The following is a 143,571-nucleotide window of genomic DNA, read 5'->3' as shown; positions in this document are numbered from 1 at the left end:
ATATTTACTTACAAATGCATATAAAAATTCATTTGATCCAAGTTGTGACACGTAGACTAAGAGAATAAATAAATAAATAAATCAGCCTTTGACAAAGTTTCAAAAGTAACATATCGTTTCACTTATATATAGTAGTGCATTTGATCCAATTAACTTGTGGCCGGTTAGAGACTATTGTCTTCATGATTTTTCCCTTTTTTTAAAATAATCTTTAAAATATAATAACCATTTGAAAAGCCTTAAAGATCATGATATCTATTGGGGATTAATAATTTAACTAGAGATCAATCCATAGGAACAAGACCTACAAGATAAGAATAAAGACAATAATATATATATATATATATATATATATATATATAGGCAAGATTACCCGATTGTTCTTTCTAGTTCTTGGTTGTCTGTGCTGGACCAAGAATTATGTTTGAGATGAGTTATTTAATGAGGTAAATTAATCAGATATGATAATATAAAACATTCTTTCTTTTGTAAATTAATAATGATATCCACACTTCTGAGTCATATAAATCAAAACCAAATATACGGTTCTAGAAATAAATGTTTTATTTCATGCACAAGCAACAACAATATCATATATATAGATGCCTAGGAAAAAAAATAATTTAATTGCCATTAATTAGGATTTAGGATCATTCTTTCTTGCACAATAAATATATCCTAATTAATTTTGGCAAAGACCAATAGAGAACTGAATCCCTCTGGCAACAATTAAGTAAAGAGTAAACACACTTTGACATGAATGAGCTAGTTGTTGACATATGTATATAATGGCAATAGGAGGCTATTGGTGCTCATTATTCTAGAATCGCAATTTATGGTTTGATGATAATAATAAGATTTATAACTCATTATATATAAATTTGTATTACAACTATTGGCTTCGTTTGATCAAACCTTTTTTCCTTCTCTATCCCTTTTATTTTCTCTTTTCAAAACAAACACTTCATAATACAAAACAGTACCCAAAACTAAATTTAAATTATGTCACATCATAATACTTTCAATTTTTTAAACAAAAAATAAAAAGCATCATCTAAAAAAATATTAACAAATAAGCCGCATGACCTAATATATACGTAAATCAACAAACCAAACCCGATCTAAAGGTTCACAAAAATATGCCTATGATGTTGATATTTGGCCTTGAGGGTCTTTTGGGGTTTTTGCTGAGGTTTTTCATTAAATTCTTACTTATTAAAAAAAAAAAAAAAAAAACCCTTATTTTTCTAGAGTAGAAAAGTACTCTTTCAAGCTCGGATAATTATTTGACCTTGTAGGTTGAGCACACTGGGCCTGGCACAAAAATATAGGCTTCCTTCGAATGTACGTAACTTCATTTGGGGGCTGTGTAAATTTGGTGATTGGGCTAGATTGTGATAATGATATTTTGTGTCTGGTTGTGGGCTGTGTGTGGGGGTGTGGGTATGGTGTCTTTGTTTGATTGATTCATGATGATGAAGAAAATTTTCTTTGTAAACGGAAAAATGTTTTGAATATTATAGTTCTTTTATAAACTCACAAAGTACTCTATATTTTATGAAATGAGTGTCACATGTAGTAATTCACATTTTAGTGGTTGATTATGTAGACTGTCATGCTAATTTGTAAAAATTATTAATGTTATGTGGACTGTCACGTGACAGTTCACATTTTAATTGTTGACATGGTAAGTGTCATATATACTATCAAATCAATTTGTGGGAGACTTTGTAGTAAAAACTATAATACCCTTAATGGCACTCTTAAGATAATGGTTATCAGTTAAAACTATATCCGGCCATGTTTGCTTTGGATTTGATTTTGCATGAAGTACATTTACAGCCAAGAGTCTTTGTTGTTCTTTTACATTGTGGAAACTGAGTAATGCTACATACCACACAAACATCCCACAAATATCTCAAAAAGTTGACGTGACAGGGATTAGTAGTCTTTGGATCAGCCCTTGTAAAATATATATATATATATATATATATATATATATATATATATATATATTATTCAATGACTACTAGATCCCTTGCCACATTAACTTTGTGTGGTGTACGTGTAGCATTATTCATGGAAAATATGACAGAAAATTACTTAGAACACAAGTAGCAGATTCCTTAAACAACATTCCCCTCCCTAAATGTTGAAAAAATTCTTAAAACTCTACATGTTGCAAATTTTCCTTCATTTTCTTAAACCGAGAGAAAGCTACCAAAAATTTAGGGAAGCCATTTAGCTTCCGTTATACTAATTTTATTAAAAAAAAAAATGTTTTCTATTTTCTCTTCTTCTTTTTTTATATATCATTGATTTGAAAGAATATTTAAATGGTATAAGAAAAATATAAAGGAAGCAATTGTGGAGTTTATTTGAGAGGAAAATAAAAGGTAGCTTGATTCTCTAAATTTAAGAAAAATCTTAAAAAAAAAAATGCTACTAATTATGCTCTTAATTAAACTCTAACTCATCTTCTAGAACCCTTTAGTTCATACATAGTAACCTCACTAACTTAAAACCATTTGTGGGAAAAGCCAATTATTGGGACACATAATTAGTGGAAGAGATTGATCATGTACTGTATTTTATTTGAAGGAATATATGACTTTCGAATTTTTTATGTATTAAATTGGATCAACATAATCCCATTGTTGGCTTCGCACCAGCTTGATTAATGGATTGCATAGTAATTCCTCATTGCCATCATTATTATCATTATATTCTCTCTCTTTTTAAAGAAAAAAATAAAAAATAAAATAAAGTTAAAATAGTAGAGTTCAATCAATCCAATTCTATGGCTTAGGTAGAGAAATGCCCTTAGGCTGGTGTCAAAACATTTATGCTATAGATGATTTTTTAGGTCATCATATTAAGTTAAATTTTTCTATACACAATGCATTGCATAAAAGAATATCGTTTTTTCTTTTATATAAAACTTCATTTATCACTTCTTATCTTTTATTACTTTTACAATTATACTCTTAATCTTTAAATAGTGTTAATTTAAGGTTCTCGATCATATTTCAAAAGTTTGCAGTATCAACCATCCTGTCAAAATTCAACGGTTAATCAATAAAATTGTCATGAGTGGTTTGTGCAATCAAACTTTACCTAATTTTCCTAGAGCAAGAACACCCATTAGGGTCAACCCCAAGTGTCCATCTCAAATCTATGACGTTGTCCCGTATCAATAGAGACGATGGCTCGCATTCTAAACAAGAAAATAACACGGGTCTTCAATGTAAAGGTCGTAGAGGCGGAGCGGAGAGTAACGTAACGTAGCGGAACGAGTAGAGTGTACACGAACGGTTTATAGATAAAACCCTAACATGATAAATTGAAATGTTTAATTTAACCAAACTAAACATACGATTAATGGACACAAGACTCATGTTGATTGTAATGTACTAAACGATTAGGCTGAAGTGGTGGCTGGAAAATGAGAGTCCTGAATGGTCCAAAACGTCGTTTTTATATGCTCGATCTATCGTTATTGCGTATACTTGTTGTGTTAGCTAGATATTCTAATGAAGACTTGTCAGTCTTTTATTTTTCGAAATTTACATGGAAAGTTGTCCAGTAGACCAGTACTACTACTCCACTGTCATCAATCAATCATTGTCTGGACAAAGTGAAGAGGAACACCTTTAATTCCACTAAAAGAATTTTATACCATTACGCTATAGATACTTGCAAAATAATAATAATAATAATAATTTTCCTTATTTAATAATTATTATAGAGGTTTCTTTTTCTTTTCTTTTTTTGTTTTTTTGGTAAATCTAAAATAAATTCTTGATTTCTGAACTTTTAAAAATTGAATTTGACTGTTTAGGATTTTTTGTAGATTTCAAATGGGTTCTTCCGCATGCTTTCCGTTCAACAAAGTAACGTCTAGTAAGCGATGTAATCAAATTGCCACGTATGCGGTGACATCATATATTTAACACGTTATAGCAAATTTTTATGAATTCGATCTCATATGTCAAACTTCCCACATCAACCCTAAACATGCGAAGTAAATCAAGAGTCACCCTAGTGAAGACATATATATATATATATATATATATATATATATATATATATATATATATATATATATTTGTTTGACGAAAGAGAAAGAGAAAGAGAAGAACGAGGAGATCTCCAAAGGTAAGCCAAAATATGTTGGGGTATATTTTTGGTATCTCCAATTCATTTTGGTTTTCTGTTTTAAGTTCTTCAATTTCATTGTTCAACTATTCAGTCTATGTCACGGTCATCTTTTTGAATATCTTCGATGAGAGGTGATGTGGATGTAACGCTATGTAATTGCGCCCTTCGAGCTCCGTTGAAAACTATCTAGGCAGAGACCAATCCTGGAAAGTGCTTCTTGGGGTATGCCAAGTATGACGGAAAATCGGTAAGTGAACCGTACTCGATATATGTTCAATGAAATGTCCAAATCTATAGAGTTGTTCTCACTATTTTCCATGTTGACTGAGTTAGATTATGCAAGGTAAGTCTTGCATGGGTTGCGAAAAGAAGTGAAACGTCTGGAGGCTGAAGTGAGGAAAGTTAGAGCACGAATGAGGCATCTGATTAAATTATCTGATGGTGTTTTCGTGGGTGCATGCACGTGATAATTGACCATGATGCATACACAAATGAACATCTAACAATTCATTTAGTAGTATAAGAAACTTTTATTTCCAAAATAACATCTCAATAGATAAACAATTCATGCAGTAGCATAAAAAAGAAACACAATTTAACATTTATAGCATAAGGTATAAAAATAAAGAAAGTTTAGTTGTATCCACTTACCTCTCTGTCTTGCTAAGAAACACCTAGCTAGGTGAGATAGGTACATTATTGAAGGGCGTGATATGAAAGGATCCATGAGTGCCACTAACGAGATATGGATATTACGGTTCATATAAATGTAGTCCACATATACACACCATGATGAAACTAGGTAATATCTATATAGGCTCGTGTAGTGTAAAGTTGTCAATAAGGTGTTTCAAGGAAAACCTCAAGAATAAGGGCCTTAGAGAAATTATTTGATCAAATATTCAGCACAAGTCGACGCACAGGTTGTGTTCAGCTACAGTCGTCAATGGAGGCATGGGTACGGACTATGTTCCCAGCCACTGAGAATTGATGTCATTCACTTGAAAGATAGTGATCATATGAAGTCACCCCTAATATATATGGTATTGGTGGGAGAGCATATGATCGATGCATATATATATGCTCAAATTTTTCTCCTGTTTCCTAGGACATGAAATGCATCATTGAACAATGATCTATGGTCACTAATTAAATCATGAATGGGCATGAATCCCTATTATTTTCCATTATTGGTAACCAACTAATCATATATAAGCTGCTCTTCTGCAGCACTTTTTTCTTTCGTAATCATCAATATGTGCATAACATGTTTATATGGGCCCAAAAACATGTGTCTCTCATGCATACTTGTTAAACATTGAGATAAAGCTTCTCACCCTACCTTATCACTGAGTGCCACTTCCACTAATTTACACCTGAAGTGGTGAATCTATCTTTTGATTGGAAAGTGGACATGGAGAAAGACTAGCTAGCTAGGTGCATGCCTCTACATAGCTTTACAAGAAAAGATGAATATAGCCCTCCCTTTTGTGATGTATGTGGTGCCTATGATTGATGGAGATTGTATTTGAAAATAAGTAATGAGTTCATTTATTTGTAGAACTTTTTTCAATTCTATTAGGACAAGTAACTTAAGCTTATCAAATTCATAATTTTCTATTAACTTAAGGTTTTGAGATAACGAGTGATTTAATATAGTATCATTTTGTATCGAGGGAAAGTCTGAGCCCGGCCACACGTGAGGAGAGTTAGAACATTAACTAAATGATAAAATTCTAACTTGTAATTTAACAAGCTTGATTAAAAAAATAAAAATAAATATGCCTTCTTATACCCTCTTTTTTGTTACTTCGATTCCTTATATTTTTTTTTTTTTCAACGTCTCTCTTGATTCGCAGTACATTCCTAAAATCCTTGAAAGTTGCACTAAAAATACTCTTATGTTCTTTATACTAAAATTCCTCCTAAAATATTTTAAAATTAATTTAATACCTAGTTTTAAAGACTACATAACCTTTTCCTTATTCTTATTCGATCGTCAACCTAATTAACATACATATTGCAGATTTGCATAAAGAATGTATCGTGTAATATCATTGATTCAACTAGAATCAATGTGAAAATAGATGCGCACTCAAGATGAATGATTCTTCAACATTTATATATGTATATATATTCTCGTGCATGGCACAGGAACAAGCTGAAAAGTCTAAGGAAGTTGGTGCTGCTTTGTCACAACCATCTTGTCTGCTTCTGATGATGTTTATTAAGGGTAAGATCAATCATAGAGACATAATAAAATTAATGGCAAACATTCACTGGTATTGAGGCAGATATTGATGTTTTACAAATGGGGAACAAGTGGAAAACCAAAATGCTCATTGCAAAGGGAGAAATTAAGATGAATATGATGATTGATCGATCCACGAGTGTCTGTCCTTCTTTAGCATTATTTAACTAGTGCGTTTTGGGTTTTTGAATTGTTAAAGTATTCGAGCGCAGAGATCTTGAATTTGAGAACTTGGATTTCACAGTTTAGATATTTGAGGTGTTGGATCTCACAATTATTCACCAATTCTTATAAGTTTAAACTTTTAAGACAAACGGTGAATTTAACGTAAAATAGTAAGCTAGATTGTAGTCCAAGAGACAAAAAATGAGAAAATGATGCACGTAATGCTAGCTAGTTTGGATGGAAACCTTACAATCATATATATATATGTCTACTTGGATTTACCTGTCATTTTAAAGACAAGCTAAAGCACATTGCTATGTGACAATGTTAGTCTCAGGCCGGGTCTCTGCCATAAAAAAGCGTAGTCTAAGGTTTCATGACTTACCTTCTCTCTTCTAACGTAGATGTTGAAGACTATGAAAGAGCCAAACATGTAAAGACAAGAATTTTAATGTTATATTAGAGTATGTGTTAGGTTATAAGTATTGGCAAATTCTGTGTCACATCAAATTGATGCATGTAAGTCTAAGTTTTCACTACAAAAAAAAAAAGGCATTTATAGACGGTTTTAAAAACCGTCTAAAAAACAAAATTTGCAAACGGTTTTTCCGAAACCGTCTATACAAAATTTATTATTGATGGTTTGATTAAACCATTCATAAAATTCCATACGGTTTTAACTAAACCATCTGGAAATTTTTATTTTCAAACGGTTTTATAAAAACCGTCTATAAGTTTATAGACCGTTTTTTCCGAAACCGTCTATAAATGTTATTTCCAAACGGAATAGTTAAAACCGTCTGAAATTTTATGGACGGTTTTTACCAAACCATTCATAAAAATTTTTGAAACCGTCTGTAAATTTTTTTTCTCACGCCATCTCATCAATCTGCGTGATGCCCCCTTATTTCACCACATCCCTCCGATTTTTTTCCCAGCCAAAATCACAATCATCCGATTTTTTAAAACCGGTGTGCGTGGGTTGAAGTTTAAAACCATCTTTGTAATTAAGCTTAAAACCATCGATCTCTCTCTCTCTCATTCTTCTTCTTCCCCCCAAAACTCTCTTCTCTCTCTTGTCTCTCTAATCTGTCTCACTATCTTCTGATCTTATTTTGTTGTTTGCCTTTCTTTTTCTTTTTTTTTCCACAAGACGATCGACCACTCACCCCCACCGGCCCGGCCGCACGACTCATCGCCACCACCCAGGGAGATCGGGCGACTCAGAGAAGTAGAGATCAAGATCGAGAGAGGGAGGAGATCCAGTGACTGAGGAGGCCTCCTTTTTGGTGATTTCTAGTCCTTTTTTATAGTGGTTTTTGCTCTTTTTGGTCCTTTTTGTTGGTCGCCGAAGTTGGTGTTTTTTGGGTGATTTTTTGTCCTTTTTGTCGGTGACGGAGATGAAGGGTTGAGGTCTTGCCAGGGAGTCGGATTTTAATTTTGGGTTGGATTTCATGGGGGGAGGAAGGGGAAGATTTCGCCGGCCCTTGAAGAAGTTTCTAGCGAGGGAGGAAAAAAAAAAAAAATCTGGACGATAAGTAAGAAATATTAATTAATGATCTATATATATAAATTGAGACAGAAAAAAAAAATAAAAATTATTAATTTTGGATGGTTTGGTCCCAAACCATCCATAACCAGTTACGGACGGTTTTGGCCCAAACCGTCTGTAGCTAATTCTGGACGGTTTGAAAAAACCGTCCAAAATTGGTTCTGGACGGTTTGTGCCAAACCGTCTGGAATTGAGGATGGTTTGTGCCAAACCGTTTGGAATTGTGGACGGTTTGGCCCAAACCGTCCAAAACCCGGATTAGTGATACATTTTTCTGGACGGTTTTAAACTGTTCAGAAAAAACCGTCTAGACTTTTTTCCAGACGGTTTTTTGCAATTTATGGATGGTTTAAACCGTCCAGAATTCCAAATTTTTCAGTAGTGTTTGTTAGACTAAGTTGGCACTTGATCCATAATTTAATATCTTAGTCAGAGTTGAGGAACCGAATGGCTCAGTCAGTACCTCGGTTGGAGTACATTCAAACCAAGGGATTTTACAAAGAGATCAAATTTCAGTGGTAAAGTATTCCTGTTGGTACCTTGGTCGCACCATGTCTGAATGGCGTATGTCAAAGCATAACATGAAGGGTTCCAGATTCAGTCACTTAGAAAGACGGTCCAATCTCGGCCGAACGAGAATGTTCAGTGTAGTAATCTGAGAGCTCTAAAATAGCTCGATCGGTACATGTTCGAACGAGAGTGCTTAAATAAACAAATTGAAGACTTCCAAAATATTCCAGTCGGAGGATGATTCGTGTATGTTCGAATGACAATGGTTAATAAGTCTTACAAAACAATCTAGTCGGTATGGCAGTTGGACACCATCCAAATGGGAGAAAGATCGCAACTAGGAAAAATCGTCTTGTTGGACCACATCTGAACGCTGCCTATTAGAAAATTGTGAAACCCTAGTCAACTCTACTTAAAATAGATCATAAACTTCTCTTAGTTTCACCTTTGCCAAATCAAACCATAGAAAGGCCTATGTACAGGCACCAGAGTTCTGAGTTGAAGTAGATGAGGTTCATTCGTTAAGGTGATCAACGTAGAAGAAGACCAGAAGTTCTTGAGTCACTGAGGTGAGAGGAGAATATGTCGTTTACCAAGGTTACAAGATTGGTTCTTCATAGTTACAAAGGATTTGTAAGTAGAACAATATGTAACTTATATAAGTCTTCTGTAGTATATGCCTTTAGAGTTGACTGGCCCTCAGAATGGTTTTACTTTTGAAGAATTCTTCAAAAGATTTTCACTTCGTTACCAAAATATTTGTGTTAATTGTTTTATTGCTTTCTTGAATTTTGGTTTTGATAATTGTGGAAATTGGTTTGATAATTAGCTTGGCAATTAAGTGTTTAACAACTGGAGGTTTAAATTCCAAATTTTCATCAGTATGATCGATATCTAGTCCATACTATTTTTCTGGTCCCTATTTTCTGCAGCTTTTCATATAGCTATTAAAATATCATAAATAAAAAACACAATCACTGAATCTTTGCAAAAAAATATATAGATGTGAAATGCTGCTAAGCTTTTTCTTTTTTTAAAAAATAAAAAAATAAAAAACCTTTATAGCACCTGGGGAAGCCTTTGAAGAGTCATACCTAGCTTATCTCCTTATGCTCCGTTTGTTTCGACGTAAAATGGTTTCCGTCGTAAAATGGTTTCAGGGAAGTCATTTTTCTGGAAAATATTTTTTGCCGAAAGCATTTTTCGGTGTTTGGCGCGTACAGAAAATTACAAATATTTTTTATATTTTCATTCAAACATATTAACCTATAAAAATTAATTTTTATTCAAAACATATAAATATTAATATAAAATAATATAAAAATCATCGATAACGAGATTCCGTCACTGACCGATAAGATTCTGACCATTTTTACTTGATTTCGGTTAATACAGTCAGAATTCAAGATAATGGCCGGAATCCGGACAGTTTTGTCGGAATCTGGGATGGCCGGATTCCGGAGAAGTGGCCGGATTCCGGCCATCCCGCCGGATTCCGGCCAGAGAGGCCGGATCTGGCCAGATCCGGCCGGAATCCGGCCTCTCTGGCCAGAGCCGGCCGGGAACTGGCCAGAGCCGGCTGGGATCCGGCCAGAGCAGGCCGGCTCTCTGGCCAGACCGGCCGGATCCCGGCGATCTGGCCAGACCGACCGGATCCAGGCTAGATCCGGCCGATCTAGCCAGAGAGCCGGCCGGCTCAAGCCGGATCCCGGCCGGCCTTGGCCAGTTCCCGGCCGGCTCTGGCCAGAGAGGCCGGCCGGATCCCGGCGATCTGGCCGGATCTGGCAGACCGACCGGATTCCGGCCATCTGGCCAGATCCGGCCAGATCGCCGGAATCCGGCCGGTCTGCCCAGATCCGGCCAGATCGCCGGATTCCGGCCAGATTGGTTGCCGGAATCTGGGCTGACCGGATTCCGGCGAAGGTGGCCGGATTCCGTCGCCAGATTCCGACGACATTATCCGGATGTTGTCGGAATTCGATACGGGCAAGATTTCGATGGTGGTCGGCTGCTTAAACGTGAAGATCGACTGCGTTGTTTAAAATAAATCGACCGCGTCAGACGTCTTCGGAAAATGATTTACGCTTTTAAAAAGCGTAAATCATTTTCCAAAATTTATTAAGCATTTTTGGTCAAACAGAAATCATTTTCCGGTTGACTATTATTTTCGCCCCTACCAAACACCGGAAAATACCGAAATCATTTTCCAGAAATCATTTTACGCCGAAACAAACGGAGCATTAATATAAAAGTAAATGATTTGTGAGTGGCTTCAAAATATGAAAGTAAAAGTATAAAGGAAATTCTTCTTACTCAACCTATTAAACTAACATCTACGAATCACATGCATTTTAGATAAATGTTGATTTAAAATGTGGAAATTGAAGAATTTCCTCCTACGCAGTTCAAAGAAAAACTTTTTCCAAAGTTTAATAAAGAGGCATGGCAATCTCCTTTTTGATTTGTCATAGCTCATTAGCATGCAAGCCATCTAGATTCTAGCTTCCTTATGCTTTGGACCACAGCATTATTGGCTCAAAGGTTTCTAGGAAGGAATTTTTTTGACACCTTTTATTTTCTTTTAAGATAAATAAATAAACCGATCAAACCAGATAGGAATCTAATGTTAATCGACATATCGGCTGCAACAAAGTACTCTTAATACTTTTTCTCCAACAAATCATCGACAGAAAAGACCATGATTTTTCCATCATTTACAAGGAATATTACTGGTGGTATGAGTTTGGCCAATGATGTTAAATCACCGTTTATTTCAAACATTTGAGCTTAAATTGGTGGAAAATTAAACTCTCTTTTAATACGTGAAGTTCAATAGGCGGAATATTAAGTTGAAATTGAAGGTGAATAACAAAGACAATGTTCAAATTTAAGACTTTCGCTCATACCACAGCTTTTAGGACAAATATCGATTTAATTAACTTGGCATCAGAGCAGATGTTCTGAGTTCGCATCGTTTCAACTAAATATGTTATGTGATTAAATTCATCATTTGCTATTAATTTAAACTTTTGGATTAAGTGGTGGTTTATCAAATGAGACCAAAATGTCTAGCATTTACTTTCTCTTTTCCTTTTATCTATTTTAGTGCATGGTTTTTGGAAGGGTAATGCTAAAAATCATATTTTTATCCCACAAATATCTTACAATGCTGACATGACAGTCCCAACCAAATCTTTAATCAGTCATTGTTAAAAAAAAAAAAATATATATATATATATATATATATATATATAAGAATTGATTGAGACTGATACAAATATTCTACATCAGCATTGTACAATAATTGTAAGATAAATATTGTAGATTTTAGCATTACTCTTTCCGGAAAGAATTGGAAAACAGTGAGAAAAGTACTAGGTACCCATAGTTGCTTTGGCCGATAATTTACTGCCAATGTTCTTTGTTTTTCTTTTCTTTTTTCTTTTTTTAATTTTGGTATCATTTTATGAAAAACCACAGTGACATCAAAATCTGAGAGATTTGATCCTGAGAGGGATTTATAAGCATGATATGGCCCTCCTGCATTCTCATCACGCACTATCAATCCCCCACCCATCTCTCTCTTCCTTAATTGGCCGTTACAAAAAGCCCACCAATTTGCTCCTTCTTTAGAAAGCCAACATCCTCACGAAACCCATGCACTCACATATAATTAATGTTATCTAAGAAAATTAAAGTTCTCTAGGCTCTTATCTATATCTGGAGCAGCCCCAGCAAGGCATTTTTTCTCTGCAACAATGTCTGAAACTGAAAAAACCAGTAAGAACCCACCTTCATCTCCAGCACCTTTAACTCAATGGCCAGCTACCATGGCAAAGGTTGTGCTTTTGGAGCTGAAAGTTCAGAGGGGAATTGCTGCTCCTTTGGTAGCAATGAATTTAACATGGTTTGCAAAACTGGCAATCACAACAGCTTTCTTAGGCCGGCTTGGGGAGCTCAAATTGGCCGGTGGCGCCCTCGGGTTCACGTTTGCTAATGTCACCGGCTTCTCTGTCTTGAACGGGCTCTGTGGCGCCATGGAACCCATCTGTGGTCAAGCTTATGGAGCTAAAAACTTTAAGCTACTTCATAAAACCCTTCTCATGGCTATCTTCTTTTTGCTTCTAGCCACACTGCCTATAACTTTCTTGTGGCTCAATGTTGATAAGATCCTTGTCCGTTTCGGCCAACAAGAAGACATTTCCGCCGTCGCGAAGAGCTATCTTTTCTATCTCCTCCCTGATTTGGTAGTCACTGCATTTTTATGTCCACTCAAAGCCTACTTGAGCTCACAGAGCATAACTGTTCCTATAATGCTTAGCTCGGCTATGGCGCTAGCTTTTCACGTACCCATCAACATATTACTTGCAAAAGCTAAGGGTCTTGAAGGAGTTTCAATGGCGGTTTGGGTAACTGATCTCATAGTAGTTATTTTGCTTGCCTTGTATGTGTTTATGATGGAAAATTGTAAGGAAAGAAGGTGGAAGGAAGGAGGGTGGTGGGATCACAGCATTGGTGACTGGCTCAGGTTTCTCAAGCTCTGCGGGCCATGTTGCCTCACCACCTGCCTTGAATGGTGGTGTTATGAAATTCTAGTCTTGCTCACAGGACGGCTAGCAAATGCCAGGCAGGCAGTTGGAGTGTTAGCCATTGTGCTGAACTTCGACTATCTGCTCTACTCTGTGATGCTTTCGCTGGCCACATGCGCATCCACCCGTGTCTCGAACGAGCTCGGTGCCAACCAAGCCAACGCTGCATACCGGTCGGCGTATGTGTCTCTGGCAGCGAGCGTCGTCTCCGGTTGCATAGGCGGCATAATTATGGTTGCAGCCAGGGGAATATGGGGGCCCTTGTTTAGCCATGATAAGGGAGTTATAAGAGGTGTGAAGAAGATGATGTTGCTAATGGCTTTGGTGGAAGTAGTGAATTTTCCGTTGGCAGTATGTGGAGGAATTGTGCGTGGAACAGCTAGGCCATGGTTGGGCATGTATGCTAATCTTGGTGGGTTCTACCTTCTGGCCCTGCCCTTGAGTGTGGTTCTAGCCTTCAAGGCTGCAATTGGACTTAGTGGGCTGCTGTTAGGGTTCTTGGTTGGTATGGTAGCCTGCTTGGTTTTGCTGTTGGTCTTTGTCACAAGGATCGACTGGGTTGAAGAAGCAGGCAAGGCTCAAATGCTTGCCTGTGATGTGGACATTGTTAAGGAAGATGAAAATCATAGAAGTACTGTGGAAAAAGTTAGTAATGCTGAAGTATGAGAACTACTTTAAAATATTTGTTTGTATTCATAAACATCTCTATCTACCATTACACCCAAAGAAGAAGAAGAATGAATGAATTCAATGGGTTTAAATTGGCGTGTGTCCAAAATGCATATGATTCTCACATGCATTTTGAATATACACGTCAATTTAATATACTGAGTTTGAAAGAATTTCTTCCAACCCAATTTTTTGGAAGAACAACTTTCTAAAATTGAAAAAGATACAACCCCACAAGTTTCATTAATTCCCTTAATGAAGCCCACTTAGAATGAAACTGCAGCCAAAGCAAGGAAAGTATGACAACTGAAAAAGTTAAAGATTGTCATGACATTAAACTAGCAGCCAAAAGATGAGCTCCAAAACATTATTTGCTCAATATTGATCCATATGGAGAAAAGGTTACGTAGGCAAGCTCAAAAGGGAAGCAATCTGCAAAGTCCTAAAGGATGAATTCATGGCACAACTTGTAACTTCAAAGCAAAGCAGAAACGGCATAACTTATCCACAGCTGAAAAAAGAACTACACTTATGGTAACCATAAGAATCGAATGAATGTTTTTCAATCATCTGCAAATCCAGATTCAGAACTTAACGACTCCAGCTCTTTGGCTTTCTCATCATTAAAACCAAAGGTAGCCATTATCTTATGACCCGGCGATTCCGCTTCAGACCATATGCCAAGAAGCAGATGAGATGTTGTAATTTCCCCACCATTTCCTACAAGACATATGTTAATCAAGCAGTGAAGTTTAAGAAGTATGATTTGGAAAAATAGGGATCATCAGGTTCGGTATTGCATATTTTTCAGTATTTAAAAGAATCATTGAAAAGTCCCACCCAACAAAATGGTTAAATATACACTAAATAGCTCCTATCTAGAACAGAAAGAATAGGTCCCACTATGCTTCTATCTATACAAAATGTTTTATGCATCCAGAGGTTGAAAAAACATCAATTGTTCAGCTGTACCTTAGAGAACATGGCAGCCATCTCACAATTGACATCAAGTAAAAATTTAAGGACCAGTTAAATGACACTTATTTTGCATGTCTTCTACAATACTATACTCCATACAATTAATTATTATCCTCGAATACTCGTAAAACTTTAATGGAGCGATATGGAACAATAATACAGACTCTTATGTTCTTTTTCTCTTTTCTTAAGTCATTCATAGATACCTCAGGACAGAACTTCCCATTATATCATGGAAACCACTGTGATCTTTGTTCTCATTCATAAAAGTAAGATTTATAACGAGCAGATCATCAGAAAAACAGTCCAAAACTCGGAGTCTCTCCATGATCAATACTTCATGTATGACACTAGCTATCTCATAACGTTAAAAAGAAAATAAAAAATAAAAAATCCCACATAGACTCAGACAACATGAATAGATAATGATATCCAAAAAATATTTGGATTTTTTTATGTTCTCAACCACAGAGTTGTCAAAGGTAAAAGACCTCAAGGCACCCAAGTCCTTGTCTTATCCGAGAAGCGAGGAGCCAAAAAGGCTCTTGTCCGAGTGAAGTAAAGCGCCAATTTCTAAACATAGCTACTGTGCATATTTTGAAGTGAAGTAATAACCTAAAGTATTAAACTTCAATCTAAAACAATTGTTTTCTCAAAAATCGATAGTTATATGTTACTTATAAATGCTCAGGATACACAATGAACATAAGATTGGGTATTTTGTTAGATGTTTTTTTCTTAAAAAGGAGTTTCAAGGAAAAAAAAAAAAGAGCATAAGGAATGAAAAGAAAGAGAGTTGTGCAACCTAAGTGCTAAAGGCGTGCGCCCCAATAAGGATACCTCGCCTTGAGGCTTCAAAGGCACCTTGATTGTGCATCACCTGGCCTGAGCACCTATGAAAATACCCGGCTCACCTTTGACAACACTGCTCCAACATGATAATTCAGAATTCTAGAAAGCAAAAGAAGCTGCTAGTTTCAAATGTATAGAAATAGAACTGCAAAATTTTCCTTTGACTATAGCCTTAGCTTTTCACTTTTGAAAAATCAATTCCTTCAGCATACCAAAGTTAGAGATTAAATTATAGAACACAGGAAGTATCCTGAAAATTTTATAAATTGAATCCATAGAAGTTACTCCCTCCATCCATAGAAATTATTCTTCCACCTTTGGAAAGTTTCATATATTTTTTAGACAACCCAAAAAGAAAATGTTATCATCTATTTTAAGATGGAAGAAGTAAATAAGAGGCAGCCTTTTTCAAATAAGCAATTACTCTATGTTGAGATCATTTCGGCCATTTTACATAACTTTTCAAACAATTAAATTCTTGTGGAATTTTGTGTGTGTACATATCTCCAACTATAGCAAATGCTCATAAAACATACAAGAAAGAAATACTAGCACATAGAAATTACAATACTAAATGCCAATCAACAGGAACTTACCAGCTTTTAGTTTATGATCAACAGCCCAGTCAAGGGCCCTTTGAGCTGCTTCAGTCAGAGGAGGATGCTCAGGACTAAAAAAATACATCTCGGCTTTCCCACGTAACTTGATAGTTTCATCACGCACCTTGAAAAGTGTAATTCCATTCGCCCGCAAAAACTTTGAAGCCAGACTAGTTCCTGCAGCACAAAGGAAAAGATTCAGCATAGTGCATAATAACTGCAGAATTATTGTATTTAAAAGGTGACCATTGAGTGGTGGTGATGATGGTGGCAGATCTTACTGTCTAGGGTCTAACGTGTCCTTAGCAGCAGTGCCATTAGTGAAAGTGGTGTGGATCCAATGGCAAAAGAAGTAGCACGGGTTGGTGACAATAAAGACGCAAGATGAAAGGAAAAAAATGTGTGGAGGCGGAAAGGTGAAATTTTTTTTTTTTTTTCCCTTCTCTTCCCCTCCCTAACTCCCTGCCCCCACTTTGGTCAAAGCTAAGACATCACAGTTCAACATGGGGGAAAGGCACCATTTGGCTACATGGGCTGGTCACAACTGCTTTATATCCAGTAATTGCTGTTACATTATTGGTTTTACCAGATGTACAATTAAGTTTTCATGAATAAGGTTGCCATTGAACTCTAGTGCAAATATTCCTCCATAAGAAAGGGATAGAGAGGCAAGGTCATGGATTCAAGACCCCTTCATTGCACTTACAAAAAAAATAAAAAAGACCCCTTCATTGCGCCCTTTGAGTTCTTAATGAAGTTCTTTTACTTATCAAATAAGAACACAGAAAAAAAGTCTTCATGCATAAAGTTGTCACACGAAAGGCTCTAGTTCACCCAAAATATTATAGGTCATCACCTATGTCCGTTACATGGCATTTCCAACTTCTTACTTCAAGCTCACACCTCAAAAAGGTCAGGAAAATATTACGATTTGATTGGCCAAATTATCTGAAAATCGTCCACTACAGTCAATCTTAGATGAATTTAAGACTACTACTTTAAGTTAACTAATCTTAGATGAATTTAAGACTACTTCTAATTTAAACAGAAATTTGTTTCACTTTTTTGCAATTTCAGGCTTAAACATCCTTACAAGTGAAATTCAGACATCATTGTAACATGTGGAACGAATAGCGAGACACGAATGGATAATACAGCTACTGAAATATACTTAAGAGAAAAAGGAAAGCAAAGCTGAATGGAGCTTGGTTTCTTACCCTCAATGAGAATCCCCATGAGAATGGCTTCAGTCCCAGTAGTCGGATACTTGAGCTTCCTCGCTTCCAATTCCCCCATAGCAAATGACTTGATTGCCGTCCTAGACCATCTGCTCCATTCACCCACTACAAATGCTCAATCCCCACCAAAAAAACAAAAACAAAAACCCAACAAAATGTCAACAGAACTCACTTGGGAACTTTCTCAGCTGAGGAAAATCTCTCTGGGTTCCTGAAAAATCAAAAGAATCTGAAATAACATGTTGGGTCCATCCCAAATGGTGAAATTTTTTCCAAGACCGATGCTTTGCAGTAGCATGAGAGTTGGGACTTACGCGGTGGGGAGGCTGGACGACACCGAGGCGGCGACGGGTCGGTGCTTTGACTGTACGTGGGGTCTGAGGTTTGAGGACTGGAGCGAGACGTTGTTGGTGCCTAGCCATGGTTGAGGTAGGCTTTGTGGCCGTCTTCTTCTTGTATTGGAGTTAGAGAATAAGCCTGTTGATGTCGATAGTGTTGTCGTTGGGAGCTTCCAGAGCGTGTGAGCAGCCATTTTGGCAACAGTAGTTGTTCCGATTGCGTAGGATGGATACTATGGATGGAGGATTGGCACACGTTAAAACGACACCGCATAACGCCCAAAAGATTTTTTCCTTTTTTAAAAAAATAAAATAATAATAATCCTTCCGCAAACCAAAACATACTCTATACCTTCATTGAGAAATGATCCCTACACTCATTTCTCACAACAGCCTCACAACAAGCTGACATGACTGGTAATATTTTATTATTTTTTTTGTTTTCTTTTGTTTTCTTTTTGTAAAAAAATAATAAAATATTACCAACCACGTCAGCTTGTTGTAGGGCTGTTGTGAGAAATGAATGTAGGGATCATTTCTGACCTTCATTTGATACGACACCAAGGCCGTAAATTCATGGAAAGCACATGCGATGGTTTGGGACTATAAGAAATACTGAAATAGAGATTCAAATCTCCAGCAAGTTATCGTCTAGATTGTTAGCAATTCGAACAGCAAATATAAGAGAATTTTTATGTAATTTATATGTCCAAACAAGTCTCAAGTTGCTCGAAACCCAATCAAACAAATGAGTCCCATTAAAACTCTCTCACATTTATTATCCAAATTATTAATAATCCGAACAATAAAATTTTGATAATCTATATCCACAAAAAAGAGAGTACGAAAGAACCTAATAAATGCAACAGGATCCTTTCCAGTTGATTTTTAATTAGAAAAGAGCCGGTCAGTAATAATCAGGGGTATTTTTATAATTTTGCACACCGCTGAATATAACTGACCGGCTCTTGTCTCGTTCCTCTCAACCGGAGATGGTGCTTGTCCAATATAAGTACACGACGAGCCCAGCCTCCTGAATTTGGTGTCATCGTCTAAGGTACAGAGCAGACAGGAATAGAACTGACTGGGCTAGGCCCATCAGAAAGGATGCATGTGAATTGATGAGACCTCGGGCCGGGTACAGCCCATTGGGTATACAATCTAGACAACAAATAATCCTATTTTCCCTAACTTCCTGGGCCTTCAGTGCAATCCACTAAGAAATTTTGTAATCAACATGAGGGACATTTCTCTTTGGTGTCTCTTCCAAACATGTTATGAAATAAAAAATGTTTGGGATAATAAAGTTTTTACTATAATTTCTTTACAAATTGATGTGACTGTTCATTTAACACTGACAAATAAGTCACAATCAAATTTAATTATTTAATGACTAACGTAATAACTTAGTAAGTGTCACGTCAATTTATAAAGAACTTATAGTAAAAATTACAGTAACTCTATCGACTATCAGCACTCCGACAAATCAAATGAAAGTTTAATATCCTAACTACAACATGGTGTGTGGAAATAATGCGCCCCCGGCCCCTAGATATACAAGCAGTCTTGTAGCTTTCTCTTTTTATTTTAATAAATAACAGCAATTAAAGTATGTCTTTTTCATAGCTCCGAAGAGAATCTTAGGTCACTCTTAACCACTTCTCTTCAAAACAACATTGTCGGTTAAAACATTAACAAACAACATAAAACATCATATAAAGAGCATTAACCAACGGAGCATGAAAACTTTCAACTAGTAAAAAGCAGAATCTGAAAGTTAAACTACCAATTAACCCAACCAGATTCACCCGGCCACCGTTTTATCATCGCGAAAATTGTCCCGAAAAACATAAGCAAAAACTTTATTAAAACATGATGTGGTGCCGCAAAATGTCATGTGATTAGGCAACAAAGTGAGTGACCTAAGGCAGAACCAAAGGTCAACGTTGTATATGAACACTTTAACATGATAATTATGTCAATCTCTCCGGAAGATCCTGAATAAAATCTTTCATAGACTACCTTTACCCCACTGCCCATCACCATTGCCGACCAGCTGTGGATAGGACTTAGGAGGAGGATAACCCTCCGTGACATGTTGCAGCAGATTGAGGAAGGTTTTGCAGAGAATTTGGGGGAGGACTTAATGGTCAAATCGGATCTTCTTTTTTATTTATTTTAATGCAAGAAAAGCAGTCAAAACTCATGAATTGGGGGTAACATGTAGATTGGTGGGACATGCAAATCTGTGCATGTGATCTCGTCTATGGATGGGACCCAAGACAGCTTGGCATGTGCTCATGTGCCAGGTCACGTGAGCCTCGTGATATTGACAGAACTACATTTACCCATGCCAGAGTATTTACGTCTTTGCTAAGTAAATTCTTTTTTTTTTTTTTTTATTTCAGTTAAAAATAATAATTTTTTTTTCTTTATATATGCTAAAACTTATTCCCCTCTTTATTTTTACTATTTGTTTCATTATTTTATTTAAAATACATTATTTTTACATTTGGTGAGTGAACGCTCGGTCGCTCTCTAAATTGTTAAATCGTATGCAATTCATTTTGCTCCCGTTTTAACATTTCGGCTAACATTTTTGGCTAGCCAGATGAAAATGTTCCAACTATTAATTAATTTGTAATGTTCTTTCAAATTTTCAATTTGTGCAATATCTCCCTCCTCCTAAGCTATTATTAAGGAGCATTCACAGCAGTTTTTCTTTAATTTTTCTTGAATTTATAGGACAAAACTATTTTTTGATTCCTTATCAAAATACACTTCACAATAGTTGTCCTTATCTTTCCTTATATCAATTAAATATTATTTCTTTACAAATATAAATTCCAACCAACCATTACATTTTTCACAAAATTTCAATACAATCCCCAATAAAAAGCAAATAGATTAGAGATGAGAAAGGAAAGAGAAAAGATAAATATTTTGTATTAAAATAATAAATATGGAAGTTGATAAATATTTTGCATTAAAATAATAAATATGGAAGTACTTTTGATTCTCTACACATTGTGTAGAACTGTAGCATTCTCAACGGATAATCGATAGTATATCTGCTCTAAGTGGTTTTTTGTGATTTTTTTTACATATTCCTTATATGTAGGGAATGGACTATATGGAAGCTATTAGGAATGCTATTACAATGGCCTCTTTTTTTCCAAAATATACCAAAAATCCCCCCCTCATGAAAAATTGTACATCTTTCCAATTTTTTTCTTTTTAATTTTCAAAATTTTTTGTTTTCATTTTTTGCAAAAAATTTAGAGTAATATTATATATCACATTTTTATCACACAATATTAATGTGGTAGCCCCAACCATCCCTTGATATATATATATTTTTTTACAGTCCCGTCACTAATTTTAACTTTTCACTTTCATAATTCTATTTAAATATTATTTCTCATGGAGTTTTTTATTCTTTATTAATTTGATGAGCGAAGAATGACAAGAATAATAAAAAAAATATTTTCTTTTAATGTTTGGCGAGCATTGTAGCATCTCACCAAAATTTTTATTAAAATAACTTGTCGGTCATGAATGATTTTTCACTCAAATTTGCAGCGGGATAAGAACCCCCAAACAAGCCTTTAGAATTTTTTGCTTGTTTAAACTATGAGTCAAACATAAGAACAGAAATTGGTTGTCAGCAATTACGCAAGGATGAAAAAGCAAGATCTGATTCTAGATTATACTGCTTGGATAAAAGATTAGCTTTTAATAATTAATTAATGCAAATTAGTTGTAACCATATATATCTACCTGCATGGTTAATTTTCTAATTAATTAAAGGTTTGAAAAACACGACAAGTTGAAAGAGCAAAACATGATCATTAGGTCGCATGTTCCCATTTGTGTCGAATTCTCATTTACTGTATTCAATTTGCTAATGTGGAAACTACGGTTGACTTCTTGAACTGAATAGGGATTAGGGGGGTTTAATCAACTTTTGAAGGTACCTTTCATCGTATTCTAGAAGTTTCTAATTCCTTAATTAATTTATTAAAAAGTCAAACCACTTTTCTTTGTGATCGCAAGGCTGCCAAATCAGCAGCTCCGAAAGATAATTAACTTCTAAATCTTTCCATAAAAAATTTAAAAAAAAAAAAAAAAAAAAAAAAAAGAGAGAGAGAGGAATGGTACACCTATCGGTATTGTTTGTATAGCGAACCTCACGCCAGTAGTCCAGTTAAAAAGATTTGTTAAGATAGGAAACAGACAAATATGACTTACACGAGGCACTGTCGAAAAATTAACATTCCAATACTTAAGTATGGTTTTGGTTGAAACAAGTGTATAAGTCATTAGCATTTAAAATCCTACTGATTGAGTTGTCCTTAAATTGATGTGCCTTTTAACATTAGTATTGGATATGCAATAGATTTCTATTGAATTTTGATTAAATTTTGATTTAAAAGTCACATCAGTTTTGAAAGGACTTAAGGAGTATCCTTAAGTGAGACGTTTGGAAACTTTGCATCCCAATTTGAGACGTTTGATTATTCAGTATTATTTTCTCAAAACGGCTGATAATTTGATACTATTTTATGAAGTTATCCCTTCTTTTTTTCAATAATTACTGGTTATTAACTAAAGGCAATTTCAATAGTATATATAAATGAAGACTACAAAGAAAATACAGTATTCTAATTCCCTTATAGATTTGGTTAAATGATTAAGTCTATCATTTCTTACCGACTCAAGCTTTCAGGATAAATGATAATTTAACATGCATGGTATTAGAGCAAGAATTAATTCCTTAATTAATTTAACAAGTCAAACCGTTTTTCTTTGTGATCGCAAGGCTGCCAAATCAACAGCACTAAAAGATAATTAACTTCTAAATCTTTCCAAAAAAACGAATGGTGCACCTATCGGTATTGTTTGTATAGCGAACCTCACGCCAGTAGTCCAGTTAAAAAGACTTGTTAAGATAAGAAATAGACAAATATGACTCACACGAGACACCAACGAGAAATTAACACTCCAATACTTAAGTATGGTTTTGGTTGAAACAAGTATACAAGTCATTAGCATTTAAAATTCTCTTGATTGAGTCATCTCTAAATTGATGTGGCTTTTAACATTATTATTGGATGTATGATAAACTTCTATTTGATTTTGATTCAATAGTACGCGATTTTAAAAGCCACATCAGTTTTGGAAGGATTCAAGGAGTACCTTTATGTAAGACGTTTGAAAACTTTGTATTCCAGTTTGAGATGTTTGATAAATTTCAGTACTATTTTCTCAAAACGGCCGATGGTTCGATACCGGCCATTTTGTGAAGTTATCATTTTTTTTTTCAATAATTACTGGTTAGTAACTAAAGGCAATTTCAATGATATATAAATGAAGACTACAAAGAAAATACAGTATTATAATTCCCTTCTAGATTTGGTTAAATGATTAAGTCTATTATTTCTTATCATCTTAAGCTTTTAGAATAAGTGATAATTTAGCATTGTATCAAAGTAAAAGTCTTGATTTCTAACTTTGTCTTAGTTAAATATTTGACGTGCTTAAGTCTATTATTTTCTATTAGCTTAAGTTTTTAAGGTAGTTGTGAATGGTTTTCTTTTTCTTTTTTTTTTTGAATTTTTGTTTGGGTGTCGGCAAAACCTAATGAATAATGAATAATGATATATGATAATCATTTTTTAAGATGGGAGATTAGTTGAGATTGGCCAAATCTTTCTTTCTCTCCAGACCTTTGAAAAGTGGCCCAAGTTAGATCTACCGTGTCCTCTCAGAGGGAGCCAAAAAGGACCAGAAATGGCCACCCTCATCTTCTCCAAGTCACATCCTATATATGACTACTCCCTTCAATCTCAAGGGACTCTCCTTGGAAGGTGTTTTCCAGCTGGTTTAACTGCTAGCATCTGTCCGATGGCAATGTTGAACCAAATAAAGTGCTTGAGAAGGCTACTTCTTCACCCAAAAAAACACATAAGTTTCTTATTTTATTAATTATTTAATGATAGGGCTTTCAGTTCTTGTTGGAGTTTGATTGAACAAGACATGTTTGTGCTTCACGTGGTAAACAGGCACATACATATATATCATCTATCCTATTCTTGACAGAACAATTCATACATACTGAGTTTGATGGAATTAAGTGATACATGTGTAGAAAATATGATACACATATGATGCATTATGTCTCCAAGTGTAAGACAAAAGCCAATTCCTCTCCTTCTTTCCCTCTCTCTCTCTCTCTCTTTTTTTTTTTTTTTTTTTTTTTTTTTTTTTTTTTTTTCCTATTTTGGTTGGAAATAATGATAAGAACTCGTTCAATTGAGCAGAGGTGACAATTCATATTCTCGTGTCGGGTTCGAGTTGTGTCGAGTTATATGTATAAAACTATATATGTCAATTCTAATTCGACTAATTTGATTAAACAAGTAAGACCTCGCAATCTTAACCCTCTAATTTCATGTTAGGTTCGCGGGTTATATTAAATAAATTCAGTCATAAATGTCGAATGTCGGGTCGAATCATGAATATAAAACTATATATATAAACCAAAACCTGATTTATTTAATTAAATGAATCAGACTAACCTGCTAATTTCGTATTAGGTTTGCGGGTCGTGTAAAAAACTGTCAGCCCTATAACTGAGATATATATAAAAGAGGAAATGATTTTAATTTAGTTTATTAAATTGATATCTATCTGTCAAGTATATTATTTAATTTTACCTACTTTTTTAAAAATATATCTAAAAAAGCATGTAATCTTTTAATCCTATTAAAAATTAACGTGAGAATCACATTTTTTACATATTCTAAGAACATATACTAATTTAATAGATTGAGTTTAAAGAAATTCCTTCAACTCAATTTATTAAGTTAAAAACAAGGATCTTCCCAATTTACTAATGCTATTAAAAATAATATATATATATATATATATATATATCAAAAATTACATATTCTAAAAACAAATATCAATTTAATAAATTAAATTGAATAAAATATTACTTCAACCTGTTAAATCACCACTTATTTCAAAAGCTTAAAGAAAAGATAAATTTAATCATTTAATCATACTTTAACACTCTTCTTACGTGTAGGCTTAAACTCACTTTTAATAGATGAGACACAACACGTAAAATATTTAATTGAAATTAGAAATAAATGAAAGAGCTAGACATGGTTTAAATTCGGGACCTCTGTTCTGATACCATATTAAGTTATCACTTATTCCAAATAATTAAGTTGATAAGAAAAGATGAATTTAATCATTTAATCAATACTTTGACACAACTAATTTTATTAAAAAAAAAAAAAAAATTTACTATACGTTTTAAAGGGTTAGGAGCCAGATGACAAATAAGGAATAGCAAAGGCTTCTAGTAAAATAATTTGGAAAATTCAAAGTAGGTGAAGAAGAGACAAGTCAAACCCATAGCTGGATGAAGTCTTGAAGATTAGTCTCTAGGCAGACAATCCAAGAATGGTCGGATGGCCCGAGCTTCCACTGCTTTGATAAATGTGAAGCTCTAAGCCATCAGACCAAGATTATTGACTTGGGTTGCTTTGGAATGTCTGCTTTGTTCTTGTTTCACTTCCTATAGAGATTTCAAATATCTTTGAAGGGTTTACCTAGAGCCAATCCTTCTAAACGGACAAGTAGGTTTTATCGGAAGCCTTTTACAATTGCAGACGATTCCTTGCAATCGAGACAAGATATTATAAGGGATCGGAATCTCTTTACCACATAGGTGTGACAATCTAGATTGTTAGATTAGTTTGAGATAATGCACATGTTATATGGGTGTTGCCTTTGACAAATGGGTAACAGATAGTGATCCAAAGACCTTTTCTTGTTCCATCTCAATCTGATTTTTTTTTCTTTTTTTTATTTGGGATAAGACAATGAAATGTAGTGGCATTTCAATTTTCCAAGCTACTTGGAAATTCTTGAAAATCTTTTAGTGGAGGTTTCCAAGTAGCTAGCTCTCCTTTTTGGTTTTGACACTTCCACCTCTTGGACAGCTTGATAAACTTCAAGATAAGTACTGTTCTTCTTATTCTATATGCTTCAATCTACAAAAAATAAAAATAAATAAATGTGTATATATATATATATATAAAAAGAAAGACATAAAGGCAAAATTGAGTTGTATTATTGCCCGAAATTATTGATTACTTGGGATTGGACTCTCCTATGGCCAAAAGGTCACTAATTGCTTGCTTTAAATGTTTGGAGCAAAGTCACTATCTTAAATTCAATACAAATTCACCATATTAATAAATTTATTTCATTTTTTTGGCAAAGGGTATCCTTGCAAGCATCACTTACAAGTTGGCAGATCGACTTGATTTGGTATCGGTTTGATTTAACGGTTCTAAAATATGTAATTTGAAAAAACAAAAAAAATAACGGTTCTAAAATGCAGTTAATGAAATGGTGGTTTTTAAAATAGAATTACTATATACTATACATCTACTTCACTCTCATTTCGTTAGGTTGATGTATCAGTTCTCACTAGCCTTTTTTTTTTTGTTTAACGATGGCTAATACAAAGATTGATGGTACTGTCACATCAGTTCAATGAGATGAGACTGTAATACATAACATTACTACTTTTTTTTTTAAAAAAAAAAAGAAAGTAAATTTGACCTGCAAAATTAGGGAATCAAATGCACTTTAGTAGCCTTGAAAGGATTGAAAATGCTATTTCAATTGATTATATATATTTGTTACGTATATTAGATGGTATGCATGTTCTGCACGACATGTACATGCTCTTAATGTAGGAGATCACCCGTCGTCTTCCAATGAGACTAATATTAAATTATTAATGCCAGTTTTCTTTTTCTTTCTTTTTTTTTTTTTTTAAAAAAAAGTACTTAATTTTTAATAATAGTTTGAGAAGTGATTAAAAGTCAAATCAAAATAATCAAATTTGAATTTTTTTTTTTTTAAAGAAAAATAGTTATTCAGGTTGACTTTAAATGTCAATCCCTAATTTACAATTCATGTAGGCTATGTGTCAAATCCTAAGTGATACTCGTAATTCATCTCTAATTATTTATTTTTATTTTCAGATCAATTTATCAAATATATATTTAACTTTAACATTAAGAATGTTACTTAGGTTTTATTTGAAATTACTTGGTTTTGGGTACATAAAAACGTATCTAGACTAGGTTGTCGGAAAAGTCAAAATTCAATTTGGTACTAATTTAAAATATCCTTAATATATTGAGGTTTGACTTTAGATGTCCAATCCTAAGTTTACCATTTTTTAAAAAAATTAAAAAATAAAAAATTCTAAGCCCTACGGATGGTGATTTACTATAATTAAGTTATGTCCGAGAGGAAAAGATTGTAGGGTTTACCTACGTAAAATAGGTGGACTATCTCCTTGAAGCAGGTGAACCCCACGACCTTCTTTCTATGAGCTACCCAAGCAATCAGTAAGGAATCCTTATCCCAAGTTTACCTTTCATTTGTGTCCAACCTATGCACATAACGCATTAAAATTTATTTATATTTGTTGCAAATGAATTTTTCAAATATCTGCTTAACCCTAAAAATCAAGGATGAAAATGGGTTATGTTATGTATAATCTACTTAGGATAAGGATCCCTTACTATTAGCTTTGGTAACTCATAGAACGAAGGACGTGGACCTATTTTATGTACGTAAACCATACGATCTTTACCTTTCGGACAGAACCTAATTATAGTAAATCACTATCCCTAGATAGGGCTTAGAATTTATTTATTTTTTTTCAAAAAAGGGTAAACTTAGGATTGGACAGCTAAAGTCAAACCTTAATAAATTACGAGTATTTTAAATTCATGGTGTTCACATGCTTGAAGAAGGTGAATTTGTAAAAAATTGTAATAAAAGCTAAAGTGCGGCAAATATTTTCATTACAAATTCTTTATTTACCCAGAAAGCAAGAAAACGGATGCAGCAATATTCATGAAATATATTTTCAAATTTATTTATTTTAAAATTTAAATTCAGCTTTGTATAAATTTGTAATTTTTTTTGTTTTTGTTTTGTATCTATCTCTATAATTAATGATTACAAAAATTAGGGGAATTACCAAAGTTGCAAGGCAAGAAAGGGGGACCAGACCCTTTTGCTTCGTATTTACGTTTTGTTGACTTTTAATGTTATTGTTAGTCCACCCGCACAACCTTGTATGCCGGCTCTTTAGTGGAAACATAAGCCGTCCGATAGTGATCGGACGGCCCGTCACGTCGCAATCCAGTTGGCCTGGACTTTTATAATCATTCACATTCTAAACAAATTGTCCTATTATTCCACCTCACATTATATTCTCACGTGTAACCTACTAAACAATTAAATTTAAAGAAAAATTTTACTTAATTTTTATAAATTGTTATTGCTTTTGTAATTATTTTCATAAACTTAAAAAACTCTTAATTTATTGTATTAATCTTTCAATTTCATCAATTTGTAATGATTTTTTATTAAATCTTGTCAAAATTTTCAAAATACCAATGTTTTATATATATAGGATTTAGGTGTAGGTATTTTTGTAAATTTTGTTAAATCCTGATCAACACCTAAAACCTTGCATTTTTTTTTTCCTTAAAAAAATGAGAAGTATTTTGAAAATTTTGATACTCTTCTGTTAGGATTTAACAAAAAACCCTAATGGATTGGTGAAATTAAAAAGAAAATTAAAAAAAAATTAAAAGATGGATAAACTAAATTAAAGGTTTTTGAAGTTTAGGAACCTGAAGTAATTTCAAATATAATCATGAAAGTTAAGAAGGGTTAAGTGAAGTTTTTCTGAAATTTAATTAGTAACGGTCAATTTGCAAGGGCGTTGTGATAGTAATACCGGAAGCTGTTTCTTTTTACCCTTACTTTTTTTACTCCCTTGAGGGGCATTGCTTCCCCTCCCCCCCCTCCAAATAAATAAATAAATGATTTATTGATGTTGTAGTGTGAATGTGTGATGTGGCAAAACCACGTTAATTAGCTGATTTTTTTTTTTGCATAGCCACTCCGATTGGATGAAACCACTCTCGTAGCCATGAGGAGTAGTTGTGACCAAATCCTACATGATATCATCTGGTAGTTGCAACCACTAAATCTGGTGGTCGGACCACTCATGCGTGGTGGTATTGTCTAATGTAGCATTGGCTACCTCAAGAAGTAAAGAAAAAAGAGTGAAATGAAAGCGGGTATAGCATTACTCACAACAATGTGCCCCCCATGTGCTTGGGTTTGCACTGTTGGTCTAATAGATTAAGAAAGTACACCATTTTGAGGGTGTGACAAAGTTGAAAAAAGAGGCTTGTTTGGGGATGTGGCCAAAACCAGCTATTGGATTTGCAAAGAAAAAAACATGCAACTAAAGAAGGTGAAAATCATCCTGAAATTGCTTTTGACCGACCCTTTTGTTAACAAAATAAGAAACTCCCTGGAGCCACACAGACACAGTCGATCAGTCACATGCAGGCTGCAGTTACTTTGACTCTGCCCACCCTGGTTTTGAAGTGCAAAATCCTCCATTCACATGGCTTCTTATTTCGAGATTCCAAATCCATTGCATGCGAAAACCCACGTAAAGGTCGAATAAAAAATGCCTTACTGTTCACCCCAGCCAGCCATAGCAAATAAAGTGAGGATGTGGAAACGGAAACCCATTTATTTACCCAAAAAAATAAGGTAAACCAAAGCATCAATACCAAATAAATTACACTTTGTTTTACTTTTACCTCCACGCTTATACCCGTGCTTCGGACTAGCAAACTCGATAATAACTCATTTAAAATTAACGTCTTAAAGATTAATGGTCTGACCCATTTAATTAAAGTTGATCTATATCTTAACACAACTCGAATCCGATATGCGATCACGAATAACAATTCCTATTAAGAGGTCTTTTAACTTGTTTAATACAATAATTCCCCATTTTCGATATGTGACATGATCTGATAATTGTCCATTGGGTCCGGTACTAATTAAAATTGGTGTCGTGGGTATTGATTTTATTTGCAAAACACTCTCGATTATATATAATAAAAAGAAAGTAAAAGAAAAAGTTTGAATATTTGTAGCCGATTAATTTAATGAGAACATGTTTAATCACGTCGCACGAAAACATGCCTCGAGTGTCTGGCGGAGAGATATGCGGCGCCGCTGTATGGAATCCCCACCTCCCCCCTCAATTCCCCCGCCCAAGTGTGAATCTGGTTTTCGAATTTGGCGCCAACGATTTAACGGTCAAAAAAGCAGGCCAAGGGGAGAGTGGACTCAGTGGAGAGACCCAAGAAACGGCGGGATTTTCCAAAAAAAAAAAAAAAAGTAAGATATTATCTTACGTGGGGACCAGTGAGCTGTCATTCATCCACGTGTCACCACTCCATGAGTCTGATGACCTCTCCTCGTACTCTCCACGTCGAACACGAGGGTCCCCCCCCCCACCGCCGACCCGCACCTTTGCTTTTCCGCCCCACAGCATCGATGTGGATCTCTTCCGTGATGGCGTGGACCCACCACCGTCCGATTTGGCGGGAAACCGGTGATCTTCCCGCCAACGCCGCTTGAATTGTGAGAGCGGTGTACTCAATTTCAACCGCCAAGACATGTCGTTTCTAACCGATAGCTTCTCAAGGGACTTCCCGTACTGCCACGCGGCTAAGTTGAGGGTCGTTTGGCGTAACGGAGAGGAATTTCAAAATCTGCCGGGGGGGACCGTTACCGTTAAGATGGGCTGGCGGTGATGCCGCGTAGGAGAGAGTCGGTTCCCCAGAGACATCGGACCAACCAGGGAACGTGTTTTCTGACGGGTTTCCCACGTGATGGGTCAGACCAAAGGAGGGTCAGCCTGGCGGGGCCCAAAGTGGTGGGCCATGACAGCACTCGGTTTGACATTACTCCTTGTCCAACACGTGTCGGAGGTTTCAACGTTTGAAAAGCACCGTTGGTGGAAGGAAGGCCGAAGACATAATCCGAAAGCGTGCCTCCACGACTACGTTAGGAGTCATGCGCGTGGGACCGCTTCTTCATTTTAAGTTTTTAACCCCCTCTCTCTCTCTCTCTCTCTCTCTCTCTCTGTTTGAAAGGAGAACTCTACGGTGAGGGTGGCCTCACTGCATTCCCCGTGCTCCCCTGCACATCAATAATCATCAGATTTTTCCACTTTAAAGTAAAGTTCAAGTGACAAGTTCAATTACATCATCATTCAATTTGATGATGTAATAAAGTAAAACTTAACTTTTATATCGGCGCTTGTAAAAAAAATTAATAGCCGATTTTTAATTACATTTTATCTTAATTGTACAATATTCATATTACACAATTATCTCATTGAATTCATTTCGGTATTCGACATTTATATGTTAGTTATTAAATAATTAAATTTATCTGTTCAATTTTATAACTTAATTTTTTAATCCTTAAACATTCCTAGTTGTCCCATCAAATTTTATTCACCAAAGTAGATAAAAACTACTTTTCTTTATTATGGTGAGCCACTTTTTAAAAATTTTCAGAAATTTTCATTTGCTTCTCAATCACATTTAAGAAATAAAAGATAAATGAAAAAACCACCAAGTTTATGTCAGGAATAAAGAAACCTTCGTGTTCATGAAATAAGGATATCATCGTGTGAGAAAGATGGAAAATGAGAGAAGAAAATGGGAAAAAAGAAGAAGAAAAAAAATATAATGATAATGTGAGAGAGAAAGGAGAAACAAAATTGGGAGCATTCCTAGTAGCCTCACCAAAATAGTTTTTTAGCTATTTTGGTGAGCCAATTTGATGAAAATCCTGAAAAATCACTCCCAACAGCCTCATCATTTTAACCAAAAAAATTTGATGACTGAAATTACTAACCAAATTAGATGAGACATTTTCACTCAACAACCTACTCACCAAATTTTGTTTCACCTTTGTCTCTCATATGATCAGCACACTTTTTTTCTTTTTTTCTCTCATTTTCTTCTCCCATCTCCCATCTCTCATCTCTCACATGATAATGTCCTTATTTCATAGATATGAAGAGTTTTTTGTAAAAAGATTATATAGAGAAATAATAAATAAATATTAAAAAAATATTATTTAAATAGAATAGTGATAACAAATAGTTAAAATGGTGAGGCTGTTGGGAGAATTTTAATAAAATGGCTCACCAGAATAGAGAAAAGTGATTTTTAGCTATTTTGGTGAGTAAAATTTGATGAGGCTACTAGAAATGGTGAGTGAATATTATTCATCAAAATTGGTGAGTATTTTCATTCACAAACACTTTTTGATTAAAGTGATGAGGCTGCTGAGAGTAGTTTTTTAATATTTTCATCAAATTAGCTCACAAAAATAATGAGGCTATTAGGAATATTATAAAATTTCACTATGTAAATTTATAAGGCATTGTAGTAAAAATTGTTATAATTCGGACATTTTCCATGACCGGAATATATCCAATTTTTATTTTTTAGTGAAGCTTTGAATTCCCTTGTCATAAATAAAATGACCATATCTTTTTATTGTTTTTTAAGTTATATATAGAGAAACCATAAACATATAAAATCTTATATTATCCACGATTCTTAAAAAGGGAATATATATATAAATGTAACAAAATAAAATCATAATTTTGATGACATTAAAAGGCAATTAATGATAAGTAAATTATATTTATGGTTAGAAAATTTTGAAAGATTCTTTCTCGTTCTTTCACGGGCTCATGAGGTTCACAACTCCAATAATATATATATTATGAATCGTATTATTATTGGACATGTACAAAAATATATATATATATATGTCATATCTCTTTTAATTAGTTTCTAATTAAATTCATGGAAATTTATTCTAAAGCGTGAAAGGTCAATGTAATTACCTAAACAAATTAGATATGAAAAATAGGATTAATTAAGAATAATTGATAGCATGAACAATATTTTAGCAAACAAGAATAATTTTTTAAAATGCAAATTGCATGAATAATTCTTTAAATTTATGTCAGATTTCATGAAAAGGTTGATGAGATCACCAATAATACCAAACTCACTCTTTTGAAACGACAGTCGGCTAATTTGTCCTCTCCACCTCTCCATCGAACCAGGGGAATATGCGTTGTGGGCTTGTATGCGGAATTACTAACTAGCCCTCGACGGAGACGGATTTTAGGGGAGGAATACGAGGGTAGGAGAGGGAAATAAAACGGTTATAAGCAGGGCCAAATATCAGAAAACCGGCCGAAACAATTAAGGACAGAGGAAAAGCCGATACGAGGGGCGGTGTCCACGTGTGGGCGTCATGATTCGGGTCGGCAGAAAAATAAAATAAAATCACAGCGTAATTACAAAGTTATGGCAGCGCCACGTGGGCCATTGAGTCTATCCCACGCAAAGAACGCTCGCGTGGCGTCCGAGGTGGACTCGCGGACCACCCGAATAGAGCGTTGCTGACACGTGGCAGAAGGGCTGTGTCAGCTTGGGCAGGTTCTCGGGCAGGCGCCCCTTTGCTTGGGGGCGTGTATTTGGAAACTATTAAAGTATTCGCTAAAATTAATATGTATATATTTTAAAGCAAATAATATAAATATATATATCTGTTCAAAATAAAAATAAAAATAAAAATAAATATATATATATATATATATATACGAACATAGAGGCAGAGAGAGTTAAGAACAAGGCGTGCTTTGCGCTTCAGAGAGAGAGAGAGAGAGAGAGAGAAGGGTTTGGTGGGTGTCGTTAATAGCGATTGAGACGAGGGGTTTTCGGGGCAATAAAGTGGGAGATTTTGCAGCGTTTTTTGGGCAGAGAAGTTTGTGGGTTCGCTGAGAGCAGTGTAAGAAAGGCGTTTTCTTCAGGGGGTTTTTTTTGCGTTGTTCTTGGAGTGCTCTGTTTTTTTTGAAAGAAGAGGAAGATGGAGATGGAGTGGTCTGCTACTACTTCTAGTGGGGACGAATACGAGAAGCTTGTGTTTCGGATGAACCCTCCCAGGTTTGTTCCTTCTCCTTCTACGAATTTTAGCTTCTCGGTCTGGATCTTTTGCCTCTTATGAGTCTTCTTCCCTCCCTCTCTCTCTCTCACACACAAAAACTGTGAGCGCTCTCTGACTCGACCTTTGACTTTCTTTTTCTCTTTGGGTTTCTGAATTTGCAAGTTTTTTTTGGAATTTTCGCTTTGATTTGGCCTCTAATTGCCAGCTTTCTTGGATTGAACTTGCTTCTCGATATTGGTTTGTGTTGTTTCAGACCGTATCGGCGTGATCATTCTACAAATTTAGCGATTTTGAATTTTAATTCTGAAAGTTTTTTAGTGAAAACCCTGCAATCTCTGCTTTCCTTTTTCTTGAAAATCTTTGTTTCAGAACCAAGTTTGAGATTCAGATCTCCCCCTGATGTCCCTTTTTTGATGCAAATATTTAATTAATTAACCAACTTTCCACCGACTTGGAATTTAATTAATTAACTAGTTAAACGAATTTCGTAGTTTTTAATTATTTTTCTGACTTTTCCTTCCCATCCTTGTTTCTCTCCGAAATTTCTTACGTCTTACAATGACTTTTCAAAGACCCTTGTTTGTTTCCGGTTCAAAATCTAGAAGAAATCTCGGAAAGATAAAAAGTGCTCCCTCTCTGACCTGACCCATTCACTCTCTTCTGCGCAGGGTCGTCATCGACAATGCCGTTTGCCCTACTGCGACGCTGGTCACGGTGAGCCTTGCACGAAACCCCCAAACCACGTGCTTTGAATTTTCCCAGGAGAGAAAAAGTCGCAGAAAATTTAACCATTTTTTTGTTTTTCACTTTTTTGTTTGATTTACAGGTCGATAGCGCTAGAAGACATGGGATTTTACTGGAAGCCGTGCAAGTTCTCACCGATCTGAACCTTTCCATAAAGAAGGCTTACATATCTTCGGACGCAAGCTGGTTCATGGATGGTAAGAAAGCCCCCCCAAAAGTCTTTGTTCTTGGTGCTTGGTTTTTTCCTGGAAGCTTCCCAAACATGTTCTAACGTTTTCAACTTATTTGGTCGCAGTTTTCCATGTTACTGATCAGAACGGAGACAAACTGACGGACGAGAGCGTTATCAGCTACATTGAGCAGGTAATTATAATGATTACATTTAATTTAATGCTCTGATTTAGATCGTTTTGGAAACAAATGGGGCCTAAATTTGATTGGTGTTTGATTTTTTATAGTCCATGTGTACCATTCATTGTGGTCGAACCAACGGCTATAACGGCCTGACAGCCCTGGAGCTCACGGGATCCGATCGGGTTGGTCTGCTTTCCGAGGTTTTCGCGGTACTAGCGGACCTTCAATGCAACGTGGTGGAGTCCAAAGTTTGGACACACAATGGCCGAATCGCATCGCTGATCTACGTGAAGGACTGTGACTCGGGGTGCCCCATTGAGGACTCGCAGAAAATAGACAGAATTGAGGCACGTTTGAGGAACGTGCTCAAGGGTGACAACGACATTTGCAGCGCCAGGACCTCGGTGTCTATGGCAGTCACGCACACTGAAAGGAGGCTGCATCAGATGATGTTTGCCGACCGTGATTATGAGAGAAAGCCGATTTTGATGGCCGGTGCTGAGTCCCCGGTTGTCACGGTTCAGAATTGGGCGGAGAGGGGTTACTCGGTCGTGAATGTTCAGTGCAAGGATCGGTCCAAGCTTCTCTTTGATATTGTTTGCACGATGACTGACATGGGATATGTTGTTTTTCATGCCACTATCACCACTGGTGGAGAGTACGCTTATCTGGTACATACTTTTAAACATGGTGATTGTAGTAGTTTTTCAGACTTTTAGTATTGTGAAAGACTTGGGTTTTCTGACTTAGTTTTTGCTTGATTTTGTTTCAGGAGTTTTACATTAGGCACACAGATGGGACTCCAATCAGTTCTGATCCCGAGAGGCAACGCGTGATCCTGTGCATACAAGCTGCCATTGAAAGAAGAGAGTCTCAGGTAATGTTCTATTTCGCGATCATTTGGTTTAACAGTTTCAAAATGTGCTAAGTGAAAGAAAAATATAGCAATTTCGAAACGTCCTCTTCATGTGTCAATTGGCATGTTTTATGTGTGGCTTTGTGAATTTATGAGCTGCAATATATTAATGGATTTGATTTTTTTTGATTATAGGGTGTGAGGCTGGAACTATGTGTTGCCGATTGTCAGGGGCTCTTGGCGGATGTGACAAGAACGTTTCGAGAGAATGGGCTAAATGTGACAAGAGCCGAGATATCAACACAAGGGGACATGGCTTTAAATGTGTTTTATGTGACAGATGCTATTGGGAACCCTGCAGATCCAAAAATCATTGAAGCTGTTAGACAGAGAATTGGATTGAGTAATTTGAAAGTTAAGGAACTGCCATTGGTGTGCCATAAAAAGGTGGAGAGGGAAGAGCAACCAGTTGGTGTAGGTGGGGCAGTGCTGGTATCACTTGGGAGCTTGGTGAGAAGGAATCTATACAACTTGGGATTGATCAGATCTTATTCTTAAAAGGGTTCTTTTTACTAAATGAGAGTTGTAGCCTAATATTCTTTGCTTCAGGTTTGGGCTTTGTGTACATAAAAAAGGATAAAGTGGGGGGATTTGGTGATGGTAGTTGTTATAGTTGGTTGGGTTTGGTTGGTTGAACAGGTAGACACTTTGTAGGAGGTGGGGGCTCTACACCATCTTTAAAAGCTTTGCTTTATTTGAAGAAGGATTTGAATTAGAGTAGGGGGAAACAGGTGGAAAAAGTAAAAGGGGTGCTTGTTGTTGGTGGGGGGTGATGAGCTCCATAAGCTTGATCTTGCTGGCTGGCATAGAGAGAAAGAGAAGAGTAGGTAGAACAATAGGGAATTTCTTTTCATACAGCACAGAATTTGTACAGAATGACTTTTCAAGTATCAAGTTTCAATAGTTGACTTGATTTTTTAATCATATTTGTTCAATTAAATTCTCTTGGTATCCTGGGGTTTTGTTGGTGGAAGAACATGCTTGGATTAAGGCTGTCATTTGGATGCCGTTTTGCCCTTTCTCATGAGCTCTCCTTTAATTAAATTAATTTTAATCATTTTGGGTATGTATAATTTCATTAGTCACAATCAAATCTTGGGTCTTGCTGTTGGATAGGAGAATCTAGCACAGTTAAATGAGTTTATTATATTCATTTGACACCGAAATCACTTAAAACGATATAGCATTTGCAACAGATTCTCTATAATATTCATTCCTTAAATATAAGAATTTTTTATTAAAAAAAAATAAAATTATAAAGTCATATGCAGGCACTTTCCTATTGTTTACCTACACCGATCAACACTTAAACTTTTCTTTTTCTTTTTAACAAGTACTATGTGCTACCATATATTGTTTGCCCGAAAGCTTACATAATAAGAAAAAGGTACAAGACTTTAAAACTCTTAAGTCAGAAGGATCTGACTTAAAAACAGCTGCCTAAATAATACACAAATTTTACAGAAATTAAATTTGAGCCTTTCTTTACATTCAACACTCACTCTCAAAATAAAAGAGGGCCGATTTAGCATTTAGCCAACACAAATTCCAGTAAAATTTAAGCAATACAAATACATAATGTACGGGAGAAACATGGGAAATATACAAACACAGACAGAAAAACCCAAAACAAGTCGCTGGCAGTGAAACAAAGAGGCTGACTTCGCATAAAATATTTATATGATCTCTCCTCTCTCATGTTTTTTTGCCTTTTGATTGAGGATTGTGTTAAATTTTTGTAAAAAATAAGAAAGCAGGTAAAAAACTTGTTTTTGTAAAAAATTAATATTTTAATGATATAAAAAAAAGATAATGTAAACTATTGTGAAGCATATGAATAGGAAATCAAAAAATAATTTTATTCTATTAATTTTAAAAAAACTGTTATTAATACTCTTGCATCAATCGGTAGGAAAGAAGTGTAATAAATACTCGTGAAATGTATCATTGATGCATGTAATTGAAGAGCTGGACCTAAGAGTAGATTTTGACTAATGGAGTTAGTAATAGCCACGTTTTACTAATCTTACTTCTCATCCAGTGAATGGCTATATCATTAGGTTCTATTAGGTGGTTCCACTGCTAGGTTAATATTTAATTGCTTTGCTTCTATCAAATTGATTGATGGTTATGGTGAACTTAATATTTACTGCCCTATGAGTTTTATGTTACTTCCTTGCCAAAGAAAAGCTTCCATGTTCCTAAGGCTGAGCATTGCTCACCCAACTCCGCTTGACCTGAAATTTGTGAGCCAACTTGAGTGTCGGCACTTGATAGGCCTCGGCTTTAGGGTTTGGTAATAGAAATTAAATCTGCCTCAGGTCAGGACAAAATTTGGAATCTAAATTTTTAACAATTCATTCTTTTTGCGTCGATTTACATGTTGTCACTATATGTGACCCGATGTTGCTCCTTGTGACTTGTTGCGATCGTAAAAAACAATCCAGACTAGAGTTGGCAATTTTGACATGACTCGCGAATCCGACACGAACACGATACGAATATATATGGTTTGGGTTTAGGTTATAATCCGTTTATGACCCGCCAACCTGTTTATGACACATTTATGACCTGTTAACTCGTTTATGACATGTTTACAACACGTTTATGACACATTTTTTACCAGATTAGTTAAAAAGGTTGACACGCTAACTTGTTTTGCCAAGCCTAATCCAGATCCAACCCAACGGTAAACCTATATTCTGAGCCAAGCCGACTACTCTTGGCCATGCTAAAAAATTTCATACAATTCGGTTGGGCTCAAAATTGAAATTCTGACTCCAACCCCCCTTCCCCTAGGTCAAAATTTGGAAATGACCAATTTCTGACCCGAAGAGGATTGATATGCAACGTACCCTACATGTTCTTTACAAAACCAGAATGTGTTACTAAGACAATATTTGCGACATGTCAGAGATAAAACTTAATACTATGCCAACACTGCCAAGAGTTGTCTGAGACCGTTATAAATCCCCTCTCTTTATTTATTTCTTCCTTCATTGTTATTCAGTAAAATGACTTTGGACAAGTAGGTGACAACAATCATTTAGTGGAACCAATTTCATGAATATTGTGCAATTGATATCAGTCATGCATCTTCAATGTAAAACCCCACCTAGATAATTGCCTTATTTGCAATATTCGCATCTTGTTATTATTATTTCTAATAAACGACACAATGAAAAATATGTTATATATATATATATAACTACAAACTCGCATTTTGAAACACCAAATATAACTTTCATTTATACTGAAACTTATGCACAAGTTAGTCCAATATATATCTCATTACTGTTCTTGAATTTCAAACTATTTAATAACAAAAAGACATGTAGGCTAGCTAGACTTAAACCTTAGGTTTTCAAAAGTTAAGCCCTCATCTTGAGCCTTCCCAAAAGTCATGACCCCACCGGATGTACCTCGCAAGCTCATCTACCCCTGGCACAGTTATAACTCTAAAACTAATAATTTTACTGGTGGAGCTTATGAGTCCACGACTTAGCAAGTATAAGCTTCTAACAATCTTTTGACAATACGCCACACGCATAAAATGTGCATCTCGATCGTCTCGTCGTGTCATACTAACCCACACAATTGATGATACATGGAGATGATGTTCTATTTGAATGGCATGTTACACTGTTCGAATGCGATCAGGCTAAACACATTTATTACATGTTGTCGTTGTTGTATCGCGACGTAGTTCATCTAATTAACTCGCAAACCTGTTGACACATGGAGTTGCTGTATAGTAGGGGTGCCCCTTTCTAAAACTTATATTCAATATAAGGTAAGGTTTTTGGAACCATAGTTTTGGAGTATTTCCCAATCTATACCAACCTAATAAAAATGGGCTTGCGTTTTTAGCTGCATCGCACTGCCACATAAACAATGAATCTGTTCGAACGACACATTCGAAAGCAATCTATCGAGATTCACTCTAGATCAATCCTGGTCATTCATTCTCCCTCGCAAACTTCTAAATACCATGTGGCAACCTGCTCCCTTTGAACGAAATGTTTTGTCCCCAAATTTTTCTAAAGTTCCCTATTGTGAATCTCCAATTCCAAGTTAGTTGATCTAATGCTTATTAGTCTTTGTCGGCCTTCACCCACACATCTCTTTATGAATATGTTTGTCACTGTCTTATTTATTCTTAACTCCTCCAATTTCCTTTTGAAAAACCCCGGGTTCATGTTACATTCAATGTGAATGGATTAATTCATAGCTATATGCCGAAGTTATATGGTTGGGATTCATAAATGCCAAGTGCTATGTTCACACACACGAGGGAAGAAAAAAACACCCTTGACTTGAATAAAATTAGGAAAAAGTTTTCTCCTAATTTGAGTGTTTAGAAAGTCTTCTAAATTCTAATTTAGAGCATGTGAGAGAGAATCACACGCTAAAGGCAAACTAATGCCCAATAGATAGCTCAATCGTTGATGGACATGTTTTGGAATGAAATACTTATTCTTGAGCATGTAATTTGACCAAGTAATAATTTTTGTTATTTTAATATATAAGTTCTGACAGATTAAGATTTGTGGGTAATATTTGTTTACTCTGATAATTCAAATATATTATAATTTATAACCTATGATGATTGAATAGATTAAAGTAGTCAAAAAGAAGAACAGAAAAACAATCTAAAAAAAATAGAAGTAAAAAAAAAGTGGGGGAAGAAGATAATGAGTAGTGTGAAGGAGGCGGCTGGCTGTCTTTGCTATGTTTTTATCTGTCCAAGAGAAACACCCAAGACTCCCGACAGATAGTCGATCCCAACAGTGAAAGAGTTGCTAATGGCAGCCTTGGATTCGCCTATTCTCCTTGTATGATTTAATTTTATATTTCACTATATCCAATAAAATCTAGCTTTAGTTGTCATCTAACTTGCTATAAACAGCTAAAGATCCTTTTTCTTGTTACTAATATCTAGACTATAAATCTTTTCTGTTGGCTGTTGGCTGAAGGTATGCTGTTTGGTTGATGAAAAACAAATTGATGAATCAAATCTGTTCTAGCCCAAAAGGTGTTAACCTCTTTAGAAGTCAGTTAGGTTAAAATGGTTTGCTGCAGTCTCGGCCGAACGAGCTCCAATCAAGCTTCTTAGATTTTAGTATTGAGATTAATTTGACGCACTGGTTCGGTTGACTTAGCTTCGATTGAAATATCAATTGTACTGTTCAAATTTTCAAACTTCTATTGACAAATCGTTTTGACCTAGTAAACATTGAAATTTGAAATTTTTCGTGAAATACTAAGTCGTAACTCTTTGAATCATATTAATTTCCAACACCATCAAGATTGTATTTATCTAAAGTTTTAACAAAAATATATGACCGTTCTACTCCAACTAAGTATGTGTTGGCCGAACACTACATTATAAACTTGAATTTTTCATGTCTTGGACCGACTTAATAGGTAACTCAAGATTAAACATTAAAAAAAAAAAAAAAAAAAAAATTTGTTTTGACACATGAATTTGCCAACACAAACACAAAATCTAAAAACATAGTTAAACATCACCTTTTTGGTGTCATTACCGATTTTAAGCTTGACTTTAATCAAAACTTGTTTAGACTAGTAATTCAAAGCCTCTAGAATATACCAAGTCTTATCACGAGGAGCGATTTTCAAGCCCCATTGGCCATTAGCGCGCAAGCTGTAAAGAATCTATGCCAGTAAGTCTTGGCCTGTTGGTACTGGTGGTGGTGGTCCGCATGCAACGACTTAGCTAGGGTTTGATAAATTGTGGACTGTGGTAGTGACAGGTTGGTGGTGAACAGCTAAGAGTTTTTATTTTTTATTTTTTATTTTTTTTGGCTTAAAACAACAAACGACGCCGACATATATGGTTAGGGTTTACACAGTTTCGATCACCTGAGTAACATGGCGGCAACTACACCGGTTTCTGTGGGTTCACATGCACCGTTTGTGTTTGTTTTTTCTCTGGTTTTTCCATTGGCTCTGCTTTTCATGGTCTTCGTAAATTGGTGAAGATGTCATGGCACGTGCATGCATGAGGTTGATCCCTTGATATTAATTAATTTTATAACACTTTTCTCAAATTTAATGTTAATTATATGATTGCTCTACAAATAAATATTAGAGAGTATAATTTTGGGAGTAATGGATATTTAGTAGACTGTTATATGATTGTCATACATTATTTCAATTATATAACAGTTGTATAAATATCATTACTCATTTTTTGGAGAGAAAATTTGTTTGATAACACTTTTTCCTTCTCTTTTTGTTTTTTATTTTCAAAACAAAAATATTAACAAAAAAATCCTTAAAATTATTTTCACTTTTATAATATTTTTCAAACAAAAAAATAAAAATAAAAATACACTCTAAAAAACAATAACAAACTAAACCATTTCACAAAAAGTTAAATCGATGGTAAAGACGTAAAGTGATCAAATTCACAATTTTTCATCTCTCAAGCATAATTTTAGATTAATTTTTTTTTGGAATGTGTGATCATTTAATTTATTCCAAAAATAGTGATATTTCACTTTTGTTTTTATTTTAAAGAGAATTATAATCGGCTATATTTGTTTTTGTTTTTATTTCCTGTCTTGTCTTTTATTATTTTTGTTCTTATTACAAATACATTAATAAACAACTCAAAATATAAAACACTCATCAAAACATAAATTTTTTTTAAAAAAAAAAAAAAAAAAAATACCAGAATTAAAAAAACCCTTCCAAAACACATTCACAAAACATACATTTTTTAAAAATGTACATAAAAATTACATACACTTTAAACACATATCAGTTTCTTAAACCGAATCAAGTTAGAAGGAAAACTTAATTTGTCGAAACTCATATAGGTTATTTACAATTAAGCACCATCAGGCAGCTTCTGATGGAATAATGTGCACTCTTTAATAAGCAAACCTAAAACCAGAAACCCCATGTGACTGCAGTAACAGGCAGAGAATGCCTCCCGACCCGTTATTCTTCAGACTACAAGGCTGATTCTTTGAGTACAAAAGAAAAAAACTTAAGGCATATGCAGCAGCATTTGTCTACGTACGGATGTCAAGGGAATTATAGGCAAATAAGTAGGTTTAAGGCCTCATGAATTGTACCAAACCTATCACACATTTATGTTATACAGTTGAAATTAAAGGTACGTACGTAGGCTTTTGATGCTTTATGTTTCCTGCAGCAGCAGCTTGCTTCATAATTTTGGTGCACATGTGCAAGAGAAAAACTTAGTGAGAGAGCCTTAATTCACTTAAAGCTTACAGCTCAAAGTTAAAGCAGTATTAAATAGATGCGTCAGGGCCTTATGGCAAGGCTTTAACCGGCCTCTGCTGCATAATTGAGCAAAAGCCTGGACAGAATCATGGATGCCTTTAGCTATCGAGCTACCAAGAAAGGATTCATTGATTGAGCAAAAAGGCTTTAAAGTATTCATTCAAAGGAAGCTTGTAGCATAAACCAAGTTGCATGGTATATATTTGCTTGAGAATTGAGACTTAGAACAGTTAATTTTTAACACGATCTGCGAATTCATCACGAAATTAAAGGGTTGGGATCAAAGAATCTGACCTGCCCGTTTATTAATTAGATAGGTCGGGTTAGTATTGACCTACATTGTTACGATCTTTGTGTCCCACATGGGTTAAGTTTGATCTTAACTATGTGTATATAAGTTATTGGGCACCCTCCCATTGTAAGCTAGTTTTTAAGGGTTAGTTTTATCCAAATTTTATATCATTTGGTACTAGAGCTAAAAACACCACGTTACAGGTTTGAGTCACGGAGGGGGCGACTTATGGGCTGGATTAAAATACTGATAGGTGAGTGGAACCGTCAAAAGAGAAATGACTACCATTGGGTCAGTGTCAATAGAGTGAGCCGCAGTGAACGTCGGCTGCGAAAACGTGGTGGTATGTTATGATCTTTGTGTCTCACATGGGTTAAGTTTTATTTTAACTATGTGTATATAAGTTTTTGGACACCCTCTCATTGTAAGCCGATTTTCAAATTTAAATTTTACCCAAAATTTATATCATATATAATCTTATATCCATCATTTGATACGGCTCGAACCCGGCATGCAACGAACTTAATTGCATCCACTGTCCGTTTGCCTACCGAGAAAAAGAAAGAAAATAAGCCAAGAGTTAGCAAACTGAGATGAGATACAAGACAAGAAGACAACCCATAAATTAACTAGCTAAATAGAATATCGTTGTTTTCCACAAAAACCTACCGTAGTTCAGTGCATATATATATATATATATTGTTAATGCTGATTTTTACTTGGTGACGTGGCGTGATCAGAGACGTCCCTTCTTCTATATGCTGGCCTGCAAAACAAGAAAGACCCGCCGGGGGTTGGCCGGCGAAGCCTCCTCCGACGATCAAGTCAGTCCAGTGTTTAAAGAAGAGGGAGAAGGAGAGAGTGAGAGAGGAGTCCCAGAGGATGGAAAAAATCCCCCCGTCAAGTAGTCCTTATAGCCCTTTTATATCCCTGCATGCTAAATGTCCGTTTTACCTTTGTCAAACACACTGTCCAATAGGGACATCTGATATCTTCTCTGACTTGATTTGACTGGTCTCATAAATATTGGAGGCTTCCTGCAACCAAGGCTCACATCCGGGGACTAACCCATCCCGGGGGCCGAAATCCCACTCTAGGGCAGACCTGGCCCCACTCCAAGGTGGAGACAAATATTTCCCTAACATATATATATATATATATATCCAAATTCTTTGGTGGGTTTTATATATATATATACTGAAGAGTTTGATCGGAGAATCAACAAAGTGATCGAGTGCTTCGTCATGAGACTTGTCTGTTCAGTGTGCCGTTTCCCTCTGTAATCGGACTGATCTCTTTTTATGCTTTATGCTTTTCTGTACGTGGCCTTCTCTTTTTTGTGTTCACATAGCTTTTTCTGATCAATTATATATATATGCGAAGCATGCACCTCTTTAATTACCTACTAAGGCTACCTTTTGTATAAAGAAGATCCTCGATCAGCTGTGTTTGGCAATTAGTCATAAGATACTCCCAATCAATTAATTAATTAATATATAGAGAATCACTAAATGTTCTTAAAGTAGATAATACCTCGTCCATCGATCTTCTTTGGCCAATAATCATAAGATTCTAACAATTAGCTAGAATCAGTGAATCACTAAACCTTCTTAATTAAGTGGCATTTGTCATAGATATTAATCTCTCTTCATCTCTCTCTCTCTCTCTCTCTCTCTCTCTCTATATATATATATATATATATGTATGTATCTTAATTTTTTTCTTCTGGTTGGCGTGCCTACTAGGAAAAGTAGGGGAGGTTCCAAAGTGACCCGTTTCCCTTTTTCATTCCATTCTGGTAACTAATGTACACATACACCTACTGTTCCTGTTCTTTTCTAGGTTTACCTTTGAACTTTAATTTACTGCATTATATATACATGTGCAGATCACGTTTCTAGGGCAGATATATGCTCAAGTAGCCTGTAATTGCTACTTGTAGATTATGGGCTCATTTTTACCTCTTTTTTTTTTTTTTTTTTTTTTTTTTTTTTGAATAATTTTGGACTTATTTCCTTTTTCAAAATCCACTTCAACGAGTGGAATATTTAATTGGAAAGCTTGTTTGAGAACTTTAGCTACGGACCTAGGATGGCTATTTGGATGAAGGAACTAGGGTAATGGGAAGACAAAGAATACCTAATAATGGTGAATAGGGCGCAAATATTGAGGCTATAGGCGTCCTCGCCTCCCCAGCCTACCTGTTACTAGAGGTGGCCATTTGCGTAAAGTGTTGGGTTCGAGTTGTGTCTTGACGTTGACATGAAATTATAATTTTTGATTTATTTAATTAAATAGGTTAGACTCCTCAACTCTAGCTAACTCGTTAATTTTATGTCGGTTTGTAGACCATGTAAAAAATTGTCAACCCTAAATGTGACATGCCGGGTTTGTGTCGCGTCGATGTATGAGTGTAAAATTATATTGATCAATCATAACTCAACTATTTAATTAAACAAGACAAACCCTTCAAACTTAATACGTTAATTTTGTGTTGGATTTGTGAACCGTGTTAAGAATTGTCGGCCCTACTTGTAATTACTTCTTGGGAACAAGAAATTTCAGGATAAGGATATCCCTCCCATAGGGCTAAGTAGCGCCTCCCCATCGGCCATAGTAGACTCATGGTCCCAGATTGACACCGATTGCTTATGCTTTCCCGACTCGTAAAGTAAACTGTACGTGGAGTCAAGGTTCAAATTCATGCCTTTATTTTAGTATTATGTTTACTTAATCATCAGTTATATATTCTGAAAAAAAAAAAAGAAAAAGAAAAAAAAAGAATAATCATTTAATCAATATTCTAACCATAAAACTCGATCAAGCACAAACTCTATGTACAAACCTATATATAATGAGTCGGGGCAAGTGTCTTATCTACGAAAATTAAAATATTTACATCAAAATGATATGAGAAACCAAAATCGAAAGACAAAACTAATGTTAAAAGGTGTAACATGGCATAAATAAATCATTCAGTAATTAATATTTGATTATGGTAGGCAGACAAGATTGCACTGATATCATTAGTTCTTTGCCATCCTTTGAAACAAATGAACATGATTTCTTTACCTACCAAGAAATTGAAGACAGAAGATAAGCCAAAAGTTATGATAATAATGAGGAAAAAAACCAAATTAAGATTAATTAATTAGTACTTAAAAAAAGATTGTTCTGTTGGATGTTAATACGCTTATCATATGAACACTTCTTTATTACCAAAACTTTTTTTAGTTTTGTTATAGGATCTCTTTAAGTTTGCTTCTCTAGAAAGGCCCCTAGCTTCTTTGTCTTTTCTTTTGTATTTTCTCGGAAAAGGAGATTATTCTCATAAAAATTTGGCAAATTCTCAAATAGTTCTCTAGATCTCTATCCTGTAAATGCTAATAATAGAATGATTTGGATATTCTTTTAATTTTCTAGGAAGGAAAATGTTTGAGATACTACAATTTTTATTACAACTCCCTCACAAACTTATGTGACAGTCTGTACGAGTGTCACATGACAACACATACATGAGTGAAATTAAGCAGCAAAATCCAACAGATAAATTTAATTATTTAGTAGCTGATGTGGTAAGTGTGCGTCAATCATATAAACTGTTCCATTAGTTTATATAAAAATAAAAATACAAAATTTTACTAAAAATTATAGTACTCCTAACAATAATCTTCGATCTTAAAAACCCGTTTCCACTTTGTATGAATTAATCTCAAAGCTCTTACCTTCAAGTAGACACCCCCAACCCTACCTACACTAATCATTACTTGTTGATATTCCACAAATATGCCTACAACTTGCATGCTACTAAAATAAAAGCAATGATGAACAGAGTTGATTTCTGTTTTATATAATGTGTACCACTAATTATATTCAAATCCAGTTTGAAACAAGTTAAGTTCTGTCATTTTCTGTAAACTAATTAAAGGTTACATTTGGCCAAGCTAGCCGTCTTGGGGCATTGTGGTTTGTCATGTTGAAAGCAAGTTTAGGTTAGAATATCCATTTCAGTTGACTCTTTGTATACCCAAATATGAACAAACCAATGAAGCAAAAGACACCCAGACATGTTGGAGAGAAAGACAATATCACATGCAGTTTGAGGAGACCATGTTCATCTTCTTCTTATGTACGTATAACCAACACATAGCCGGCCAAATAACTAAACCCTTTTAATCGGCCTTTTAGCTTTACATCACAATTAATTAAACAAAAGCTTGAGTTTGACCAAAGAATACAACAAAATTATCTGCTTCTTAAGTGCGACTCCCTTTCTATTTGTATGTGGAATCTGTCTGATGCCTCTGCTTGGCCATTTCTACTTGTATTTCAAGAAGCGTTGAAAAGTTTTGAATACAAACTGACACGTGTCTAAAATGTAAGTGAGAATTAGAAATGCGTGTATTTTGAACACATAATAGTTTAATAGATCGGATTAGAAGAATTTATTCCAACTCAATTTGGAGGAAATTAAAATTCTGTCCAAAATAAGGTATCGGATAAGTGATAAGTTCAATGTTCCAAATGGCATTTAGTTATGTAATGAGAATATTAGGAGGAAGATTCCCAGCTAATTTAGTGGGAATCATTGCATGATGCTTCAAAATTGGCACTAACTATTTGTCATATGGTAGATGTCATTATATTCTCTTGAACATGTCAAGCAACAAATTAACCTAGCTATGCCTCCTGGCCTCTTGATAATTATGCCACTGATCAAGCTGATCCACAGGCTCCAACTTGCCAAAAATAATCACATCTTTTGTCATGTTATAGAGTGATGAGGCTAATACAAAAAGGATTTTTCAATTTGACTATGGGATATAGATACTAGGTTTAGATCTTTGGATAAGAATGGTAGTGACAACTACAATAACAAAAGCACAGAAAAGATGAAACAAAAATAAATAAAATAAAACAACTATGCTCATTGCACTCAGCCCGCAGATCCTCGACAAGTTGATAGCTAGGATCTAGAGAGTATTAAAATATTAATTAAGTTATCAAATTTGTCATTTTTTATCAGCTTAAATTTTTAAGATAAGCGGTGATTTAATATGGAATCAGATTAAATCTTTTGGAATTAATTAAAATTTAAGATTGCTGATCCCTAAAATTAAGTTAATTAAATCTTAATTATCAACTTGTCATTAATTAAATATTTTTCTGTGTTGTTGCTCTTTTTTTCATTTATGTGTAGTTTTTGTTTTTCTTTTCCTTGTCCCATTTTCCACCAAAAATAAAAAAAAAAAATAAAAAAAAGTGGAATTGGACCCCAAATTCTTTGTAAGATAATAAGATATTTTATTTTTGCTTGACTAATTGACACCCACACAAACTTATCTATTATTTACATGAATTAAACCATCAAAACGTTTCAAATCTTTATTCCCTTTATAATTATTGCTTGTGAACAATGGAGAAAAACAGGCTGATTTTCATTCAGACTCGGCCCAAACTATACTTTGAATGGACATGTACATGGCCTTATTTGATGACTTGGGCTAAGATTAGGCCCCAAAGTGGGTAGGAATCTGGACTTACCTCAGCCTGGTGTACAAGCATAATGATATTTCACATTTTTTTGTGACACTTATTTTTATAAAATGTAAACCGTCACGTGAATTTATAAGAGAGTTGTAGTAAAAGCTGTAATACTCTACAGACTACAGTCTACACATTTTCTACGTATCAAACCTTGCCAACTTTCCGGTAGGAATAATGGCAAGGGCTTGGTCTCAGGCAAGACTAACCTCAGGCGCCTTTTTTTTTTACCAGATCCAAGCACCAACATGACAGTTTGACGTAATTGACATGAGAAGTCACTAAAAACACGTCACGTCAGCCAGTGCAAAATTGATGTGAAAATGTGAGAGGTATTTAGTTGTTGGTGCGTTTGGGTGTTGAATTTTTGAAATTAAAATTGAATTTTTATTTTGTTTGCGAATTTCAAAGTTTAACCTTTTAAAAAAAGTTGAATAAAATATAATTTGTTTAGAAAAAGTTGAATAAAATATGATTTGTTTTTAAAAAAAGTTGAATAAAATATGATTTATCTTTAAAAAAAAATAAAATCAGAATCATATTTTGTTTTCAAAATTCCGTATCCAAACACACCATTATTGTTCAAGCCCAAGTCTGAGCCTATCGAAAGACTTCAACGAAGGGCCTATCCTCAAAATTAATTAACCATCACAAGTGGTTGCAGAAATTTTGAGCCCTTTGGGCCTGGTTCCTGGGCCCCAGTAAACTTTGCTCTTGCTCTATGAAATAAAAATTTCCCTATGAACAGAAAGAAAGAAAGCCCAGCCTGCTAGGGCTAGAAAATAAAATATAAAAAAAGAAGCCCATCAAAGGAGCTCTGTTCTTATTTTTGTTTTTCAAATAAGCAACTTGGTTTCTTCACTTGCAAAATAATAATAATATTATTATTATTAATAATAATAATAATAGCGACTACCAAAAGAAAAGAAAAGAAAAAAAAAAAGGGCTCGTATTCAAGACCTGCAACGTCTTACTATTAAAGTATTAATGAATAATGATAATGTTGTTGGAAAAAGATATCTTAAATATAAGGAAAAAAAAAGTAAAATTAGTTGTGATTGCACCAATTTCTAATTAGCTTTTTATGATTTAAAAAGTCAATTAAAATTTAATGTGGTAAGCAAAAATACAAATCATTATCTATCTTGAATTTTCATTTGAAATTTTGACAGAAACCATTAGTGCCGCATTAGCACTAATAATAATTTGGCAATTGTCTCCTAATAAGAAAAAAGAAAAAAGAAATATATAACTATATAAAAAGAAAAAAAGGAAATAAATTATTTTATTTTTTATATTTGTATTTATACTTTCCATTTTTTTTTCTATTATTTTGTATTATGGGGCGACACATTGTATTATTATTGGTGTTGATGTGGCAATCTTATGGTTTCTTTCAAAATTTCAAATGGAAATTCATGGTGGTGAGTGGTATGTTATTTTTGTTTACAACAAAAAATTTTAAAAAAATGAGGTTCAAGGGGTGGCCCGGGGTGGTTCAGCCATCCCCAGATATGGCCCAAAGGAGTGGTTGTTTTTTTTTTTTTTAATTTGTAATTTCTAATTTTTATGAAGGGCATTTTTGTTATTGAAGGACATAGATAATTTTTGGTCATTTAAAATTGACATTTGCAGGCGTGGTCCTTTGTATTTATTATATTATGTGTACTTTTATCATTATTATAATGAATACACTTCATTCTTTTTTCAAACTACGATAAATAATTATTATTTTTTAACCCAATCTATTAAACTTTTATTTGTTTAAAATGTATGTAATTATTACGTGCATTTTAAACATATCCAAAGAAAACTTTATTCTTATAATAACGGAATTTAGTATTTGAAATTGAAGAACCAGCGGGGCAAAAATTATAAAAAGTATATCTTGGGAGCAAGAATCTCCATAGGAGGAGGAGCAAAGGAGACTAGGATGATGATAGATAGTTGTAGAAATACTCTCAAAGATATACATACCTTATTACCTACATTAGCCAAATGATTTTGAGTCTAGTGAAAAAAGAATATTTTGACTCATATTCCAACTGTTCTTGACTAATACTTAGCCAAAAATTTGAGCTTGACACTGAATAGACTCCCTTTACAATTGGTCACATATTCACCAATTGTTACCAATCCAATATTTTAATTCTGCTAAAAGCATAAGCTAATAATAGTATATGATATATATCCTCATGATTTTTTTAAACATTTTTGTTGGGCACCCAACATGTTGATTATTGGCACAACATTTCAGCAAAGTATAATTAAGTAAAAAATTAGATGAGTAAAGATAGCCCATTTCAGCATGAGAAATGATTCTCACAACAGCCCCACAACAAGCTGACGTGGCTAGTAATATATATTTTTTTTCTTTTCTTTTTGTAAAAAAATAATAAAATATTACCAGCCACGTCAGCTTGTTGTGGGACTGTTGTGAGAAATGAGTGTAGGGATCATTTCTCTTTCAGCATTTCACCCTGTCATGAATGGGGGATGAGATAAAGTCAGAAGTTGCAAGGCTCATTTGCCCCGACTTTTACCCCCAGTAGGTGGGGGGCTACCCAGAATATATAAGTGGGGTACTGCAACCCCCCTCTCTATGAGACTGTCCTAAGAGTAAGAATTCTGCATCTGTCTTGTAGTTTTCATCATTTCCAATATTCACAAGCTTTCCTACTTCAAAAGTTAGTATTATTTATGCAAATTCGATTGCTAAATGGATCGCTTCTCACCATCTGTATGAAAGTTTATCAGCAAATTTACAGCATGTTTCCTCTGTCCGGATCAATAGCGGCAAAGATCTTCGTTAACCCCTTCTCCTCCGTATTGACTAGAAAAAAATAAAATAAATAAATAAATGTGTAAATACTCCAATAGTATTCCAGTATAGGTCTGTTTGACATGGACGTGTAATATTTGTAATGTAAAATGGACTGGTAATTAATTAGTTTCTTAAGTGTCAAAATTTCTTAATTATGCCCTTTCGCTTTCCATAAGTTAGGTCTGAAAACAAAAAGATGGAAAAAAATAATAATAATAATAATAATTAAAATAAAGGCAATTATGCATATATGCAGGCGGATATATTAGATAAAATAAACCGAAAATGAAAGTTGTGGAAGCTAATGTACATCGAGCTCTTCACCATATATTTTTATTACTCAGGCAATTAAATATATATATATTTTTTGAAATAAGACAATTAAATAATTAGGTTGTGTTAATCTAAAACAGTTTCTTTATTATTTCCTTTGTTTTTTGGTAGCTTACCTAAAACCTTGTTTAGAAAAAGATACCTCTAATCTTATCAATAATATACTTGTTTTCAATTGTATTTACTTAGTCAATGCTTGTGGCCCCATATTAAAATCAATATTATTGTCTATTTCAGGGCCATCACTTCCATTTCTCCCATTTTGTAACCCACTTTGATTAAACATGTTTAGAAAAAGATTAATCAAATATTAATTTGTTTTAAAAATAAGGGTTGCTATTACTTTACACTTCAAACAATGTTTAACTTTGCCCAATAAAAGTTTCTAAGTCTCATCATAGGTTAGAAATAATTAAGGTTTTTTTTTTAAAAAAAAAGTTGGGTTAGAGGAATTTTTTTTTAATTCAGTCTATTAAATTGAAACATGTCCTTAGAATACGTGATTTATGCATTACATACTCTCTAGCAATATATTAAAAATGCATATAAGAATTACATACTCGAAAGACAAATATCAATTTAATAGATTGAGTTGAAATAATTTTCTTCAACCCAATTTAGAACAAAACTAAGCCTTGTTTGTTAGCGTTTTTTTTCCTTCTCTGTTAATATTCTAACACACCCCTCCTTTTTAATATATAAGTGAAGCCCGACACGTAAAATATTTAATTGAAATTAAAGGTGAATTGATGAAGATAATGTTTGAACTCATAACTTTTTTGGCTCTAATAATATGTTAAATTATCACTTATTCCAGAAGTTTAAGCAGATAGAAAAGAGTAAATTTAATCATTTAATTAATTTTTTAACATTTTTTTTTTATTATTATTTTTAAAACAAAAACTTTAACAAACAACTCAAAATACAAAACATATTATTTTTACCTTTGTATCGCAACAAAATATTTTTCAAAAAAAAAAAAGTTCTAAAAAATATTAACAAAGGGAGCCTTATCTCTTGGCCATGACACGTGGCATGGTGGGGGGATGTCAAAATGTAGGCTTGCATTATTCTTTCAAAATTTCCAAAGGAAAAAGGGGGTAAGCTCCACTATGGCTTAAATAACCTTTATTTTTGGAGTGGATAAGAACAGAAAGAAATAGGTTAGGATGCACTAAAAGGCTTTTACCATGTGCACCCACTAAAATCCACTTGAAAAATCCAAGCACATGAGATGATCCAAAGTTTCCCTTTGGCTCTTGGAAGTGATTCAAAATTAAAGAAATTGACTATTTCTAGGTTGGTCTCCCCTAGACTTTGCCCAGTCCATACTCATTGAATTATGAACTCAAGATCTATTTAATTTGAGAAATCACTTGCGGAATCATTGACCCGCCCAAAAAGATTAGATTTATTACAACTTTTACTACGTTTAGAAATTGGTGAGAACGTTCATTCACATAAAAATATCACGTTAGTCATAATCAAAATTTAATTGTTCAGTGACTAACGTGATAAGTGTTAGGTGAACTTACAAATTGATGTGACAGTTAACGCGACATTGTCACATCAACTACAATCAAACTTAATTGTTTAATAGCGTTACTTTAACTGTCACGGCACTATATAATTGTACAAAGTGAAATCACTTTTGTAAATCGAGTAAATAAGAACCCATATGATCCAACTAATATTTTAGGTGGGAGCTAGTTCACAAGCTGTGGATGAGCAGAACTAACTATCAATGAATGCATTTCTGTAGGAGTATTCTTTATTTATTTTATTTTTTGTCCTGACCATTTGCTTGTGAAAAGTGATTTAACAAGGCAATAAAGCCTTAAACAAACAACAAAAATACGTTTTGCTTAAGCATAAAGGAATGCAGTACACTGATATTGTTGTCTGTTTTTTACCTTTCTCCTTTTTTTTTTTTCTTTTTTTTTTTTTTTTTTTTTAATTCAATCTATTGAATTAATAGCTGCTTAAAATACATGTAATTTTTTCCTTCAAAAAAAAAAAAATACATGTAATTTTTATATATACGATTAAAAATATATGTAAAAATCATATGTATATTTTAATACACATGTCCCTTTAATATATTGGATCAACCCATTTGAAAGGAAACCTCTTGTCTTTTGATTCCTCCCTTTCCTTTTTTTTTTTTTTTTTTTTTTTTTTTTGGTTTTTTTCAATCAATCCATAGTTTAAAGAAGATTAGGCAAAAAAAAAAAAAAAAAAAAACCAGAAGAAATATATAGTGTTTAAAGGTGGAAAAAGCAAAAAAGTTGAATAAAAAATAAGATTTGATTTAAAAAAAAATTGACATATTTTGCTTATAGATTTGATGAATTTTGGTTGAGCAAAGCAAATGTAATGCTTGTGTCACCTACCCAAAAAGGGATGCTTGGCTTGGAGAAGGCCTCTGTGGTTTCTTTTTGTAAACAATTTCTTCAATTCTTGGCAACCAAATTTTACTTACCATTCACCCAAAAGATATAATATATTAACAGCACGCAAGCCAAAAGGAGAGATAATATATTATAAAATAATAAAAAATAATAATGGGGATAATTATTACTTATTATTTCATTTTGTCCACTTTTTCAAAAGAAATTAAAAAGAAAAAAACAAAGATAATCCCCCACCCACTTTCAAATTTATTTTATATTAAATCTCTACCGGATTCCAACCAATACCCAAATATCAATGTCTTTATATCATAAAATATTAAATCATCACAAAAATATTCATCAATGCCCCATTATTCAATATTTTCTTATTCAAACATTTTCTTTTTCCATTTATTTTTTTAATCTCAATTCGGACAGTCTTAGGAAAGTTAGGCACCCAATTAGCTAAAACAACAAATACAAGGTTTCTTTATTATCTCTGCATTTTCCGTTCAAATCACAAAATCAAAAATCACTGAGCACGAAAATCAATCTTTTTTCCTCTCAATCTCACTCTATTTTCCCAAAAATAAAAATTAATTTTTTCTTGGAAAAAAATTAGATCATCTTCCGTTGAGCTCTGTTTCAGCTCAGCTCTGCAACAGTCTTAAATCTCACTGAAAATCCTTACTTCAAGCTCTTCTGCTAGTTTAACACTTCATAGAAGCTTCACTAGCTCTAGAAAAAAAATCCAAGCTTTTGTTTTTCTGGGTTTTGCGTCCAAGTTTGAGTTTTTTTTTTTTTTTTTTTTTTTTTTTGGATTTTTCAAAAAAATTTGAGGTTTTTTTTTTTTTTTTTTTGGTGATTCAGATTAACGAAAAAAATGGATTTTTGATGATAAGCTCATAGAAAAATCTGTGGGGTTTAGCTATGGAGGCAAGTGTTGGGGTCACAGTGGTGGGATCAGATGCTCCGTCGGACTACCATGTAGCTCCGAGGTCCGAAAACCCGGCTCCGGCCGGTGGATCCGCTCCGGCGGCCCATGTTGGCGCTCCGCCTCCGACAACGGTGGCTCCGGCGGCGGCGACTCCAGCTTTGCCGGGGAAGAAGAAGAGGGGTCGGCCGAGGAAGTACGGGCTGGACGGTAGCGTCACGATGGCACTGTCGCCGAAGCCGATATCGTCCTCGGCGCCACCACCGGTGATAGACTTCTCGTCTGAGAAGCGTGGGAAAGTGAAGCCGGCCAGCTCGGTGACCAAGACCAAGTTCGAGGTCGAGAATATAGGTAATGGAAAAAATGTTCATCGCTATGTACCCATTTGAGATTTTTTAAGTGACTGTGTGCTTGTTTTATGGTTAAAACTTAAAAGATGGATTTTTGGTGTTTATGTTTGTAGTTTGTTTTGTTTTTTGCATGTGGGTTTTTGGTTTGGTTTTGTGGTGAAATTGATCTTATAGGGATTTGAGTTTAAGAGGGTTGTTTGGTAGGTGTGGGGCCTCTGATTGGATGCCCTTACTGAGATCTTGATGGATCTGGTAGCTCTGAAAAGAGTGAGTTTTATGGGTTGGTATGGGAATGATGGAATCTTCTTAACATGGCTGTCATTTTGGCACTTCTCTCCTTTTTAGGAAGAAAATTGTGCAAAGGTGCCAATCTAGGGCAAGTTTGCAAGTGATGGTGAACAGACTTTTGGACTTGAAACCTGTGACTCTTCAACTTGCTGACTGATGTTTACTGCCAGGGGGGGGGGAAGAGGGAAGTTGTTTTTTCCACGTTCTCTAGATATTGGTGTCTTGGAATATAATTGAAGCAATAAGGTCTTAAATAGTTAGTACAAAACTAACTTTTGATTCTGTCCGACTGAGTCAGAAATTTGAATTTTGCGTTCGCTAATCCTCCTGTTATTTATGTGGTCAAGAGTACTTGGTACTTTCCTCTAGATGCTATTACTATATTCATGTGGGAACATCTATCAGGATACACATCATTGCTTGTAAAGATATACTTCACTAGTTTCTTATCAAGCTGGCTTCATGCGTTCTGCATGGAAATTGAGATTCCAAGCCTTGGCCATCATTGAATGAGAACGTAGCACTCTGGGGTTTGAATACTCTTTTACCAAACTAATAATAAGTAGTAGGACAGTTCTTTACATCACCCAGTATTAATCTGCAGGTTCTAATGAGAATTTGGTAATGAAATTACAGCATCAACATTTAAATATTGGCACTGCTTTGGTTTTGTTAACATGTGGTGTATAAGATTATAATCTATTCTTCCCCTTTAAAGAGTCCTATGTTTTTGTTTTCTGACATACTTCCTCTCTTTCCCCTTGCAAAAAGCAGGAGATTGATATACAGAAAAGCAGAAAAAAAATTATTTAGTTTTTCAGTTATTCAGAGGCCTAGATCTTTTATTTCTTGCTTTTAGATGCATTGGATTCTTGCATGTAAACAAATATTTTGAGAAAAATAAAAAATAAAAAACCAGAGCTGGATAACAAAATGCACTGATGTTTTACCAAAGTAATTGTTTGTGTCACAAACAGCTTTTGGTTCTAAATGTTTAACCTAGCAGGTTGTTAACCCAACATAACCAGGAATTAGTGACATAATTTTTGGAACTGGTTTGATGAAAATATATAGTGCCTCTTGCCAATCAGACATCGATTGTCATGTCAATTACTAAAAGATACCTGATACTCAGCATCTGTGTTGCATCTGAAACATGTGCTGGGAATTGGATTGGAAAATGAAAAAGTATTAGAAGTATTATAATGTGTTAAAAGTAGATTTGTGAGGAAAAACTTGACAAAAATAATGCGCTATTAAATTGATGAATATCATTTAAGCATGCAGACAGTTTTTTTTACTAGAATGCGAGTTCTCGGAATTTGCCTTTGTCTCGGACATAAGTATGATGATCATCTGTTATATATGATCAGTTATGAAGTCATAGAATTTTTTTTGTTTTTTTTTTGGGGGGGTAAAAAAATGATATAACCCTCAAGTCCAACTCTTGCATTTTATTAAATGTGGTAGATTACAGCTTTAGAAGGGAACCTATGAGATGGTTATTTTCTTTAAATTCTCTGCTTTTAGAAGATAAATTATGGTACATGTTACATTATTGTTTAGCTTGTAAATAAAAAATTTATTTCAGAGAGAAAGGCTTTTCATTATGTTTACTGATTTTCTTCTGTAGGTGAATGGGTTGCATGCTCTGTTGGTGCCAATTTTACACCCCATATCATCACTGTTAATTCCGGCGAGGTAATTGATGAAATAAGGTCTCTTTTGAATGTATGCTATTATATCACGTGTTGCCGTAAGTTTCACTATGCCAAATTTGGTTTGCCTAAATGAAGACATTATAGGGACTTCACGGTCAGAGAAGGATGACAGTCATTGAATACCATATATTTAGTCCTTACTCTGATTTCCCGTAGACTGTGCTTGGTAAATTTTGTGAGTGTAGGAGAGAAAATCCTACATTTGTTCTAAACATGGAACAGTGGATCTTGATTGGCCTTTGGATGACGAAGAATTTGACCTAAACCTTTGATGCATTTTTACTGCAATACATTGAGGATCCTTTTCCCCTTGGGATTCTGTCTTATCAACCAATAAACTATTTGTGTAAATTGGGTTTCTGTTTCATGTTATTGAAATACTTGTGCTTTCTTCTTCTGAGTAGACTGAGGTACTAGAAAGGAAAATCTAAGTCGGTATAATGGCAGCATTCATTTCCTTGGATTGTCAGTTCCTATATATTTCCAATCCACTGCATGTCTTACCTATAAATGTTATCTATTACATGATGCATTGCAATATAAGAATGTATCTTTGTAATTCTCAACTTATTTGTTCATTCTCTATCATTTATGTTCATAGGTACGCTAATTTTTAATTGAGTGAAGAAGGAGATCATTTCTGTAAAACTCTTTTAAATTGTCACTTTGATACTTTAAAACACACAACAAATAAAAACATGGAACATTCCTGCAGAACTTCAGACTTGCCAATTCTAAAAAGGTGAAAAACCTGGTTGCTTTTCTATTTTGGGCTTAATGTGGATACTGATTTGCTTATGTGTAGATATATAATCATTAGTTTTTTTAAATTTTTTTTACCAACTTCTGAGCCCTTTAAATTAATGAGAATTAGATGGTCAAAGTTGCAAACATGTTGACTTTGGTATTTGACTACATTTTTGGGGGGCCTCAAAAACTTCAAATGACCTCCAAAATTTGCTGTTGCGCCTTCAAACTATCTGCATTTGGGGGTGTTGTGCTGCAATTAAGCTTTTGAAAAGAGTAGAATCATTTTAATCCAATATTTTTAAGTTACACCAACTTTAGTGATATAAGTATGTTAAATCACAATTTATCTTATAAGCGTAAAATGATAAGAAATGGTAAATTTAATCATTTAATTAATACTTCAACAAAGTCCTTCATAAAAATATTTGCATCTAATATAGGGCTCCAAATCAATGCTGATTTACCTGGAGGACACACATATTCTGGGACATATTGTAGAAAATACTGGATATCAGTTTTTGTAGTACTACTTCAGGATGATTTCTATCTGTATGCTTCTTAATTTTAATGGCTGATTCAAGCAATTAAATTGACTTTTATCATAAAGGTGATGTTCCTCTTGGTTGTTTTAGGATGTTACAATGAAGGTCATATCCTTTTCTCAGCAAGGGCCCCGAGCTATATGCATTCTCTCTGCAAATGGTGTGATATCAAGTGTCACACTTCGTCAGCCTGATTCTTCTGGGGGCACATTGACATACGAGGTGATGCATATATCCCCCCTTATATTCAATGATAATTAGTAACCTAGTCGAGTTGCAATGACACTGTTGAAATATTTTGCATAACTTTATGCATCTCTTTGACATTTTTACGTACGCTTGGTATTTTCTTTTCTGTTAAAAAATTGTTAACTAATTGATGTGTTTTACACAAACGCATGCGCACTTTCCAGTTATTTCCAGAATATTAGGCTAAACATTTTCAGGTGTCATAGTATTATGTTGACAGATATTGTTAGAGTTGTGTTTGTTGTTGAAAATCATTTCTGATAATCATGTTGTGGTAATTTGGATGACACTTGGGGCCTACACTTGCTTAATGGATGGATTTAGGAATAGAAGCAACTAGCCCTTTGAGGCTTCACTTTATGGAAACTGCCCTGAGAAAGTTAAGCTCTGCTAGTTTTCCATCTCTAGTTATTGATTTATGTGTGGAGCACCTCAGGAAAAAGGGGAGGGGGGGAGCCTTAATTTCATAATGCCATTAAACTGTCTGCTGCTAATATCTAGTATGTATCCAATTTCTTTCTACTGCTGTACTTACAGGGACGTTTTGAGATATTGTCGTTATCTGGATCATTCATGCCGAATGATAGTGGAGGAACAAGGAGCAGATCTGGTGGTATGAGTGTTTCATTAGCGAGTCCGGATGGACGTGTAGTAGGCGGTGGAGTTGCCGGTCTATTAGTAGCTGCGGGTCCTGTGCAGGTATGACTCTTATTTTCACATTTATATTCTTTCCCTTTTTTTAACCAGTGTACCATCCAAAGTTTTGGGAGAAATGTTCTCAGAGCGTTTGGAGACAAATTCTGATATATTTGCCTTTCCATTGGTCTGAATCAGGTTGTAGTGGGCAGTTTTCTGGCAGGCAACCAGCATGAGCAGAAGCCCAAAAAACAGAAACACGAGTTCGTATCAATTGCCGCTCCAACCGCAGCTGTTCCGATATCTAGCGCAGATCCTTGGTCCTCATTGCCACCGGATTCCAGGAATAAGCCTACTGACATTAATGTATCTTTGCCTGGAGGGTAGTATAATGTGCCTCACATTGTTGTGCAGTATGAGGTTGTTACTGACCACATTGGCAATCGAACTCAACTCCATTAGTTGGATCTCACTTTCCTGTATTTGTTTGGTCTGTAAACTTATCGACTATATATTAGCTCCGGCATGTTGTTTTATTCTTCCCTTTCTAGGTAGTGTTTACTTTAGTTAGCTGAGTGTAGGCTTTTCTGTTGCTGCTGTTTGTGTCGTGTAGAATAGTTTGATGTAATATCTACACCTTGACCTGCCTTTCTTCGAGTGATGATTGTGATTTCAAACTTGTTTTAGACATTCCTAACTAGTCTCTCCAACTGTATGCTAATTGGATTTGGCTTGTCTCTAATGAAAATATTACTTGAGATCTCCCGTGATTCAAATAAACGGCGAAGATATGTAGCAATTTTCACGTTTATTTGAACTACTGGAGATCTTCAGTTTTTTTTCACTAGAGGCAAGCAATATCCATAATAATTTCTTCAGCAATGCATCTCCAAAAAGGAAAAAGAAGAGGTAAAAAAAGGTCCCCCATTGTATAGCCAATAGCCTACTATCCCCATTTGACTTCAAAAGTTTCAGGAAATAGAACTTCCAATGTAATCCCAAAATGAAAAGAAAAACCTTGATAACATAAGTGAATTTAGACCTAGCTTTTCTAGCTTTGCAGAATTTCCTGAATTTAGAGACTCTCTCGTATGCTTTCTGTATATTTGGACTACGAATGAAATTTATTTACTTATCACCAAATTTAGCACTTAAAGTATTTGAAAAACTTTACGAAAAGTACTGCATGAAGCACTGAGGCTATGATAAAGATTTTGTTTTCTGTATTTTGATTAATGTTCTCAAAAAACACACTATACAAGTTTAAGGCTGTCAATTTTGAACATGATTTGGGAACTCAACTCAAAATTAGCTGGTTAGAGTTGAAAGGTTTAGCTTGTTTAATTAAATAGATTTTACTATAATTAATCTATATAATTTTATACCTATATTTCAATACGATTCGAACACGAATTACCACCTAACACAAAACACATTAATAAAGAGTCAAAGACATCCTCATTCTCTGCTTTTTGTTTTGGTTGCTAGTTCCACTCAAGTATGCATTGGGTGTAAGGAGTTTTGTGATTAAATAAAGGAGAGAGATGAAACCTACACCAGGAAGGATGAAGAAGGGGTCTTGGCTCATTGGCTCTCGCTGTCATAGAGTGTGCTTTTTGTTTATAAAAAGGCTTTGGCTTGACCCTCCCAAGAATCTCTTCTGGGGTGAATTAAGAGTCCAAAGTCTCATTTCTAAGCTCACTGCCCGAGACCAGGTCAAGTGTATGTGTATGCATTGCTACTCTGTCACCTTCATCCAATCACAAAAAGATATCTAGAAAAAGTGAAACACCAATCTGAACGGAATCATCCTCAAATCTTGGTGTTTGATGTCATTAATAATCTTTCGTACGAAGTAACGAAAGGTCTCTTGATGTGGAAAGTACATGGATGTCTCTGTTTAGAAAGGTAAAAGCTTGACTTTTAAGAAGCCATTTCTATGTTTCTCATTCATTGTTAACTATCACGTCAACAGCATATACAAATCTCAAATCTGAGAGAGGTTGGCTTCAATAAATGTTTTACTAGTGCTATCAAAGTCAAATCATCCCCAAACCAGGACCTTTGCCTGTTTTGATTTTTTCAATGATAAGATGTTGGGCTCGCAATCAGAGTTGGGTTGTTCGACACACCAATCAGTTAAAAGCTAACTTCAACATGATTCATTTAGTTAAACGAATTAAATTCAATAATTCTTACACAACTCATTTTAATAGATGGGTGAGCCGACTCGTTTGACATCTTATTTGAAAACTAACTCAAATAAATAAATGACTTGTTTGATCCGACCTGCATAATCCACTTACTTTACTTTTAGGTTTATGTGTTTTTTTACGGATCAAATGAGTCACCCATGGGTTAAGCAAGTTGACCCGAGATTAACCTATTTATTATATGGGTGAATTCAAGTCAACCCTAATTGTCTCGAACCCGATTATACAAAACTCTAACCTGCTACTTTCGTGTTGGATTCATGAGTCACGTAAAAAATTGTCAGTCCTATCCTAAATATCCCCTGCTCCCCAACCCTCAAGCACCTTCTTGACCAAACATCAAAGTGGAGTTCTTCTGCAACGACTTTAGTTCAGTTGATCTAAGTGAAATCAACTCTCTCCGCTACGGCATCCAAGATCCTTTGTTGCCACCACGAATGTGCTTACCACCAACTAATCTTTAGGTCTCCTACAAAAATTGCCTTTTTTGGTGATCCCTTTCTTGGTCGGTGGGCTAAAAAACTATTGGATTTAGTCATTTATTTGGCCTATTTTTAATTTTTTATTGTTTTTATTTGGCACTATATCAACTCTATTAGAAGTTTGTTGGGATCCTCAACCCTCTATGTTGTTTCTTTCTTTTTTCTTTTTTTTTTTTATTGATAAGTTACACGCACCCTGTGGAACTTGACGCTATTTAAAATTAATCTTGCCTATTAAAAAAAAAAAAAAAAAAAAAGAACCAAATGGCTAATGATCAAGTCATTACCATTATGGGACGAACAATATAATTCATATCCTTAAGTTTGTTTAACAAAAAAGAAAGAGTAATTTTATATACCACACTTTATTTCACTGTAATAACGTGGCAGGGTCTAATAATTATTGAATTTTATTTTATTTTATTAACAAGGGCTTCTAGACCATGTTATGTCAAATAGTGTGATAAAAGTGAGATAGATGTGTGGTGTATAACATTTCTTAAAAAGAAAGTCAAATGTCAACTTGAAAAAATGTTGTATACCACACCAAAGTCCCATAAATATCTCATTATGCTATTGCGTCAGAGTGTAATAATCTTTAAATCAGTCCTTGTTAAAAAAAAAAAAAAAAAAATCTAATAACCATTAGATCCTAGCACGGCAATATTTATGAAATATTTGTGTGGTTTATAGCCATTACTAATCACTTTCACAATTGAAACAGTCAAAACTAGCCCAATTCCTCAAAGAAAACTCTAAAATCTTTAATTGCGTGGCAATACATATCACTTGACCTGGTTTTGGGCTGATTGGATCCAACTGTTCATGAATTTGTCTGGTTTGATTTATTATTTTTTTATAAGTGGTTTGATTTATTCTTACACGGTTCTTCCCTGCGCGTCTCAGAAAACATGCTTCGAACTCAAAATATTTCTTAGTTTAGCCACAGCCGCCACAGGAGGTTCCTTCCTATCTCCTAAGCTAAGAAATTTCTGGGTATATTATATGTATATATCATGCTTGAAAGCTTTTTATTACTTACAACAGGCATACTTTCTGAATTTCCACGTAAATAAGTGGTATTCTAGAAACAAACTCCTTTTTACTTTCGAGGAAAAGCACTGTTGAGATAACACTATAAATTATGTTTACCCTGCACAAAACAATCAACCAACATTTCCCATTTTGCAAATGAGATTTGTCAAGATACTGATACCTCTGATACTGTGTTTGGCAACCATTCTGGTCCTGACCTTTTGGCTGCCAAACCGAGAACACAAGCTTCATGGATTCTTAAGTAATCCTCTTCTTTTGTTTTCAGTTTTCAACACAATAATCGTTGCCATCCTTGTTTTAAGTTGTACACCATCTTCAGAAGAAGTCGACCGGAATTGGCCAATCTTCCTGCTTCTGTGTGAAGAGTATCCACAAGGCGACACAGGGGATTACATTGAGGAGGATGAGGAATATCATGGCTCGGATGGATATGATGAGGATAACGATGATGATAGTAGCGACGATGAAGTATTTTGGCATGAAGAGGAATATGACGATAAGTTGGAGATGAAAATTGAAAGCTTTATTGCTAAGGTCTATGAAGAAAGGAGGAAGGAGAGATTAAGGGAGATAGTGGCAACCAGCTCTGATTTGGCTAAACTGCTATGAAGCATAATAACCCACATCTTAATTTGCAGACATGAATCAAAAAAGCCTTATATATTGCTAAGGTCAATGAAGAATGGAGGAAGGAAAAATTGAGGAAGATTGGTTGTAACCAGCTCTGAATTGGCTATAAATTTCAGCCAAGTAGGGTATATTATTCATTTTATTTTTTTATTTTTTTCTCTTATTTTATTTGTTCAGAATAAAACCTATGTAAGTTACTTTTTGCTCACTGATATAAAATGCTGCTAACAATTTTATTAAGCCATTATTGACACTGAACATTGTAATATCAGCTGTTTATTTGAGCATGACAATAATAGAAAGCACAATTGATTTAATAGGAAAAGAAAGAAAAGAAAAAAAGAAAGAAAGAAAGAAAGAAAAGAAAAGAAAAGAAAAGAAAAGAAAAAACAGATACATATCATACATTCATTGCAACTCCCATGAGTCATATAGTATGATAATGATGAGGAATGATGCTGAGAAGATAGGTAGCGAAGAAGGAAGATTCAGAACAAATATTGCTTTCCAAAAGATGTCGCTAGCAACATAAATATAGAGAAAGAAGCAGGATTTGATTGCAGAAGACTTGTTCATAAGGAACTCACATCTCCACCAGGACCATTGATGTACATATAGAGCTTTTTAGAATTATCTACACTATCGAGGTACAACATTGTCGCCAGTATTTGATTGCTAAACTCTTCATCTATATGTTGTCCAATAAAGATAACACGTTCTCGGTACTGCATCACAAGAATTCGGTGAGTTACTAAGAGAGATATGATTAAACATAAATTAGGTAGAAAAATCACAAGGAGACTTGACATCGATCTACAAATAAAAATTGATATTGAATAGATGACCCTTTGGGTATTCAATTCACTTACGATCGGGCTCACAAAAAGAATTTCAAGGCCAAATTTTAGAAGGATCATCAGACAACCAACATAAACAAAAAGCACTGTTTTGAATAAAAATAAAACAAGTCCAAAATTTAAAATTAACAGATAGTTAAGATCATTGGGTCGAGTTCATGGCCCAGGATATCCGCAGACTTTTTTTTTTTATTAATTTTTTTCTTTTCTTTCTCTTTTGGATACAGGAGTATTATAGGTGGTGATACACGAAAGTGATTGCCCACCCCAGATTTGCTTCATGTCTATGTCATTAGTCATAAATACAAACTTTTAGCTCGGTAAATTGAACTGATCGACTATTAGCTGGTTAGGGTTGATAGGGAACCTAACACAAAATTAACTGGTTATGGTTGATAGGTCTGACCTGTTTAATTAAATAGATTGGACTATAATTAACCTATATAATCTTATACCCATATTTCGATACGATTCGAACACGAATTGCCACCTAACACAAAACACATTAATAAAGAGTCAAATGTTAAGCAAGTCTCCACGTCAGATAATGCAACAGATATTCAAAACAGAGATAGCATTGATTTCAAACGTTAGTTTCATATGTATAGATTAGATTTTATATATTCAAATTTTGTATTCAGTTTAGATAGAACAAACTCCAAGTATCAAGGAGTTTCAGTTTTGATTGTACTCTATTTAAACCCATGTACATACTCAGTAAAGATTATCAAATATTCAATCAATTCATTGAAATCTTACATGGTATCAGAGCCTCTTTGCTCACGCTATTGATATTCGATCCTTTCGTTTTAATGGCCTCTTCCAGCTCTGCTTCTGTTTCTACCTATACTTTTCCTAATGTTTCTAATTTGGTAACTACCAAACTTACTGAAACTACCCATCTTGCTTGGCTTTCTCAGTTTCTCCCTGCTCTTCGGAGTGTTGATTTACTTAGTTTTGTCGATGGGTCTGAATGTTGCCCTACAAAATTCCTCACTGATGCTACTGGGAACACTACTGCAACTGTGAACCCAGCCTTCACGCTGTGGAACACAAAAGATCAATTTCTGCTGAGTTGGATTAACTCCACTCTCACCAATGTTATTCTTGCTAATGTCTATGGTATGAATACCTCTCGTCAGGTTTGGGATTATCTGGCTAATCGTTTTGCCTCTCAATCTCCTTCGCGGATTGCTGTTCTTAAGCGGCATCTACAGAGTATAAAGCAAGGTTCTCAGTCTTGCTTGGAGTTTCTTCAGTCAGCAAAATCTCTTGCTGATCAACTGGCAGTTGTTGGTAAGCCAGTGGAGGATACTGAACTTATTTACTTTGTTATTGGTGGTCTTCAATCCTCTTTTGCTCCATTTATCTCGTCATTCTCGTTTGCTACACGGGATCGTGTTCTGTCCTTTGACGAGTTCCAGTCAGAGTTGTTAAACTTTGAAAACATAATTGTTGCACATCAACCCTCTGTTCAACCAGATTCTAACGCCTTTGCATTATATTCTGCCAAGCCACATCAAGGTGGTCCAAACCGCAAGCAAAAGTTCTCTCCACAACGGAAGTTCCCCAATCATGTGTCCAACCGACAATACTCAACTGCTCCTCGCTACGGCTCTTCCCAGAAGCCTATTCGCACTCCTGCTACGGCAGCTCCTAATTTCCACTCTGACAGACCAGCTTGCCAAATCTGTGGAAAATTCAGTCACAATGCCTTAGACTGCTTTCATAGAATGGATTACTCCTATCAAGGGAGACATCCTCCCTCTCAGTTGGCTGCTATGGTTGCTCACCCACATGAAGATCCTGCAGATAACACATGGATTGCTGATTCAGGTGCTAATAGTCATATAACTGCAGAATTAGAAAACTTGTCTCTCCAACAGCCGTACCTCGGATCAGAAACTGTTACCGTTGGTAATGGATCAGGTTTAAAGATTGCTCATATTGGTTCTTCCTCCTTTACTACTCCATCTAGTTCTCTTCAATTAAAAAATATTTTACATTGCCCTTCTGCCTCAGCTAATTTATTGTCCATTCAGAAATTCTGTGCTGATAATGATTGTTTTTTTGTTCTTACTGATGCCTATTTTCTTGTGAAGGACAAAAAGACAGGCACAATCCTACTGCAAGGTCCGACTGAGGATGGGTTATATCCTATTCATCTCAAACACTTCTCCATCAATAAAGGTCGAGCTCTTGTTGCTCTGTTGAGAGTTCGTACCTCATCTTCTATTTGGCATTATCGTCTTGGTCATCCTTCCGCTCAACTTGTTTCTAGTTTAATTCGGTCTTACAATCTTCCAATAACTGGGACAATAAAAAGCAACGATGTGTGTGACTCGTGTCAGCTTGCAAAGAGTAAACAACTTCCCTTTTCGGAGTCTTCACGTGTGTCATCTTCTCCTCTAGAGCTTATACACTCGGATGTATGGACCTCCCCAGTATTGTCCATTGGTGGCTGCAAGTTTTATGTTCTTTTTATAGACGATTTCTCTAGGTTCACTTGGTTGTTTCCTGTTAAGCAGAAATCTGATGTTTTTCAATGTTTTGTTAAATTCAAATGTTTAGTTGAGAATCTTTTCTCTTGTAAACTTAAGCAATTTCAAAGTGACGGGGGTGGTGAATTTAATTCTATTCAGTTTAAGAAATTTCTTGATGACAATGGAATTTTACATCGTGTCTCTTGTCCTCATACGTCTCAACAAAATGGTTTGGCTGAACGCAAACATAGACATATAATTGAAACATGTCTTTCTTTACTTGCCCACTCGGGTTTGTCAACCAAATATTGGGTTTATGCCGTCTTGACCGCAGTCTTTCTTATTAATAGATTGCCATCACATGTTCTGAAAAATCTTACTCCTTATCGCAAGCTTTATAATTTAAATCCGGATTATTCCATGCTTCGCGTATTTGGGAGTGCTTGCTACCCTTTGTTACGTCCATATACAGATCATAAGTTAGCTTTTCGTAGTAAACGTTGTATTTTCTTGGGGTATTCATCTAATCATAAGGGATATCGGTGTTTGGATCCTCTCACAAATCGGGTGTACATTTCTAGGAATGTTGTTTTTGATGAATCTTCTTTTCCAGCTAAATCTGCTCCTCATTCGGAACTTGCTGCTACGGAGTGTTCGTCTTTTTCGTCTCCTCATGGAACAGGCACTGTAAGTAACAGACTACCTTTTACTCTCTCTATTCCTATTTCACCTAGTGTTTTACCAACATTTTCTACTGGTCCCCACCATGTGTCCCCTTAAGTTGCTAATGAACCCATGACTATCTCTAGTCAACAGCCCATCCCTTCATCAATTCCTATTGAACCCAACGTGATTTCCCAATTGCCTTCTCCATCTAGTGCGCCATCCTCTTCATTTCCTTTAGATTCCACTAGCTCTGACCCTCAGGGTACTGCCTCATCCTCTAATTCCTTGCCCACACACCACATGCAAACAAGGTCTCAAACAGGTTCTCTACGCCCTAAATCTTTTCCTGATTTCCAATTATATTATTCCACGAGACATCCATTAAGAGCTTTTAATGCAGTAATCTTACCACCTGAGCCTACTTGCTATACTCAAGCAGTTTCTGATCCTAATTGGAGGGCTGCCATGGGAGCTGAATTTGATGCTCTTCTTGCTAATGGGACTTGGTCTCTTTGTCCTCGTCCATTGCACAAGAATGTTATTCGTAACAAATGGGTTTACAAGTTGAAGCAGAAACCTGATGGAACTATTGATCGTTATAAAGCTCGGTTAGTTGCCAAGGGCTTTGAACAATTGGATGGTTTGGACTACAATGAAACATTTAGCCCGGTTATTAAACCGGCTACTATTCGATTACTTCTTGCACTTGCAGTGATGTTTGATTGGCCTATTCGCCAACTTGATGTATCCAATGCCTTCTTGCATGGATTTCTTGAAGAAGAGGTATTTATGGAGCAACCTAGAGGGTTTGTTGATTCATCTAATCCTACCTTTGTTTGTCGACTTCATAAAGCACTTTATGGACTGAAACAAGCACCACGTGCTTGGTATACAAGGCTTTCTCAATCCTTGCTAGATCTTGGCTTTACTAGCTCCCTGGTTGATACGTCACTCTTCACATATCATCACAAATCAGTTCATATTTTTGTATTAATCTATGTGGATGATATTATCGTGACAGGTACTAATTTTATAGCCATTTCAGATATGATCTCCAACTTACAACAGGACTTTGCTTTAAAAGATCTTGGTCCTCTCTCCTACTTCTTAGGAATTCAGGCTACCAGAGATTCTAAAGGACTACATTTGTATCAATCTAAGTATATTATGGATTTGCTGCATAAATCCAAAATGATTGGTGCTAAGCCGTGCAATACTCCTTGTTCATCTGGTTCTAAATTATCAGGTTTTGATGGTTCTCCATTGATTGATCCTGCTGAATATCGAAGCATTGTTGGAGGGCTACAATATTGCACACTTACTCGGCCTGATATTTCTTTTTCGGTAAATCAATTATGTCAATTCATGCATTCTCCTACAGACAAACACTGGGCAGCGGCAAAGCGAGTACTTCGGTATCTTAAAGCTACTATTGATCATGGTATTCATTATTCCAAGTCTTCACTTCAACTAAATGCGTATTGTGACTCGGATTGGGCTGGTTCTCCAGATGATCGGCGATCTACAAGTGGTTTTGCTGTGTTTCTTGGGTCGAGTTTAATTTCTTGGAGTGCAAAGAAACAACATGTTGGGCTCGCAATCACAGTTCGCACATTCGGTTGTTCAACAAACCAATCAGTTAAAAGTTAATTTCAATATGATCCATTTAATTAAACAAATTAGATCTTTCAATCCTAACACAACCCATTTTAATAGAGGGGTGAGCCGACTCATTTGACATGTTATTTGAGAACTAACTCAAATAAATGAATGACTTGTTTGACCCGACCCGCATAATCCGCTTACTTTACTTTTAGGTTTATGTTTTTTTTTACGGATCAAATGAGTTACCCATGGGTTAAGCAAGTTAACCCGAGATTGACCTATTTATTAAACGGGTGAATTCGAGTTGCCTCGAATTGTCTCGAACCCGATTATACAAAACCTTAACCCGCTACTTTTGTGTCGAGTTCGTGAGTCATGTAAAAAATTATCAGTCCTACCCTAAATATCCCATGCTCCCCAACCTTTGAGCACCTTTGTGACCGAACATCAAAGGAGTTCTTCTGCAATGACTTTTGTTCAGTTGATCTTAGTGAAATCAATTATCTTCGCCACGACATCCAAGATCCCTTATTGCCACCATAGATGTGCTTACCACCAACTAATTTTTAAGTCTCCTACAAAAATTGCCTTTTTTGGTGATCCCTTTCTTGGTCGGTGGGCTAAAAAATTATTGGATTTAGGCATTTATTTGGCCTATTTTTAATTTTTTATTGTTTTTATTTGGCATTATATCAACTGTTTTAGAAGTTTTTTGGGATCCTCACCCGTTCATGTAAATTTTTTTTTGGGAAAAGTACACATAACCCCATCAAACTATCACCTCATTGTCAATTTACCCCCCAAACTACCAATTGTGTCAATGTTCCCCCTTAAACTAGCAAAAAATGTCAATGTCCCCCTAATCACAAAAATTCCCTTCATAAAATTATTAAAATAAAATAAAACTAAAAAAGATTTATTAAAAAAAATATAAAATAACAAAAATTTATTCCAAAAAATAAAAAAAAAATTTAAAACTGTTATTTATTTATTTTTAAAAAAATAATTTTCAGTTTTTTTTTTTTAAAAAAATGTTCTTTTTCATTTTTTTTATTTTAATAAAAACTGTTTTTTTTTTTTGTTTTTTTAAATAAATAAATAAATTTCAATTATTTTTTGTTTTTTTGTTTTATTTTTCTTTTAAAAAAATTGTTCTTTTTCGTTATTTAATTTAATAAAAACTGGTTTGCCTTTTTCTTTTTTTTCATTTGTTTTTTTTTTAAAATAAAATAAAATAAAATAAATTTCAGTTATTTTTGGTTTGCTTTTTTTTTTTAAGGAATTTTTTTTTTCAGTTTTTGTTTCTTTTTTTAATTTCTTTTTTCGTTTTTTATTTAATATTTTAAAAATAATTTTTTAAAAGTTTTTTATTTTTTAGTTTTAATTTTAATTTTTTGAATTTATGAGAACATTTTTATCTTATTCAAAAAAAATTTAAGGTCACTTTTGTCTTTTTGTTGGTCTTAGGGGGGACATTGACATTTTTTGGTAGTTTAAGGAGGGACATTAACACAATTGGTAATTTGGGAGGTACATTGACAATTGAATTGTAGTTTGAGGGAGTTATGTGTATTTTTCCCTTTTTATTTTATTGATAAGTTACACGCACCCTGAGGAACTTGACACTATTTAAAATTAATCTTGCCTATTAAAGATAAGAGAGAAGAAGAAGAAAAAAAAAAAAAAAATCCAAATGGCTAATGATCAAGTCATTACCATTATGGGACGAACAATATCATTCATATCCTTAAGTTTGTTTGACAAAAAAGAAAGTAATTTTATACACCATATTTTATTTCACTATGATAACGTGGCAGGGTTTAGTAATAATTGAATTTTATTTTATTTTATTTTATTAACAAGGGCTACTAGACCATGCTACGTCAAACAGTGTGATAAAAGTGAAATAGATGTGTGGTGTATAACATTTATTAAAAAGAAAGTCAGATGTCACCTTGGAAAAATGTTATATACCACACCAATATTTCATAAATATCTCATTATGCTATTGCGGCATGGTGTTATAATATTTGAATCAGCCTTTGTTAAAAAAAAAAAAAAATCTAATAACCATCAAATCCTAGCATGTCAATATTTATGAAATATTGATGTGGTTTATAGCATTATTAATCACTTTCACAATTGAAACAGTCAAAACTAGCCCAATTCCTCAAAGAAAACTCCAAAATCTTCAATTGCGTGGCAATACATACCACTTGACCTGGTTTTGGGCCGATTGGATCCAACTGTTCATGAATTTGTCTGGTTTGATTTATTCTCTTTTTTTTTTTCTTTTCTTTTTTCTTTTTTAAGTGGTTTGATTTATTCTTGCACGGTTCTTCCATGCGCGTCTCAGAAAACATGCTTCGAACTCAAAATATTTCTTAGTTTAGCCACAGCCGCCACAGTCGCCACAGAAGGTTCCTTCCTAACTCCTAAGCTAAGAAATTTCTGGGTATATCATATATATCATGCTTGAAAGCTTTTTATTACTTACACCAGGCATACTTTCTGAATTTCCACGTAAATAAGTGGCATGCTAGAAACACACTCCTTTTAACTTTCGAGGAAAAGCACTGTTGAGATTACACTATAAATTATGTTTACCCTGCACAAAACAATCAACCAACATTTCCCATTTTGCAAATGAGATTTGTCAAGATATTGATACCTCTGATATTGTGTTTGGCAACCATTCTGGTCCTGACCTTTTGGCTGCCAAACCGAGAACACAAGCTTCATGGATTCTTAAGTAATCCTCTTCTTTTGTTTTCAGTTTTCAACACAATAATCGTTGCCATCCTTGTTTTAAGTTGTACACCATCTTCAGAAGAAGTCAACCGGAATTGGCCAATCTTCCTGCCTCTGTGTGAAGAGTATCCGCAAGGCGACACGGGGGATTACATTGACGAGGATGAGGAATATCATGGCTCGGATGTATATGATGAGGATAACGATCATGAAGAGGAATATGACGATAAGTTGGAGATGAAAATTGAAAGCTTTATTGCTAAGGTCTATGAAGAAAGGAGGAAGGAGAGATTAAGGGAGATAGTGGCAACCAGCTCTGATTTGGCTAAACAGATATGAAGCATAATAACCCACATCTTAATTTGCAGACATGAATCAAAAAAGCCTTATATATTGCTAAGGTCAATGAAGAATGGAGGAAGGAAAAATTGAGGATTGGTTGCAACCAGCTCTGAATTGGCTATAAATTTCAGCCTAGCAGGGTATATTATTCATTGTATTTGTATAATTAAGGCCTCTTTCTTTCTTTTTTTAACATTTTCAGATTCCCTCTGTTTTAGTAGGGGATATTATTCGTTGTATATATTTTTTTTCTCTTATTTAATTTGTTCAGAATAAAACCTATGCAAGTTACTTTTTGCTCACTGATATAAAATGCTGCTAACAATTTTATTAAGCCATTATTGACACTGAACATTGTAATATCAGCTGTTTATTTGAGCAATAATAAAAAGCACAATTGATTTAATGGGAAAAGAGAAAAAAAGAAAGAAAGAAAAGAAAAGAAAAGAAAAAACAGATACATATCATACATTCATTGCAACTCCCATGAGTCATATAGTATGATAATGATGAGGAATGATGCTGACAAGATAGGTAGCGAAGGAAGATTCAGACAAAATATTGCTTTTCCAAAAGCCCTTATTGGGGCACCATTAATCTCAAAATCATGAAATAATATAAATTCCTATGAAACCATTTCTAACTACACAGCTAATCATACATGTCTATAAATAAACTTGGGGAATATTCTGAAATGTCAAACAGCAATCATCTCAAGCACTAAGTACACTAACCAAGCCTTGTTCCTGCATCCTTGAGAGGTGACTCAGCTTTAATTCGGGTATTTTCGGCAATCATCTTAAGCAATAAGTACACTAACCAAGCCCAGTTCCTGCATCCTTGGGAGGTGCATCAGCCTTAATACGGGGTGGCCTGACAATACGATCAATTAGCCCATATTCAAGAGCCTCCTGAGCATTAAAGCGCTTCATCCTGCTTAAGTCTTTGTGAATCTGCATATATCCATTAAGATAGTATTTCAAGCTGATCATACTCCATATTTTCAGAAATAAAAATGAATTGCCTCAAGGAAAAGAGAAACACACTATTCAAAGCGTAAAATAAATTGGTAAGACCGGAGAATATAAAAAGGCCAATGAAGATTCACAATCACACTTTTGTTCAGGTAGAATGTAGAAGCTGGAGCTCAGAAGGGAAGAAAAAAATGAATGTATAAGTTGGTAAGATATGAACTTGGAGAATCTTAAGCTTCTTAAGAGCAACTAATTACAAGAGCAAGTGCCTATCTTTTACAAGTATCAAATAAACAGCCAAAAATACTATAGATTTTAGTGATGAGCAAACTAGCCTTCTCAACAGGCTGGCCTGTTTTCCCAGCCAACTCCTTAAAAAGGTAGTCTCTGATTCTGAGGAGCTCATTTGCTTCATTTTGAATGTCATCAGCCTGACAGAAAATTTCATATATGCATGTAAATTGCAAGGAAATGAAAAGGCATATAAATGAAAAGTATCTATGACAGGTTACATGAAAAGACAGCATGCTGTCACACCTGACCACGAGCAGCTCCAGCAGGAGATTGTAGCGCAATTCTTGAAAGCGGCATTGCAAAGCGGTTACCCTTTTAAAGGAAAAAACTACGTAAATATAAAATTAAATCCAGAGTGCAGGCATTAAAGCTATAAAAAGGTGAATTCAACCTATACAAAGAGCATATTATACTCAACTCAATTCAGTAAGCCTTAATACCAATTAAAGGGGTCAGTCCAAAAATCCTCATCAACTAATCAAGGTCAGCCACATGTATTCTTTTCTACTATTCTATCCAATATATAATCACACTCACAGTTGCCTCCCTATTTAACATATTCTTATTCACTACTTCGACCGATAGTGTGTGAGGACACAAAGAACATATTATGCAAAACAAGAATATATTCCAACAATGTAGTAGGGTATTAGGGTTACAAAAAACAGTACAAAAGTGGAAGGAAGAGATATGTGATCTCTCGAGGGACATCCCAGTTTATTAATCACACAATTCCATCAAAGCAGTCTTTTGGATGCTTAGATAAAATGAAGACAGACCACAACTGATACTATTGTTTTTCAAGGATTTGGAGAGATTCTTGGAGGATATTTTAGCTTCGTTTTTTCATACTTTGTATCTTTAGACAGTGGCTTTTGTATCCCCACTGTCACTCAGTTTCGCCGATTTTCTTGTTCATTTTTCTCTTTCTAGTTAGTAGGGTGTTTCCTTTTGTATACTTCCGGTGTACTTAGGGGCGCCTTACGCTTTTAATAAGGCTGATTATTACTTATTAAAAAAAAAACTAATACTATTGACAAAACAGAAGAAAAAGGACAGAGCTGTCCACCATTATTCAGCATTGATTGCATTGGTCAAAATCCATATATTGTAGGTCCAACTCCCCTGCATTCACACTGCAACTCCAGATTCTAGTGGAGAAAATTATTACCTTTTCTCCAGCTGCAAGAAGAAAGGCTGCTAGATTGTAGGCATAGCCCACACAATGGGTGCCGACAGGACTCTGCAAGCTCTGCATGGTGTCAAAGATAGCCATACTCGGAGTAAGCTGCAAGAGAGCAAGTCTTTAGCAGGGGAAAAGATGTCGCTAGCAACATAAATATAGAGAAAGAAGCAGGATTTGATTGCAGAAGACTTGCTTATAAGGAACTCACATCTCCACCAGGACCATTGATGTACATATAGAGTTTTTTAGAATTATCTACACTATCAAGGTACAACATTGTCGCCAGTATTTGATTGCTAAACTCTTCATCTATATGTTGTCCAATAAAGATAACACGTTCTCGGTACTGCATCACAAGAATTCGGTGAGTTACTAAGAGAGATATGATTAAACATAAATTAGGTAGAAAAATCACAAGGAGACTTGACATCTACAAATAAAAATTGATATTGAATATATGACCCTTTGGGTATTCAATTCACTTACAATCGGGCTCACAAAAAGAATTTCAAGGCCAAATTTCAGAAGGATCATCAGACAACCAACATAAACAAAAAGCACTGTTTTGAGTAAAAATAAAAGAAGTCCAAAATTTAAAATTAACAGATAGTTAAGATCATTGGATCGAGTTCATGGCCCAGGATATCCGCAGAATTTTTTATTATTGTTTTTTTTCTTTTCTTTTCTCTTTTGGATACAGGAGTATTATAGGTGGTGATACACGAAAGTGATTGCCCACCCCAGATTTGCTTCATATCTATGTTATTGGTCATAAATACAAACTTTTAGCTTGGTAAATTGAATTGACTATTTGTTTGTCAAAGAGTTAGCTGTAGTGACTTACGAGGGCATTCCACAGGTCAACCCATTGCCAAGTTCCCTCACCAGGAGTTCTGTACGGCACTCTCGGTGTCCCTATAGGCATCATTCTAACTCGCCCTCGCATTGCTATATTGTTACGAGTCCTGCAAACATAGAAGAGCATCATGCATGCACTACCACATCACTTAGCAATCAGACCAGCTCTAACAAAAAAAAAAAAAAAAATCATCAAAGTCGCAGGGCATTCATTAACTTAGATATCCTTTAGAGTACAAAAACTATCATGGAAGTACAAAAAAAAAATATATAGAAAAAAAAAAAAAAAAAAAAGAAGAATTATTAGAAACATATATCTCATAAGAAAGTGGCATTGAAAATAATGACTTCTAATAGGATGTCTCGAACTTCCAACTACAGGGTGAGTCGTTCTCTAGAAGTAGAAATTCAATGTGTTGGGGATTTATTTACAGGACTAAGGAAAAAATTATATATACAATATATAGCATTTAAGTATGCAGTCAAGTAGCCATAACGCAAGCGTGCATCCAGCTGCACGTATGAATTGCCACTAAAGATAAAGAAGGCAGCATTTCTGAAAAAGAGCAGGGGACGAAACATCGATCGAGAGATGGCAAACCAAAAGTAACTTCCAAAGTGAATTAAGAAGTATGTCTAGGCATCCAAAAAAGCATGAATCTAGGCAATCACTATCTCTCATCAAGTAGTCATTAAAAAGAAAAAGAAAACTGTGAAAGCAAGTGCAAGACACAAAAATATGCAGGCACCTTGCAATGGGTTTCTCATTCTAGACGGAGCAATATTTGAAAATCAAAATTTTCATTGTCTCCATATAACCAAAACTCGTAAGGAAAATTTAAAGATGACAACGAAAAACCAATAACAAAAAGGTTAGGGTAATCCCTCGCAGGGCATATCAATAACCAACAGAATTTCCTTTAATCACAAACACTAAAAGAATTAACATTTATCTTCGTATATTAAATTGCTCACTGGAGCAAAAATTAATATAATTCAATTAATCCCATCAAAGAACAACAATTACCCATATCATTTTTTGATTAGATACATATGCTTTTAAGTGAAAAAGTCACAAAATTTGCTTGGTGCCGCGCAATCCCATAACAGTTATACACCAATCTTTCAGACCCACGAATTAAATTGAAAAATATACAAGGTAACACGGAATTAGACGATATTATATCCATTCAGTTACCTGGGTTGCAGGCTCTTGTTAACTTTTCCATAGAATTCAGCCGTCAAGTTAGGTACTCCAGTTCCAAACGCACCTGACAGCAACAACGAAAAAGAAATATGGACTGAGAGAAGAGGGCGTGAAACAAATTCAGGAAAAGAGACAACGGAATGTGACATACCTAAAGATTGAAGCTTTAGACCTGAATAAAGCTTTGTGGCGCAACTGTCAAAGACAAAGATCAGTTAATTAAAGTAGCCATTGATTTTGATTTCCACTCCTAAAAATACAAGCGAGGAGAGAGAGAGAGAGAGAGAGAGAGAAAGATAACCTGAGTGGAGGATGAGACGCTCTGGTTTGGGGGTGAAGACTCGGAGTACAAGCATGAAAAGAGATTGCCATTTTCAGAGAGATTGAGAGAGCAAAGTGATCCAGTGAAGGTTTCTTAGAAAAGGTCGAGGGGGTAGATTACGTAATGGGCTAATGACCCAATTGGGCTAATGGACCCCTTGTTTCTTTTCTTTTCTTTTTTCCTTTTATTTTTCTGTTCATCATTTTATCAAGTATAATTTATAAAATTGTAATCATTGTTCTTAAATTAAAAAAGATAGAATTTTTCAATTTTGTCATATCAGTATCAATTATTTATAAAATGTGATAAATATTTAGGTCATAATTTCATAAATACCGAATCAATTTAAAGTGAAATTGAGAATAATCATTCATAATTCAGATTCAATTTTACAAATTTAATAGTATACTAATCATTTCATAATTCATATTCGATTTTACAAATTTAATAATATATATGTTATCACATAATAAATGTCTCTACGCTACGTCATGTAAAATATGTAAATATATATACACCGTTAAATACAACGAAACAAAATTTAGGTTATAAAATGATTCCTCTTTATTTTCCTTGAAATAAAAATGATCTTATTCCGATAAATACTATGGCAAATTTCAACAATTTAATTTGATTTTTTTTTTTTTGATAAGTCACAATTTAATTTGAAAGTAATGGTTGAGATTAAATGAAGGGATAATTGCATTATTGGTCCCTGAGGTATGCTATAATTACAAATTACTCTTTTTGGTTTAAAAAGTTCAGGTAAACTATAATTACGAATCGATCCCTGTAATCAAATTCCATTAAATTTTTTGACAGATTCTATTAAATGTCACGTCAAACCAATAAGATGGCAACACGTGTCCATCTTAATAAAAAAATATAAATTTAGTAAATGAACACGTGTCGCTATCTTATTGATTTGATGTGGTGCTGAAGTGGCATTTAACAAAATCTGTTAAAAATTTTAATGAAATTTGACTCCAGGGATCGATTTGTAATTATAGTTTACCACAAGGACCTCTCGTGAACTTTTTAAACCATAAAGAGTGATTTGTAATTATGGCATACCCCAGGGACCAATGGTGCAATTATCCATTAAATGTATTGTACATGGTAGATATCCAGGAGTTCTAGAAGATCTTGATTTTATTTTTTTTTCTTTTTAATTGCTAGTCTTTCTCTTGGAAGGCATAAAATACATGAGGAGAAAGCACGGTGGAATTTGAAGGTAGGTTCAGAAGTCATAAACAACAATAAACATGGGTCTGTGTTTAGCTTTACAGAGGAAATTTTCATTCTTGGCAACTTGCAATTTCTCAACACACCAACACCATAACCAGCCTCTCTACTTTTCACCTTGAGAATGGCCACACAAACAATTTACGCCCAACTCTTCTTGCCTCCAAACCAGAACTTTATATTTATGAACATCTTGCCAAACCCACCAAGAGAAGTTGCTCTAGAACTTTATATTTATGCAAGTCATATGCAACACGAAAAACAGAAGGCATTACAAAATGAAAATGCATATAAGTTGAGCAAGTTTAAGAAGGCATTACAAAATGAAAAGACATATAAGTTGAGAAATTTGTATGACACAAGATCATTTAGGAATGTTCTCAATTGATGAATGATAAAAACAAGAAAAGATTGAATCAAGCGGGCTTCTCATAGGAGTTCAGGTCCCTAAATTCCGACATGGCGCTTCTTATCATTTCAGTCACATGGGGTTGCACAAAAAGATGAGTATTATCCAAGACATATATTATGAACTTCTGTGATGCAGGCAATGAAGCGTTCAAATTGATGATGAATTGTGCCATAGGAATATCACTGCAAAAAAGAAATATGATCAGGTTCTTTCAGCAACAATGAAACTCTGCATAAGAGGAACAATAAAATGAAACAAAAACACTCCGCGAGCATGACCCCTCTCCTATCTGTTCAGCAATTAAATTATAGATTTGGGAGGCAGAGGAGGCCTTCGAATGATCATAGTCACATAAATGACAATAGGAATCCAACTAACAAATTAACAGAGATTTCTGGATTGCTGAACATTAATCAAATAAAGAAAATGCCACTTGCAAAAACTCAAGCTTTAAACATATTCTGAGCACTATGACCAGGCACACATCTGACGTTTGTCATTTCAGGAAACTGTTTTTAAGCTTACCTAATTCCCCAAATAAACAAGACTTAATTAACTAAACACGCACACACAAACACACATACACATGAAAAATACATGCACAGAGTGCGCAAGCTATCAACATAATTGGCAATGCTTCAGGTTGGGAAAAAGTCTCTTACCAGGAAATGAACAATCCTTTAATGGCGTTAACCATTATGTAACAGCAACCTTAGACCTTTGAACTGCTGAAAGAACAAATACCAAGAGATGAGAGCAGCACATTAAGATCATAGCAGCACATACAAAACCAGAGAATTTTATGTCATACAATTTATTCAAACTTGTGACCTCTAATTTCATGAGCCGCAGAAAAAGTTTATTCAAAGCAATGAAAATAAACCCATTCCATGCATTGTAGCAGTCTACATATAAAGAAACGAGTGATAAACATAGCCTGGCCACCTTTCCAAACCACTTATCATGGATATGTTTCCACATGATCATTTCGAAGTAGCACTATATAGAAAGTGTGATTTTAACAAAAGTTAAAACGACTCAATAACTTTGTATTAAAACAATATTTCATTAAACTCACCATTAGATTAAATGTCTTTCCCATGACATTGTGCCTACCAAATATCAATGTGATCAAGCATTAAGAACAATCTCATCAAAGCTTTTGTATTCTTAAACATACTGCACAAATAAGTTTTTGTATTTTATAGATAACGACATACAATTGGCACAAAATTTGGCATGCATGATAAGGGTACATACGTTTAGTCCTAACTTTTTGAGAATGGCTGTTGGAACGGGATCCTGATCAGGTGCAGTGAGCTATAGTTGGATTACATGATATCCAAATGTTCATCATGGTTGCGCCACAAAATACTATCATTTACAAAATGTTTAAAACTACAGTTTTCTTATAGTTTAAAAACAAATAGTAAATGATATCCAATTGCGTGAAAATTGGCATGCATAACAAGTGTGGAAGCTGTTTCATCCAAGTGTAGACTTAGCAATTTAGCAAATATTAATCCACTAAAAATTTATTGAGTGGTGTAGCTTTACAAAGGGTTCTTTTTTTTTTCTCTTAGGTAAGATAGGAATTAAATAAATAAATAAAAACAAAAATAAGAGCAAACCAGTCAAAAGAACAGTAAAACGTCACCGTTTGTAGTTCAATCAAAATACTACATGTCCTAAACCTCAAAACCCTAAACCGTAATTTCTGAAGTGCAAGTCATGGCATTGATCCAATGAAATCATGGGATCATAAAATCAACAAAATAAGCTTCTGGGTCCATGGAATTTAATCTCTAACAACTATTATACGGTACCTAATTTGGGTGGAGAGGCCAAAGACTTCGACTTGTAACGTTGCAGAGGGATCAATCAAAAGGTAACTACAGTTAATAAGGGAAATTAAATGAAATAGAATGGAAGAAGCGTACCTGAAGAGAGGGGTTTTGGAGGGTGGTGAATGGAGAGATTGGGTTGATTCTGGAATTCAACGACCAAGATTGAGACTCGGATTATTGGACAAGGCCCAACGAAGTTAAAGGCTATGTTTTATTATTGAATTCCGGTGCCGGCGATCGGCGAAGGAGGCGGAAGTGGTTTAGGCGTAGATGAGGGTAACGTAGAATATATATTTTTGTGTTTGGTCGATCGAAGTATTTTGATTGAACTACAAACGGTGACGTTTTACAGCGGATCCTATGTTTTCATCTGTATTATATATATATATATATATATATATATATATATATATATATATGAGTAATGATTCACTACCACTTAAATATACAATTTTTCACCACCTTGTCTATGTGGCAAGGTGGTCCCCCACCTTAATTTATTTTAAAAAAATAAAAAAACTCAAAAAGTAGTTGTATATTTGAGTGGCATTGAATCATTATTCTATATATATATATATATATATATATATATATATATATATATATATATATATATATATATATATATATTGAAAGCATCTGTATTATATTTGATTGTATTTGGTTGGTATTTTAAGTTGAGTTGTAAAAATTTTATTGGAGAGGTGTTGCAACCCCTTTGGTGGTGGCTGCGTGGCCACCAAAGGAGGCTGGGGGTTGCGGCAACTTTAAAAAAAATATAATTTTTAAGTTTTATTTATTAATATTTTCTTTTTATTAAGATCGACACATGTTGTCATCTTATTGGAGTTGACGTGATGCCAAACGGAATATCAAAATTTTTTAACGGAATTTAACTCCATAGAGCAATTTGTAAATTAAGCCAATCACGAAAATTTCTAAATTAATTTTAATACCAGAGTAAATGATTTATAATTTTAACTAACCACAATAACCAATAATGTAATAAGTTATCTCCTACTTGGCAAAAGCTAATTAAACATATGTTTTGTCATAAATATTTTTACAAGGTGTGAAAAAATTTATCAAAAATATTTGATGTTTTGAAAAGTATTTTGTTTTAAATTGCTTGTTAACTTACTCTTCCAAGTGTTTGAAAAATACTGTTTTCTCAAATACATTAACAAACATAGGAGAGTCAAGATCATCTAAAATTCTTAAAATATTATACTATGTAATTTTATTTTATTTTCAATTTCTAATCATTGCTTTCAAACTAATGATTGAAATTTTGCCATATTAGTTTTATTTTTGAGTATAGGAAAAAGTATGATAAATATTTGATTAATAGAGGTGATAACTGCTAATATGATAATTTCCCCATAATTTAATTTTAAGACAATTATTACGATTTAAGAAAACCCACTTCATAAAATGCACTAAATATTTTTTTTAACTTTTCAAACTCCAAATGTTCCGACCTCCGTTTTTCCTCCAATTTTGTCTATTAAACTAAAATATATATTTAAAACATACGATTCTCACATATTTTTTTAATAGGATTAATACAACATGTGACATTTGTACTAAGAACAAATCTTTCTCACATGCATTTTAAAGATGGTAATATTAAAAATCACATTTTTATCTTATCTCAGAAATATCCCACAATGCTAGCATATCAGTCCCAATCAATTGAGACTGTCACGTCAGCGTTGTGGAATAAAAAATGATTTTTAGCATTACTCTTTTTAAAATGTATAAGAATCACGAGCTCTAATTTAATAGACCGAGCTGGAGAATCTGTTCGTTTACAAATTACAACACACATTAACAAACTTGATGCATGCAAGCAGGAATTGCTCATATTTAATGATTTGAGTTGATTACCACAATCCTGCACAAATAATGCAGAAAAGGAAATGCCAGAATTGCTAACAGACCAGATAACTCTACCTTTAGCTAATTGGCAAACGTACAAGCCAGAGAGAGAGAGAGAAAGAGAGAGAGTTTAAAATGCCTGAAAACTGAACTTGAAGAGATTAACTTAGCATCCAACAAATACAAAGCCTGAATTTAATTCAGTTACAACAATGTGTTGTTCGGAGGGAGGAATTTATCTCCAACGCAACGCAAGGCAATAGTTTGCGGCATTGAATACCTCCAGTACAAGCTCCACAGAGTGAGCCCCCAACTACTCATGGTCATCCAATGCAGTTAGAATCATCCTACAACAGAAGCACAAGGAAGAGTCAAACGATCTTCCTATGTAGTATCAAAATCAAAACAATAAATATTGAGAAACAGCAAGCATTCATTATCCAGTAACAGTACCAAAATATGGAGAGAAAGAGGAGACAAACGAGATAGAAGAGTTTGAAAAGCCGTTGCTTCTTTTCCCAATTGAGCAAGTTGAATATCTCAGTGACATCTACCAGGTGCTGATTTCGCAAGTACCTAGTCACATGGAGAAGACATATTTAGCAAGATCATAGAACTTAGCACATTCTAGCGTCTCGAGACACCAACACATGACCACTGCAATACACTGGCAACGAGTGCATGTATCGTGGCATATATGTGACATATGTCTTGAATGTAAATCTAATGGGCTGGATAACCAAGCAATGTATATGTTATTCCTGCATCCAACTTATCCGGAAGGGTCATTTACATTGTCAGAAACCTCAAAGGAGCCTCAAAGCAATCATCTAAAAAGTTGTTATACATTGCTAACCGAATTACACGCATTAGACTAGACACGAAATCTCATATTTGGCGAAGGAGAGAGAACACTTACAGTCTCACATTGTAGTAAAGGTATGGAATAGACAACAGTGACATAACCCAATGCCCTGTTACAAGATAGAATATGCATAAGACTCCTTGTGCAATGAACTCTGGCAAAATCACTCTGTTTATCCGAGATGAGGAGTCATAAGGGTTGATGTAATCAAACTCTAGATCCGCCAAGCACATAAGCTGCAACAAATTTTAGAATGTCAAGTTCCATATTTCATATAACTTTTGTAAGTAATTCCCAGATAATTTTTTAAAACTATATATAGTCAATATGTTCCAATACAAGATCAATTCTAGCTAAATCAAACAATTTTTATTTTTATTTTTTCATTTTTTTAACAAGCAATTGAAGAACCAAATCCCAAATAACCCATGCTATGGATGAGCGCCACGTGACGAGGTAACGAGTCAGGAATTTCTGAACTCCTAACTCCACCTTAATCGAGGTCTCTTAGTACTTATCCAATACTCCTAGGCCAAGAAACCTAGTAGCTACGTCCAAACTCGAATCAGTTCATATTATCGTTATCAGCTACTTCCAAACTCGAATCAGTTTGTGGTCACTGAACTTACTCAACAGGCCAACAAATCCTATCCAAATGCAATAGAACTGATGCCTACTGAAGACAGCACAATTCTTAGTTAAATGGATGCTAATTATAGTTTTTTTTTCCTCTATTCTTTTGGATACTATTAAACTCACAAGTTTCACCCCGCTAAACTTCAGAACACATAAAAGAACATAAAACCTTAAATTCAGTAGTTTAAGGTGAAGGTAAGATGTCAAAGACAAGTATTTACTCCAAGGGATATATATATATGTTAACAATCTAAAACCCCTTTATATTTATATAGGATTACAGAGAACGGAAAATATATATATATATATATATATATATATATATATATATATATATATAACTTTGTACCGATCAATAAACTATGCCAACGCATAATTGAGTTTTAAAATCATTATGAAATCTGTGAGCTTTACTTCACATACAAACGTGTATAACTAACCAAAAATAAAGAAAAAAGAGATGGACATATAAATAGCTGAACTAGTTCAAGTAAAATATAACTGGGTATTACGAATACCACCAAAATATGAATGATTAGCTGAGAAACTATACTTCTAGCATTGCCCGTAGAGTACCCAAAACTCTTGCATCCCAAAGAACAAATAGGCATAGGTACATAGAGCTTCACAGAGACTGATTTCACGGCAAATGCAACAAACCCAGATGCTCTTTTCCAAGTCCCTTTTCATCCCCACAAGAATTGAAAAGAGAATTGATGAAACAAGCCCACTCAACTCACAAGCATTCACAACAAACCCAGCTAAAATTCACAAAAGCCTAATCTTTACTACTCTTTATCGCAAAACTTGAAATAAAAATCCAATCTTCAAAGAATGCACTCTCAAAAAAAGCATATGAACCAGGAAAAAGTTCAAAAATTAAAATAATAATAATTAAAAAAAAAACAAAAAAAAAAAACAAAAACCCCACATGTCCAATAGAAAATGTGTTTTGGGATTGACCTGGTAAACGACGACCACAAGTAGGGCTATGAGGAAGAAGAAGGAGACGAGCCACGCATAGAGATCACCCATAACATCCGAGAAGGCCGTGCTCTCGTTAGCAACGCACAGCTAGTACTTCTATAGATGCGCCAGGTGCTGAATGCTCACGGCTTGCTGTGTCAGTGCTTTGCTGCCAATACACGGAAGGGATGGTCAAGGTCTTTTAGAGTGGGAACGGTGAGGGAACGCGGAGCAGCGAGGGTGGGTGAAAGGGACTTCTTATGTTTTTAATTGGATTATATACTTATTATCTTTTATCTTTTATCTTTTAGCGGAGATGGAAGGTCCCTTACGCTGTTACGCATAATCTAAATGCTCCGACTCATCGACTTCTAAATATAGTTTTATCTCCGAGTGAGGCTAATATTTGTTTTGAGAAAATTTCTCATTGTATTTATGAAATTGTTGTTGTTAATTTGTCTATTCAAAATATATATATATATATATATATATATATATATATATATCGGTAGTAATTATATTTTTATCATACAACTATCTTATAATCCTAACGTCATAATATCAACAAATTTTTGTAGAAATATGTTTGGTATTATTCTCTTGCTTATTTTTTACACATCTCTTGTACCAAGATTAACAAGAGATGTATAAAATAATTAAACGAAACAATTCTCATTTTTGTATGTCATTGTTGGAAAAAAAAAAAGAGTAATGTTACATATTATATCCACGTCTCATTGAACTAATGTAATTGTTTCCATTAGTCATTGGATTAACCCATATTATAAAAAATAATAATAATAAAAGGTTGTCGCATTAGCCCATCAGAATAAAAGTGAGATAAGGATGTAGTTTGTAGCATTACTAAAAAAAAATTTAAGAGTTGATTGATACTGCCACATCAGCATTGTGAAATAAAAATATGATTTTCTAGCATTACTTCTCTCACTACGAAGATAATTAACTTGAGGCTAATAGCCTAACATATGTTTTAGGCTTTAGACCTTTCTACTTCTCGTAAACGTTTCGTGTTAGAATATTAATTGAATAATTAAATTTGCAATAACAAGTGATTTAATGGATCAATATTCTCTTTATTTTCAGTGAATTTGAGATGAGCTATTTCACGGTCCATATTATATTTTATATATTTAATTGTGTATATGTTTCTACATGATGAAAATATTGTCACGTCATGTAAAATTTTTAAATAGCGTAGTATCATCATTATCATGTATACTGTTAAATGCAATAAAACAAAATTTAGACCCTGAAATTGGTTTGACTGCATTTCACTTTAAATGAAAATGGTTATATTCATCATGATTTAACATAGTTGGAGAGGATAAGTTTTGACTTGAATGACAACACAATTTAACACGTTTCAATTAAATATTTTGCATTCAAAACTTACAAGTTATAAACCTATAATTAATAGCTTCATTATATAATCCAAACAGAAGAGTTAACTTGGAAAAATGACAAAAATGTTTCTCATTTTGAATGTTTTAGGGTCAACGGTTGGTTGATCCGAAAATGATCGAATAATAGAATACAAAAGTGCAGAATGCTAATTAGTAATTACTCAAGCCTAAACCCATTTAATATAAAAATTAAAAAATTAAAAAAAAAAAAAAAATACTCAATTAGTCCACTACATGACAATAATCAAATACCACTTGATCCGCCACGTGACAAGCATTCATGGATCGTATTCAACAAGCCCTTCGCTTTATATAGGGAGCCTTTTTCTTTCTTTTTGTGTTTCACTTTTTTCCTCTTAGATATTGTATTGACTTAATTATCAAAGTGTTTTTAATTTTCTCAAGGGAAATTCAACTATTTTGTAAGAATCTTATCGTTGGTCTAGCAGGCAGAAAAATTGCTTTAACATAAGTGTTAAAGTAATTGACATAATGCTAATTGTAAGTTTTGAAATGAGATGATTTTTTTTTTTTTTTTTTTTTTTTTGAGGTTTTGCTAAAAATCTAACCTAATCCAAGTTTCTTGTAGGAGTGTATACGTGGACAGATATTAACTATCGATATTCACTATCTGCTATCCACACATGCCGGTGCATATGTCGTTAGAAAAAATCATCATCCGCATATGCATATTTGGATAGCGGTTTAAAGTATGCGGACGTGGTTATCAACCGCATCCGTATACCCTTTATATATAATATATCTTTTGTATATTTCTTATATATATTATATTTAATAAATTTACCAAAATGACATCATTTGAGATTAAGTATATGTTATGTTTCCATTAGTTTAGTTAGTTGTGTTGGTTTCTCATGTAACACTTTAGCAAAAATACAAAAGTAATATGAAATCAATATATTTTCAAAATATTATGGCTTAAAAAAATTACAAAAGCCCAAAACACTATAAACCAGTCAAAATTATTTTCAAAATCATTTAAAATATACCATAATAAAGGCCTAAAGAAGGATTAAAAGACCCCGTACCTAATATGTAGATAGCAGATAATATTTGCAATAATCGTTCAGGTGCGGTTAGTAAGAACATAATACGGATATTTAAAAGTAATATTGCAAATAATCACATTTTGTGAATACGATTGCAGATATTGCGAATAACCGCATCCGCATGTACACCACTAAATCCTTGTCAACAATTGACTAAAATAATATGGTATTGTCCACAAGGCATTGTGATTGTTCAATTATCAAGTCACATAAATTAAAATATTTGAAATTTTGTATGTAATTGATGAGTATGCACATCCAAAATTTTATTTGGGCCAAAAAAAATTTCCAAATTAGAAAAAATTGCTCCTACTCAATTATATTGAACTGACAAGTATGAATCATATGCTCTATTAAAAGTGTATATAAAAATCACATGCATTTTGAATATTTGCCAGTTTAATAAATTGAATTGAGCATGTTATGCAAGTAACAATAACACACGATGGAATTAGATAATTTTTTTTTAATTTAGTCTATTAAATTAATAAATATCTTTAAAGTACATAATTTTCACATAAATTTTTTAAAATGCCTGTAAAAATTGTATAGGAGAATCACACATTCTAACGACATATTAATTTAATAGATTGAATCCGAAGAATCTCTTACAACCTAAATAGAAGGAAAAATTATATCTATAACAAGAAATCCATCAACTTTGTCAATGGAAATGAGGTGATCGTTGTCTTCTTGGCTTCCTCATAGCAAGAAGAACCGATGGAGGTGGATGGAGTTGAGCACAGAAAGAAATTTCTAGACCCCAAGTTTATCAACTTCGATTCTCGCTTCAAACCTGCATATAATTAAATAAGCTCAAAAAGAAAAGAAAAAAAAAATATTTTAAAAAAGAAAAGAGAGTCCATAGTTTTCAAATTATATTATATTATTGCACATATATAATATATATACATACTCATTAAATTGCACATAAAAAAAAAAAAAAATTATATATATATATATATATATTATATATGTGGATGATAACTTATAATTTAGGATTAAATATCTTATTGGTACATGAGTTTTGGCAACTTTATTTTTTAGTACTTGAGTTTCAATTTGCATTACAAATGGTACCTCGGTTTTGAAAAAAAATCGAATTGGTACCTCAGTCAAATTTTCTATCCAAAAACTAACGGTCCACCATGTCATTGCCACTTAGTACTACTAGGAACACGACACATGTCGCAAGGGACAATTAGCACCTACATAATTGTCAAATCACCCAAACACTTTCACATCACATACCCACGTCATTTACTGATTTTGGAGGGAAATGACAATTATGTAGGTGCTGACATGTCGCAAGGGACATGTGTCGTATTCCTAGTAGTGTTAAGTGGCAATAACGTAGCGGGCCGTTAGTTTTTGGACGGAAAACTTGACTGATGTACCAATTCAATCTTTTCCCAAAACTGAGATACCATTTGTGATGCAAATTAAAACTCAGGTATCAAAAAATAAAGTTGCAAAAACTTAAGTACCAATAAGGTAACCCTATAATTTAATATGTGCATCAGAATTCCTGAACTCTATATTGTAACAAGAAAATAAATGATAAATTTAATTATTGAATTAATATTCTAACACTACATCACATGTGAGCTTAAATGTCACTTACTCAATAAATGAAACAAAGCATATAGAATATTTAATTAAAATGAGTTAAAACTATAAAAGTCAAAACGTTTGCTTTTATACGATGTTAAATGAATACTTATCTCAAAAGCTCAAAAATATTTAATCAATATTTTATAATTCACAACACATTATTCATGGCTAAGCAAATTTGATAAGAATCTCCAGCAATTTTTTAGAAGGAAATATAAGAGAGCCTGTATGAGATCTAGCTAATAAAATAAATAGTTGGGTAGCTCAAAACTTATTTAGACAGCTGAATCTCACTCACAATTTATTATCTAAATTGCTAGTAATTCAAATAAAAAATTGTTAAAGATCTAAATCATCAATGAATAAGACCCGACATATAAAATATTTAATTAAAATAAGTTAAACGGTAGAAATCAAGATATCTGTTTTTGTTCCTATATTAAATTAGTACTTATAAAAAAAATATTAAAAACAATTTAATCGATATTATAAAACTCTTAAAACACGTTATTCATGGCTGATGGGATTATAGAAACGCGTGAGTCTCCCGCGAATTCAAAGAAAATTTTCCGAAATCTCCATGTCCGGGCTAGAGAGAACTCAAAAAACTTACTCTCCAAGCTGAACTGCGAGTAGTGGAGCTCGAAACGGTGCGGGTCAGTCTCCGGCAACAACGGCCTCCTCTTCTCCCTCGCGTAGATTTCCAGCGCGGCCTTTATCAAATCACCGGTCGTCTTCTCCGGCGAAATCACCACCTGCACGGGCCCCAAGCTCCTCCCGATGGTCACGTTGAGCAGCAACTTCGTCAGCCTGCTGCAGGGAGACTCCGGCGCCGAGGCAAGCCTTCCGGGGACGTTAATGAGGCCTCCGGGCCGGCGAACCAAGCCGGAGTGTCGCTCCGGCGGGAAGGTCTTGAGAGACCTGTAGGATCCCGGCGGAACCCTGACGGCGTCTCGTCGCTCGTTGAGCGACGTCAGTGTCCGGTAAGTCATGGACGCGGAGATTTGAGTTTGAGAATTAATGCTCCGTGTGTGTATGTCGCTGTTATTGTTTGGTTTCGTCGTTACAAATAGGGTTTTTCGCTGTAAGAAAGACAGGGTTTCGAGAAACGGTGGAGGGATTGAGTTTAAAAAGGAAGCGCGAACGCCGCGAAGCTTCGTAGAAAGTAGCATAGATGAAAATGCCCCCGGATACTTGTTTATTTACAGAAATATATCTAAGAAAATATTATTATTAGTGCCAGATTTATCCCTTAATTACCAAACAAAAGAGAATTAATTATAGTAATAACTAATAAGAGACATTATTTTAGATCCCTAGCAAGAAAGAAACAAAACAACCGAAAGAGAGAGGGAGCTTCCCGGATGTAACAATGAGGTACAATTTGACTGCTTGTTAATTATCGATCATGTGACTTTTATGAGAAAATTTCTTCAATTTAGTTTAATAAATTGGTATATATTTTTAGAATATGTAATTTTTATATACTCTTTTAATAAAACATGTGATTTTCATATGTATGTTTAAAAATGCATATGAGAATCGTATTCTCGAAAAACATACAGGAATAGAACTACATATAGGCCGAGAGGAGCCACAGCCTCTCTCGTGAATAGCTTGTAACCAAGCGTCTATGTGGCTCTTGAAAAACATCTATGTTTAAATTGATTTTGGAGAAAATTTTATTTAAGGGTACCGAACTATTGCCATTTTTTACTGAAGGTACCTGAACTTTAAAACGTCTCAAATTAGAGTATCTATTTTTCAAAACGTCTCAATAACAAGTCATTTGTTAGAATTTACTATTAAATCCTACCAAAATTTTCAAAATACTCCTTTTTTTTTTAGGGAAAAAAAAATTGTTAAGATTTAGGTGTTTATTAGAATTTAACGGAATTTGCAAAAATACTTATGCTTGAATCTTTACAACAATTTATAATTTTTTTTTAAAAAAATATAAACACATGGGTATTTTAAGAATTTTGGCAGGATTTAACAATAAATCCTAACGGAATACATGTTATTAAGACGTTTTGAAAAATGAATACCATAATTTGAGACGTTTTGAAGTTCAGATACTTTAAGTCAAAAGGAGAAATAATTTAGTATCCTTAAGTGAAATTTTTTCTTAATTTTGAACGTCTTGGTCGCAAGAGTGAGCTCTTGGATCTCAAATCTTGAATTTCCTTAAACATCGAGTTCAAACGATGTTGACCGACTTGCGAACAACAGCAATTCTTCAACTTTAAACGCTAAATCAAGTTCCAATTTGATCAACTAAACCTAAACTTAAAACCAAGTTAAGTTTTACACTAAATTAGCCCACATAAAACCTATCAAGTTATAAAAGATGCAATTAAGTTAATTAGATAGTAAATAGTTTTCTTTAATAATTATATGTTAACGATAAATGCCAAAACACAAAATTAATGGTCAGAATTTTATCATATAAATATTTATTATTTTTTTTTGGGGAACAATTCTAAAGAATCTTCCCTCGGGTATAATCGTGAAGAAAGAGGCACCCCAGTGGAGAGGACACGACCTTCACTGGAAATCGGTTTCAGACATGGATGTCAGGTAAGTTTGGCAGTGTTTGCCGTTTGGCAACGGACTACTGACAAGACATCGGCCCATCGCCAATGCTTACGTATGAGAGAGGTAAGCTCTCAATAGTTTTCAATTTTGAGAAATATGTAAACTTGGTCCAATTGGTTGGTCAAATTTAAAAATTATTTTTTATGGTATAAAAAATTAACGGAGAGATTTATATGGTAAATGAAATTAACAAATTACTCTTTGAAGTTAATTTTTATCTAATACTTGACAGAAACCGTTAGATTGTCATGTCAGATTCAATAAAAACACGACATGTGTTACTCTCAATAAAAATATACATTAATACATTAAAAATTAAGAACTATATATATATATATATATATACTTTTAAAAAAGGGGGGCCCTTTGAGGAAGGGGGTGGCTCGCATACTAGACTAGTCATGCGGCCACTCCATTGGCCGGGGGTGGCACGCATGCCACCCCAAATGGTGCTAGGAAGGAGCGTGGCCACCCCCTTCCCTAAAGGGATGGATAGTTTTTTTTTAAAAAAAAAAAATTATATTTGTAGTTTTAAATGGGACCGAGTTTTTTTACAAATTATGTAATAAGAAGTTTTAAAAAAGTGACATGTATCTTTTAAATATGTGAGAAACACATATTTTTATTTTTATTTTTTATTAATATTATCAAAAAAGCACGTGAGAAACATATGCTATTAAAAAAATATATATTTCTCGTATGCTAAGGGATACATAGGCTACAATCCAATTTGTAATAAATTTGTCATTTTTAAATATTTTTATTTAAAAAGACACATGTTGCCTGTTGATTGGATATAGTATGACAGAGCGATTAAAAACTTAACAAAAATTGAACGGAATAATCTTATTAATAGCGATTTTAACCTTAAAGGGTACACTAATAAAATTAATTAGACATTAACAAGCTATGATAAAAAAGTGATACCTCAAATACTTTTAGAACATTTTTCATTTTTAAATTACAACTTTATAAACAATATTGATTAGAGCGAAATAAACACGAAGGTTCCATGACATTGAAGTGACAGACACACCTTCCAATTTTTATTTTCATTTTCAAATTTCAATTACTGTTTTCAAATAGAATGGTTGGGTTTATAGTTTATACCATATTTACATGAGAAATGATTATTTCTTCTCACGGTCTTGTTTTCATTCTTTTACTCTTTAAAATCACTATTAGATCTGTACATTTTATTAAATCGCTTGTTAAAGCCTAAAAGTTATTGATACATCGAAAATCTACCATTTAGGGCTTGGGCCAAATAGCCCATTAAAGACCTAACCAACACGGCCCAATAACGCTACCAAAATAGCTGCCCATGGACAAATGAGCATCTTATCACCTCTCGTGCTTGAGTCGAGCTATGAATTCTTATACTGTCAACGAAATTTCAGGAAGAACCATGCAGGAACTGTTGAGAATGTATCATATTCTGCATTGCTTTCTTTTACCCTACAAGTTGGCGTCGGAGGGAGAATGATAGAGGGGATCTCAGCTCAAGGTGTCCGGCCAAGTCCCGAACAGCTCAGAGTGTAGAGTCGACTTGTTTGAATTCCTCAGGTCCCGAGATATCCTCTCTATTTTTTTTTCCCAAATTTTTGAAATTTGGATAGAAATTTTCAAAAATTCCCAATACAAAATAAAAATAAAAATGCTATTCTTTCTTTATTAAAAAGTATTTGGGCTATTATAACTTTTATTACAACTCTTTATAAACTTACGTGACAATCCACTTATCATTTACGACATGAGCAACATTAACCGCACAACCCTAACATTGAAGACCCTTGCACACAAAAACCTTTGAGAGTGGTTTGACAACTCCTTCCGGCAATAGGAGAAAGCTAAAAGGAATGTTCTTCTTTCCTTATTTCATACTCCAAAGCCCCTTGATCTGTCTCTTTGTACACGAACAGCTCAAAAAATGGAAAAAGAAAATATAGGTGTGGACAAGGAAAGGATATTCTGTTGGACATTCTCTATCAAGTTATTGTTATAAATTTACATTTTATCTTAAAATAAAATAAAATTAGTTTCCTTAGTGTGGACATCTGGTTAAGTGAAGGGTGAGGCATCCAATATATAGACAAGATAATGTTGGATGGATATATTAAGTTTATTCTTTAATGCCTAAAGTAAAAATACAAAAATTCAATAGAATTTGCATATTAAAATGGTATAAGCCACTTGACATCAAATTGTGAATTGCTTTTACTTGCTGGTTTTAGTTGGTTTTTAATATAAAGTTATTCTTATTCAAAACCCACGATTTCATTTTATCTTATCAAAGAATAGATCTTTTTACTTGTTTGAATTAGATGTCTCGTATTTTTCAAAAAAACGAATAGGGTTTGTTACGATACCTATGAGATTGGTGAGATTGATATTCAAATTATTTCTTCTTAAGTAGGGATTTGATGCAAAATAAGATAAAAATAAATTGGTCATTTAGTTTTATTTAAATTATTAATTTTATTTAAATTTAATTATGGGCTTGACCCAAAGTTTAAGTTAATTTTTTGATAAATCATAATTTGTCTATTACAATAGAATATTATGCTTAAATAGGCTTATAGATTAAACTCTAACCCTAACTTTAATGTGACTAACTTTGGGCTAAGCCCATTATTGAATTACAAATAACTTAAACTAATATGACTGACTTTGGGTCAAACCCATTATTGAATTATCAAATAACTTCAATTTTGGGTCAAACCCATAATTAAATTCAAATAAAACTAATAATTTAAATAAAACTAAATGACATATTTATTCTTGTCTCGTTCTGCATCAGGATTGACATGCTTTAGGGAAGAACATAGATTTATAACAATGTTGTTGTTTGGCAAATGCATGTACAGAAGAGAGTAGTGGGTCGTTAATTTTAAAATTAATAAAAAGTGATGATGTAATATAAAGTAAAAAGAATTTGTATAGAAAAGTGAAAAAGTTTTGTATTATAGTGAAATTTTTATTGAATAGTAATAAAAAATTATTGATGTGATATAAAAAGTGAAAAAAGTTGGAATATTTTGATGTTGATTGGTATTGAAAAATGTAAAAGTAATTTTTTTTTTTTATTTTAAAAAAAAAATGTAATCAGTAACATCCATTATTCTGTGCTGTAACCGAGCTTGCCAAACATGACCAATATGACTATTTAAAATTTAAGAAATCAAATTCGAACGACAGATTCATAGATGAAATTGAAGCCTAAGCATGGTTTAGAGGCTAAAATAGTATTTTGATCTTTTCACAATAATATGTTTATAAATTATGCATTGTCAACTATGAAGGCCATGGAAAGAGTTTTTAGGGGATTTGGCTTAGGTGCTTATTAAAGATCTCCTGTAGCTTTTTCAACTGTTCAAATTTAATTCCACCCTCTTTTTTTTTTCTCATAAAAAACTTAAAATTAAATCTCAACCCTTTTTTCTAGGGCACCTAAGCCAAATCATAACTTAAGATACAAGGCAGACAATGAGGTCATGACAAGCTCATAGTGGAGTTCTAAACAAATAGCATCCGACTTGTATATGAATCTCAATATTGCTTCTTAAAAAGTTGAAACAACGTTGAACAACTGAATATTCATTTTGTGATTTGAACTTTCGATAGGGGTATATTTACAGCAACTTACATAGCAAATGATTGAGGAAGCCAATGAGGGTTCTATTTGGTATTCTGTACATTTCATGAAAGAAAAGGGAATTTCCATTTGAGGAAAAGGGGAACAAATCAGACAAAAAAAAATCGTCTGTTGTTAAGAGTAACATAAATAATAAGTTGTGTTACTCAGACAATGGATATGGGGTTTGGTCATCCTCATTGCATGCAAAACAAGAGTTTCCAAAGCTTACGGGTTCTTCTAACAATTTTACTGATCTTTCGGGCGATGAATGTTGGGAGTAAAAAAGCAGGTGGCGGAATCGGTGGCGGAGAGCTTTCTCTCGCCGGAACGATTTCTGAAGCGTAAGGAGAAGCTCCATCACTACTACGACCGCTGCCACTCTTTCGAAGATAAAAGTTTCTGCTACCAACATCCCCAATTAATTCTGACTTATCCAAACCTATTCAATCAAAACAACGATGAAGTGTTTAGCATATGCGCAAATGGACACATAAGGAGTGTATAAATGTACCCTTGTGGAGGGTGATTAGGCTGCAGGACTTAATATGAAATCAAATATTGATTGAAAACAAGCTGCTGACAGTGTTTAATGGTCATTAGGTAGTACTCTCTCCAAATATACAGATCTAGTCTAGGTAGTACTCTCTCCAAAGCCAAATTGTAGTTTCTGAAAAAAGTATTCATATGTATGATGTGGTTGTTTTAAATCACTCCCCATGGTAAATTTTTTTTATCAGAAATAGTGTTCTGATAGCATAATCAACCTGCATTCCAAATTTGAAGGCTCAAATGTAGGCAGCCCCTAGTTCAAAATCAACGACTTTCTATGTTGGAGAATCTACAAAATAAGAATCGGGCAACTGTCTGATAAATGAAGAAAGTAATGCTTTAGGAACATTCTACTTTAAAGTTAAAAGGAAAAACTTCAGAACATCTATAGGACATTTTCTCTCTATAAGAAAACAGGGTCAGCAACTTGGTCAAATTTCTAAAACAGACACACCTTTGGTGACTGAGTGCACAAAAGGAAAGAGTATTTGGATCTTACACAAGTAATCAGTTTTTTCTATCTATACACCAAGTAATCAGATTTGAACCATAACATTGTGAAAATGCAACTAAGTTGAATAACTAAACTTAAATTAATCTCAAATTTTACTTACTCTGAAGACTGAAATAGGAGTGATGCAACTCAAACAATGGCGTTACGTCCCTGTCAAGCTTAGGAGTCCGCCTTTCTTCGCTATATCGGTCTACAACAAGCTTAATGGTTTCCTCCACACTGGCCCCCAATTTAACCAAGGTCCGGACTGGTCCTGGACTTCCTTCAACTGTCACCTTAACCACCACCTTTGCATCTTTCTTATATCCCTGCATTCCACATTCTTCACACTATTTAGAGTGCGTTTGGCACTCCGATTTCACATTCTAAAAGTACAATTTTAGATCAAATCGCAGAAAATGTATTGTTTGAGAGTGTGTTTACAAAAATTGTAATTTAAAAACGTAGAAAATTCTCAATTTTCAAAACACGGGCGAGATGATGCATTTTAAAAAACACACGATTTTAGACACTAAACTGTGTGTTTAAAAATCGGGTTTTCAAATCTCACTTTTTAAAATCGCTATTTTTAGATCTTATGTTTTGAAATCATAAACCCAAACGGACCATTAGACATGCACGGTGTTTGCAGTTCTAAAATTTATAATCAGGGTACAAAAACAAACCGGCAATGCCTAAATTTAGAAAGCATGGGAAGCACCTAATGACGGGTCAACTTCTTTTAATGAAATTCGTGTTCGCATGTTGAATTGGGTCAAGTTTGGATTATGTTCAATGAACACGACTCTCGGTTCTAAATGAAAACCAACAAAAGAAGTCAACTGAGGTTCTTGTTCTTTTATGGGTCAGGTATAATTATCCCACATTGACATGGTAGAATCTATTAATGGATTATACAACTCAATGAATAAACCAAAAGGGGAAATCTATAATTGGTTAATACAACTCAATGTCCAAACCAAAAGGGAGGATTTATTAATGGATTACACAAGTACTAATTTCTTATTTTCATAAGTAAATCAATCTCATTAGAAAAAGAAGCATTGAACAGAGACCCCAATTAGGGAGGAAAAGAAGAACACAAGTCCTACTTTTACCTTTTGGTTTACAAATCAAATGCAAACATAGGATCTTGATTAATGTGATTGAGCAAGAAACTAACTATGATTGGCTTTCTAATAAACAACAATAAGCACCATCTATTTTCTTGAATCTCAGAAATCTCAAGCAATCTCTTTCGGTGTCAAAGAAATTTTTTTGACACACTCATCCATCAAACCAATCAAATCCCATCATCATCTATAACTCAAAAGAATAGAAAAACGAAAAAAAATCCATTCTTTTTTTTCTTTTAACAAATATATATATATATAAATTTTTTTTTGACTCTTACCTCGTGGCTCGGCGTTAGCGGAGAGAAACCCAACAGCGAAGGCGACGAAGCAAACACGTCCACGCACGTCTGAGGCCTAAAAAAAACCCCACCACCACCCTCCGACCTCAAACTCCGATCGTCGTCGCTGATGCTGTAGCTAGAACCGACACTACTACCCAAAAGCATCGGCTCCGAAAAGGTCCGCTTCAAAATCTTTATGGGCTTCGAAGCCTGCTTGGCCGATCTCGGGGGAGGCGGGCTCCTCTTCCGCGGTGACGGAGACGGGTTCGGCGGCCTGCTCCTCCGGCCACCCGTCGCCGGAGCTCGACGTCTCAGACTTCGCTCAGGCATTTAAAAGTATCTATAAAAATACTATAATGGGAAACTTGTTTGGAAATTAAAGGGAGAGAGAGGCTGCGAGGGTTCTTCTTATGTTTCGTGGGATTTGAAGTTGGACGGGAAAATTGGTAGTTGGAGTGGTAGTTGGCGGTCTTTTAAAGTTAACGTCACTGCTCTTTTACATTATTGCCCTCGACTTTTGTCGTTTTGAATTATTAATTGAAATTATTTCACAATAATATTTATTATATATGTCGGGGGTACAATAATATTTATTATATATGTTGGGGGTACAATAATATTTATTATATATGTTGGGGGTATGGTAATTTCAATATACTAAGCCAGGGTTTTAACTGAAGATAATATATATTATAAATGTTGCAATTTTTTTTTTAACAGTAAAATTGACCGCTCGCTCTTGTACAGCCATACACAATGTTGAATCACGTAAATTCTCTATGTTCTGTTTTCTCTCTATTTTCTTTATTTTTTATTTATTTTTTTTTTTTTCACTAAATTGAACAATCTCAACAATCCCTAACACAAACTAAGACGCACGGCTTTAAGTTAATTAATTTTTTTGCTAAGGATAAAGTTTTCATCTAAAAGTTCATTCAACTCAATCTACTAAATGAATATATGCTCTTAAAACATGTGATTCTCACAAGCATTTTTAATAAGATTAACGGAATATATGAAGCTTATTCTTACAGCATATGATTCTCATATGTATTTTAAAAATTTATGTGAAAATCTCGTATTCTACTGACATATGTTAGTATAATAAACTGAATTAAAAGAATTCTTTCGTTCTAATTTGAATGAAAACTTTGTTCTATTACTAATATGCCGTTCGACTTTGTTGAAAACTCTACTTCTACAATTGCAGGCTACAAGTGAACTTGATAATATTAAGAGTAATTAGTGTGTATGTGAAATGCATCCTACTTGTGATGTGTTATTTAACTAAATTGTAATGATTTCAACAATTTATGGGTTTGTTAAATATTTGGGAGAGAATAGATAATGGATTAGAAAACAAGCAAAATTGATTCATAATTATTGCTGTTGTCATCTCTAAGAGAATCCTTAGTAAATGAAATAATTTATGTTATAATAATTTTTTTAAAAAAGTTAAAAGAGATTGATTGCATCATTTATCAGTTTTATTATATTGTTCTTCAATTAGGATAGACCCGGCCACTTCATTGTGGCCACTAAAGACCACTTAGAAGAGTTAAAATAGATTGCATAATATATTAGCAAAGGTCTTATCCTAGGACATGATAAAGTAAACCCTTATTAGTTTGATAATGCTTTTTAGATGGTGTCTTTAAATTTTGTTTGAAAATGTATTTTAATTTAATATAAAGGTGAAAGTAATTTGGAGTATTACATTTTTTGTTATTTGTTAATGTTTTTGTTTTGAAAAGATAAAACAAAAGGGAGAAAAGAAAAAAAGAAAAAAGTGTAAATGTTTTAAATTTGAGTGGCCTTATGTGATTACAGGATGAATGAATAAGTTGTTCACCACACTTTGCCTTAAATGGTTTCTAACAAATATATTTAGAGTGCATTTGATTCTGCGGTTTCCTAGGCTAACACTGCATTTTTAAATAAAATTGCGAGAAATATCCCATTTGAGAGTGCCTTTGAAAATAAATGGCAATTGGAAAACGTTGAAAAATTTAAGTTTTCAAATTGTAAGCAATGATGCGCATTTTAAAAAAATGTACAATTTTAATGATTAAATTGGGATTTTACCGAACGTTAACTTTTATTAATTGTATTTTGAAATCACTACTTTTTAAACATCATGTTTTTATTAACTATATTTTGAAATCGCTTTTTTTTTTTTTTTAACTACATGTTTTGAAACCTCAAAACCAAGCATACACTTATTTCTAGTATGACAATAATTTTAGAAAATTCAACCCATGTAGATATTCTTGTGTACCTAAATATTTGTACTTACCTAAAATCAGCATTGTAATTAGAGAGCTAATGGGGGCTAATAGAAAATGTTAAATTATTAATTAATTGATTAAATTTACATTCCTACTAACTTAAGCTTCTTTTTTTTTTGTTAAAAAAGAAAAAAAAGGATTTTAACTTAATTTTATAACAGAAGTTTCAAGTTCAAACTCTGCCTTTATAATTTATCCTCGGAAAAGGTAAAAAGAGTTTATCAATCTTCACATCTAAGTGAAAAAAATGTTGGGCTGATTTCTTTTACTGTTTAAATTACTATATTTTTAATCAGCATTGATATAAAATGGTGTTCTTGAATTTTTTTTTTTTTTTTTAAATTTGTGCTTTAAGTAAATTTAATTAATAGCTGTATTTAATGAAAAAGGGTCATGATAAAGTAATCACCTTTTATATATTCGAATCTGATCCCTTTCTTAAGAGTTAAGACTTGAAGCATGGAATCTTGCCTTTGGAAATTGGAATTGGTCCAAAAAATCATACTCCATTATTCCATAGCAGCAGGGCCATCTCTTTCTACAGGTTCCAAAGTTTACAGATAGACAAGTCCACATTGTATTAAGAAAATCAATTTGTCTCCCTAAATTTGGGCCAAGTTGATACAATAACAAACGTACTGGTTAATCAACAATAACTTAACTTCTTTCCTAAATACTCCTATTAACTTTCTTAAAATATTAGATATGTAAAGTTGCAGATCATTCTCAAAATCAACCCACCAATTATAAATTAATTAAGGGCCTAAATTTTTTATTTATATTGTAATACTATTCTTGTTAAAATAAATGGCCACCTCCATATATATATATATATATATATTTGGAATTCAAAAGTTATCACATCCGTTTGATGGACAGTCTTTTGAGGAATTCTTCGTGCTATATAAACATTTCACAAATATTCTATAAAGCTGACGTGACAAGGTCTAGCAGTCTTTAGATCAGTCATTGTTAAAAAAAAAAAAAAACTAATGGCTAATAAACATTTGTCACATCAACTTTGTGAGATATTTGTGGAATGCTTGTGTAGTGTGTATCATTACTCCTATCTTTTATGTACTAAGTTTCATTTTGGAAATGCTGATGGTTTTATTACATGCTCATAGAATTTTATAATTTTTATTGTGGCACCAGGCACACCAACCTCTTCTTTTTACCCTTGACATATGAATAGATGAAAGAGCCTAATAGAGGGACCATCATGTCATTATATTACATTAGTACCGTTAGATTTACTATAGCTTTTACTACAAATTCTTTACAAATTGAAATGTCAATTTATGTGTCTGCCATTAAACAGTTAAATTTATCTATCAATATCACATACCTCAAACTAATCCAACAAGTTATGAATTGCGTGTTCCAGTTGAGGATGGTCAATGGAGAAGCATTCATTTCAAAACATATTGAAGAGAAATTTCCCAACAGTAGGGTCATCAAGGTGGATAAGGAGATATGTCCTTCCGTAGCTTTAGCCTTGTCCTTTTAGGCTAAACTACCTTGATGGGATGGACATTTTCAGCTTGAACTCAAGTCATGCAAGACTCTCAACAACTTTGCATAACAAAGCAGGGAAGAGGCCAGACCTGAAATATGAAGTTGCCATGATGCTATCAAAACTTCAAAAGCCAGAATTATACAGTTTTTGGTCTCTAAGCATGCAGTATATGTCTGATTTTCCAATTATGAAGAGTCAAATAGATTCCATCCAACTACACCCAGGTATCTTAGTGAATCCCTTCTCCCCCATAACCGTTCTCAGTCTCTTCACATCATCCCATCTCTCAACCGAAGCATAGATGTTGGCAAGAAGAGAACAATAACCGGTTGTATCTGGCTCCAGCTCAAAGCAATGCTGAGCAGCTATCTCCCCAAGCTCAACATTTTGATGCAATCTGCAACCAAGAAGCAAAGCTCCCCAAACCCCAGCATGAGGCTGCATTGGCATACTCCTTATTAGCTCATGTGCTTCTTCCAATCGCCCCGCCCTGCCTAAAAGATCAACCATAATTCCATAATGATCAGCTGAAGGCATAACTCCGTGGTCCTTCATGGAGTTAAAGCATTGGTAGCCTTCTTCAATCAAACCGGCGTGGTTATAGGCAGTGAGCAGCCCGGTGTACGTGACTAAATTAGGGCAAATATGAGCATTTAACATCTCTTCAAACAACTCGATCGCATCGACTACCTTACCATTTATCCCACATCCCAAGATCATTGCAGAATAAGAAATTACATCCCTTTTCCTTAATCCATGAAACAGCTCATTCGCTTTATCAATGCTTCCACACTTTGCATACAAGTCAACTAAAGCAGTAGCCAAATGATCGTCCAGTTCAATGTCAAATTTATTAATATATGACTCAATCCAAAAGCCCAATTTGAAATCTCCCAGTTGTGAACAAGCAGATATAACACTAGCCAAAGTTATCCCATCAGGCTGAATATTTACATCCGGCAAAAGCATCTGGTTGAACAGCTCAATGGCCTCCTTAGGTTGGCTATTTTGAGCATAACAAGCTATCATAGCATTAAATGAGAGCAGATCTTTTTCATCCATCCGATCAAAGAGCTTGCGAGCAGACTCAACATCCCCACATTTCGAGTACCCAGCAATCATTGTCATCCAAGAAACATTATTTCTTTGAGGCATTGCATCAAAGATGCTTCTAGCTGATTCTGTACACTCACAATCAACATACCCACTAATCATTGAGTTCCAGGAAGCCGGGTTTTTCACCGGCATCTGCTGAAACAGTGAGCATGCCTGGTCCATATTTCCTACTCTCGCATACCCTGAAACCATTGAATTCCAAGATATAACGTCTTTTCTTGGAATCTCATCAAACACCCTCTGAGCCTCCGCTAAATCCCCATATTTCAAATACCCAGATAAGATAGAATTCCATGAAACCACATTCTTCTCTCCCATCTCATCAAACACCTTCTGTGCGGTCAGCATATCACCCAGTTTCGCATATAAATCCACAAGGGCTGTTTGCACGTAAACACAGGAAAAGTATCCACACTTATGAACCTGACCATGTACTGAAACTCCACCCATCTTATCTACAATCCTAGCACATGCCCTTAGAGCAGAGGACACAGCAAACGTGGAGGGACACAGTCCAAGTCGCTGCATTTGAACATAAACAAAGAAAGCTTCTTTGAATCGACCATGCCGGGAAAGGAACCGAATTGTGCAACCCCACGAGAACCCATCTGGGTTTTTTGATTGGTAAAGGATTAGTCTTAGATATTGAGCAACACTTTTAGAGGAACTGGAGCTTGATAGGGTAATTTGCCGCACTAAGAGCGGCTCCAAGTGGATTAGACCGTTTGTAAGGATGTGTGCATGGATTTGCTTTGCCTGGTTGATAGTTCGGCAATTGTTCAAAAAGGTTGTTAGCTCGTGTGCCAGCATTCAGATTACGAGGTATTTTGAGCTTCTCGATTCTCACTGTGCCATGTTATAGTGGCTGTGGAAGAGAAACAGAAAGGAAAATCCAAAGGACGATGATTTTGGGTTTGGCCCAAAGCAACAAAATAAATTTAGAGGTACTCTGCTGGCCCAAGCCGCTACCTCGATTAATTCCATGGCCAGATTGGAAGCCGGAGCGCATGGTTTGGGCTTGATCAACCTGACCCAAACCGCGAGCTTTCGGGCCTCCACTCCCAACTTGGACTAGCCGAGTGGATATATAATATATCAAAAGATATTATCTTATAATAGGGGCATAGTCTTGAACCCTAGTAAAATCGAGTAATGATATACTTCACAGTTCACACCATGCTGACGTGACACGGACCGATAATCTTCTAATTTTTTTTTTTTTTTTTTTTTTTAGCAAAGGTTAATCCAATGACTATTAGCCCATGCCACGTTAGCATAGTGTGATTGTGTAGATTGAATAATATCACTTCTCTATACAATGACGTTGTTTACATTTTGGGCTCAACATTCACTTTGTGACGAAATGAATATTTTTGTTGCAAGATGCACCTATTAGGGCAACACGCCGCATTTAATGTAGGAGTGTGCAAATTTTCAGCATTTCAACTGTCTATCCATTTTCGACACGATTTTGACCTGCATGGGTCGACTTTCAACAAGTAGAGGCAAGGGTGGAGTCTCGTTTTAGTTTCTGACCGAATTCTAACCCGCCTCTATCTCTCTGTCTCCCTTGCATCGTTGCTTTTATGTTGTTTGGGTTTCACTTTCTTTTTCATCATCATCATCATCATCATCATCATCATCTTCTTCTTCTTCTTCTTCTTCTAGGCTTTGTTTGGCTTCTTTGTGATTTGGTGTGTGGAGGCCAACTTTTCCGTGTCTTCTTCCCTCACGAAATGTGAGAAACCTGGCGTCTTCGCCTGTAACAAAGATAAGGTCTCTTCTTTAGATATTTTCCAACGCTGTTGCCAAATTCTGGTTCTAACATTACGGAGGTAGATACTAGGCAAAAATGCCCTCCATCAAAGAAGAGCTTAAGGTTTTATAACTCTTCCAACCTTAACTCAATACATTAAAATTTTCAATATACCCTTATCGGTGTTACTTTCTCAATAGTAACAATCTCTAACAATTTTATTGTCGGAAAATGTAAATCTCTTATATATATAAACTTCTCTTTTTTATTTTCGGTTCTTATTAATCAATTCAAGAAATTATATAAACCCCACAAGGCACAAGTGTCTATCACAATCATCTTTTATGGTCAAAATAAAGACGAAGATTGTGAAAGTGAATGATGATGCAAAGCTTGAAATAAGTGGAGATGAGGAAGATTGTACCTGCAATTAACTCAATTTGACCAACTTTCTTTCATGCCCAGGAGACCCACCTATTCTCATCGTTTAAAGCCCCTTTAAAGGAAGCATGAAGGCTAACAGTCACCATCTTCGCCATCATTGTTGCTGCATTTCGATTCGCATGCTAATCAGTCTACACATTCTCATCAATCATATCTTCTTCCCATACATACGACAACGAACAGAACCACAGAGAGAGAGAGAGATTGTAGTGTTGCCATTGCCATAGTCCACGCCCCAAATCATTTTGCTCACGTCACATTACCATCCCCACACAAAGACACCGATCAGATCGATGGTGGAGGACAATCATCAGTTCAAAGTATAAAGCTCTATGAATCCACAACATGATTAGACTTTGATATACGTAGCCTTCTATCACTTTTGGTCGTCAAACGATTCTACTCAAAAAGCTAAAGTTGCCACAACTTTCATAATTTTGCTTAAGCAATTCTTTTTTTTTTTTTTTTTTGGACCGGACCGGATCGGCGATAGGGCTTTTGCAAAATGGAGAAAAAATTTATCAAAATTTGTCGGTTCTTGAGAGGTCGGGGACACTCCGATGGTTAAATTAGTATTTTGTCTTAGAGAGAGAAACATATGGAATGGAAAGAGTTCTTGAGAGAGAGACATAATACGCTTATGTTTGGAGAGAATGCTCTCTTTTAACTTGATAAGATCATGGATATGACGTCTGGATGTTTATCATGTGGCGTATAGTCCCAAATTCTTATGATTATTGCCGTGTAGTGGGCGGCTTAAGTGAGTCTTTTATGTTAAAAAGGGCTTTAAGCTTGAACCCTATATTGATTTATTGTACCAACAACTTGCATGCTTGAGGAATTATACTAGCTAAAATTTTCAAAAGTTAAAATTAGATTTGTTGGGATTGAGACATTTATTCATTGTATTCTATTAATTATGGGACACATATCTCAATTTTAATGCATTAGTTCTAATTGGAATTAGGCCCAAACCAAACCCTTAATATGAGTTAGGTAATAGGATGTAACTAGGTCGGGTTGCTTTACTTTATTATAAAAGTAATGTTATTTCGTAGACTATTATATGGTTGTCAACTTGTCATACGACTTGATGATGCGGTAGTGAAAATCATCCTTAAAAAAAAAAAAATGTTTATTTTCGTTGCCACGTTATTCCAGTTGTATAATAATCATCTATACCATTGTATATTAAATGGCATTACTCTTATTATAATATTATTTTGGAACTGAATCAACCTATTATATTTTGGTCATGAAAATAAACAATACCAACCAAAATGGAACCATGGTCCCTTGAAGCTTAATTGATATGATCAAAAGTCAAATCAGAACTTAATGAGAACTAAGCTAAGTAGGACCTCTCTAATTAACTCTGACTCTGACCTTTGTCTTTGGTCCAAATTAGCAATAAATAAATAAATGTTTACAAGATTGAAAACATATCTAACTAATTAATGCCGATTATTCATTGAGTTGCTAAAATAATGACAAAAGCATGCGTTTGGGATTACGATTTCGTAAAGAAAAAGTGCGATTTTAAATCAAATCGCAGAAAATGAACTGTTTGAAAACTGTGTTTTTAGATTTGAAAACGCAGAAAAGTGCTTATTCAAATCACAGACAATATGGTATTTTTTTGAAAACGCAGTATTTTAAAAGGCTAACCTGCGTTTGCTAAATGCTTAATTGCGTTTTTAAAAATCACTTTTTTAAATCGCACATATTAAAATCGCACTTTTTGAAATCACAAATCCAAACGGATCCAAAGATTTAAAATATAAATGAGTCATACATTTCATGATCAAGATTTTATTTTTTGTGTATTTAACAACGCATATAATTAATGTCACGTTGATCATTTAATTTTTTAAAATAATGTAAAAACATATTCACCATATTCCAACACAGTGAATATGTAGCGACAATGGAGATAATATATACACCGTTAAATGCCATAAAAAAAGAAAAAGAAAAATACATGTAGCTACAAATGAGATGACAGCTTTTGTTGATCAATCTTAGAAGTATAATACGCTCATAATCTTAAGACTTAAGAGAGTGTATGAAAAGGGAGTAATTGCATGATTAGTGAGAAAACAATGATGGTTTAATAGGTTCAATGTTTATAGTACACCAGCGTGAGAGAGGACAAATGATGAAGAAAGAGTTGCAAAGGCATGCATGCTTCTTGTTTTTTCTTACTTTTCTCCCCTTTTTCCATCTCAATCTCAAACAGATTTTCAAATTTGTCTTTCGAGAAGATTAGAATGACTGAGAAAGCTTAGTGAAAGTAAGATTTGTCTTCTCCTGGCCTTCTTTATTTTTATTTATTATTATTATTTTTTATTTTTCCTCTGATAAGCATGAATTTTATAATCACCACCATCTTCTCTCTGTGGAAAAGACATTGCCACTTTTCTAGTCAATAGATTTGATAATTGTTGTACTTTCCAAATAGGGTTTTTCCTGTATTTTCTTTATCCCTCCTCTTTAATGAATTGTAATGTTCTAATTTTTTTTATTTTTTTTTTTGAATCACATGAGATGAGCCACATCCAATTTAGAACGTAGTTTGTATACCTAGTAAAATAGAATCTGGTAAGTGATGTTCAAGAAAGCTAGTAGTACATCGGGTGAGTAGATTATAAACATGTTCATTCGTGCGAATCGGGATATAAGAGCTATTTTATGTTTAATATGTTATTTTATTGTATCTAATGGTGTACACGATGCCACATCATTTAAAATTTTAAAATGATGTGTCAATATATAAACTATTAGATGTATAAAATTTAATCTGGACTATGAAATGACTTTTTTATGTTGATTCCTTACTTTGTGCGATGCCTTTTATATATATATAGAAAGAATAAAAGAACGGCTAACAAAATGGAGGTGGATCTTTACCATTACAAATGGGGCAAGGAGAGTGAGATAAATGAGTGGGAATGCAACCAAAGTGAGCTTCAACTGCGACCCAATAAGCCATTTGATGGCCGTATGAAGTTAGCACTTTTGAGAACTTTTCTTGCCTTCAAGGCGGAATAAAAAAGGAATAGCAACGATGGTGTCCAAAATATAATTATAGCATTAATTAGTTCCATTAACTTTGTATAATTGAAGCAAATTTTGATAATAATAATAATAATAATAATAATAGCAAATTCTTTTATAAAATAACATTTTCCATACCACAATTGTCAAAAAAAAAAAAAAATACAAAAAAAAAAAAAAAGAGGAAAAAAGAAAAGGGGTGAGTGAGAATTTGCTTCGTCTGTCCCATCTATCTATTTTTGTAACATGCCAAGTTGATGTGGGGAGAACAGAGAAAGGTCACGGATGTTGACTGTCGAATTAATGGTATCCACATCTCTTGCCACTTGGTTGTAGAAGCATGCCACGTGCTTTCTCACTGATGTTCAACAACGGGAAAGTACCCTTTGGGATCTCGGTCGGATCTATGTGATCCAGTTCTTAGGTCTTGTTTGGTGGAAAAGAAAAGAGAAGAAACGAAAAAATACTTGCTCTAAATGAGTAAAGCAATGTAACACATTTTTATTTTAGAATTATCTCATAACGTAGACGTGGTAATTTTAACTAATCTTTGAATTTTGGTTTTTTGATTTTTAAGAATGATTGATTCAATTGTTTGGTTGAAACAGTCACGTTAGTATGGTGAGATAGTTGTGAGAAAAAAAGAAACTAAGCTCTGATTTAAAGATTGATTGTTACTGTCACATTATCCAATTATATAACAGTTGTACATGAGTAACTGAGTCTACTAAATAGAATTGCTCATATATTTTAGTAAAACACTCATTTTAACTATTATTAAATGAACCCAAAGAATGTGAGTTTATATACATGCGTTCAAATATAATGATAAGATAAATGCTATAGACCCCGAAATATTTTCCAAACAAAAACGTTCCAAACTGACATGGACAAAGACGTGGCTGAACCACGTTGGGTTTTAAAAAAAGAAAAAGAAAAAGAAAAAGAGAGGCCGAGTCTCCCTCTCTCTCTCTCTCTCTCCCTTTAAGCAGATCGGCACTTTCTCTCTCCCCCCTCTCACCGGCTGGCCTAATCGGAAACCCACGCTCGGCCGGATCTGATCTGAGATCCGCGAGGTCGTCGGGGTTGGCCGGATCTCTGTTTCCGAGCGGATATCTCTCGAGCTCCAATCACTGGTTGTCCATGGCCTTCGGGAATGGCGAGTGGGACGGCCAGTGGCTTGAACGGCGAGTGGAACAGCCAGCGAGCAAGAGAGAGCGAGAGAGAGAGGATGAAAATATTTGGGGGAGCGTTTTTTAATTTTTTTTTTTTTTGTAAACCTTGAGCCACGTAACTGTCCATGCCAGTTTGGAACGTTTTGTTTGGAAAATATTTCGGGGTCTATAGCATTTCTCTAATGATAAACGAAAAATTAATTAGATAGATATATTTATTTTTTTTAGATCTTTCCCCTATCTTAAAATGAGAAATGATATAAATATATTTTTTATATATCTTATTTTTAAATTTATCACTGAATTTATGGAATCCAATGTATAAATTCACAAATTCAATAATGAATTTAAAACAATCATTTCTTATCTTTAAATAGATAAAAAAGAAAAAAAGAAAAAAAAAAAAGAATACTCATAACCTATTATGAGTCATAAAGAATATCCACTACTATTTTTATAAATGCAAGTTGCTATTTTATCTTCCAAAAAGTGTCTTTTCCACGTCTCCCTACATCAAAAGCCGAAATAAGATCTAATCTATCAATTTCTATTAAATTAACAACATGGAAAAAAAAAAAAAGAAAAAAAAGAAAAAAAAAGAAGAGAAGACTAAGAAACAACTCGAACATAAACCCTTAACAGTAACTTTGTTCATTCTCTATCTCACACGGAATCATCTGAAATTGATATCTGTTATGCTTTACCAACGCATTAACCCATCAATTCCAATTCATCGAGTCATTAGCATACAGAGAACTAATTGAATTGTTGCGGGCGGAACCAACAGTACTACCATACCATCACGAGGACTCAAAACGTCTCGCTAAAAGAATCTAGCTTCACTAATGCTCGGCGAACCTTTGCGCTTACCGTTCGCTTTCTCAGTAGCAAAATCGCTTCTCTTTGCCCTTTAAACGTACTACTACAAAAATGGTTAGTTGTGAAACAACTAAAGATAAACAGTTGAGATACCATCATTATAAATAGAGGAGACATCTTAGGTAAAAGGGGACTTTCGTCTCCTCTAGATATCTTTACTCTTTGAACATTCTATGACTTAAGCATCAGAATTATTTCTCGTCGGCCCACTTCAGCAAGTGCTTTTGCTCTCTAATTTTATTTTGCAGGTGTGGATCAATTGGTATTTGGCACAAAGAAACTGCTCTACCGACATTTGTGTTTAGAATATGTGAGTCTTATATGTATTTTTAATATATATGATTAATAAAATATGTACTTGAAAATGCAGATAATAAGATGAAAATCATTGTTTTTTCTCATATATATATATATATATATATTTGATAAACTGGGTCGAAATAATTTATATCATCTAAAATGAAAAAAAAAAAAAATTAATTAATTTGTGTGCGTGACCGTTTGAAATTCCCGCATATTTTAACAGACAGCCAGCTCATGAGCAACCACTCTCATCGAGTCCAAAAATCCAACGAGCCAAACATTTCTCGTTACACAAACATAGCATAAGCCAAAAACCTGTCCATTTCTGTCGCTCTCTCTCTCTGTCTCTCTGTGTGTTGTGTTCTAACTTCTACCACTCATAAAACCCCAAAGAGCATTCGCAACTCCCGCGGGAATGCTGCCGTACCAGACGCTCGACGAGGCGACGGCCGCGCTGGGCCGAAACCTGACCTACGGGGAGACCCTGTGGTTCACCTACTCGGCCGGCAAGTCCGACTACTTCCTCTACTGCCACACCATTCTCTTTCTCTTCTTCGTCTTCTCCGTCGTCCCTCTCCCTCTGGTCTTCGTGGAGATTGCGCGCATGGCCGGCTTCGACCGCCACAAGATTCAGCCCAAGACCAGGTTGTCTTTGCCCGAAATGTTTCGGTGCTACAAGGACGTCATGCGCTTGTTCTTTCTCATCGTGGGTCCGCTGCAGCTCGTTTCGTATCCTTCTGTTAAGGTATTGTGTATGTGTGTGATTTTTTTTTTTGGTTTTTGGAATGAAATTTGGATCGGGTTTCTTGGGTTTTGGTGTTTTTGTTGGTGAAGGGTTAGTTGGGGTTTTGAATTTTTGGGATTGTGATTGTGGGATTGGTGGATTTTGGGGAAATTTAGTGTGATTTCAATGCAAGACAAATTCTGTGATTTCTGTAATTCAAGGTTTTGGCATCGATCCTGATATTGTATGGAGGTCATTAGTGCAAATTATTTGATGTCTGTAATGAGAATGAAATAATGGGGTTTTTTTCATTTTATTTTATTTTTTTTTATAGATGGGGTTTTTTTATTTTTATTTTGGTGAGATGTTTGTATTTCCTGTACTCGTTGACTGGAATAACTTTTTGTGATATTAAATTTTAAGCAATTTTCTGCTTATTCACAGATGATCGGGATTCGAACAGGATTGCCATTGCCTTCAGGATGGGAAATTGTTGCACAGCTGTTAGTTTATTTCATGGTAGAGGATTATACGAATTATTGGATCCACAGATTTCTGCATAACAAATGGGGTTACGAGAAGATTCATCGAGTTCACCATGAATATACAGCTCCAATTGGATTTGCGGCACCATATGCCCATTGGGCTGAGATTTTGATCCTCGGGATTCCATCTTTCCTCGGGCCAGCCATGGTGCCTGGCCACATGATCACATTCTGGCTGTGGATTGCTTTACGGCAGATTGAGGCGATTGAAACTCACAGCGGGTACGCATGCTGCACATGCTCCCTTTACTTGCTTACTGTCCTTTACTGCTGTAGTTGATTGTGATGAAATGATGCCAACTTTTGAATTTCTTTCTTTTTCTCTTTACTAATAGAATTTTATGTAAAGTACTTCGGATTTCAAGGATCTTTAATGGCGACTTACCTTTTTGTTGGTGGGTACTGGATCAGTGTGATGCCTTTTTCTTTTTCTTTTTGTTTATTTTTTTTTGGTGGGGCGAGAAGGGGATTCTTTTCCTTGTTGCTACTTTGCGTTTGAGTCGTGAGCTACTGTTAATTTCTAACAGAAACAAATTGGCAAAACTAGTCATTTAGATATTAGCAAATAATATAGTATGAGGAGTATATGTTGAAGCTTAGGAAATTTCTGTCAAGGAGTATGTTGCAAGGTCAGGGAATGTTATTTCCTTCTACATTAGTGGTAATGTTTGATTGGTCTATTTTTGTTTTGGATTCTTTTTTAATATGTACTTTTAATGATGCAAAAGTGGAGGGTGATGGGTGTGAGTGTGATTGTGATTGTGCACTTTAATATTTCTAGTTCAGTTGCCATACATATGCAACGTAAATATATTATTGCATTTGGTTTCTTTTCTTCATTTTTTTCTTTTTAATTTTATGTCTTGTGCATTCCATCTAATGTCTGCCTCGTCGATGATTATGATTTGCCTTTTGAACTTTGTAAAAGCTTCTGGTAATGTGCACTCAACTGGTTAGTGATTGGAGTATTCAAGAAATGATTGTCATGATAGTTGATACTATATAACTTCCTTTGCATATTAAGTAACTTCAAGTTTAACTACTTTTAATTTTAATTTTTTATAGTCTCTTGGATCTTATGGCTTGTTCTTGCACCAGGACATATTAGAATCTCTCTTTTTTGGGGGGATTTGTTTTCTAAGCCCATTTTTAGGCAGCAATTGTGCTTGCTAGTCAGCAGCGACCATACAAAATTTACTGGGCGCCATGAAGGAAAAGTTGATAAAGACGTGCAAGTTGATTACATTGAGGGAGAGGAAGGACATAGTATTGGTTATGATTATGAAAATAACCTAGTAATTTAGTTATGCATACTTCCACATACCAACATACTAGAGTTGAGAAAGAGGATAGGAGTGACGCATTGAAGGTGAAGGCCACTTTAATTATTAAAAATAACTGTAAAGTTGTTTTCCTTTCCTTGAATTAAGGTTTTTGAGTTTGACGTATCAAATCTTGTGCACATTATATATTGGGTTCGGGAAACTTTATCTGCAGAGCTCTACCTATACAATGGTTCTAGTCGCGACTGTTGAAAAAAAAAAAGAACCATGTTATAGGTGCCTGGGAGTTTCACTCCCAAGAAATCACATCCCTGTCAAAGGTGGGTTCCTCTGCAAGCCACGTGAAGCAGTTAGAGCAGGATTAGATAGGCCGCAGGGTTATCTATGATGAAAAATAAAAACAGCTCATTTGGTATGCCAAATAAGATAGAGATGGAAAGAAAAAGTATTAAGTAAAGTGAAAGTTTTAGACTTATGTCGAAAAGAATCTGTGCAATTTACCTCAAGATGGTGGGGATATGGCTAGACAATGACGATGATAATTGCTACTTTCTAGGCAAGGTATTAAAAGATAAACACTTTTGGTCTTCTGAGTATTACATCAGGTCCTGGGTGGGTTTGGTTGAGAAGGAATATCCTAATGGCACTTGTGACTTATATGATTATGTACAAGGAATTTGGGTAGTCTCTTGGCTGGCATGCCAATTATCAGTTTGTTTGCTTTGGGGTGATGCTTCTTCCATTATGTGTATTTTGTATTAGTCAGCTTTATTAAAGCTGTATGATTTAATTTTCAAATGCCACTCTTTATCATTGTTGTCTTCTGTATTGAACTTTTTACCATTGAGGCCGGTAGCCAGATGTTGTAACTTATGTTTTGACATACAGGTATGACTTCCCTTGGAGTCCCACGAAATATATTCCATTTTATGGTGGTGCTGAGTATCATGACTACCATCATTATGTTGGAGGACAAAGCCAGAGCAACTTTGCTTCAGTTTTCACCTACTGTGATTACATTTACGGAACTGACAAGGTAATATTACAATTTTGTTTTACTTTTGCTAGGTACACTTCGTATGATGTTTCTGCAATAACTTCTTTGATTACTTTCATCAGGGCTATCGGTTTCAGAAGAGGCTCTTTCAGAAGGTAAACCTGTAGTACTTAATGCTAATCTGTACTATGGCATTTTCTTGAATTAGTCTGACCATTTATGATGATTAATTCCATTATTCTGGAGCATAAAGACAATATTAGGTTGTTTCCCCATAAGTTCTATTCAGGTTGGTTTGATATGTAGATATATGTTATTCTTCTAGGTAGAATATATTAAAAAATTGTCCTTAGGTTGAATCGCCTTGCATTTTATATTTTGATTATTATGTTGCAGTGAAGAACTAACAGCTAAATTTCCACCTAGGATTTTGTATTTACTTGTTCCTTCTAATTCTTTTTATTTTCTTTTATTCTAATACAGTTGAAAGGGGAATTGAAAACCAGTGATGAGCAGAATGGAGGCTCATACCATATTTCTACCCAAGATCTAAAATCTGACTAGCTGTGATACTGCAGAACCCTATCTGGAACAATGCCCTTTGTTTATGTTTCTCACCAGTGACAGCTCTCTGAAATCTCTGATTAGAACTTAATATAAGTGTGCTAGTCAAAGTACAAGTCCTTAGTGGCTAAGGTGGGAATTAACTTGGGGATCTTCAAAATTCTGATGTTATCTAGCTTGAGGGTGGAGGGGGGAGGGGCTTCTAGGGTTCAGAAATTTGAAATTTTGATGTTTTCCGCGTTGTGCTTTAAAACAGATTTTCATGAATTAGGATCGTGGATTGTGATATTGAAATTTCAGAATAGTGTTGGTCTTCTGTACTGTCAGCTTTTGTGCAAATATTTCATGATGCAGCTTAAAACTAAATAATTTGTTCTTTTCTATTTGGACAAAGTTTTCATCCGACCCGGTTCAAAAGAATTTCTTCCAATCCAGTCTATTAAATTGATGTGTCCTTATAGCATGTGGATTCTCACGTGTATTTTTAATAGAGCATGATTTAAGGACATACGTTAGTTTAATAGACTGAGATAGAGAAATTTACTCTACTAACCCAATCTGAAAGAAAACTTTGTCATAGGATTACAAGTTTTAACACAGCGTGGGAAGTATAAAAGTTAAATTATATAAAATCATAAATGGTTCTCATATTCTTATTTTCTCTTATTTCTGCAACATATTAGGTGAAGGCACGATCTTGGATGTGCATCTAATGTAACAGTAGGACTAATAGGCACACAAGCTGTATAGAAGTATAAGCAGATAGAGACTGAATCTAGAAAGCTTCTTCCTGTTTGGCTAGGTATGAGGGTGCTAAATGGTAAAAATGACAAAAGAGAATCCCCTTCGATGAAAAATCATAAGATCTTCATACCCGGCTGTATCATATTGGTATCAAAGCAAGTTCTAACCTCGGGTTTTAGATTTGCTATGCTTTGGACTCCTAATAATCTCTAATTAATCGACTAATTAAATTGGTGTTTCAATAGTCAATTCAATTCCCCCATTCAAGTGGGCAAACACCTACAAAAGATATCCACGATTTGTTTGTTCCTTATCCCGAAACTATTAGTCTAATTTTAATATTCCGTCATTAGTAATCAACAGCCCGTCTAGCTCAGTTGGTAGAGCGCAAGGCTCTTAACCTTGTGGTCGTGGGTTCGAGCCCCACGGTGGGCGTAGTTCTTTCTTTTTATGTTATTTTTGAAGGTCTATGGGCCAGGATGCTGTGGCAACGGCCCACAGGAAAGCCCATACAACTTTATCCGAACTCAGCCCAGATACGATTATGGGCTTATAACTTAACTAGAAGACGACTTCGGTTAAATCCACGGCATAACTGAATCTGAATAGTATGACCAGTCCATTTATTATGGTGGGAATATTCACTTCTCTAAATAAATCTTGAGATGCCCAATTACCTATTCCGTCAAGCAGGTTGCATGTGAATTCTTTCGTGGCCCAAAGATAACTCTTCACAGCTATTTATCACTCATTTTACATTGGCTGACGTGACGTGACACGTGTTTGTTTTTTTGGCCCCGTTTGGCACCTCCTGTACCCTTTCCCTTCTTCTAAAACATATCAACTTCAAAACATTCTTTAACTTTTTTCACTTTTTATATCACATCAATAATTTTTTTTATTATTTAAATAAAAAAAATCCACTACAATACAATTTTTTTTTTCACTTTTTCATATAAATTCTTTACATTTTATATCACAACAATCACTTTTTACAACCACTAAAAAAAAAAAATTCCCTTATATTTGAGTGGAGAGGGTTACCAAACGGGGCCAAATTTAAGTGGCTAACATAAAAAGCCATTTAAAATCGCTATGACAATATAATAAATGAGTGTGAACAGTATCATTACTCTAATGAGAAACAATATAGGTAGGATTAGGATTTAGGATCCTGCTAAAGTTGGAAGCCACACTATTTGGAGCTTAATTTGAGTAATCACTAGAATAGTAATTGATTTGAGAGGTACTCTGACCAGAGGCCCTAAAAATATCTTCGAGGCCCATCCCCCCTTCTTATTGTGGGCCTAAATTCATTTTGGGCCTTCAGCACCCTACAACATGCTCATGAGTTCATGATTGGCCCATGCCGCCCATCACCTTGGGTAGCTTTCGAGTTCTCTCTTTTAGCACACAAGTTACACATTTTTGGACAAAAAAGTTTTCTCCTAAAATGTGTTGGGGGAAATTTCTCTATTATAATTTATTAAAGTGATATTTATTTTTAGAATGTGTGATATTTGGAGATTTAAAATGCCCTCTATGAACATAATCAAGAGTATGAATCCAAATAAATATGATGCTTCCTATGGAATTTGATGGTTAAAATTTTGTTTTGTTGCATTTGACAATATATATATATATATATTAGATAGAGTATGTTAGAATTATATTTTTATTCAATTATCCTATAATATTGACGTAACAATCTCAATTAATTTTTGTTAAAAAAATCTAATAATTTAAACCGTTAATTGATACTGTCCCGTTAGAATTGTGAGATAAGTGTACGATAAAAATGCAGTATATTGGTATATAACATTACTCTATTAGATACATAAAATCTATTATGAATCATGAAATAGATCTATGATCCCGATCAACATTTTAAACACTAGGAAAAATAAAAATGACGCATTATACCCTTTCATGGACATCCAAAATCAGAGCTATCAAGTTTTTACACGACCAGCGAACCTGTCACGAATACAATACGAAATTAACGGATTAGTGTTAGGGTTAGGGCCCGTTTAATGAAATGGGAGTATTGAGCAATTATCCGATAAGCGAAAAGCAGGGACTGTAGCTGACAATAATATGATTCAGTGGCGATGATCATCCAATCTTGTTGAATCTAAGTGATCTCCGAGTGGAAGTAAAGACATGATAATTTTCACCAATTGGGGGCCCCGCAATCATGTGCTTGATTTGGCCAGCTGTCTCTAATTGCAAAACAAGTTTCAGGTTTCAGTTGTTTCTAGGCCTCCTTGGCCCCCACTTCTCTTTTCCACACTTTTATAAAAGAAGGGGAAATTGCAAATTACCTTTCTCATTATGTCATAGACTTTATGGCCTTCTTTTTTGTGGCATAATTGGGACTCAATCTTTGCCCTACACGTGGTGCTGATAACTAGTAATCATGGGCCCCAATTACGTGACAGTCCCTGCATCAAAATGTCATTTGATGGACTTTTTTGTATTAACACTTAATTTTTTTAATAACAAGAGCTTGTTAGAGGACGGAAAATCGTTCCCTGTGTATCGGGCCTCATAGTTGTTGCCCGAACTGTTAGAAATTTAGACAATAAAATTATTGGAGATCTTAATCCAAGTCAAAAGCCATTATATCATTTGGAAAATACTCGATGTACTATAGTTTTTATTTCAAATTCCTTATAAACTGACGTGATATTCTATGCAACGTCGGCTACCGTTAGGGGCGGAACCAAACATTTAAGGGTGGGGGACAATTTGAAAAAAAAAACAAAAGTTTGGGAATAAAAAATTAGTTTCGAGGGGATATTTCATAAAAAAAAAAAAAAAAAAAAAAAAAAAAAAAAAAAACACCATAAATTTTAAGGGCAATTTTAAAATTTTGGAGGGGACATTAGTCCCCCAAAGCAACACATAAATCTGTCCCCGACTATAATTAAATTTAATTATTTAATAGCTGACGTGTTAATTATTGCGTGAACCCAAATGCATTGTGAAAGACGGCTGGACAAGATTATGTATAGTTTTATTAATATTTTTATGCATTTTTTTTAAAGCAAAATGGCGTGCAATTTAAATGATATAAATTCAATGTATCATAAATAAAATTGTCATGTAATGGAGAAAAGAAAAGTTTCATAAAAAAGTTTCATTTTCTTATTGCTTAGAATAACAATTAATCTCTAATTGTTTTATTACATGCCTTTTAGGGTGTAATAACAAAGTGGCATTTTCATGTTTTAAATAACTTTTTATTTTTATTTTTAATTTTTTAATTTTTATGTACAATATCTTATACACATCATATATGTGAGTATTTATGTGGGAGGAAGACATGAAAATTTTGAGAGTGGATTAAGATAAGTCGTACCCTAATTTCAAGTAACAACTAGGGTCCTTGATCAAGGTTTTATTATTATTTTATTTTCCTCATTTCTTGGCTTTTTTAGTAGTCAATTAGTACTTCCTTTATTTTCAGGGGTAAATTAGTAATTTTCATTATTTAACAATGGGGTTTTATTTTATTTTATTTTTAATTATTCTAGTAACTTTAGAATTTCATTGGTTTTAGGTTGTTAGCCTACATAAGTATTCAACCTTATGTTATCATTGACTTTTTTTGTTCAATGGAATGAGATTTTCTTCCTTGTTTTTCTTTCTCATGATGTTTAAGGATTTTACCAGTTCCATTTTCTTCTTCTTTTCACATGGCTTCAACATGGTGGAATTATGATCTTGAGATTTTCTTCCTTGTCAAACCGGCCACATCTACAAATCAAAGTGAAAGCATTCTCATTTTTTCCACGCTCCCTATTGTTGCGGCTCCAATCAGCGACCTTAATTTCCTAACTAGTCTTCTCTTCTCCGTTGGCCAATCGGATAGCTTCCGTCGGTCTATATACATATATATAGGGTTTGGCCGTACTAAAATTAGATTTGGCTCCCTCCAAATGAAAAATCCTGATTTCGTTCGTGAGCATCTATGTACTTGTTTGATACGAGAAAAAAGAAAGTTTATTATAGCTTTAAACAGGAAACATAAAATAGATGAAGTAAAGTATATTGAGGGCCTAGCAGACAGGGGAAAGTATCTAGATGTTGCATTATATTCGGGATTGAAAGACCAAAAAGCAATGTTTTCACAGTGGTAAAAGAAGATCTATCCAATTCCTTGAGAAATTGGAGGAATAAAGAGGCCGACTGTGTTATCGGATTAAGAATTCCAACTTTTAGTTGGACTTTAGAACTAGTATATTTTCCCCCACTGGGCCCCTAGGGTCATCCGTTGAGAACTCATCTAATCCCTAGAATATATTTTCATGAATTGATTTATAGTTAAGTTTTTGGTCAGTAAAATTGGAGGGTTATTGGTATATCCAACCACTCAATATAAGACCCGTTTACCCTAGGGCCTCTCGAACCCGAACACAGCTGAACTACCCATTGCCGAAGAATCCAAGAACCTTATGTTTGCTGACTTGTTAAGGATAGTAGAGCCAACGGGCCATAATTTAATGGAATTTGTAAAAATATTTATGCTTGAATCTTTGAAAAAATTTATAATTTTTTTTTAAAAAAAAATAAATAAATACATAGGTATTTTGAAAATTTTGATAGGATTTAACATAAAATTCTAGAGAAGGTTGAAATTAAAAAAAAAAATGAAAAATATATATCATAAATTGACACTTTTTAAAATTTGAATGCTTTTTTTTTTTCAATGCAAGAATTTAATGTCTTTTAATGGTTAATTAATACACTTTAATAAAGTGTTGATTAATTAACTACGAGAAGTTAATGTTTCTTATTAATTGATTTTAACTTTGATGGGAAGTAGAATTAATGATGATAAAGAAACAAAGAAAACCTTGTTCAATTTAACAATTTGGGCCGAAAAAATTATTAGACCCTAAATTAAAAAGAAAACCTTGTTCGATATCAAATATCTTAACGGATACCCAGCCCTTCTCTCACCACAAACCATCAGGTAGGACGGCTAATTGCCAAAATTTATAGGGCCGTGTCATTTATTTGGCACGTACATTCCCATTTATTGTATGTTTTACGGTACCAATATATATAGTTGTATTGAGACTTAGGTTGTCCAGATTTCCCGTTTTGTTGGAAATTCTAACTTCCCTCCATTTTTCTGTTGCTTTGTCTGTCTCTGTCTCTGTCACTGTGCACTCTTTAAGGCTGCTTTTATTGCAGTATTTATGGTAAGGTGGGATTGGGAAGGAAGAAAGGGACGCGGGGCATATATATTTATTTTTGTTATATTTATGTATAAATCATTGGAAAGTTATAATTTAATTCTTAAAACTGTCAGTCGTTTTACAAATAGTTCTACAAATTGTCAATATTTGGACCCTGGCTCTTTAAACTATCAAAATATTTTTAAAATGGCAATTTTGTCAAAATATACCTATAGTACCCCTGTCATTTTTCAATTAAAAAATTAAAAAAACTAAAAAACTATTTTTTTTAATAAAAAAGAAAGTGAGTGTTTGCCCAAGGGGGGTGGCTGCCCCCAAATACCTATATTTTTTAAAAAAATAATAAAAAATAAATAAAATTTTAGTGTTTTTTAGTTTTTAATTTTTTTCAATTGAAAAATGATGTGGCAGGGTATTATAAGCATATTTGGACAAAAATTAATATTTTTAAAGCTTTTTAGTAGTTTTGGGAGCCGAGACTAAGCGTTAACGGTTAGTGAGATTACTTGAAAAATGATTTACAATTTGAGGAGTTAAATTGTAATTTTCCCTAAATCATTCCATTGACTAACAAAAACTTTTTACTAAGTCATGTTTTCTGTTATTTTTTAAACTAAAATTAACTTAAATAAATAAATATATTTAATTATATATTTTTAGTCTTATGACATATTATCGAATAATTCTCATGCATTGTTAAGAATTCCTGTCATATAATATTGCAACTTCAACTACTATAAATTCAAGTCAAACCCGATTATCATAGATTCCATATTATGATTATCACCAAGTATGATTATCTATCATACTTTAAACTAAATGACCATCTATAAACAAAGAGTACATTATTGATTTTGAGGTTTGAAAAGTAGTACTTGATATATCTCTTCGTTTATCTTATTAACATAGATTCCACCCTATTTTTAAATATTGTTAAATCACCACTTATCTTAAAAGTTAATAGAAATTAATAAAATTAATTATTTAATTAATATTTTAACACTATTTCTTATATGTGGCCTCAAACTCTCTTTTAATTGTAAGTGAGGTCCAACACGTAAAATATATAATTAAAATAGAAAGTGATCAATGAGAAAAATAAGATTCAAACTCGAAACATTTGTTCTAATATTGGGTTAAATCATAATTCGTCCCAAAATCTTAAGTTGAAAAGAAATTATGGATTTAATTATTAAATTAAATTCTGACAAATATAATGACATTATACTTTGTTTAATTGTTAAAAAAAAATGTCAAAAAACAAGGAGTTTGAATATGATACAAGTCTCAGGTAGAATTCACTATTGAAAATTGGCTTACAAAATGATGATGCCCAAAAGCTTATATACATAGAAAAATTGCTTTTAAAACGTACGTGCGTGTGTGTGTATATATATTAAAACTTATACTGAAATATTTTTATTTATTTATTTATTTATTTAAAGAATAATGTCCATTTAGAGAAAAAGGTTGCCTTTGCAATTTGCATGGCATCCCACAATCACAATGGGATTATATAAATTGATTAAAAATAAAAATAAAAAATGGGGATTAGAGATTTGATTCATACACAACACCATCACAACAACCACACAACAACCCCTCACATGAGGGTGGGCCCCAGTGTGTGGGGTCCACCCTCATGTGAGGGGTTGTTGTGTGGTTGTTGTGTTGGTGTTGTAAATTTAACATTTTCCCTAATATATATGTTCAAAAGGACTGGCTGAGGAGATTCCTACAATCACAACAAGCAAGGGAGTGTGAATTCATTTGTTCAAATAGGTGGGCAAATTGTTTAAAATCTGTTCGGACATGTAGGTCATACGAAAGCTCTTTCATATTTATTATTTAAATTATTAGTAATTCAAACAATTAAAATAATGTTCAAACTCACGGTCTTTGTTCTGATATTATATTAAATTATGATTATCATAATTAAAACTCTGAGCTGATAAAAAAAATAAAAAATAAAAAAAATTATTTAATTAATATTCTATTATACTATTTTTGTCCAAATTAGTTCATCCACAAGCGTAACTCATATTAGTTTCGTACGTTGAAAAATTAGTATTCATCCCATGCCATATGTATGTGCTGTTGTTTGTGAAAATTGTTCTTAGTATTATTAATTTTAAAATTAAAGGGAAAAATCATATTTAGCCTTTAGGTTTTTATCTTATTTGAATTTAGTCATTGAATTTTTAATTTTAAGAATATGATCCTTAAGTTTTGCATAAATTTTAAATAGATCCCTCTGTTACTTTTATCCTCAAGACTAATGGTTTGCCATGTTTCATGCGCGTCTCAATTGACATACTAACGTTTATATTAGTACCTAATATCAATGTCAGATCATTAAGCGCCTAGTCATCCATAGAAAAAGAAATAAAAAAGACCCAACTTTATAAATAAAAACTATATTTTTCGTCATCTTAATATTTTAGATTTGTAACATTAGATGGAAAACTGTTAAATTTAATGCTGACATGGATATTGACATTGTATTGAGTGCTAACATGAACCATAGAGTATCAAATGAAACACATGTGACAAATAAAAAATCGTTAACTTTGACATTAAATTAATAGAATGATCATTTTGAAACTTGGCCAAAACCTAAGGACCTGATTTTTAAATTGAAAACCTAAGGACTAAATCCAAATCAGATGAAAATTTAGAGACTAAATATGATTTTTCCCAAAATTAAATAGCATTTCCTTTACCCATAAGATAAGTTTTAAACCTATATAGATGTAACGGTATTCTTTTCTTTTTCTCTAATTAAGCGTATCTAAAAGTCATATAAGAGTAGACAAACTTTTGGAGGATTCATTTTATATATTTTGTTGCATTTAACAATATATATAGTGTCACGTTATTTAAAAATTTTGAATGACGCGACAACCTATATATAGTTAGAACTATAAAATTTAACATGGACAGATCGATACAATAAAATAAGATTTTGACTATCAAATAAATCGATTCCATTTCAAAGAGCATCCTATTCATATAAGAGTAATGTTATTTTGCTAGGGACTATTTATTTTTGTATCCTCTTATAGTTGATGTGGCTTTTAAAATCATTATTGGATCAAAATTCAATAGTGATTTATCCAAAATTAAATGGTGATTTTAATAGGTACATCAACTTTGAGAGGATAAAAAGACGGTCTCTAACATTACTCATTTAGTAGACGACTGTCAATGCTGTCATATAATTGAGATGATGTGATAGTGAAAAATAATGCTTCATTTTTTTTTTTTTAAACTAATGTTGATTCATCTAAATGTTAATTTTTTCCGCTACGTAATCAAATTATATGATAATTATATACAATTTACTAAATAACATTATCCATTTAGTCAAACACCTCGAAGAAAGAGCTTTATATAAGGAAAATGAAATTCATTGAGAATGACAAGCATTTTTTGTTGAAATGATTCCAACTGTTGAGTGTTTTATATTGTTGTATGTAGAATCAGCATTGACAATTGACAATGATTCAGATTTCCATGTCTTTTTTTAAGTTCTTCTTTTATGTTGAGACAGACATACCAAGAACTTTCTAGGAACTTACACAACAATAAAAATTGAATTTTTCCTGTTCACTCTATTAAACTCATATATTTTTTTAAAAATTACATATTTTTTTCATGCTCCCTGTTGGACTTAATATCAGCTTGTTTGTTAATACTTTTTGTAATGTATTTTGTAGTTTAAAAAAAAAAAAATTGTTTTAATATGATATAAAAATAAAAGGAATTCTTAATGAGTTGTTTGGACGCATTGTTTTTCAAAAACAAATTTTATTGGTATTCGCAATTTTTTAAAAACAACAAATCAGATTTTATCTAATTTTTTTTAATTTTGTCTTAAGAAGACAAACCATCTAAACATCTTTTTTAATTTTATTTTATCTCAAAATTCGTGCAGTAAATTATTTTTAATATAAATTTAAAAAATCAAACACCCAAACACGTCATTAATATTTAACAGGCTAAATTGGTTTGTTTATGTTTTTATTTAGGGATAATTGCACTGTTGGTCCCTGTGGTATGCTATAATTATTTTTCTCCCTATGGTTTAAAAAGTTCATAGGAAGTCCCTTTGCTATGCAATAATTACAAATCGATTCCTAGCGTCAAATTCTATTAAATTTTTTAACAGATTCCGTCAAATGCCACGTTAGCGACACTTGTCGCCAATAAGATGGCGACACGTGTCCATCTTAATAAAAAATATAAATTTATTAAAAAATAAATAAATAAACTTATTTTTTTTAAAAAAATTAAAATTAATAAGTATTTTTATTTATTTTTTAATAAATTTATATTTTTTTTATTAAGATAGACACGTGTCGCCATTTTATTGGCGACACGTGGCGCTGACGTGTAGAGCTAACAGATTCCGTCAAAATTGTGGACGAAAAATCGACTCAGGGAGTAAAACGTAATTATTGCATAGCACATGGACCTCCTATGAACTTTTTAAATCATAAAGAGTGAAAAATAATTATGGCATACTATATATACTAACGGTGTAATTATTCTTTTTTATTTAAAAAGAAGAAAGGAAGAAGATATTTTTTAAGTCAGAAATGCTGTCAATGTCTCACTCCTTTATTTTGTTTGTCAATAATAAGGTATTAGGCCCAAGGACATCAAATCGGTCTTTACGGATTGAAGATTTACGTACATCGGTTGGTGGATGACAGTTGGGGTTTATATTGATTGACTCATAGAATATTCAATAAAGACTGATAATGCCTTTTTTTTTTTCTAAAAAAAAAATAAAAATTTAACTTTAGTCTTAATAAATATTTGTATATTGGTCAATATTTAGTTAGCTATAAAACCCCATTTATATTTTAATTTGAATAAATTATGCTCTTTTGGTTACTGAGACAGATAAGGAAAAAAAAAAAAATACAACAAAGAAAGACACGTGAAAGAATTTTTTTTTTTTTTTTTTAACTACGTATATTCTTCTCAAACGATCACTTTATTATTACTGTGCTCCTAAACTATCAATTATGTTAATGTCCTCTCCTAAATTATTAAAAAATGTCAATGTCTCCCCTAAAATTAACAAAAAGATAAAAATAACCTTAAAAAAGTTTAATAAGGTAAATTTATCCTTATAAATTTGAAAGAAAAAACTAAATTAAAATTTTTTAAATTTTTTTTGAAAGATTGAAAAAAAAAACTATTTTTTTTTTTTTACAAAAAAATAAAAAAAAAAATGACAGAAATAAAAATTCAAGGGGTGGCCCAAACTGAAATTATATAAAACCAAATTTAAAAAATAATTTTTCTTCTTTTTTTTTTTTTTTTAAAAAAAAAATTGTTTTGTTTTTAAGAATTTTTATAATTTTATGAATGGTATTTTTGTTATTGTAGGGCATATTGACATTGTTTAATAGTTTAGGGGAGGGGAGTGAATTGACACAATTGGTAGTTTGAATGGTATTTTGACAATTGAGTGATAATTTAAGGGATGCATGTGTACTTTTTTTTTTTTTTTTTTTTTTTTAAAAAAAAAAAAAAGAAAAAAGAAAAAAGAAACTTCATAGAGCTTTTAGGGAAGTTTCAACGAATTTATAGTAACGACCATGGAAAGTGTAAAGGCACGGTTATTTTTTTCTTTTTCTTTTTCTTTTTAAGTGTTGATGCAAGTTTGATGTGCATAATTGACTCAGAATTGAAGGACTATTATGGAACATCCTTTTTCTTTTCTTTTTTGTTTGTTGTTTGGTTACACATTTTGTGTGGGACTAACTATTCACCGAAATTAAGGAATAGTAATTTCACTAAAAAAAAAAAAAGTGGAATGGTTATTGCTTGGTAAACAAAATGAGTTTTTCAAAAAACATATTTATTTATTTATTTTTGTAAATTTTTCTAGAAACCCAAAATTTATGTTGGGGGGGGGGGGGGGAGGAACCACCCTAATGTGACACCAGGGGTGGCCAAGACAACCCCTTGGCTTAGGGTGGTTGTGGCAACCCCCAATGCTCATCGGGGGTGGTCTTGTCCACCCTCGGTGTTTTGCTAGGGTGGTCGGCCACCATATAATGTTTTGAAGTTTTATTCTTCCTTATCGATTTTGAGTCAAAGGAAGTTATAAGATTTGATTCAATTCGATTGAGAGAATCACGCGTCGTCACCAAACTAAATAACGTTCGGTTTGGGCTAACAGAGGCAACAAGCCCCACACTCATAAAACTTTCCGCATCCAAGAGCACAAAAATGCACACATGGTCCATGACAACCACACAAGAAGGCGTGCCCCGCATGGTAGCATGTGGACAAGTTTGAGGTCTTGCCAAAGGTATGCAAGACAAGAACCCGAATATCACCCAAGGTGTCAATCATGCTTGGAGAAAAAATGAGGGGGAGCACGCTTAACAATTCGATGCACAAGGATAGATCCTGTCAAACCATACAACCCTACAACCACTCACACACCGTCACATACATTAGGCCACAACATCACCAAACTAAAGAATAGAAATTGTTATTTCATTCAAACTTCTTATATTTACAATAATAGCCATTCATATTTCTAAATAAATGATTACTTTGTATACCAAATGTGCTCTTAGTCATATATGTGTTATCACTCTAAAAAAAACTAATTAAGTTGCAAATTAAAACTTTTTAAAATCATTTATAAAACTAAATCTCACCTAATAGGAATTCAATGTGAAATTTAATACATATAAACATTTTTATAATTCAATCACTTAATGCGAACAATTAATTTATATCATGAAAGTCAATCCAAAATTTTGGAGAAAAAACTAAGATTTTGATAAAAGAGTGTCTCATATTGTCTAGATATGAAGAAGCTAAAAACATTTTAAGGAATCCTTCGCACTTTAATAATGGCTTGAGTGATGGAGAAGAGGGCTAGTCGCATGACAGCAGCAACACCGCCTGCGACACAAGCTTGAGCATTGGGCTTTTGGGCGGTGCACTTTGCATTGAGGAGCTTTAAATTATTTTGAAAAAACAAGATTGACGTTAAATGTCTCGGTTGACCGAGTGCATCACAATTCAACACAACAACTCGAGAGCCTCAATAGATGTCTCAGTCAATACTCGATCGAATTGAAATCTAGCCGTTTGAAGGCATTATGATGCTCATTTAGGTGCCCATTAAGTGAGAGATAGCGGTTACAATTCGTGACTATTGGATTGAATCATTTTGGATCGTTAGATGACCATAAAGACTAAAACCACTATAAATATGACAACACAAGTGTCTTCTTTTCTTCCATACAAAGTTACAAACTCTCACTTCATTTTCATTCTAAGGATGTTCTCATATTATTCTATAAAGTGTTATTCTAGAGCAACATTTGGGTTTCATGGTATTTTGAGAATGATTTTGTCCGCTCCTCTTAGCACTCCAAAAATAAGACAAAATACATTCTAAAAATATCATCATTGCGATCAAACTTTGAAGTCCTATTTTTTACCATCATAATTTTTTCTTTACCATTCATATTTTTCAACGTAAACTTGATGCCCCAATATTTTTTTACCTTGTAATGTGGAAAATGGTGTACGATATTAGACTTATTAGGTCACTTTTCTTAACAGCTCATTGAAAAACTCTATGACGGCTATGCCTCCTATTAATCAAAAGTTATGCTAAAACAATGTTGATTTTTGGGATTATGCAATTTATGCTACAATTAGTCCATCTTGATTAATTTTCTCCCATTTCATAGTCATCCCCACCAAAAACTTCTTTTATACCGTGTCTATAACGATATTAAGAATTAAGGGTTTAATCAAATCAATATTCATCAATTTTAAAACTTTTGGATTAATAATTAAACCCTCGTTATAAGAAGGAAACTAAGAATTTAACTTGACGTTCTTTTCGGGTGAAGTGGGGCCATGGATCCCTCCAAAGTCCAACCGTCCGGTTCCGACATTCGGTCACTAACCCTTGATAATTAGTATCAGAATATGCGCTCCGCATTTGATTCAAGTCAAGGAAGATGCGACCTACTGGACTAGAATGTCTTAATATATATAGCATCAGATCAGTGTCCTAAACAGTGTCTTGTACGTTGCTTAACCTTAAGATGTTGTTAATCTATGAGATTTGTTGTGGTAATCATAAACAATTAAGGTGAAAGGATGGTAGTGGTTACAAAGGTAAAACAAATCCTGGTGGCACAGCTATTTTTCAACCTTATAACAAAAGAGTAGGTAATTCGGATTAGTGCTAACATCAAGGGAGTGTGCATGTGTTGCATGCCATTGAAGTTTTCAAAGTTATGTGACAAGACGTGATAGTCATAATATAGCATGATGATATAAAAATATTAATGACTCATATCTAGATCGAAGACAATTACAAGACCCAATTTTCTTAATTTGTTCAAATTAAAATTTTGTATCTTTTACTTTTATTTTTTATTCTCAAAATAAAAATATAAACCTTTTTTAAAACTATAAAACTAATTTTTATTTTTATATATCACATCATAACACTTTTCAAATCAATTAAAAACAAAAAAATACTTTCCAAAACACTTTCAACAAGAAGGAGAATTATACGTATTACCAATAATGCATAAGTAAATTCTGAGTATAATTAATCTAAATTATTTATAATTGTGTCTTATTTTTTTGAGGGAAAGTTGTACATACTTAAAATAGACAATTGACACATTAAGAGCCATTTTTTTTTTTAAACAAAATTTGGTAAAAAAGAAAATTTATAACTTTAAGATTCTAGAAATAATTTAGAACTACTCGTTGATTTCATTTTCACATGATTCATGTAATAAGTATAGGTGTAAGTGTATGATGAGATACTTATTTGATTAGGTTAAATAATTACTTCTTCTAAAAATTTAAACGGATAGAAATAAGTTAATTTAATTAATTATTTTAACACTTTTTTTTTCATTTTTTTTTTATTTTTACGTGTGGATTTAAACTTACTTCAATTAGTGAAATTCAACATATAAAATATTTAATTGAAAATAGAGTAAATGACAAAGACAAGATTCGAACTCAAAACCTTTGATCTGATATCATGTTAAATCACTACTATTTAAGAAGATGAGGGAAAAGATCTGCTCTCTCATCCTCTCCATTTATCTTTCTACTCTCCTCTCCTATTATGATTTTTTCTTTTGTTTGTAAGTGTTCTCCGATCAGATCAACAATTTTGACATCTCCGCTATGCTTCTGTCCATCTACCTTTGTCTTGTGCTCTTCATCTCCTCCCTGATTGCTGTTGTTGTTTGTTGGTTGTGTTTTTTACTTTGAATAAGAGTTTTCTTCTTTTTAGATCGGCCCTCTTGGGCGATTTATGGGATGAAGGATAGTCAGGTGTGAAAGATTATCTCTTACGGCCTGGATAGTTAAGTGTGAGAGGTTATCTCTCACGGCAGATTTAAATAAAATTTTGTAGGATATTTGCCTACCATTGTATTAGATCTAGTCTGCTCGGAGTAAATATACTCTTTAACTATTTTTGTACATGGGTTAGTGGAAGATGAAGTCATAGCCAGCACTTTATTGTAAGAATTTTGTTTGTATCTATGACTTTGTAACCTTATAGCATATAGTTATGATTTTGTAGAGTTTTATGTTTGTAATCTTTAATCAATGAAATACTCAAATCTTTCATTAAAAAAAAAAAATACTCATTTTAAATTTTAAGCTAATAAAAAATAATTATTTAATTAATATTCTAGCCTACTATTATTTTACTTAGTTTAAAATGAGTGATCCATGCTAGTAGTCTTCAAATATACTTTCCCACGTCCATTGGAAACTCTTTTTAAGGCTAGCAAGGGATAAACTCTTGGCTCTTGCACAATTATTAATGTACTTTTCAAGACAAATCATTCTAATTGTGCTAAGATTATATTTGTTTCGGTGTAAAATATTTTTTAAAAGTTTTAGAATGAAAATATTTAACGAAAAATTGCTGATTTTCAAATTAATATATGGTTGACATCGTAAATATGATCTTGATAATATTTTTTGCTACTCCACTTGCATTAAAAATCATTAACCACAATTGTACCAAGATCAATCAAAAACCAAAATTCAACCAGAAATCCTGTGCAGCAGCCCACAACTAAAAATACCACTTTTTTCACTCATTTTTTTTTTTTTTTTTTTATTATTTAATGTAGAAATAAATGTAATCTCATGTCTAAAACATCATCACCATCACTACCCACATTTCTCCCCCACCTTTCAAGGAACTAGGACACCCAAAAAAACCTCCCCATTTTATTCTTTAAATGCTGTTAGCTTTTGTGACAAGTATTGATTTAACGTGGTATCAACTAAAAGTTTTGAGTTCGAATCTTGATTCTGTTATTTACTTTTCATTTCAATTAAATATTCCATATGTTGGGCCTCACCTATTAAAAGGAAGTCTGAGTTCACGCGTAATGGGGAGTGTTAAAGTATTGATTAAATGATTAAATATACCTATTTCTATCGGCTTAAACTTTTAAGATAAATAGTGATTTAACAAGAAGCATAAAAATATTTTTCAAAGTTCCTTTAGTAGTTTTGCATTTATCTAGTTATACCAAACATTAAAAAAAAATCTGAAAATTATTTTTCTCATCCTATTGAACATCCTCCAAAAAAATATGCTCTTTTTCCAAGCTGGACAGCCTCAATTTCTTTTTTAAATGTGCTTTAGAGCACACTAAATTGTTAAATGAGTCACTTCTCACCATGTATTTAGAAACATTACCGTAAACATTTTCTTCATCTCTTTCATCTAAATTAGGAGTGAGAAAGATCCCCTCTAGTTCCCTTCCCCATTATATTGCTTAGAAAAATGGAAAAAAAAAAAAATCACTCATTTATTATTTCCTTTTTTTTAATGTAAAAATAAATATAATCTCATGTCTAAAACATCATCACCATCACCATCACATTTTTTTTTCTTCCATTTTTCAAGGAACTAGGACACCCAAAAAAGCACCTCTCCATTTTCTATTTTTTAATGTTGTTTAGAAGCATAAAAACATTTTTCCAAAGTTCCTATAGTAGTGTTTCATTTATCTACTTATACCAATTACATTAAAAGAAAAAAGAAAATTATTTTTCCCATCCTGTCAAGCATCCTCAACTTTTTTTCCAAGCTCAAAAATTTCCGAATGTTCTGACTTTAGAGCACACGAAATTTCTAAATGACTCGTTTCTTATTGTGTGTTTGATTTCAAATATTCTCGCAAACTTTTTCTCGGTATGAATCAGGAGCAGGAAACACCCCCTCAAGTTTCCTACCCAATTCTATTGCTTAGATAAAGAGAAAAAACAAAAAATCTAAAATGATTCGAACATTGGTGGAAAAATTGGAGCATAAAGACCAAAACAAACCTCTTTATACATTTTCTGATTATGCTAGCCACCTACCCTAGAGGCTTTAAACAAGATACAATAACTAGTTTTCATTTATCTACTTATACCAATTACATTAAACAAAAAAATGAAAATTATTTTTCCCATCCTGTCTAGCATCCTCAACCTTTTTCCAAGCTCAAAAATTTCCAAATGTACTAACTTTAGAGCACACAAAATTTCTAAATGACCCGTTTCTTATCGTGTGTTTGATTTCAAATATTCTCGCAAACCTTTTCTCGGTATGAATCAGGAGCGGGAAAGATCCGTTCAAGATCCCTTTTAGATAAAGAGAAAAAAACAAAAAACCTAAAATGATTCAGACATTGGTGGAAAAATTGGAGCATAAAGACCAAAACAAACCTCTTTACATTTTCTGATTATGCTAGTCACCTACCCTAGAGGCTTTAAACAAGATACAATAACTAGTTTTAGTAAAGTAAGGAGAGAAATTCCAAATTGCCTACGAAGTTTGGTGGAAGTGATTCAAGGCAAGAGTCTTGGTCAACACTGCCCCCCGTGAGAAGTCCTTGGAGGAGAACCCATTAAATTCCTAGGTTGCCCTTTTATGTCCACATTCTGCATGAACCCACATGAACAAGTCTTACAAAAGGAAATCCAAATTATAATAAAAGTTTGTGAGATTCAAAAAACCAAATTTTTTTTTTTTTTAAAAAAAAATAATTTTTAAAAATAAATGAAGAACAAGAAGGAAGGAAAAGCAAAGAAACGGACAAGGAAGAGTCTCCCCCACAAGACCCACAAACAAGACCCAACAACACAAAAAGAAAGATAAAATATATGAATAAAGCAAAGACACATCAAAGGCCTGAATTGAGTGCAAAAACTAGTAACCTCCAAAGGCGCGTGGGTTGCACTCCCCAATCACTTGGTTGTAACGACCAATCCCCAGTTCGTGTTTCTTCTACATCGGACTGTGGTTTTACCTCCTTGGTTCCACCTCCCATAAACAGGGCTCCTTCCATGCTCCCCACGCGCATGATAGCGGCGCGTAGGAGCGCGTCAACCTCTCTTTTTCTCCCTCTCTTTCTTTTGGTCTCAGAAATAGCTGAAGTGACCCCATCAGTGAAACAAAATCCACAACTCTTCTCTCCCAAAAATCTCCGTAGATCGCCGGGCTCCGGCATGGCACTCCGCCGGAAACTGGAACTGCGGCAACTCCCAGCTTCGTTCCCCGGCTAAATGCGACCAAAACGCCACCCTTTTTTTCTCCAACCCCACTACAAAAATGACGACAACGACGATGTCGACGAAGATACTACTACTTCTACTGAACTGAAAAAGGGGCCTTTCAGAATTCGGAATCCCCAAGAAAGACCCCAGCTTTTGCGTTTCTTTTCATCTGGGTCCTCGCAATGGCGGCTACGAACACCACCGGACCAGCTCCGGTGGACTCTGGCTCGGCCGCCGGAGCGCCCGGGTCAGTCTTGAGCGACGAGATGACAGCGAAGGCCATGCACAAGAGGTACGAAGGGTTGGTGATGGTGCGTACGAAGGCGATAAAGGGGAAAGGCGCGTGGTACTGGGCTCACCTGGAGCCCTTGCTGGTGCAGAACGCCGAGACGGGCATGCCCAAGGCGGTCAAGCTCAGGTGCTCCCTCTGCGACGCCGTTTTCTCCGCCTCGAACCCTTCCCGGACAGCCTCGGAGCACCTCAAGCGCGGGACTTGCCCCAACTTCAACTCCGTCGCCAAACCCATTTCCTCTGTTTCACCCTCCTCTGCTTCTTTGGCTTCTCCGCCTCCAACTTCTCGTAAGCGTCTCTCGTCTGCGGCTTCAGCCGGTGGCGGTACTGGCGGGGGCTCGGGTCCTTCGTACCAGGTGCCGCCGCTGGCGATAGTTGATCCGTCGCGGTTCGAGCTGGCGTACTCGTCGGCGGTGTCGGCGACGACGGTTTTGGCGACGAGCACGGGGGCTCTGCTTTCACAGCAGCCGCATTTGATGCTCTCTGGTGGAAAGGAGGATTTGGGAGCTCTGGCTATGTTGGAAGACAGTGTGAAGAAGCTCAAGAGTCCGAAAACCTCACCGGGGCCGACGCTCAGTAAGAACCAGAGTGATTGCGCTCTTGATTTTCTAGCTGATTGGGTGTTTGAGTCTTGTGGGTCGGTCTCTTTTTCCAGCTTGGAGCACCCCAAGTTCAGAGCTTTCCTTAATCAAGTCGGTTTACCGGCGGTTTCTCGCAGAGAGTTCACCGGCGCTAGATTGGATGTTAAGTTCGAGGAAGCCAAGGCTGAGTCTGAAGAGAGGATTAAAGACGCCATGTTCTTTCAGATTGCCTCCGATGGGTGGAAATTCAAGAATTATGGGGTTTTGGGGGAAGAGAGTTTGGTTAATTTGACTGTGAATCTTCCGAACGGCACTAGTTTGTATAGGAGGGCAGTGTTTGTTACTGGCTCCGTTCCTTCTAAGTACGCAGAGGAGATTTTGTGGGAGACCATCACAGGCATTTGTGGGAATGCTGTGCAGCAGTGTGTAGGAATAGTTGCAGACAAATTTAAGGCAAAGGCGTTGAGGAATTTGGAGACTCAGAATCATTGGATGGTTAATCTCTCTTGTCAGTTTCAGGGTTTCAATAGTTTGATTAAGGACTTCAGCAGGGAGCTTCCATTGTTCAAGACTGTCACTGAGAATTGTTTCAAGCTTGCCAATTTCGTCAACTACAAGTCTCAGATTCGAAACACCTTCCATAAGTTCCAGTTGCAGGAGTACGGACACGCTGGGTTGCTTCGAGTGCCGTTTCGCGAGTGCGAGAGTGTGAGCTTTGGTCCTCTATATACAGTGGTGGAGGATATACTGAATTCATCTCGATCATTACAGTTGGTTTTGATGGATGAATCGTACAAGATGGCAGCAATGGAGGACCCTATTGCAAGAGAAGTTGGCGAGATGATTCGGGGTGCCGGGTTTTGGAATGAATTGGATGCAGTTCACTCATTGATTAAATTGGTGAAGGACATGGCTCAAGATATTGAGATAGAAAGGCCATTAGTTGGGCAATGTCTCCCTCTTTGGGATGAGCTAAGAACAAAAGTGAAGGATTGGTGTTCTAAATTCCACATTGCAGAAGGATTGGTAGAGAAGGTGATTGACAGGAGATTCAAGAAAAATTATCACCCTGCTTGGGCTGCTGCTTACATACTTGATCCTCTGTATTTGATTAGAGACACTAGTGGGAAATACCTTCCACCATTCAAATGCTTGACACCCGACCAGGAAAAGGATGTCGACAAGCTCATAACCCGGCTTGTTTCGCGGGAAGAAGCTCACATTGTGCTAATGGAGCTCATGAAATGGAGAACAGAAGGGCTTGATCCTGTCTATGCAAGAGCTGTACAGATGAAGGAGAGGGACCCTGTTACAGGAAAGATGAAGCTTGCCAATCCACAGAGCAGTAGGCTTGTGTGGGAAACATATCTTACTGAATTTAAGTCGCTAGGAAAAGTTGCTGTCAGGCTTATCTTTCTTCATGCAACTTCTTGTGGATTCAAATGCAATTGGTCTTTCTTGAGATGGGTGTGCGCGCATGCGCCCTCGAGGGTTGGCATGGACAAGGCGCAGAGGCTGATATTCGTTGCAGCTCATTCGAAACTTGACAGACGGGATTTTTCCAGCGATGAAGATAAGGATGCCGAGCTGTTCACCTTGGCAAACGGTGAGGATGATGTGCTAAAGGAGGTTGATACATCGTCAGTGTAACATTTTTCTGTTTTAGAAACTTAAATTTGTAGGATTTATTAAATTCTTTCCACAACTTTTTTTTTTTCTTCCTGTTTTCGATTTTTGGTATTTCTTTACTTACTCTTTAGAAGGTTTTGGGGCAGTCAGGTGGGAAAAAGAGAGGGACTTTGCTAGGGGATGAATCTTTGTACTCCTACTGCTGCTCGGCCTCATGATTCGAGCAATTGCCAATCTTCACCCTAGATGATAATATTGGAGTTTTTTGGTTTGCAGAAAAAAAAGGAAATCTTCTTGTTTGTAAAGATAGAAAATGCTGCATGAAAAAAAGTTACAGAACAGGAAGCATGTTGTAAATTTTTGTTCCTCAATTAATTTCCAGATAAATAATATTTAAGTAAGGGGAAGGTTTTATTATTTCTCCTTAAGTTTTTCGATTGAATATCCATTGTTGAAATCATGCTCTTTTGTGAATCACTAATTTTACTTTTTTGGACTGCAAACTCATGCATATATAATTACAGGCAGTAGTTTATTATCTCAAGACTCGAGGACATTGATTACTCCAAAATATCCGAAGTCATTGCACTCTCAAAATCTATGAAGGCGCTGGTTTTTTTTTTTTTTTTTTCCCTGTAATTCGGACCTCATATTACCAATCTTCACCATTTTGCACGATTAGTGAAATAATTGATCTTCAAAGGCAACTATGATTCTGTTTGAACAAGCTCCTCGAACCTGTTTGTTAATGTGTTTTGGAGGTTTTTTTTTTTTTTTTTGGATTTGAAAAATGTTCTGGTCTGATATAAAAGTGAAACCTTTTTTGTGGGTGTTTCGCGTTTGGATTGTTTGTTAATTTTTTATTTTGAGAAGAGAAAACAAAAGACAAAAAAACAAAAGGGTGGCGTTTTGGTCGGTCTCTTAGCTTAGATTGAGTTCCCTCTCCAAGCATAGGTTTTTGCCTGAACATTTACTCGTTTTCTGCCTTTTGTTTTAAGTTATCAAAACGTAAACATTAACACACAACTCAAAAGACAGAGCAATCTTAAAACCAGAAAAACAGTTTTTACCTTTATGTCAAGTCAGACTAATTTTTCAAACCACAAAAAAAAAAAAAATTAACACCCCCCCCCCCCCCCCCCCCCCCTTCTAAAAAAAAGACACGTCAACAAACATAAGCTTAATTGTAGCTGTTGACAAAAATAATTAGTCAGTTGAACTGAAGAAGCTGAGGAATAATGATAATTAAATCTTTTTTGGTGGCAGAAGCATTCGACAAAGATATCGTTTGACTGGAGAGGCCACCATATGAGATGGTTGGTGGTGAGTAGAACTCGGTTGGACCATGATTAAAGAGGAATCTGCCTAAAGGATCCAAGAAAGGATTTGACTTCAACTTTCCGGCACAGATCAGGTGTCCTCTTGCAAAAGGCCATGGAGTTTGCTCAAACCGGTTGGGTGGATGGCCAGCCGGCCGGCCATTCGTACGTGGGTCAACTACCTCGGAAGGACCTCAGTGCAAAACTTTCTAGCTGGAAGAGCACTTCTAAACTGTTTCTATCTCATCCATATCTCCTGGTTTTTGTGTCTTTGAGAGAGCGAAGCCCCACAACAAAACAAGTGGAAGTCTTTATCCAAGCTTTGTTTGTCGTGGAAAGAAATCTCAGGGAGTGGGGTAGGGTTGGCAATTCGTGTCTGCGTGTTGACACGTCAGACTCTTTAACTCTAACCCGACTCATTTAATTAAACGCGTCAGTCTCCTCCATCGTAACTCGTTAATTTTTTTTGGTACTAAGTTCGTGTTAAGTTTACGGATCGTATAAAAAATTGATGGTTAAAACTAGGTTGGGGGTTCTTTTTAACTACTCAATCAAATCAGCCTTGGGTTACTTGTCTGTTAAACATTCCAAAGTCGGTTGACGTTCATGCAGAGTCATTTGGTGATGCTCCCCATGATTGCGAGAAAGGTCTTGAGAGGTCCCAAAGCAAAGGAGACTTGTCGGCTTGGAGCAACACAGAAGATGCTTGAGAGTGAGTCTACAACGAACTTTGAATTGATTATTCTGTGTTTGAAATTGCCATGGGAGTTGGAAACTATATCTAGCGGCCAGGCGGGCAGTGGTAGTTTAAGAGGTGGCCGCCGGCAGGCATCCTTGTATAATTCTTTAATCATATGTTTACTATCACATAGTTATCTGTAATTAATTTTCTATAGATATAATAGCATTATTTCCAACATAAGGTGTTTGACATACTGGAGAATCAAACGCTAGCCGAATGTACGTGAGAATCGCATGCTTAATTTAAATACGGATGTTGGTCTATTTAACCAGGTTGGAAAGAAGGAAAACTTTGTCCATAATTTTCTCCCTACAATAATATGTATGAGCTAGTTTGGAAGCAAAACAATAATGGGCATTGGTGTTGCCTAGTGTTTTTGCATGGCATCACAAGTCATAGATATTTCTTTAATCCAGAGGAGCATAATAATTATGCAGATGACCTGATATGTACTGTGGATGAATCATTTCTTCTTCAAAGTTACCAATTTTCAATTATATATGTACATTTTTGTATATAATTTTTGTTAGCATAATAGTACATATAATCTACTCATTCTGTTTCCACCATTATTCTATTGTTGTAGCATGGCTATAAACATTGGTTTATTACGGTAAATGTGCAACTATTTTGAGTAAAATATAGGAGTAGAGAGGGCAAAAGAAGGCATTGAATTGGGCTAGAACTGCTTACTATTTGCTAGGTTTTATGTTGGTTAATTCAGTATCAAAACTAAATTCGATGTAATTCTAGGTTTAATGGTTAAGTTGGGACTTGAATTGGTACTTAAAATTGAAGAACAGAATATGTCGTTTGCAAGCCGATTAATTGATGGACATTCAAACGTGATCTTCAAGTACTTGAAAGAACTGATACTTGAGAGCTTTGGTTGTAATTCTAATCGCTAGAAGTTCGAGCGAAGATACTTATGCTGTTGAAATTCAAAGTTTACAAGAGCTTCAATTGATTTGGCAGTTGCAGAATGATCGAACAAAGGAGTTTCACAAGATCAATTGAGAGATCAAATGGCAAATGTAGTCAAAGAGAGTTCAAACGCGATATTTTTCAAAGAGCCACAGAGTAGCTTGGTCGCAAGCATGTTCTTAGAAGGTTCGAACATGATGTTTGGTCAAGTAGATCTAAGATGCTATGTCATAACTTCTATCGTACCATGTTCAACTGTCGACTGCTAGAAAATTGTGAAACCCTAGCACAAGTTTAAACGCTTCAGTAATCCGTTTGAAACTATTGTCTCTTATTGTGTTTTTCAAACACCAACTTTCATCTCAACCTCAATTTTCTTCAAAGACTATATAAGCATCTTTATGCACAATTTCATAAGACGTTGCATCCTTATTCTTAATTCTTTACCTCTCTTAGAGTTCTTTAAACCATGCAAATTCACAAAAAACTTCAAGCCATCGAAATTCCGTGTTGTAAAGAAAACTAAATAGAAGATTGATCAGAGTTTTGGAGCTATTGCGGTAGAAATCAAATGAGTCGTTTGTTGGCTACATGTTAGGTTTTTACTACAATGGTTTTATAAGTATAAACTGCTTGTAATTTTATTCTTCTATACTAAATCGATTTCTTGAGTTTGGCTGTCTCGAAGCGATTTTACTTTTGAAAAGTTATTTAAAAGGTTTAAATTTCGTAACCAAAATTGTTGTGCTTGATGATTGCGTGTGATTGCAATTTTTAATCGATTGAGTTTATTGAAAAATACTTATGCACCCTCCTTTTAAGTGTTATGAAGGATAATTTCACCACTCACACACAAGGCAAGCAGATAATGAATCATTGAAATTGCTTGTCATCAACCATTTTTACTCCAAGAAAAGCAGATGCCTTATTATGGAAGGCTATCAAGAGTTTACTTTGCATCTTTTCATGGTAAAAAGAGTAGAGATTTCCAAGGAAACTACAACCCATATCATTTACTCTCATGATACAAAATCCTTAAAAGGGGTCTGAAATTTGCACAATCTCTCTCTCTCTCTCTCTCTCTCTCTCTCTCTTGATTGATTTCAGAATCATCCACACCCCTCCACGAACAGTTAAAAAGGTTAAAAATCAAGTGGGTCTTTCACCTTTTTTTAGTGAGTGAAGTGAGTAGAAAAGTAGACTGAAGTGAGTATAGTATTATTTTACCACCTTGGTCTAATTAGTGGAGAGACAGAATTTCTTGTCGGCAAGACTTGCTAATGCTGACTGCTCACCAACTAAGCTCTCTCTCTCTCTCTAGAGGTTGAGCTTTTCATCAGTATGGTATGCTTCACTCCACTCATTTTATTGTGTTAAAGGGAAAGGAAATATCATGATTAGTATAGGACGACCCCCTCGATCTCCCTCTCTCTCTTTATACAAGAATCTTCTCTCCTCCAATGCTCCTCATCATACAACTTTTTTCTTTTTCTTCCTTCCTTAAAACCATACTTTTACCATGTTACTATCCGTTTGGTCGACGTGGCAGCAGAGACAGAACCAAAAGTTCTTATGAGCAGAGGTTAAAGGCCAAAATAATTTGTTGGTAGGGACCAATAGACTATTTTTTTTTTAACCTTATAATTTTTTTTTTTCTTTTTTGTAATTGAGGGGGGGCCCATGGCCCTTACCCCTCCTAGTTCCGTCCCTGCATGATAGTGTTTGGATTAACCCCGTTAAAAAAACAAAAAATAAATAAATAAAACCCAAAAAAATAGTGATTGCAAAATCAGCGAGCTATGATAAAAGTGTGGTTTTTCAGCATTATTTTTCTTGTTATTATAGATAGTAATGTTATTTAGTATACTGCTATACGATTATCGTCCAACTGAAATAATGTAACAGTAAAAATCATATATATATATATATATATATATATATATATATATATATTATTTTATGCAAGTATTGATTCAATGATTAACTTTTACTGTTACATCATCAAATTGTATGACAGTCGTATAACGGTCTGTTACATTATATATCTCACATTATTGCTTGCACTTTGTCAATGTTTGTGGTAATTTTTAATTTTCGTTGATGCTCTAGTAATTAGCACGCAGTTGACGTTTGTGGGAATGATCTAAGCAATTCAAATGATGTAATAAAGCAAATTAGAAGATGCTCATGCACCCATTGGAAAGTCAAACCCAAGAATTTCTTACATCTTTTCATAATATCATCCCTAGACCACTAAATCCATCATTCAACATTAATCGAATGTGCATGAATAGCTACTTAATGAAGTCCAGGAGGTTTCACAAGAAATAATAATAATCCATAGAAATTGCAGTGTCAACCGGGTTAGATTCCTACGATAATATATGTAATTGTGAAAGACTCTTAATGGGATTTATCTATTCGAACGTATGCCTTGAACAACGTGATTACTTGTTCGGAAAAATAAGTCCTATTAGAGCCTCTCACGGTTACAAAGAATCCCATGCAATTCGAACACCTCGAATGCAAGGGATCTCAATCCGACGAAGACATGTGGCATAAAAAAAATAAAAAAATTAATGATGGACCACAAATTTTTGAAATAAACTCATTGTTGTTTCATTTACAAATTACAAAGAAATATCTATTAGAAAAATACCTTCCTTTTGGAAAGGATGATACTGTCTACTTGCTTTCACTGTTGTTTCACATGGTACATAAATAAATTAATGCTTCTTATTTTTTTAGTGAATCGGCTCCTTCTCAGAAAATGCTGCCAAAAAGTCTTCTCTCTTTATGTAATTTTCACCAACCCACAACTTGGTTTGGTTTATATGTCCTTATCTGCCATTACATATAAACTGTGTTTGTGGTCCTTGTACAAGAATCATGGACAGCTCTTGAGGCCTAATTTCTCTGTATTTTGACACAGTGGTTTCCATTGTAAAACACTAGGTTTGAAAAAACGGCAATTTCAAAACATATGATTGAAAATGTGTGATTTTAAAATACAGTTGAGCGTTTGCTTAAATTGCTGTTCGGCTTTTAAAATCTTGCGTTTTTAAAAACATACATTTTGACTGTTGTGCAAAAACGAGAATTTTTTTCAAGTTTTAAAATTGCCATTTTTTTTAAAAAAAGATTGCCCCCGAAAACATGACACTTTCTATGAATTTGGTTAAAAACGTGCGTTTGATCTGGGAAATCGCGGGATCAAATCCACGCATAGTGAAAATTCTGCTTAAGACCCCAATTGTTAAACACATATACAAGATTACCAAGTCAATTATTAATATTGTTACCAAAATTCACAAAAGCATATAATCAAGTAACACAAAGATTTTGATAACGAGGTGAAAACTTTTTGAAGAACTTTTAGAACTACTCTGAGACCAGCCAACCTCCAAAACAGTCATTATAGAAGACTTGCGTTACATATTGTTCTTACTAACAAAACATTTGTAATTCCAAAGACCCAATTTGTAACCCAGGAAAAAAACACGTTCACCTCCTACAGCAGTGACTCTAGAACCTCTAACATTTTTCTATAGGAATCACCTTGACAAATGTACGTACCCCATCCGCTTCAACCCAAAACTCAAGTAAATGTAGGTTTTTGGTAATTTGAATGTCAAGGGTGAAATAAAGAGAAGTTTTGAATCAATCTAGGCTTAGGCTCAATAATAATAGTAAACCAAATCTAGGGTTACACAATTTACGTGTACGGCAATGGAACGACCTTACCTAACAAAATATGAGAAATAAATCTATTATTTATTTAATAATTGAAGTAGATGAGAAACGATACACTTAAATCTTTTACATATTTTTTGCACATTTACATCTAAACAAATTTTAAATTCACCCTTAAATTTATAGGATCTATATAATTTCTCGAAATAAATTACCGATAATTAGTAACAATTAACAATTTTTTCCATTTGCTAATTTCAATACTTTTACATGCAAATCTTTTAAAGTTTTGATTGTCCAAATCATCCTTTTATAGGTGCTTGTTTTTGTAGGCTTTAATATGACTTCTAGGCTCTCATAATTTGTCAGAGGTTGCTTGTGGATAAATTGTGGCGAATTATAGTGGTCGGACAATAAAAGCTTTCCAATGACAAGGACATAAAAACAATGGATATAGATATAATTATAGGAATATTTTTGCACTGAAGCAGCCTCATCACTGACTTTTTTTCACATAAAATGTTAAAAATATAGGATAGGATCACGTTTTGTTTTTGTTTTTGTTTTTTTT

General features: G+C 34.2%; 12 protein-coding genes and 1 non-coding gene across 22 annotated transcripts; 6 read left to right on the top strand and 7 right to left on the bottom strand.

The window, feature by feature from the left end:
• Positions 1-12,316: 12,316 nt before the first annotated feature.
• On the top strand, positions 12,317-13,928 carry LOC133854245 (protein DETOXIFICATION 56). Its single transcript, XM_062290341.1, has one exon. It carries the CDS (start codon positions 12,398-12,400, stop codon positions 13,892-13,894), a length of 1,497 nt encoding a protein of 498 aa, XP_062146325.1. The 5' UTR covers positions 12,317-12,397; the 3' UTR covers positions 13,895-13,928.
• A 269-nt stretch (positions 13,929-14,197) lies between these two features.
• On the bottom strand, positions 14,198-18,136 carry LOC133854247 (ATP-dependent Clp protease ATP-binding subunit CLPT2, chloroplastic-like). 2 transcript variants are annotated; one of them, XM_062290342.1, is made up of 5 exons: positions 17,879-18,135; positions 17,737-17,775; positions 17,544-17,653; positions 16,324-16,503; positions 14,198-14,617 (listed from the first exon to the last, which is right to left on the bottom strand). In XM_062290342.1, the coding sequence occupies exons 1-5, from the start codon at positions 18,094-18,096 to the stop codon at positions 14,460-14,462; spliced, it is 705 nt and encodes a 234-aa protein (XP_062146326.1). In that variant the 5' UTR covers positions 18,097-18,135; the 3' UTR covers positions 14,198-14,459. The 2 variants fall into 2 exon arrangements, with proteins under 2 accessions (XP_062146326.1, XP_062146327.1); XM_062290343.1 differs by lacking the exon at positions 14,198-14,617 and adding an exon at positions 15,716-15,800 and having other exon boundaries at positions 17,879-18,136.
• Positions 18,137-33,562: 15,426 nt separating this feature from the next.
• On the top strand, positions 33,563-36,848 carry LOC133854174 (ACT domain-containing protein ACR8-like). The gene is made up of 7 exons (XM_062290246.1): positions 33,563-33,879; positions 34,549-34,594; positions 34,707-34,821; positions 34,920-34,987; positions 35,083-35,649; positions 35,751-35,855; positions 36,030-36,848. Exons 1-7 carry the CDS (start codon positions 33,803-33,805, stop codon positions 36,390-36,392), a joined length of 1,341 nt encoding a protein of 446 aa, XP_062146230.1. The 5' UTR covers positions 33,563-33,802; the 3' UTR covers positions 36,393-36,848.
• Positions 36,849-55,076: 18,228 nt separating this feature from the next.
• LOC133854429 (AT-hook motif nuclear-localized protein 1) lies at positions 55,077-60,708 on the top strand. Its single transcript, XM_062290636.1, has 5 exons — positions 55,077-55,846; positions 57,767-57,834; positions 59,237-59,368; positions 59,933-60,094; positions 60,230-60,708. Exons 1-5 carry the CDS (start codon positions 55,492-55,494, stop codon positions 60,416-60,418), a joined length of 906 nt encoding a protein of 301 aa, XP_062146620.1. The 5' UTR covers positions 55,077-55,491; the 3' UTR covers positions 60,419-60,708.
• Positions 60,709-73,677: 12,969 nt separating this feature from the next.
• Positions 73,678-78,059, bottom strand: LOC133854352 (ATP-dependent Clp protease proteolytic subunit-related protein 2, chloroplastic). Its single transcript, XM_062290511.1, has 9 exons — positions 77,937-78,059; positions 77,787-77,830; positions 77,627-77,699; positions 76,415-76,535; positions 75,779-75,916; positions 75,556-75,672; positions 74,628-74,696; positions 74,426-74,521; positions 73,678-74,069 (listed from the first exon to the last, which is right to left on the bottom strand). Exons 1-9 carry the CDS (start codon positions 78,005-78,007, stop codon positions 73,932-73,934), a joined length of 867 nt encoding a protein of 288 aa, XP_062146495.1. The 5' UTR covers positions 78,008-78,059; the 3' UTR covers positions 73,678-73,931.
• A 1,410-nt stretch (positions 78,060-79,469) lies between these two features.
• On the bottom strand, positions 79,470-81,812 carry LOC133854572 (general transcription and DNA repair factor IIH subunit TFB5). 4 transcript variants are annotated; one of them, XM_062290810.1, is made up of 4 exons: positions 81,555-81,812; positions 80,693-80,726; positions 80,277-80,342; positions 79,470-79,796 (listed from the first exon to the last, which is right to left on the bottom strand). In XM_062290810.1, exons 3-4 carry the CDS (start codon positions 80,309-80,311, stop codon positions 79,619-79,621), a joined length of 213 nt encoding a protein of 70 aa, XP_062146794.1. In that variant the 5' UTR covers positions 80,312-80,342; positions 80,693-80,726; positions 81,555-81,812; the 3' UTR covers positions 79,470-79,618. The 4 variants fall into 4 exon arrangements, with proteins under 4 accessions (XP_062146794.1, XP_062146793.1, XP_062146792.1 ...); XM_062290809.1 differs by lacking the exon at positions 80,693-80,726 and adding an exon at positions 81,441-81,471 and having other exon boundaries at positions 81,555-81,811; XM_062290808.1 differs by lacking the exon at positions 80,693-80,726 and having other exon boundaries at positions 80,277-80,339; positions 81,555-81,811.
• A 1,492-nt stretch (positions 81,813-83,304) lies between these two features.
• Positions 83,305-86,050, bottom strand: LOC133853735 (protein cornichon homolog 4). Its single transcript, XM_062289756.1, has 4 exons — positions 85,807-86,050; positions 84,262-84,443; positions 83,796-83,918; positions 83,305-83,689 (listed from the first exon to the last, which is right to left on the bottom strand). The coding sequence occupies exons 1-4, from the start codon at positions 85,876-85,878 to the stop codon at positions 83,656-83,658; spliced, it is 411 nt and encodes a 136-aa protein (XP_062145740.1). The 5' UTR covers positions 85,879-86,050; the 3' UTR covers positions 83,305-83,655.
• A 2,766-nt stretch (positions 86,051-88,816) lies between these two features.
• Positions 88,817-91,006, bottom strand: LOC133854905 (uncharacterized protein At4g22758-like). Its single transcript, XM_062291172.1, has 2 exons — positions 90,531-91,006; positions 88,817-89,099 (listed from the first exon to the last, which is right to left on the bottom strand). The coding sequence occupies exons 1-2, from the start codon at positions 90,907-90,909 to the stop codon at positions 88,942-88,944; spliced, it is 537 nt and encodes a 178-aa protein (XP_062147156.1). The 5' UTR covers positions 90,910-91,006; the 3' UTR covers positions 88,817-88,941.
• Positions 91,007-96,096: 5,090 nt separating this feature from the next.
• LOC133854441 (uncharacterized protein At4g22758) lies at positions 96,097-99,056 on the bottom strand. The gene is made up of 3 exons (XM_062290649.1): positions 98,609-99,056; positions 97,316-97,523; positions 96,097-96,591 (listed from the first exon to the last, which is right to left on the bottom strand). The coding sequence occupies exons 1-3, from the start codon at positions 98,939-98,941 to the stop codon at positions 96,347-96,349; spliced, it is 786 nt and encodes a 261-aa protein (XP_062146633.1). The 5' UTR covers positions 98,942-99,056; the 3' UTR covers positions 96,097-96,346.
• A 3,188-nt stretch (positions 99,057-102,244) lies between these two features.
• Positions 102,245-104,417, bottom strand: LOC133854631 (pentatricopeptide repeat-containing protein At4g22760). The gene has a single exon (XM_062290876.1). The coding sequence runs from the start codon at positions 104,342-104,344 to the stop codon at positions 102,614-102,616; it is 1,731 nt and encodes a 576-aa protein (XP_062146860.1). The 5' UTR covers positions 104,345-104,417; the 3' UTR covers positions 102,245-102,613.
• Positions 104,418-111,409: 6,992 nt separating this feature from the next.
• LOC133855026 (methylsterol monooxygenase 1-1-like) lies at positions 111,410-115,555 on the top strand. Its single transcript, XM_062291318.1, has 5 exons — positions 111,410-111,893; positions 112,317-112,639; positions 114,589-114,736; positions 114,820-114,852; positions 115,181-115,555. The coding sequence occupies exons 1-5, from the start codon at positions 111,564-111,566 to the stop codon at positions 115,259-115,261; spliced, it is 915 nt and encodes a 304-aa protein (XP_062147302.1). The 5' UTR covers positions 111,410-111,563; the 3' UTR covers positions 115,262-115,555.
• Positions 115,556-116,367: 812 nt separating this feature from the next.
• TRNAK-CUU (transfer RNA lysine (anticodon CUU)) lies at positions 116,368-116,440 on the top strand. The gene has a single exon. It is a non-coding gene; the product is annotated as a tRNA-Lys (tRNA).
• Positions 116,441-133,686: 17,246 nt separating this feature from the next.
• LOC133854372 (uncharacterized) lies at positions 133,687-137,649 on the top strand. 6 transcript variants are annotated; one of them, XM_062290547.1, is made up of 2 exons: positions 133,687-136,333; positions 137,589-137,649. In XM_062290547.1, exons 1-2 carry the CDS (start codon positions 134,004-134,006, stop codon positions 137,632-137,634), a joined length of 2,376 nt encoding a protein of 791 aa, XP_062146531.1. In that variant the 5' UTR covers positions 133,687-134,003; the 3' UTR covers positions 137,635-137,649. The 6 variants fall into 6 exon arrangements, with proteins under 6 accessions (XP_062146531.1, XP_062146533.1, XP_062146536.1 ...); XM_062290549.1 differs by lacking the exon at positions 137,589-137,649 and adding an exon at positions 136,473-136,739 and having other exon boundaries at positions 133,687-136,299; XM_062290552.1 differs by lacking the exon at positions 137,589-137,649 and adding an exon at positions 136,469-136,739 and having other exon boundaries at positions 133,687-136,299.
• The last annotated feature ends 5,922 nt before the right edge of the window (positions 137,650-143,571 follow it).

The sequence above is a fragment of the Alnus glutinosa genome, chromosome 13, assembly GCF_958979055.1.
Source record: "Alnus glutinosa chromosome 13, dhAlnGlut1.1, whole genome shotgun sequence".
NCBI lineage: Eukaryota > Viridiplantae > Streptophyta > Magnoliopsida > Fagales > Betulaceae > Alnus > Alnus glutinosa.
The sequence above is the reverse complement of the archived record's forward strand: the minus strand, read 5'-3'. Positions and strand labels throughout refer to the sequence as shown.

Excerpts from the sequence above, each read along its gene's own strand:
- LOC133854174 (XM_062290246.1), top strand. The coding sequence starts at position 33,803 with ATGGAGATGGAGTGGTCTGCTACTACTTCTAGTGGGGACGAATACGAG. Across the intron at positions 33,880-34,548 it reads TTTCGGATGAACCCTCCCAG|GGTCGTCATCGACAATGCCG; the intron begins GTTTGTTCCTTC and ends TCTTCTGCGCAG. Across the intron at positions 34,595-34,706 it reads CTACTGCGACGCTGGTCACG|GTCGATAGCGCTAGAAGACA; the intron begins GTGAGCCTTGCA and ends TTTGATTTACAG.
- LOC133855026 (XM_062291318.1), top strand. The coding sequence starts at position 111,564 with ATGCTGCCGTACCAGACGCTCGACGAGGCGACGGCCGCGCTGGGCCGA. Across the intron at positions 111,894-112,316 it reads TTTCGTATCCTTCTGTTAAG|ATGATCGGGATTCGAACAGG; the intron begins GTATTGTGTATG and ends GCTTATTCACAG. Across the intron at positions 114,737-114,819 it reads ACATTTACGGAACTGACAAG|GGCTATCGGTTTCAGAAGAG; the intron begins GTAATATTACAA and ends TACTTTCATCAG.
- LOC133853735 (XM_062289756.1), bottom strand. The coding sequence starts at position 85,878 with ATGGGTGATCTCTATGCGTGGCTCGTCTCCTTCTTCTTCCTCATAGCC. Across the intron at positions 84,444-85,806 it reads TTGTGGTCGTCGTTTACCAG|CTTATGTGCTTGGCGGATCT; the intron begins GTCAATCCCAAA and ends AATTTGTTGCAG. Across the intron at positions 83,690-83,795 it reads CTCTTTCTCTCCATATTTTG|GATGATTCTAACTGCATTGG; the intron begins GTACTGTTACTG and ends CTTCTGTTGTAG.
- LOC133854631 (XM_062290876.1), bottom strand. The coding sequence starts at position 104,344 with ATGCTGGCACACGAGCTAACAACCTTTTTGAACAATTGCCGAACTATC.
- LOC133854572 (XM_062290810.1), bottom strand. The coding sequence starts at position 80,311 with ATGGTTAACGCCATTAAAGGATTGTTCATTTCCTG. Across the intron at positions 79,797-80,276 it reads AAAGGATTGTTCATTTCCTG|TGATATTCCTATGGCACAAT; the intron begins GTAAGAGACTTT and ends TCTTTTTTGCAG.
- LOC133854372 (XM_062290547.1), top strand. The coding sequence starts at position 134,004 with ATGGCGGCTACGAACACCACCGGACCAGCTCCGGTGGACTCTGGCTCG. Across the intron at positions 136,334-137,588 it reads CTAAAGGAGGTTGATACATC|AAGCATTCGACAAAGATATC; the intron begins GTCAGTGTAACA and ends TTTTGGTGGCAG.
- LOC133854429 (XM_062290636.1), top strand. The coding sequence starts at position 55,492 with ATGGAGGCAAGTGTTGGGGTCACAGTGGTGGGATCAGATGCTCCGTCG. Across the intron at positions 55,847-57,766 it reads GTTCGAGGTCGAGAATATAG|GTGAATGGGTTGCATGCTCT; the intron begins GTAATGGAAAAA and ends TTTCTTCTGTAG. Across the intron at positions 60,095-60,229 it reads TAGCTGCGGGTCCTGTGCAG|GTTGTAGTGGGCAGTTTTCT; the intron begins GTATGACTCTTA and ends GGTCTGAATCAG.
- LOC133854245 (XM_062290341.1), top strand. The coding sequence starts at position 12,398 with ATGTCTGAAACTGAAAAAACCAGTAAGAACCCACCTTCATCTCCAGCA.
- LOC133854905 (XM_062291172.1), bottom strand. The coding sequence starts at position 90,909 with ATGACTTACCGGACACTGACGTCGCTCAACGAGCGACGAGACGCCGTC. Across the intron at positions 89,100-90,530 it reads CTCGCAGTTCAGCTTGGAGA|GTTTGAAGCGAGAATCGAAG; the intron begins GTAAGTTTTTTG and ends AATTATATGCAG.
- LOC133854352 (XM_062290511.1), bottom strand. The coding sequence starts at position 78,007 with ATGGCAATCTCTTTTCATGCTTGTACTCCGAGTCTTCACCCCCAAACC. Across the intron at positions 74,697-75,555 it reads TTCTTGCAGCTGGAGAAAAG|GGTAACCGCTTTGCAATGCC; the intron begins GTAATAATTTTC and ends TTCCTTTAAAAG. Across the intron at positions 74,522-74,627 it reads CTGGAGCTGCTCGTGGTCAG|GCTGATGACATTCAAAATGA; the intron begins GTGTGACAGCAT and ends ATTTTCTGTCAG.
- LOC133854441 (XM_062290649.1), bottom strand. The coding sequence starts at position 98,941 with ATGCCTGAGCGAAGTCTGAGACGTCGAGCTCCGGCGACGGGTGGCCGG. Across the intron at positions 97,524-98,608 it reads CGCTAACGCCGAGCCACGAG|GGATATAAGAAAGATGCAAA; the intron begins GTAAGAGTCAAA and ends TGTGGAATGCAG. Across the intron at positions 96,592-97,315 it reads CTCCTATTTCAGTCTTCAGA|GTTTGGATAAGTCAGAATTA; the intron begins GTAAGTAAAATT and ends TTGATTGAATAG.
- LOC133854247 (XM_062290342.1), bottom strand. The coding sequence starts at position 18,096 with ATGGCTGCTCACACGCTCTGGAAGCTCCCAACGACAACACTATCGACA. Across the intron at positions 17,654-17,736 it reads TCAGCTGAGAAAGTTCCCAA|ATGGTCTAGGACGGCAATCA; the intron begins GTGAGTTCTGTT and ends TGAATGGAGCAG. Across the intron at positions 14,618-16,323 it reads TGATCATAAACTAAAAGCTG|GAAATGGTGGGGAAATTACA; the intron begins GTAAGTTCCTGT and ends TATGTCTTGTAG.